Here is a 144,179-nt window from a genome sequence, read left to right on the forward strand (position 1 = left end):
GAAGGAAAAAAGAGCCTTTTAAAATATAGACCTCTATAGAAGTTTCTTTGCCAAAATTAATTTGTAATGTGCTCTATTTAATTGGCTTAAAGAAAATAAAGCATTTATATAAATATGATACTTTCAGAAACATAGAAACTAACCCAAACGTTTTTCAAGTTCACATAATCTGGGATAATCTTTGATAAATAAAAGCTAGCTTAAGGTTTTGGTTTAATTAAGTCAGATATAACTTTAGAGTTATCAACATTTAGTATAATACTTTTATTCTACACAGGTTAACTGAAAATCAAATAAACTCATCCAATTCTGTTACAAAATTTCTCAGCAAGAAAAATAATTTAAGATGATGGTTAGCTGTTTAATGCCTAATCCAAACATAATTGTTAAAAATAAGTATTTTAAATATGTGATCAAAGTTTCTACTAAGTAAAGTAAATAGTGGATTTTTTTGAATATCTAGCTCATTTCCAAATAAGATAATGTACTGAGACATTGATTGCTAAACGTAAGTTTATCTCCTTCTGGCTTTTTAATTTTTTTGCAGGGACAAAAGGTATTTGGATCTATTAATAAATGTGTTTTTGCCACATTTTAAAAATTTTGCTATGAGGAAGAAGAGCTGAGATTAGAGAAGGACATGTGCTGTCTGCTACCACTCTGCTAGCTTCAAGGCTGGCAGAGAAGGTGGAAAAGAATAATAAATTGGAGACCTTAGCATGCCGTTTTGCAAAAGTAGGAGGGCACAAAATGCCACGGATTAAGATACATGCACTTGTGACAAAGTTTAATTAGGATGCTAGGAGATGAAATCTCTGGGAAAATAATGAGAATGAAAAGGAGGATTTTATGGTAATTGAAAATGACTGTATATGATAAGTAGCATATATATTGCCAGTAAGAGAAAGCATGAGGAGTGGAGATGCATTTTTATTGAGGGAAAAGAAAGTAACTTTGTCCTAAAGTAAAATGATTGTTCCAAAATAAAAAAAGAAAAAGGACAAAATCTAAATAGATATAGTAAGCACTGTGGAAAGGAATCTTGAGAAAGGAATTTTATGTGTGGTCAAACTGACTAAGATTGGGATGGATTTATTTAAGTTTTTTTTTTTTAAAGGAAGAATTTTAATATCAAAAGTACTCTGGTGCAAAATTAGAATTTGGTTTTCTCTTTTTAAAAGGATAATTTTTTTTAGATTATTGACCTTCTCTTAATAAATAATTGTAAACAGAGGTTTTTCTTTACCTTTAATGTAAACTGCCTAGAAAACAAAGATTCTGTGTTTTGTATTTATCGGGTCTTTGATTATTTAAGTAAAACTAGTTTTCTCAATATTAAGAGCTAAATTTTGCTCAGATCTTTGTAATTTTCTATATTTGCCTTTGAACTCTCTTATTGTCACCTGAGTTAATTGGTAATTCTCTCTCCATATAAAAAGGAGATATTACATTAATTAGGCTTATTTGGTGTGAACAAGGTAAGAATTTCTAAAACCCTGATGTTAAAACTGATGAATTCATAAAACTGCTAACAAAAGATGAAGCAACAACAAATACTAGCAAACAGACTCCAGTGACACATTAAAAGGATCATACACCATGATCAAGTGGGATTTATCCCAGGAATGCAAGGATTCTTCAATATATGCAAATCAATCAATGTGATACACCACATTAACAAACTGAAGAATAAAAATCGTAGGATCATCTCAATAGATGCAGAAAAAGTTTTGGCAAAATTCAACACTGATTTATGATGAAAACTCTCCAGAAAGTGGGCATAGAGGGAAGCTACCTCCACCTAATAAAGGCCATATAGGGCTTCCCTGGTGGCGCAGTGGTTGAGAGTCCGCCTGCCGATGCAGGGGACGTGGGTTCGTACCCCGAGCTGGGAGGACCCCACGTACCGCGTAGCGGCTGGGCCCGTGAGCCATGGCGGCTGAGCCTGCGCATCCGGAGCCTGTGCTCCGCAATGGGAGAGGCCACACAATGAGAGGCCTGCGTACCGCAAAATAAATAAATAAATAAAGGCCATATATGATAAACCCACAGCAACATATTTCTCAGTGGTGAAAAATTAAAAGCATTTCCTCTAAGATCAGGAAGAAGACAAGTATGTCCACTCTTGCCACTATTATTCAGCATAGTTTTTGAAGTCCTAGCCATAGCAATCAAAGAAAAAGAAATAAAAGGAATCCAAATTGGAAAAGAAGAAGTAAAACTGTCACTGTTGGCAGATGACATGATACTATACATAGGAAATCCTAAAGATGCCACCAGAAAACTACTAGCTTTAATCAATGAATCTGGTAAAGTTGCAGGATGCAAAATTAATGCACAGAAATCTGTTGCATTCCCATACACTAACAATGAAAGATCAGAAAGAGAGATTAAGAAAACAATCCCATTTACCACTGCAACAAAAAAAACAAAATACCTAGGAATAAACCTACCTAAAGAGGTAAAAGATCTCTACTCAGAAAACTATAATGTGCTGATGAAGGAAATCAAAGACAAAACAAACAGTTGGAGAGATATACCATGTTCTTGGATTGGAAGAATCAATATTGTGAAAATGGCTATACTACCCAAAGCAATCTACAGATTCAATGCAATCCCTTTCAAATTACCAATGGCATTTTTCACAGAATTAGAAAAAAATTTTACAATTTGTATGGAAACATAAAAGACCTTAAATAGCCAAAGCAATCTTGAGAAAAAAAAAATGGAGCTGGAGGAATCAGGCTCCCTGAACTTCAGACTATACTACAAAGCTACAGCAATCAAGACAGTATGGTACTGGCACAAAAACAGAAATATAGATCAATGGAACAGGATAGAAAGCTCAGAGATAAACCCACACACATATGGTCACCTAATCTTTGACAAAGGAGGCAAGAATATACAATGGAGAAAAGACAGTGTCTTAAATAAGTGGTGCTGGGAAAACTGGACAGCTACATGTAAAAGAATGAAATTAGAACACTCCCTAACACCATCACAAAAATAAAGTCAAAATGGATTAAAGACCTAAATGTAAGGCCGGACACTATAAAACTCTTAGAGGAAAACATAGGCAGAACACTCTTTGACATAAATCACAGCAAGATCTTTTATGACCCACCTCCTAGAGTAATGAAAATAAAAACAAAAAGAAACAAATTGGACCTAATAAAACTTAAAAGCCTTTGCACAGCAAAGGAAACCATAAACAAGATGAAAAGACAACCCTCAAAAATGGGAGAAAGGGACTTCCCTGGTGGCACAGTGCTTAAGAATCCGCCTGCCAATGCAGGGGACTCGGGATCGAGCCCTGGTCTGGGAAGATCCCATATACCGCGGAGCAACTGGGCCCGTGCACCACAACTACTGAAGCCCACACGCCTAGAGCCCGTGCTCCGCAACAAGAGAAGCCACCGCAATGAGAAGCCCGCGCACCGCAACGAAGAGTAGCTCCTGCTCGCTGCAACTAGAGAAAGCCTGCGCGCAGCAATGAAGACCCAATGCAGCCAAAAATAAATAAATAAATTAAAAAAAAAAAGGGAGAAAATATTTGCAAATAAAGCAACTGACAAGGAATTAATCTCCAAAATATACAAACAGCTCATGCAGCTTAATAACAAAAAAACAACCCAATCCAAAAATGGGCAGAAGACCTAAATAGACATTTCTCCCAAGACGACATACAGATGGCCAAGAGGCACATGAAAAGATGCTCAACATCACTAATTATTAGAGAAATGCAAATCAAAACTACAATGAGGTATCACCTCTCACCGGTCAGAATGGCCATCATCAAAAAATCTACAAAGGGTAAATGTTGGAAAGGGTGTGGAGAAAAGGGAACCCTCTTACACTGTTGGTGGGAATGTAAATTGATACAGCCACTATGGAGAACAGTATGGAGGTTCCTTAAAAAACTAACAGTAGAACTGCCATATGACCCAACAATCACACTCCTGGGCATATACCCAGAGAAAACCATAATTCAAAAAGATACATGCACCCTAATATTCATTGCAGCACTATTTATAATAGCCAGGATATGGAAGCAACCTAAATGCCCATCAACAGAGGAATGGATAAAGAAGATGTGGTACATATATACAATGGACTATTATTCAGTCATAAAAAGGAACAAAATTGGGTCATTTGTAGAGACATGGATGAACCAAAAAACCATCATACAGAGTAGAGTAAGTCAGAAAGAGAAAAACAAATATTGTATTTTAATGCATAGATGTGGAATCTAGAAAAATGGTATAGGTGAACTTATTTGCAAAGCAGAAACAGAGACACAGATGTAGAGGCCAAATGAATGGATACCAAGGGGGGAAAAGAGTGTGGGATGGATTGGGAGATTGGAGTTTGACATATATACTCTACTATATATAAAATAGATAACTAATGAGAACAGACTGTATAACACAGAGAACTCTACTCGATGCTCTGTGGTGAGCTAAATGGGAAGGAAATCCAAGGAAGAGAGGATATATGTATACGTGTGGCTGATGCACTTTGCTGTACAGCAGAAACTAATGAAACATTATAAAGCAACTATACTCCAATAAAAAAAAGATGAAGCAAAACAAAAATTATGTAAAACTGATAAAGATAGCTATATTTTTTAGGACTTCATTTAAAACTTTGCTAGTTCTTTAATGTTATTTTCCAGAATTGAAAGACCCCCTTTCCTCCTCTTTTTAAAACTATCTACAGCTTACAGCAATTTTGTAAAGTGTATCTTTGCAACGAAGGTTGAAACATTTATTTTTTTTCTCCCTACCTCATCTCTCCAGAATTCAGAAACTCTTATTAGTCTTATTTTTCATGACAATATATGTATTTGCATAAATTCAGCAGGAACCGGTTCTACTTGTAACAGGACACAATTGGACAAGTCCTTGCCTTGACTTCTTAGCCTAAAAAGACTTTAAAAGTCTAATCTAAGATTCCTTATGAAAAGTTTCAGCAAAGCAGATTTAAAAGAGTCTACATTCCTGCTGTAATTATGTAAATAATCAGACCAATTTTATTAAAACTGCATTTAATTTACAATTAACTTAGTTTTACTGTGGTTATCTTTGATAAAAAATGGGGATGATTATAGAAAGAAGAATTATATTTCAATAATACACCTTTATGGATACCAGATTCCAGTATTTTTAATTGTCTTTGAACTTTGTTTTCTACCTGTAACTGGACTGAGTCCTGAACTCTAATTTCCTTCCATATGTGGCTAGAACTCTCCAAACTAACATTTCCAATTTTCTCCCACTCTTTTGACTTGAACTCACTATGAAACTAAAACTGCTCTTTTCCGATGCCATGAAAGTTAAAGCTGGACAGCTTGATACAGTTGGCCTTTTGTATCTGTGCATTCCACACCTGCAGATTCAACGAACTGCAGGTTGAAAATGTTAAAAAAAATTCCAGAAAGTTCCCAAATGCAAAACTTGAACTTGCTGTGTGCCAACAAATATTTATATAGCATTTACATTGTATTTATAACTATTTACATTGTATTAGGTATTATAAGTAATCTAGAGATGATTTAAAGTACGCAGGATGATGTGCATAGGTTATCTGCAAATAATACTTGATTTTATAAAGGAAATTGAGCAGCCATAGATTTTTGGTATTTGAAGGAGTGCTGGAACCAATCCCCCATGGATACCGAGGAACAACTGTATAAACTTCAGAGAAATCACCACAACACTTTATGTGTGGACAATCTTTGTGCCTGTTGATACGTGGCCACTGAGAAAGGTCACCAGAGACGTTCACACTTCAATCCAGGAAAATCTGTCAGGTTGCTATTGCTTGCCCTCATTCCATCTGAGGATGCTTAGAACCCAACATCTAGAAATTTTCTCAATTGGCTGCTCTCCAAACCTCAGAAACTAAATTTATAATTTGCTGGAACTGTTAATCTTTGTTTTTCTTTTGTTTCCATAGAAATGATTCCTTCTCAAATGTGAGTAAACTAAACTATCCACCTTAGAGGGACATAATGGAGATTCTTTATTTTTCAATCTGCCTGTTGTTTAAGTGAGGACAGTGAAATTCCATATAATTTCCCTCTTCCATGGGACAAGACACCTGCAGATGGTCCTCCTCAGCTCTGTGGAACAAAACACCTGAGGATGATCCATCTCAACTTCATGAAAAAAAGATGCCGGAGGACAACCCTCCTCAGCTTTGTATGGCATACAATACAATCCATCTATAAAGAACTATACCCCCCCCACACACACAACAATAACAAACAAGACCTAAATGGCATTATTGATCAGCTATACTTTCTGCAAAAGATCTTGATCAAAAGGGGAAAATGTGAAAAAAATTCAATCTGAAATAGAACTGGAGGGTACAAAATGGAGAAGCTCACACATGTGACTACAGGAAGACAAAACTTAAGGACTTGGAGTTTGATTTCCTGCAAATGCGTGACTTACAGAAAACTGATATTGTCAGAATTTTCTCAGATGATAGGGGGTTGATCAGAACTTGTCTCATATCAACCTTGGGAAGTTTTGCCAGAGGCATGAATGGAAGATCATCCAGGTCAGGCTGGCCTCACAGAGTGGCCTGAATTGAGCTTTGTGTTACTGGACTGATGTTGTGTGCTTGGGAAGTTTTCAAGGTTGGTATCTCTTTGTTGTTTATTTTAGCCAGCTCTGACTGAACTCTTCCCTCTTTACATTCCCAGCCCACAAATACAACATACCCCAAACCCTCAAGAGACTCACCTGTAGCTTGCTATTGTTTGCTTGTCCTGAATTGGAATTCCTTGCTTATCCCAAAATACATTAATTTTTGTGACCTTGTCTCAGTGTCTCTCTTTACTTGGGTCAACAGCTGCAAAACACATTATGATATATCTATTGCAATGCAGCCCTCTAAAGGCACTCGAATGAAAGAAAAGGGGTTAGGTCCTTTTACACATGTGTTTCATTTCTATTAAGTGAATAAAATATAAAAAGATAAAATAAAAATACAGTACATATTTTCTCACAAACCATGTTTCAAAATTCCATATTTTATAGAGTGAGAAATCACAAAATGAGAGGTATTGGGGGATCTGTTTAGTTAGTAAGAGAACCAGATGGTTGTAACCTAGAAGCCTCAAGAGTGCAGGCCAGTTTGACAAACAAATGGTCATTACAAATTTATCAGTCCTTTCCATGCATCCACTGCTATAGAATTGCCACTATCACCATTCTACACCCAAGCCAATGGCCAAGACTGACCCAGTGGAAACACTCATGATAGAATGATGCAGACTGGATGGCTCCCCCAGAGCTCCCAGGCAGTTTTCCCAGTGAGAAAGTCCTCCCCTATATTGTACTTTACAGATTCTCGCAGTGATCATCTGTGACCAAAAACTGTTCCATTTTGCCATTTACGGAAGCAGTTCATCTCTTAATTGCCTTGGCAGGTTATATAAAGTGCCAACAACTGCAGTAGATTTCCCACTGCACTATCATAGGGCATTAAAATCCACACCTACCCAAGTTTTTCATAATACTCATAGTAATGGCCAAGATTTATCAGGCATTTAAAATTAGGTAGGCACCACTACGTTTTCCGTTTTACACATAAGGAGCCAAAAACTAAGAGGTTAGATGACTAAGGTCATAACTTTTATAATGGGTGAGCTGAGATTTCAACCCACATATATTTTATTCTAAAATATACATTTTAACCACTATTCTAAATTAGAGCAATTACATTTTTTTACTAAAGTAAGCATGATTTATGTTTACCACAACTAAACTCTATGAAAACAAAGACAAATACATGAAGAAAAGACTAAATTAAAAAGAACACCCTCATTCACTTTCCTAGAGGCTATATGCTTATCTTAGTGATATAATGCAATCTGAGTCTTAACTTCATGTCCGAAACCTCCCAGCAGCATGTCCTCAATTCTCAAAAGCAGGTGCCTCTTTGGCAATAATCTGGTCCCTGAGAGCTTCTAAGCTGATCAAGGAGAAAGTGTTTGTTTACCTGTCTGGCTTTCTGTGGTTAATAATGGCCTGTCTTTCCTCCCATCTCCCTGCTAGAGACACTCAGTTCTTGAGGAAGACAGAAGGAAAAGAAATGAGACGTTTGCTTCCCAACGCACTGTCTCCTCGTGCGAATGTTCCTTCGTTCCAGCTACCATCTCCTTCTACTATATCTGCCCAGTTTGGGAGGTTTACTCCTTTACTCTCTAGGAATGGAGTAAAATAATCTGCTTCCCTCTGAAATTACTAATACACATGACTTATTTTCTTTTTTTAAAGGTGCCTTAGGTTACCATTTGAAGGCATTTTAAAAGAAGTAAAATTAAAACTTTGAAATTCAACATGTTTTTAACTGGTTTCATATTTGTAGAACTTAACTTTTCTCCAGAAGACCATTCAATAAGACTCTAGAGAGGCACAAAGTCTACACACGTTCAATAGCCTAAATTTTTAGTGCTGGGGAAAGTTATTAATTCCTTTCAAAAGAACTACCATGAAAGTGAGTTACCAAGACGTGAAATTTGCTTTTAGGAACCTGACATTGAATTCAGGCAGAAACAACATATGTGAAGGCAAACGTAGCTCTTTGGGAGCATAACTTTCCATGGACATCCCCCATAAGTAAAAAAATTTAAATGCAGAAGACCCGTGCATGTGGAGATTTACCATTCGTGATGCTGAGGACCCATGAGGATTCCTGCAGGTCTCAGAATATGTAATCATTTGTGATTTTTGTTGAGGCAGGCATTTCAATCACTGGGCGCTCGTTTGCCTAACGAGTCTTGCCAACCTTCCAGTATCAGCATTTTGTCATGCCTAACATATTCTCTCCTTATCCCTGGAAACAATTAATGCAATTAATTAAAATCCAAAGCTCTTATATGGCCTGCAAATCCCTATATGGTCTGCTCTTTTCCACCACCACCCACCCCTCCCCAGCTTTCTGGACTCATTTCAAAGTACCCTTCTCTCTTGTTCTTCTATGGTCATACTGGCCTCCTCACTGAGCACGGAAAGTGCATCCTAAAAAGAGACCTTTGCCCTTACCATTCCTTGTACCTGGAGTAACTCTTTCTTTCCCCTGGTATCTACCTGCTGGGCATATTCTCTCCATTCTAGCAGGTGTCTGCTCTTAACATTTTATCACGGAAGATTTTTGATCCATTATATCAAAGAAGACTCCTAATACTGATGCTTCTCGTCTCCCTTACCTCACTTCATTGTTCTTCATGATACTTATCACTCTCTAAAATTCTACATTTACTTGTTTATTGGTTTATTGTCTTTTAAAACCCTCCAGCCCTATCCCACACTGTCCTTCCTGCTTCCTGCTTCTTTGCCCTCCAGAGCACCTTTACTTCTAACTCTTACAAAACCTAGTTGCAAAGCTGGCCTCCAAGTCTCTGGGAGCCCAGGATCTCCTCTAGAAAATTTCACTCTTCCTCAGTTAGTTACAGTCTAACCAAAATGACCTTACACTAAGAATTTTTAACCGGACACCAGACTTCTGTTTTCTTATCCCTGATGTAAAAGGGAATTGTTTACCTGCCAAAGGTCCTTTTGGCATATGAGAATCTTTTAAAAATTGGGCTGTATGGTTCTTAGGAGAGAACTACAATACTTTTGGATGGTGAATTGAAGTCATTTTCTAGTTACAATTAGACCCCTTGATTTTTTAAAAAAAATGAATAGTGGCTACCACACTGAATAGCAAATTACCTGACAATGGAATCCTGCCAAAAGGACATTCCAAAAATTAAAGCTCCGTAGATGCAGGCCATGTTGGCAGTACCTTGGAAATTTCATAAGCACTCTGGCAACTCCACCTCAGAAGAATTTGTTTACATTAGGGATATGCAGTCTGGCATTCAATGCTGCTGCACCCCCAACTCCAACCTGGACGGTTAATGCTACTTTTGATAATCCTCTCCAGGCGCCTCAAGGCAGGAACATCAAAAGGGCACATCAAAGCTCCTGGTCACAGTGGAGAGGAGTGACTGCAAACCAGGTGATGCCTTTTTCTTCAGGCTCCGCAACAAATACAAGTCTTCCAGCCTTCCCCCAAGGAAGAGAAAGTAATATTTAAAAATTCTTGGCTACCTGCCCTGAGGGAGGAGAGAGACACCATCATTGCAGGTAGTGGATAAAACCATGTCTCCCAATCATATATTTCTGAGACTTAGAAGGCCGTACTAACCACACACACACACACACACACACACACACACACACACACACACGAAAAGTTTGATTCATGCTTCACTGATGTGTTTTAAAATGCAAATAACAAAAGCTGAAAATGATGAAGTGAGCATGTGCCGTCTCACGGACATGTGAGACAGGCAACTAATGAAACTCTGGGCCACAGTATCAGCTGCCTGCTGACTTCTGCAATTGAATTAAAACTATCGTAAGAATAATACAAGGACTTGCCCTTGTCCTTCTTGTCTATGTGTTTATTTAATTTTCTGTCCAACTGACTCTCAAATAAATTGGAAACAGCTGCCATTTTTTGATTCAGTAGCTCCACTTCCCCCTTGTGACATCATTCTGGGCACAAACACTAACAATAGGTCATTATGTAGCAATTACTTTATTGATTTATGGAAGTTTTTAGGCTCCATCAGGAATACGCACATTCAAGGGGAAAAAAGACCACTTCTGTATTCTTGTCAAGGATAAAAACTGAACTGCAGTGGCTGGAATAATGTTGCTCAGATGGGACCTTCCTTACAAAGGAAAACTACAGGAATGATTCCTGTTCGTTGATTTTCTTTTAGTAAGAGAGAAATGGGGAAAGGTTGTAAAGTTTGAAAGTTAGACCCATAATTAAATACAGTAACTAAGTAAACAGATTATTCAAAGGCTGCTGTTGTGTGACAGGAGAACTTCAGTGATATAATAGAAGATGCTTAAAACAATTAACAGTGTTCAGACTCCCATGATGAATGAACTTTCTGAGCTTATGCATAACATTTCAAGAATACTGCTGCATGAAACCAGTCTTGCTTTCTCAATTCAAATGGATCTCATAATACTTCACATTTCAGTATTAAATGCCTACCCCACACCATTCAGTGGATCATACTTTTAACTGCCCATCAGTTTTTAATCAGGCTGTTTTCTCAGGCCCCTAAATATAAATAAGGAAGAGTTTCCTCTCTTGTAAACAGCTGACTTTATTTCACATTCCTCTGGTTTAGGGAACTCTGATCTAGGGATAAAAAATAAAAAAGGAATAATGTACCCTCTGGGGAGTAACTTAACAGCAAGATTCTAACATGATGAGCTGAGCAACAGCCTGCCTACATCTTGAGGAAAATGGTTGTTTCTTTATTGAAATCTGTATTTGAGATTTGTTGGCACCTATCAGAGGTCAAGAGTTTACTATCTTGGCTCTTCTGTCAAAGCCCTAATAGAGGAAACATCCTAGGCCCAGTATTTGGCTTGGCTCCCAATGGGAAGAACAGCTATGGATGCGACAGCCCCGTGGAAACACATGGAGCTGTGGCTTGTCCTAGATCAGTAGCCTGAGCGTAAGCAAGGATGATGAAACTTGCGCGTTTCAGAGGTAGGAGACAGCAAATGATGTGAGCTTGAGCTTCTCCTATCAATGTTTTTCAGTTCTGACCAGATCCTTAAAGGCACTCAGAAATAAAAAATTATTTAGGAAACAAAGAAAAGTAGTAGGTGATCCTGTTTGGGAAGTCCATCTTCTTAACTCACCAGGAAGACAAATTTTAGGGAGTCCATCATTCATAAGTCTTGAACCTTATATTCTTAAAATAAATGCCCTAAAGCAATTTAGGAAAGAAAGTCTCTCTATTCTGATTCTGAAAACATTATTAAGGGTCTTCCAGATAGAGAGTAAAACTTGACGGAAATAATGTCTAATAAATGCTGAAACTGAGTTCTGCTCCAGGGAGGACAGCTCTGGAGAAAGTAAAAGTAAACAAAGACATGGGTCCTGACCTCTGGGAGCTCATAATGCAGTCTACTTTGGTTGGGTGTACAAACAGCATGGGTGACCCTGTTTGATATATATATATATATATATATATATAAAACAAAAACTGCACTTCATATTAGGAGACCTAGGTTATAATCACAATCACGCTATTAATTGGAGGATAAGTCACAATTTTCCTAGGACTCTATTTCCCTCAGTTGTAAACTAGAGAAAGTGGTTGGATAACACCTAGGTCTCTTTTAGTCCTCTCAAATACCATAATCATGATAATTCGTATATCACACAATTTCTGGCCTGCATTCATATGCCACAATTTATGACTGTATTCCAGCTAACACCTAAAACAGTAAATGTGTCTCTGTTTATAATTCAAAAGAACATTTTACCTTGCTTATGCACAACACATCTTTCACACTTCTAAATGTCACAATTCTTGTATTCCTCACAAGATGGCCCAAGTCCGTTAACTCTTTATCAGGAAAACGTCTGTAATCAAAGAAAAAAGCACACGTTAACATGAAGACTTTTGTTTTGAAATATCATTTCTTCCTTGAAATATCATTGCTTCCTTGATAACTGGCCTTTGAGTAATATTTATAGACTAAAAATATTAGGAAAATATAAAGTAAAGGGGACATTTCATTTGGGATGATACACTTCATTGAAATCTTTTTGAAAGAGGTAAATCTGAAGCCAAGTCTTAAGAAAGTTATGGGCATAGCTCAATGAAAAAGAAGAGGTGGTCATTCCATGGGACTATAAGAGCAACGACAAAGCAGTGAGCATAACAAGGACACTGAATTTTGTGAGGTGGAGTAAATGACTATGTTGGAGATAGATGGGGTTTGTACGCACACAGTGTGTAATAAATGAAGGCTGGAATGCCATTAGCATAGATAAAAGGAGTTTACTTTGCTTTTGGGGGGAAATGTGTGATTAAAGTAATATCAAAGGAAGACTCTGTTGTTGGCTATGTGGTGAGTAGGCTGAAGAATGAGGGATTAGAAACAATACAACCAAGAGAAAATTAACATAATCAAGGAAAAAGTTATAAAACTCTAGACTAGGATAATGACTATGGAAATGGAAAAGAAGGCTCAAATCCAAAAACCAGCAAGAAGAATTAACACAATACTGATTTGATATGTGAAGACAAATAAGTTTTTTTAAAGGAAGTAGTAAAAATTTACTACCAGATGAATGCCCCAGAGAATTAATTGGATAGCTGAGTTATTGGGACAGGAACACAGAAGGAGAGAGAATGTTTGAGAATGTTTATTTCATTGAGTTCAGGGCATAAGTGTCCCACTGGAAGCACAACTAAATAAAAACATTTAGTTAATAAATAGATGTAGAAGACTGGTGAAAGTTCAGAGTTGGAGTATCATTCTTTCATTCAGCAAACATTTATCAAATATTCATCAAATATTTTTCATGAGTTAGGCACTGTTCTTGATACCAGGAATAAAGAGATAACAGGCATAATCTCTGCAGTCCAGAAATTTTGTCTGGTGTAAAAGACAGAAAATTACTTAGTTAAGCATCTTGTAATCACCTATAGAATATATAATAAACATTATTAAATATAAATCAAAAGGAGATATCACAGTCCAGATTACTATGTGACTTTGAGGAAGAGTTTGGGATACCTCCTGGAGCAGGAGGAGAAAAATCTAGAGATTACAGTTTAAGCATAACTAGTACTGGGATAAAATTTAAAAATAGTAGAAGGAATTCAAGGGATTTTACTATCATCACTTCAATTCAACATTGTATGAGATCCTGTTCTGTGGAACTAAAAGAAATGAAAGACACAGAATGGAAAGAAAAAGAAAACTGTCATTATTTACAGGTTATTTTGCATGCAGACTAAACCAGAAGACTCTATATACAATATTTTAAAATTAGTAAGTCAATTTACCAAGGTTACTATATTAAACATCAATGCTCAGAATTAATGTATGTCTTTATGCTTCTAGCAAAAATTGGAAAGTAAAAAATTTTAAAACAATATTATTTAATATTGAAACAAAATGCATCAAAAACCTAAGAATAAATATAAGATATGTAAAAATTTTATATTGAAAGCTATAAAACAATGTTGAGACAAATTAAAAACATAAAAAAGTAAGAAATATATCACACTCATACGTTGAAGGAATCCATGTTTTTACTAAGACAATTCTTCTCAAATTTATCTGTACATTTAATGTAATCAAAATCAAATCCCTGTGGATTTTTGTAGAAATTGCTAAACTGCTTCTACAGTTACATGAAAATACAAAAGACCTAGAAAATCACAGTAATCTTGAAGAAAAACAAATCTTGCCCTACCAGATCTCAAGACTTTTATAAATTTAAAGTAATTAGGACACTGTACAAAACTAGAACAATAGAATAGAAAGTCCAGGAACAGACCCACACATACACAATCTAATGATATATGGCAAAAGTACCACTGCAATTCAGTGAGGGAAGGGATGGTCTTTTCAATAAAAGATACTGCAGTAATTAGATATCAACATTAAAAAAATGTCTTTTATACCATACACAAAAATTAATTCAAGATGCAACAAATGTTAAAGAAATGGTTCTAAAACAAAATCATTATAGGAGATAATTTTATTATAGGAGATAATTTTTTATTTTAGGAGATAATTTTTATGATGTTATTTTTAAGATTTCTTAATGAAGCATCAGAATAAAAGTCTTTTATGAAAAAATTGAAAAGTTTGGTGTTCTAAAATTAAGTTCTCAAATTAAGAACGTCCATATATCCAACAAGGAACTCATATCCAAAACATGCAAACATTTAAAGAACTTGTACAAACAAACAAACAAACATTTTTTAAATGAAAAAAGACTTGAACAGGCACTTCTTTTCCAAAAAGAAAAATTCTAAATGACCTATAAACATCAGTGTGTCTGTCATTGCCATTCCTAAGGAAAATGCAAATTAAAATGAAATTAGATGCCACTACATGCCCTCTAGAGTTACGAAAATTAAGAAAGATTGACAGTAAGTATCAAGTATTGGTGAGTAAGTAGAACTCTCATACATTGTTGTTAAGAGACTAAAACTGGTATACTCACCTTAAAAACTTTTTGGCAGTATCTAGTAAGCTACACATTTGCATACCCTATGACCCAGAAATTCCACACCTAAGTATATGCCCAACTGAAATTATTACTTATGTCACCAGAAGACAAGAATGTTCATATCAGCATTTTTCATAAGAGGAAGGAACTGGAAACAATCAAAGTGTTCATCAATAATAGAATGGAAATGTCCATTATCAATAGAATAGAAGAACACATGGTGGTACCCTCATACAGTGAAATACTATGCAGCAAGGGAAAAGAATAAACTACAGGTATACACAACAAAATCAATGAATTTCAAAGACAAGATTTTGAGCAAAAGAAACCAGATTAAATAAAAACATATTTCATGATTCCATTTATGTTAAGTTCAAAGTAAGTAAAACTAATCTTCCAACAAATAGCTCTAGAACAATCTAAACATGGTATATCTTTCCATCTGTTTGTGTCTTCAATTTCTTTCATCAGAGTCTAATAGTTTTCCAAGTACATGTCTTTTACCTCCTTAGTTAGATTTATTCCTAGGTATTTTATTCTTTTTGATTGTACAATTGCGTGACTGTAAAGAGTATTGTTTTCTTAATATCTCTTTCTGATAGTTCACTGTTAGTGTATAGAAATGTGACAGATTTCTGTATACTAATTTTGTATCCTGAAACTTTACTGAATTAATTGATGAGCTCTAGTAGTTTTTTGGTGGCATCCTGAGGATTTTCTATGTATAGTACCATGTCTTCTGCAAACAGTGACAGTTTTACTTCTTCCTTTCCAATTTGAATTCCTTATATTTCTTTTTCTTGTCTAATTGCTGTGGCTAGGACATATTATGTTGAATAAAAATGGTGAGAGTGGGCATCCTTGTCTTGTTCCTGATCTTAGAGGAAATGCTTTCAGCTTTTCACCATTGAGTATGATGTTAGCTGTGGGCTTATATATGGTTTTTATTACGTTGAGGTATGTTCCCTGGATATTGACTTTGTGGAGAGTTTTTATCATAAATGGATGTTGAATGTTGCCAAAAGTTTTCTGTATCTATTGAGATGATCATATGATTTTTATTCTTCAATTTGTGGATATTGGATTGATTTGTGGATATTGGACCATCTTGCAACGCTGGGATCAATCTCACTTGATCATGGTGTGTGATGCTTTTAATGTATTGTTGGGTTGGGTTTGTTAATATTTTGTTGAGGAAATTTACATCTATGTTCATCAGTGATATTGACCTGTAATTTTGTTTTTTTGTGTGATATCTTTGTCTGGTTTTGTATCAGAGTGATGCTGGCCTCATAGGATGAGTTTGGAAGTGTTCCTTCCTCTGAAATTTTGGGATGGTTTAAGGATAGGTGTTAACTCTTCTGTAAATGTTTGGTAGAATTCACAGGTGAAGCCACCTGGTCCTGGAATTTTGTTCAATGGGAATTTTGGGTTTCTTTTTTTTTAACTGATTCAATTTCATTACCAGTAATTAGTCTGTTCATATTTTCTATTTCTTCCTGGTCAGTCTTGGGAGATTGTACACTTCTAGGAATTTGTCCATTTCTTCTAGATTGCCCATCTTATTGGCATATAGCTGTTCATAGTATTTTCTTATGATCCTTTGTATTATGATTTTTGACATCACATTTTACCTATTTTGTTTTGTGTATCCCTTAACTACTTATTTTGGATATAGATGATCTTACTACTTTTGTCTTTTAACCTTCCTACTAGCTTCATACATCGTTGATACAATGAGATTTTTCCTTTCATAATTTTCATGTTTCTAATTGTGATCTTTTCTTTTTCAATTAGAGAATTCCCTTTAACATTTCTTATAAAACCTGTCTGGTGGTGCTAAACTCTTTTAGCTTTTGCTTGTCTGTAAGAACTTTTGATATCTCCATCAAATCTGAATGAAAGCCTTGCCAGGTAGAATTCTTGGTTGTAGGTTTTTCGCTTTCATCACTTTAAATATATCATGCCACTCTTTTCTGGCTTGCAGAATTTCTGCAGAAAAATCAGCTAATAGTCTTATGGGAGTCCCCTTGTATGTAATTTGTTGCTCTTTCCTTCATGCTTTTAATATTCTCTCTTTATCTTTAATAGTTGCCATTTTAATTACAATGTGTCTTGGTGTGGTCTTCTTTGGGTTGATCCTGTTTAGGACTCTCTGTATTTCTTGGACCTGGATGTCTGTTTTGTTTCCCAAGTTAGGGAAGTTTTCAGCCATCATTATCTGCAAATATGTTCTCTCTCTTCTTTTTCTGAGACTCCTATAATGCAAATGTTATTATGCTTGATGTTTTCCCAGAGATCTCTTAAACTGTCCTCATTTCTTTTTATTTTTCATTTCAACTTCAGTAAGTTCTACTAATCTTTCTTCCAGCTTGCTGATTCTTTCCTCTGTATCATTGAGTCTACTGCTGATTCCTTCTAGTTATTCTTTATTTAAGTTATTGTATTCTTCATCTCTGTTTGGTTCCCCTGTATACTTTCTAACTCTTTGTTAAAAACTTCTAACTTCTTACTCTGTTCATCTAATCTTCTCCTGAGTTCCTTGATCATCTTTATGATCATTATCTTGAACTCTTTATTGGGTGGGCTGCTTATCTCCAGTTCTTTTAGTTCTTCTTCTGGGGTTTTATCTTGTTGCTTCATTTGGAATATATTCCTCTGTTGCTTCATTTTACCAAATTTGTTATTTTTACTTCTATGTATTTGGTAGATTAGTTAAGTTTCCCGACCTTAGAGAGTGGCCTTTTGTAGGAGATGTCCTATATGTCCCAGCAGCACGCTCCCCTCTGATCACCAGAGCTATATGGTCTAAGAGTACCCCCTGTGTGGGCTGTGTGGCTCCTTCTGTTGTGGTCGGCTGACTACCATGTCTGATAGGTGTGGATGGCCCCTGATTTAGTTGGTTAGCTGGTCCTGCTTTGTCCCTAGGCTGTTGGTTGCTGGGGGGGTGGCGTTGGGTCACATGGTGGCTGGCTCAGTGCCCTGGGGTGGGGGTCGGGTCCCAGGCTAGGGTTGGCCCACTGGTGGAAGAAGCTAGATTCTGGGGTAGGTGGTAATGGGGCCTAGGATCCTGGATCTAGTGTTGGTCTGCTGGTGGGTGGGGCTGGTTCCTGACATGGCAGGCTGTGGGACTGCATGGTCCTGAGGCTGGTGTCCCCTTGCTGGTATGTGAAGCCAAGGCTCAGGGGATTGTGGGGCTGTTGCCCACCCACTGGTGTGTAAGACATTGTCCTGGTGCTAGTGCTGGCATACTGCTGGGTGGAGCTGGGTCCTGGATCTCTGGCTTTAAGTTCTGGGGTCCCAGAGCTGATGTAGGCCTTTTGATGGGTGGGGCCAAGGCCCAGGGGATTCTAGGGCTAAAACTGGTGCACTGGTGTGTGGGACTGGGTCCTGAGCCCTCTGGTGGATAGGACTGTGTCCAGGACAGCTGTGGGCTCAGGGGGTCTTAAGACAGCTGTTTTGCTGGTAGGTAGGCTGTGTCCCCACACAACTGGTTGCTCAGCCTGAGGTGTCCTAGAACTGGTACCAACAGACTGGTGGGTGTGGCCAGGTCTTGGCACTAAAAAGCTAGAGGGAGGATTCCAAAATGACTCTTGCCAGCACCAGAGTCCTCATGGTAGAACGAGCTCCCAAAAATGGCCTTCACCAGTGTCTGTGTCTCCAGGGTGAGCTCCAGTTGCTTCCTGCCTCTCTGGGAGGCTCTCCAATATCAGCAAGTGGGTCAGACTCAGGTTCCTTTCAAGTTACTGCTTCTGCCCTAGGTCTTGGAGTATGTGACATTTTGTGAGTGCCCTTTGAGAGCAGAGTCTATTTCCCACAGCCCTGTAGCTCTCCCAAAAGGAAGCCTTGTTGGCTTTCAATACCAAACATTTTGAGGCTCATCTTCCTGGTGCAGGACCCCTGGGCTAGGAATCCTGATGTGGGGCTTGGACCCCTTGCTCCTTGGGGAAAACCTCTGCAATTGTAATTATCTTCCCAGTTATGGATCACCCACCTGAGGGTGTGGGTTGACTATACCATGTCTCCTCCCCTCCTTCCTATCTTGTTGTGGTTTCTTCTTTATGTCTTTAGTTGTAGAAGATATTTTCTGATAGTCTTCTGGTCTTTCTCATCAACAGTTGCACTGTATATAGTTGTAATTTTGGTATGCATGGGAGGAGGTGAGCTCAGAATCTCCTGCTCCACCATCTTGGTCACTACTTCTCCTCACACCTCATTAAAATTAACTCAAAATGAATAATAGACCTAGATGTAAAATGAAAATTCTAAGACTTTTAGAAGAAAATGTACAAGAAATTCTTTGTGATCTCAGATTAGGAAAATATTTCTTAGATATGACACCAAAATCACAATCCTCAAAAGGTTCTGCTCTTCAATAGACATTGTTAAGAGAATAAAAAGCAAGCCACAGACTGGAGGAAAATATTTGCAGATCACGTATCTGGAGCACATAAAGAACTTTCAAAACACAATAAGAAAACAAACAATTTAATTTTTTTTAAATGGGTAAAGAGTTGAACAGATGCCTTTCTAAAGAAGTTATAGGAATGTCAAGCACATGAAGAGATGCTTGTCATCATTGTTCTTAAGGAAAAGCAATGTGAATAAAACCACAATGAGTTACCACTTCACCCTTATTAAAATGGCTAAAATTAAAAAGACTGACCATGCTAAGTGTTGATGGGGATGTGGAGAAACTGGAATTTTCATACACTGCCAGTGGGAATGGAATGGTACAACCACTTTGGAAAAGACTTTGGCAGTCTCTTAAAAACGTTGAACATAAACACACTATATGATCAAGACATTCTTCTTGATAGTCCCCAAAATAAGTAAAAGGCATGTATATCATGTTCACTACAACTTTATTTGTAATAGCCAAAAACTGGAAACAACTCAAATATCTGTCAACTGGTAAATGGATTTTAAAAGGTGTGGTATATCCATACACTGGAAGCCTACTCAGCAATAAAATAGAAATAAAGTTTTGATGCATGCTCTATCATAGATAGATCACAAAATAATTATGCTGAATGAAAGAAGCAAGACAAAAAATTACATACTGTATGATTCCATTCATATAAAATTCAGTAAATGCTATTAACAGTTGTTGGAGGATTGGAAGGTAAGGAAGCACGGGAGGAAGGGATTACAAAGAGACATAAGGAAACTTCTGGGAGTGATGGATATGCTTATTATCTTGATTGATCTTTTCACAGATGTACATATGTCAAAACACCAAATTATACATTTTGAAAGATTACATTTATTGTCTATTGATGGTATCTTTAAAAAGCTATACCATTTTTACATGAACAAAATTAATCTTTGGTGTAGTAGTTCCTAAGAAGGGACATGAGGGGGAATTCTGGTGTGAGTTTTCTATAGCTCAATATGGGTATATATACCAAAAAATGGCCAAAAAAAAAAAAGCTGTATATTTTGGACTTGTACATTTCACTGATTTAAGTTCCAACTTCATACAAATAAATTTTACAAAAAAAGTAGTCGAAGGACTTAAAGTAATGAGTATGGAGTAGAAAGTCTAGAACCATGGCTGACTTTCACAAGACATCCATAAATAAAGAACAGAAGAAGAAATGACAAAGCAGAATATAAAACAATACTGCAAACATAGGAAGAACACTCCTAGGCAATGGCAGGTGACTTTTACCCCAGAAATTTAAATGAACCTGTCATGGAGAAAGAAAATTTTCTCTACCCTTCTAAGTAGCTCTGGAAATCTAAGACTCAAATTAACAAGAGAAAAATTAACAGGAGAAATTTGAAAGTTTAATAACATGTATACATGGGAGACACCTACTAGGAAAACTGAGTAATTCACCAAAATGATGGAAACTCTCATCTTAAATATCATCTTCAGCTAAAGGTGAAGGGGACGTTGGGAATAGTGGTTTGGGACTTTAAAGGAAGGCAATTCACACAGAGATTAAAAAGCAAATGTTTGGTAATCACATGTTTGCTGGGCCATGCAGAGACAATGGGACGCAGAGTGGACTCTGACCTCTAGGCCCTACTGAGTTTCCCTGGCCACATATCTGCAAAGTCCACATTCTTTGCATATATTTCTGGCGATAGCTCTATTCTTAGAACAGGCCCTTTATCTAAATTCTTTTAGTCAGTTAAGGGATGGGGGTGTGGTAACAAGAAAACTTTCTGCTATTTCTTAAACATATTCATCCCAAATTAATCCTCTTGTCAAAGAGACACATTTTGGGGTGACAAATTTTGCTCCCCTACAAACCCATCATGACCCAATGAAAAAGCTGGCACGATGGTCCGTACTTTATTAATGCAATTGCTGCAGGACACATTTTGTTTGTCTTGTCTCTCACTCTCTGTTGTCATGCTTTCTTATTTTTTAATGCTCTTCTCTTATTGAATCTAGTCCTATTGCATCAAACACTAGGCTTTAAAATTTCTCTTGGCTTTGTTATTTGGCATAGAATCTATTCCTCTGGAACACGATTCTAGTCTTTGTCTTCTGTGTTTATTCAGAAAACCATAGGTGAGGGGTTACCTCTTTCACATGTCCTGCCATACTCCTATAATACATGCTCTAGATGCGGTAGGTGTGATTACTTACCTGCCACTATCTGATCATTGTGTAGGATAACAGGGGGAAGAGGAATGGGTAAGAGGGAGGACACACATGACTGAACAGACAGAATAAGAAACAGCTGAATGGCTGGGAGTAAAGAAGCAAGAGCATTTGAATGGGCCAGATGCTAGTATGGGTCACTAGATTTGCTTCAAGGGAACACAGTAACCTAAGAGAAAGCAAAATCACAAAAGAACAAATTGGAAGAGATTATGGTGAAAGAGGATGGTGAGTAGGTGGAAATATTCAACATAATCATGTAAGAAAGTCATGAATTTTGGAAATATTTATAGAGAAAGCAGAATTAAGTGCAGGATTTTTTTTTAACCTGTGCATGTCATGAGTAGGGAAAAGAGAATGTTTGGGAAGAGGAGTTAGTATAACTTTTTCTCTAAATCCATAGGGAAGGAGTGAGCAGAAAAAGGAGTTTGTGCCTCATTTCAAACCCACCCAATTTAACTTCCAGCATAAAATGAAGAGAAACAATTTTTGTCTTCCAGCCTCATTTTTACTATACACGTCTGTGTGTGTATGTGTGTCTCTGTATGTGTGTGTCTCTGTCTGTGTCTCTGTCTGTGTTGGGGGGTATCCAGATAGGCATGGTTGCCATGGAATTTGAAAGAGAAAGAAGGTGATATGGACTGGAGATAGCCACTTTGAAAGTTAAAGTAAAGATCTCAGGGCTGCTAGAGAGCAAGTCAATGTTCTAAAAATCAGGAGTATAAAACAGATGCCTTGGATTTTGTGGTTCAAAGCAATTGACCTGTCAGTTGAGACAAAATGAACCAAGACCTCAAAGCACATAGCACTGGAATTTTAGATGATCACTCAGAGAAGATTCCCCAAAATGAGCAGTATTGTAGCACTTAGATAACCTGCACTCTGACTTCTTATAAACTTTGTGTCTAGCAGGTCATGCTGAGCCCACTGGTGAATGGGAGGCGATGGCTGCCAAGGGAGAGTGAAGTGTCGTGAGAAATTGTTACATTATTTCACATACTTTTGGTTACCTTCCAATCTAAATTACCAACTTGCCAAAGATGGATAAAATGATATTATGTGATTAAGAGCTTTAAAACTACTAAGGTTAAAGACTCATTAAACATTTTAATTGAAGCAGACGTGAAGTGGCCCTTTCCAAAGGTAAAAGATCTATGTATAAACATCACTCTGCTATCCAGCGAAGCCAGACTGAGATTCCAATCCAAGAACTCTAAGTTCTTAACTACACACACACACACACACACACACACACGTACATAGGTATTTATGTACATCAAGCATGCTGGTGAGTTGAGCAATTCCTATGCCATAAAATAGAGGCAAAAAGAAAGATGCCGCAGGAGAGGAAGGAAGGGAGGGGGAGGGAAAAGGCCACACATTATAGTTGAGATGGCTAGTCTTCCACAGTTTCTGCCCCCATCCCAAACCAATATTTACTCCTTTGTGTAGTCCCTCCTCTTGAATCTGGGCAGCCTCTGTGACTCACTTCTTCTTTTTCTTTTTTTTTACATCTTTATTGGAGTATAATTGCTTTACAATGGTGTGTTAGTTTCTGCTTTATAACAAAGTGAATCAGTTATACATATACATATGTTCCCATATCTCTTCCCTCTTGCGTCTCCCTCCCTCCCACCCTCCCTATCCCACCCCTCTAGGTGGTCACAAAGCACCAAGCTGATCTCCCTGTGCTATGCGGCTGCTTCCCACTAGCTATCTATTTTACGTTTGGTAGTGTATATATGTCCATTCCACTCTCTCACTTCGTCCCAGCTTCCCCTTCCCCCTCCCCATATCCTCAAATCCATTCTCTAGTAGGTCTGTGTCTTTCTTTATTCCTGTCTTACCCCTAAGTTCTTCATGACTTTTTTTTTCTTAAATTCCATATATATGTGTTAGCATACGGTATTTGTCTTTCTCTTTCTGATTTACTTCACTCTGTATGACAGACTCTAGGTCCAAGCACCTCATTAAAAATAGCTCAATTTCATTTCTTTTTATGACTGAGTAATATTCCATTGTATATATGTGCCACATCTTCTTTATCCATTCATCTGATGATGGACACTTAGGTTGTTTCCATCTCCTGGCTACTGTAAACAGAGCTTCAATGAACATTTTGGTACATGACTCTTTTTGAATTATGGTTTTCTCAGGGTATATGCCCAGTAGTGGGATTGCTGGGTCATATGGTAGTTCTATTTTTAGTTTTTTAAGGAACCTGCATAGTGTTCTCCATAGTGGCTGTACCAATTCACATTCCCACCAGCAGTGCAAGAGTGTTCCCTTTTCTCCACACTCTCTCCAGCATTTATTGTTTCTAGATTTTTTGATGATGGCCATTCTGACTGGTGTGAGATGATATCTCATTGTAGTTTTGATTTGCATTTCTCTAATGATTAATGATGTTGAGCATTCTTTCATGTGTTTGTTGGCAGTCTGTATATCTTCTTTGGAGATGTGACTCACTTTTGATGATTAGAATATGACACAGATTAGTGTCTAATGCTGTCTTAAGAAGTCTTGTAGCTTTGGCTTGTGTTTCTCAAACTCTCACCTTTGAGATGCTTCATCTCATAGCCCAGACATCAGGCCATGTGCCTGTCCCACAAGTAAGTGCCCCAACCACCAGTACCTGCTGATTTCCCAGGTGAAAGCCACCATCAACTGCCAGGCACTTGAAAGAGTCGGCTCAGAAATTTCAGTCCAGTCTTATTCCTAAACATCAACATGCAACATCCTGTGGGTCAGAAGAACAGCCCAGCAGAGCCTAGTCAACCCAAAGAATTGTGAAAGATAATAAATTGGTTGTTGTTTAAGCCATTAAGTTTTTTTAAACAGCTTATTTAACAAGATTAAATAACCAAAATGATTGATCAGTTTCTTAATGTGATAGCATACCAATTAGATATTACTGTGTAACAAGTTACCCCCCAAATTAAGTGACTTAAAACAGGGTATCATCCAACTTTTTCTTAAAGGGCCAGGTCATAAATATTTTAGTCTTTATGGACCAGACAGTCTCCATCCAAACTATTCAGCTCTGCCATTGTAGCGTGAAAGAAGCCATACACAATACATAAACAAATGTGCATGGCTGTGCTCCAGTAAAACTTTACAAAAACTGGCAGCTGGCCCATGGCCATAGTTTGTCAACCCCTCTTTAAAAAAAAAAAAAAAAAAGCATGCACTATTGCTCACAATACTATAGGTTAGAGGGATGGGTCTGCTGATCTGAGCCAGGTCTAGCTGTTCTCAGCTTGGCTTGTTCATGCACCTGTCATCAGCTGGCAGGTTAGTTAGGGGGCTGGTTGGTCTATGATGGCCTCATGTACAGCTGGTGTTTTGCTGGCTGCCAGCTGGAGTGACAGGGGTGATTGGGCCACGTCTCTTATCATCCATCAAGCTAGCCTAGGCATGTTCACAAAGTGGTGGCAGAATTCCAAGAAAACAAGGAAAAGCGCACAGGCCTTTTGAGGCCTATGCTCAGAATTGGCACCGTTTTTACTTCTGTTCTAGTGTATTGGCCAAGATAAGTCACAAGGTCAATCCACATTCAATGACGGGAGAATAGACTCACCCCCTTGATGGAGGAGCTGCAAAGTCACAATGCACATGGCATGGGTACAGGTAGGGGTGGAGAATTGTGCCATTTTTGCAAATCATGAGACTATGAATATGAGAAGCTAAGAGTTAAGATTCTAGTGGGGCTTGTTCCACTTCCTTTGTTTATAAAGGAAGAAAATAAGACGTAGGGGCAGGGATCGACTCTCTCAAGTCATTCTTGCTAGGTAGCACAGCCCTGGAGTTACTTACTAACTGTGTGTATAACTAGGAAGTTACGGTTTTTCTGACCCCTTAGAATGTCCATATAGGGCCTTCAGGGTTTCCTAACACAGCTGTGAAGTCTCTCTTTTGCAAACAAATCTCAGTCAGGTAACCTCCACCTCGAAGTCTCCAATTCTAGTAAAGGCACACAGGGTGGGAAATATTTATTATCCACCAAGATCCCTTAAACTCCTTCTTATATCCAGAAAGTCCTTCTTATTATATGCTTAGAATCTTAATTCCTAATTTAGTATATCTTCAGCCTAAAACTTCTCCAAACATCTGTATCACTTGGTCACATGCCATGAATGTGGAGTGGCCCAGTGACAACAGGCCCAGTGAGAAATGACTCTCACTCAAACATCTGAAGCAAAGGCTTGTTGTAAACAAACTTAGAATGAGAAGACTACAGGCCCACAGTTATGGGCAACATCGCTACTAGTCACTTCAAAATCCATAGGGACTTATGAGAATGTTCAAGCTAAAACCTTCCTTTCGATTCTCAATTGCCTTGCTGTTGGAAAAACAGTAGAATTATCTTTCCCACCCTGATAAAATGGCTTCTGGTAAGGATATAGCCCTATATTAAGTGCAATCTCCTATTCACAGTTTAATAGGTTATAAAAATAAAGTTTTCTGCCTTGCTTTACCCCATGGACCAAATTGACTTAAGCCAGAGCATATGCAAGAAGAACCTGAGTCCCTGACTCCGGAATCTTATATTACAATTTGTTCTGGAATCTGGACTCAACTCAACTTGGCTGCATTTCTTTAAGCTAATAATTATTCTGATGTTTATGTCTTTATGACTCAAAAAACTCTAACATTCCTTTGTAGCTTACTAGTAAAGCAGCATTCTAGTATTTTATCTCTACATCAACACCTTTTACGTAATTCAAAATTTTACCAGTCAAACCTAAATCCAATATTAGGCAACAAACCATCTCCTACACATAATCTGAAACTAATTCTCATGCCATGACAATATACTGAATTCTGAGGCTCCAACATAAGGTTCTGAACTTAGGCTGCACTAATTCATCATTGCTATATTCTCGTTTTTATGGCTTCAGAGGGGATGCTATAGCATCACCATCCGTGGTCATTTCCCTCTACTCATGTTACAAATTGCCAAAGCATTTAGATCCTGCCTTCTTCACATCTTGGCAGTTGGTTTCTTCTTTTTATTCTCTTTGCTCCCACTTGCATGAACCTCGTGTCTAGGCAATTTTTGTGCTTGGGCTCATGCTATTCCTTTAATAAAATGTCTTTTCTCACCATCTCTGCCTACTAACGTTTCAATTACACTACATTAATGGTTGATTTTCCCTGACCAAATCAGATCACTCATTTCATCATGAATAAAAATTACTGTTTTGTAGGATTATTCATTTTTTTGTTGTAGGGTGCCCCCTCTTCCTACAGCAAGACAATTTTCCTCTAACTTAAGGTATGCCTTTAGCAAATCTGACACCGACATTTAACTTTCTAAGGCAAGATCTGCGAAGGGCCCACTGTAATGCCTAACTCTTTCTGTTGATATAGCAGCTGTTGTACCAAATCCAGCAATAAGAGCCTCATGGGGAAGTAGAACCCACATTTCCACAATCATGTAGGAAGTGTAAAGGGAAAATTGTTAATAGCCTCCCTAGGGTTTTATCTCTTGCTATGATGTCTTCCATGATTTCATCTTGTCTTAAGTAGTGAAATATCTTAATTCAGGTTTCAAATCATAAAATAAAAATAAGTGTGCTTTAGTCATCTTTTCCAAAGCCTGGTTTTATTATTGAGGTGTACAAATCTCTTTCATATGTAACCTAATAACATGACAGTATCAAAATTCATTTGTAAGCCAGGTAGTATTACCATGCATCTTGTTATAATTTTTTTCAAGCAAATTTTATTATGGTCACAGATTCTTTTGTTTTTTTTCTTTTTGGCCATACCACACAGCATATGGGATTTTAGTTCCCCGTCCAGGGACGATCCTGTGCTCCCTGCTGTGGAAGCACAGCGTCTTAACCACTGAACCACCAGGGAAGTCCTATTGTAATAATGTTTTTAAAACAACTCCTTGTACAGAAATATCAAATGCTATATATATTGTTTTACACCTTTTTGCTTCAGTGCAAGATTGGCCTCTTTCCTTTTTGAGCAACTCACTAACTTCTTTAGTAAAGATGTTGTCTTTTTTTTTCAGCCAAATTACTACATATATCTTTGAGATTCTGAAACCTTTATGTGTGCAAAGATGAGAGGAGAAAGAAATTCAGTCTTATAGTATTCTCAAAATAGATATATTCTAATTCGGGTAATTAAATACTAGATCTAGAGCAACAGTATCTGAACAAAAGTTGTGCATACATCTTCGGGCACATAATGGTCTGCTTCACTGATGCTTGCTTTTCTAGTTTTTAACTTTACAACAGTGACTGAAATCAAGTTTACAGAACAGATCCCATATGAATTAATTAGTTTTGTCCCATTCTACATTAGCTTCCATTTATGAAGTGCCTACTCTAGGCCAGTCATCATGACACTCTTGTTCCACACTCATCTCAAAAACTACTAAATCTGGTTCCCGATCTATACTTCTTCTTTCTGTGAAAGGTACCACTCTCTGTCCCGTTGGCAAGCAAGATGCATAATTTTTGCTCCCTCTCTCACAACCCTTATTTCTGATTCACACCAAGTTCTATGAATTTTATTTTCTAAGTATATCTAGAGTCCCATGTCTCTTTTGCTTCACCACCATCCTTCTATTTCAAACTGAAATTATCTCCAACCCAAACCACCGAAAGAAGGCTAACTAGTTTCCCCTTTTTTTAATATATATATAGATTTATTTTATTTATTTATTTTTGGATGCATTGGGTCTTTGTTCCTGTGCGTGGGCTTTCTCTAGTTGCGGAGACTGGGGGCTACTTTTCGTTGTGGTGGGCGGGCTTCTCATTGTGGTGGCTTCTCTTGTTGCACAGCACAGTCTCTAGGCACGCGGGCTTCAGTAGTTGTGGCTTGTGGGCTCTAGAGTGCAGGCTCAGTAGTTGTGGTGCACTGGCCTAGTTGCTCTGCGGCATGTGGGATCTTCCTGGACAAGGGCTTGAACCCGTGTCCCCTGCATTGGAAGGCGGATTCTTAACCACTGCACCACCAGGGAAGCCCCCTAACTAGTTTTCTTGCATTAACTCTGGGGTTCCCCTATTCCACTATCTACCCTGGTGTCTGTCTAAATTTTGCCTATTTTTAAGCAGAGTACTTTGTCTTCTTACTTATTTTCTCTTTTTTTCTTTTACTTATTTTTTTAACATCTTTATTGGAGTATAATTGCTTTACGTTGTTGTGTTAGTATCTGCTGTATAACAAAGTGAATCAGCTATGCATATACATATATCCCCATATCCCCTCCCCCTTGCATCTTCCTCCCATGCTCTCTATCTCAGCCCTCTAGGTGGACACAAAGCACCAAGCTGATCTCCCTGTGCTCTGCGGCTCTTTCCCACTAGCTGTCTACTTTATATTTGGCACTGTATATATGTCCATGCCACTCTCTCACTTCGTCCCAGCTTACCCTTCCCCCTCTCTTTATTCTGCCCCTAGGTTCTTCAGAACATTTTTTTTTTTTTTTTTAGATTCTATATGTATGTGCTGGCATATGGTATTTGTTTTTCTCTTTCTGACTTACTTCACTCTGTAAGACAGACTCTAGGTCCATCCACCTCACTACAAAAAAACTCAATTTTGTGTCTTTTTATGGCTGAGTAATATTCCACTGTACGTATGTGCCACATCTTCTTTATCCATTCATCTGTCGATGGACACTTAGGTTGCTTCCATGTCCTGGCTATTGTAAATAGAGCTGAAATAAACATTGTGGTAGATGACTCTTTTTAAATTATGGTTTTCTCAGGGTATATGCCCAGTAGTGGGATTGCTGGGTTGTACGGTAGCTCTATTTTTAGTTTTTTAAGGAACCTCCATACTGTTCTCCATAGTGGCTGTATCAATTTACATTTCCACCAACAGTGCAGGAGGGTTCCCTTTTCTCCACACTCTCTCCAGCATTTATTATTTCTAGAATTTTTGACAATGGCCATTCTGACTAGTGTGAGGTGACACCTCATTGTAGTTTTGATTTGCATTTCTCTGATAATTACTGATGTTGAGCATCCTTTCATGTGTTTGTTGGCAATCTGTATATCTTCTTTGGAGAAATGTCTATTTAGATCTTCTGCCCATTTTTGGATTAGGTTGTTTGTTTTATTTATATTCAGCTGCATGAGCTGCTTGTATATTTTGGAGATTAATCCTTTGTCAGTTGCTTCATTTGCAAATATTTTCTCCCATTCTGAGGGTTGTCTTTTCGTCTTGTTTATGGCTTCCTTTGCTGTGCAAAAGCTTTTAAGTTTCATTAGGTCCCATTTGTTTATTTTTGTTTTTATTTCCATTTCTCTAGGATGTGGGTCAAAACGTAGCTTGCTGTGATTTATATCATAGAATGTTCTGCCTATGTTTTCCTCTAAGAGTTTTATAGTGTCTGGTCTTACATTTAGGGCTTTAATCCATTTTGAATTTATTTTTGTGTATGGTGGTAGGGAATGCTCTAATTTCATTCTTTTACATGTACGTGTCCAGTTTTCCCATCACTACTTATTGAAGAGGCTGTCTTTTCTCCATTGTATTTTCTTGTCTCCTTTATCCATAAGATGGCCATAAGATGGCCATATGTACGTGGTTTTATCTCTGGGCTTTCTATCCTGTTCCATTCATCTATATTTCTGTTTTTGTGCCAGTACCATACTGTCTTGATTACTGTAGCTTTGTAGTATAGTCTGAAGTCAGAGAGCCTGATTCCTCCAGCTCCGTTATTCTTTCTCAAGATTACTTTGGCTGTTCGGGATCTTTTTTATTTCCATATAAAGTGTGAAATTTTTTGTTCTAGTTCTGTGAAAAATGCCATTAGAAGATTGATAAGGATTGCATTTAATCTGTAGACTGTTTTGGGTAGTATAGTCATTTTCACAATGTTGATTCTTCCAAAACAAGAACACGGTATATCTCTCCATCTGTTTGTATCATCTCTAATTTGTTTCAGCAGTGTCTTATAATTTTCTGCATGCAGGTCTTTTGTCTCCATAGGTAGGTTTATTCCTAGGTATTTTATTCTTTTTGTTGCATGGTAAATGGGAGTGTTTCCTTCGTTTCTCTTTCAGATTTTTCATTTTTAGTGTATAGGAATGGAAGAGATTTCTGTGCATTATTTTGTATCCTGTTACTTTACCAAATTCATTGATTAGCTCTAGTAGTTTTCTGGTATCATCTTTAGGGTTCTCTATATATAGAGTCATGTCATCTGCAAACAGTGAGAGCTTTACTTCTACTTTTCCGATTTGGATTTCTTTTTCTTCTCTGATTGCTATGGCTAAAACTTTCAAAACGATGTTGAGTTATAGTGGTGAGAGTGGGCAATCTTGTCTTGTTCCTGATCTTAGTGGAAATGGTTTCAGTTTTTCACCACTGAGAATGATGTTGGCTGTCCGTTTGTCAAATATGACCTTTATTGTGTTGAGTAAGTTCGCTCTATGCCTACTTTCTGGAGAGTTTTTAACATAAATGGGTGTTGAATTATGTTAAAAGCATTTTCTGCATCTATTGAGATGATCATATGGTTTTTCGTCTTCAATTTGTTAATATGGTGTATCACATTGAGTGATTTGCGTATACTGAAGAATCCTTGCATTCCTGGGATAAATCCCACTTGATCATGGTGCATGTTCTTTTAAGGTGCTGTTAGATTCTGTTTGCTAGTATTTTGTTGAGGATTTTTGCATCCATGTTCATCAGTGATATTGGCCTGTAGTTTTCTTTCTTTGTGACATCTTTGGTTTTGGTATCAGGGTGATGGTGGCCTCGTAGAATGAGTTTGGGTGTCTTCCTCCCTCTGGTATATTTTGGACTGGTTTGAGAAGGATAAGTGTTAGTTCTTCTCTAAATGATTGATAGAATTAGCCTGTGAAGCCACCTGATCCTGGGCTTTTCTTATTGGAAGGTTTTTAATCACAGTTTCAACGTCAATGCTTATGATTGGTCTGTTTATATTTTCTATTTCTTCCTGGTTCAGTCTGGGAAGGTTGTGGTTTTCTAAAAATTTGTCCATTTCTTCCAGGTTGTCCATTTTATTGGCATATAGTTGCTTTTAGCAATCTCTCATGATCCTTTGTATTTCTGCAGTGTCAGTTGTTACTTCTTTTTCATTTCTATTGATTTGAGTCTTCTCCCTTTTTTTCTTGATGAGTCTGGCTAATGGTTTATCACTTTTGTTCATCTTCTCAAAGAACCAGCTTTTAGTTTTATTGATCTTTGCTATTGTATTCTTCATTTCTTTTTCATTTATTTCTGATTTGATCTTTATGATTTCTTTCCTTATGCTGACTGGGATTTGTTATTGTTGTTTTTGTTCTTCTTTCTCTAATTGCTTTAGGTGTAAGGTCAGGTTGTTTATCTGAGATATTTTTGTTTCTTGAGGTAGGATTGTATTGCTATAAACTTCCCCCTTAGAACAGTTTTTGCTACATCCCTTATGTTTTGGGCCATCTTGTTTTCATTGTCATTTGTTTCTAGGTATTTTTTTGATTTACTCTTTGATTTCTTCAGGGATCTCTTGGTTATTTAGTAGTTTAGCCTCCATTTGTTTGTATTTTTTACAATTTTTTTTCCCGTAATCGTTATCTAGTCTCATAGTGTGGTGGTCAGAAAAGATACTTGATATGATCTCAATTTTCTTAATTTACCAAGGCTTGATTTGTGACCTTAGATATGATCTATCCTAGAGAATGTTCCATGTGCACTTGAGAAGAAAGTGTATTCTGGTTTTTATTCGATGGAATGTCCTATAAGTATCAATTAGGTCCATCTTGCTTAATGTGTCATTTAAAGCTTGTGTTTCCTTATTTATTTTCATTTCGGTTGATCTGTCCATTGGTGAAAGTGGGGTGTTAAAGTCCCCTACTATTATTGTATTAATGTTGATTTCCCCTTTTATGATTTCTCCTTTTATAGCTGTTAGCATTTGCCTTATGTATTGAGGTGCTCCTATGTTGTGTGCATAAATATTTACAATTGTTATATCTTTTTCTTGGATTGATCCCTTGATCATTAGGTGGTGTCCTTCTTTGTCTCTTGTAATAGTCTTTATTTTAAAGTCTATTTTGTCTGATATGAGTATTGCTACTCCAGCTTTCTTTTGATTTCCATTTGCATGGAATATCTTTTTTCAACCCCTCACTTTCAGTCTGTATGTGTCCTTAGGTCTAAAGTGGGTCTCTTGTAGACAGCATAGGTACAGGTTTTGTTTTTGTGTCCATTCAGCCAGTCTATGTCTTTTGGTTGGAGCATTTAATCCATTTACATTTGAGGTAATTATAGATATGTAGGTTCTTATTATCATTTTCTTAATTGTTTTGGGTTTGTTTTTGTAGGTCTTTTCCTTCTCTTGTGTTTCCTGCCTAGAGAATTTCCTTTAGCATTTGTTGTAGAGCTGCTTTTGTGGTGCTGAATTCTCTTAGCTTTTGCTTGTCTGTAAAGGTTTTAATTTCTCCATCAAATCTGAATGAGATCCTTGCTGGGTAGAGTAATCTTGGTGTCAGATTTTCCCTTTCATCACTTTAAATATGTTCTGCCACTCCCTTCTGGCTTGCAGAGTTTCTGCTGAAAGATCAGCTGTTAACCTTATGAGGATTCCCTTGTATGTTATTTGTTGCTTTTCCCTTGCTGCTTTCAATATTTTTTCTTTCTATTTAATTTTTGATAGTTTGATTAATATGTGTCTTGTCATGTTTCTCCTTGGATTTATCCTGTATGGGACTCTCTGTGTTTCCTGGACTTGATTAACTATTTCCTTTCCATATTTGGGAAGTTTTCAACTATAATCTCTTCAAATATATTCTCAGTCCCTTTCTTTTTCTCTTCTTCTTCTGGCACCCCTATAATTTGAATGTTGGTGCATTTAATGTTGTCCCAGAGGTCTCTGAGACTGTCCTCAATTCTTTTCATTCTTTTTTCTTTATTCTGCTCTGCGGTAGTTATTTCCACTATTTTATCTTCCAGGTCACTTATCCATTCTTCTGTCTCAGTTATTCTGTTATTGATTCCTTCTAGAGAATTTTAAATTTCATATACTGTTTTGTTCATCATTGTTTATTTGCTCTTTAGTTCCTCTAGGTCCTTGTTAAACGTTTCTTGTATTTTCTCCATTCTATTTCCAAGATTTTGGATCATCTTTATTATCATTACTCTGAATTCTTTTTCAGATAGGCTGCCTATTTCCTCTTCATTTGTTTGGTCTGGTGGATTTTTGCCTTGCTCCTTCATCTGCTGTGTATTTCTTTGCCTTATCATTTTGCTTAACTTACTGTGTTTGGGGTCTCCTTTTTGCAGCCTGCAGGTTTGCAGTTCCTGTTGTTTTTGGTGTCTGCCCCCAGTGTGTAAGGTTGATTCAGTGAGTTGTGTAGGCTTCCTGGTGGAGGGGACTGGTGCCTGTGTTCTGGTGGATGAGGCTGGATCTTGTCTTTTTGTTGGGCAGAACCGCATCTGGTGGTACATTTTGGGGTGTCTGTGAACTTATTATGATTTTAGGCAGCTTCTCTGCTAATCGGTGGGGTTGTGTTCCTGTCTTGCTAATCATTTGGCATGGAGTGTCCAGCACTGACCTTGCTGGTCATTGAGTGGAGCTGGGTCTTAATGTTGAGATGGTGATCTCTGGGAGAGCTCTCACTGATTGATAATATGTGGTGCCGGGATGTCTCTGGTGGTCCAATGTCCTGAACTCAGCTCTCCCACCTCAGAGTCTCAGGCCTGACACCCGGCCAGAACACCAAGTCCCTGTCAGCCACATGGCCAGGTATGTGGGGAATTTCTTTTCTTTTTTTTTTTTTTTTTGTGGTATGCGGGCCTCTCACTGTTGTGGCCTCTACCGTTGCAGAGCACAGGCTCCAGACGCGCAGGCTCAGCAGCCATGGCTCATTCACCCTAGAGGCAACTATTTTTTAAAATTTCTTTCATCATAGATTAGTTTTGCCTGTTCTAGAACTTTGCATGAGTGGAGTCATAGTATATACTCTTTCATGTCTGGCTTCTTTTCCTCAGCCTAATGTCTTTAAGATATATCATATTGCTATATTTATCAGTCACTTATTCCTTTTTATTATAGATGAGTACTATTCCATTACATGAATATACCACAACATATTTTATCAGTTCTCTTTTTTTTTTTTTTTTTTGCGGTACCCGGGCCTCTCACTGTTGTGGCCTCTCCCCTTGCAGAGCACAGGCTCCGGACGCGCAGGCTCAGCGGCCATGGCTCACGGGCCTAGCTGCTCCGCGGCATGTGGGATCTTCCCGGACCGGGGCACGAACCCATGTTTCCTACATCGGCAGGTGGACTCTCAACCACTGTGCCACCAGGGAAGCCCAGGTGACCTGACTTTTAAATAAGCAGAGAAGTTAATAAAGCATACTGTCTTCTATGTAAATTGATGACAAACATGTTTCATTGGAACAATAACAAAAATGATTGATTGATATTAGATCAGCAATGGTGGCTATTATTTTAGAATTAACCTGGAAAGTTTCTTTCATTGGATTGGAACCTGTACATAAATATGCCTCTATTCTAGACCTTTTTGATACTGTTTCTTTTTATATGTTAAATATTAAACATACAAAACTTAGAAAGAGAATGCTTTAGTGAAGAATAAAGAAGCCAAGGACAAGTTGTAGATTTACAATGAAATGCAGCTTTCCCATTACAAGGCAAATATTTCATTTCCAAAGGTTAAATTGGTTAATACTTAAAAGAAAAAATTTCACTGGAAGAAAAATAATCTAATCCAAACTGTTCTCTGGCACTGTGTCTATTGTGCTTTCATTTGATTATCTGTGGATACATTTTCATGCACTTTAATTCTTCACCACCCTGTATTGTATAATTCTCCTAAAACAAATTTTTACACATCTAAAAACTCCACTAGCTCAATGATTCTGCCTTTCACAGTATCTCTTTTACTAACACTTATTCTTATCTTAAAATAGATTAATGTTTGTAGATGTGTCTTTATTGAATGATTATGCTACTAGGATTTATTGGGGGCTTGGTCATTTATGATCCTGGTCTTATTCCATTTTATCTTATACAGTATCTATTATCTCTTAAACTAATGGCTGGGCAGAAAATCCTATAAAGGGTCAGTGTTTCTCTTGTCTTCACTATTCTTTTGGTATTTCTTCAAGTCTTTTGGTACTAACATGGATATGAGTTCCTACTTCCCACCAAGATTGTTCCAGGCTCAACTTAATTTTTTTTGAGGCATACAAATAATCATGCAATTTGGGGGAAAAGACTAAAAGCTGTTAGTTTTTTAGGTAACATAGGTAGGTAGTATTCAAGTAATTATCAATTGTCATTTCTAAGAGTTTCCTAAGGAAAAAAGACCACAAATGCCTTGAGTCTTGAAGGAACTATAGAATCTGGGCTGCTAGAGAGTTGAATATTTCCCAAGAGAAGAAAATTATATTGTATACGTTCACTCAATAAATAAAAACTTGAATCCTTGGGTGTCAAGATCTGGTCTAAGACCTAGGGAACTAGATTGTACCTTGAAAAATATGCCCAGTCAAAGGAACATGAGTGGATACCTTTTCTAATTCTTACTAAGACTTCTCGGTGCTAAAAGAGGGTTTGATTAAAGCTGACATGGCCCTGCCCTCAAGGAGCTTGGAGTAGAGGAGCCAGACATTTAACAAATAAGTTAGTAAAACAATGTAAAGTTATAAACTGTGGAAACTGCTATGCAGGAAATAAGCAGGCTGCTAAGAAAGAATGACAAAAACAAATGAAGGTTTTTTTAATCAAGATTCCTGGTCACCTCTCTGATACAGTGATATTGAATCTGAGACCTGATGGATGAAATGGGTGTGACAATATGGAAACAGGGGCATGGGGTGGGCAGTTCAGGCAGAGGAAACAGCCTGCACAAAGGTCCTCAAGCTGCAAAAACCTCAAAAAAAAAAAATCCTGAAAGAAGAGCAGAATGACTTCAGTTTCTATTGAGTTAGTCCAAAAGTAGCACTAAAAATGTGTTTTTGGCTGAGCCGTGAAGTATTTACGCTCTTCCATTTTAACGCCAACTCTTCCAACTTCTTTCTGTTAATTCCTTGATTACAGGTTGCTCCTAACTTGGAAGCAGTTGGAAGCAAGGTGTTTTGTGAGTCAGGGCATAGGTCCACTAATTCTGTCTTGGCCCAGAATGCAAAGCCTACCACTCTCTTCTGGAACAAGGCAAACTCAAGCATAGCAGGACCCTGGTTTGACAGCCTAGCCTTGAATATCCTGCAGGCCCACAAAGTCTGGGCTGACCTGTAGTTCCAACATTAGGGGTCTAATTTGCATGAGAGACTCAGGCCCTTGAGAATGACCTTCCCTGCTCATGGTAGAGAGGGTTGAGGAGTTCGGCCCATAGATGTCAGAAGGGAAGGGCAATTCAAAGTATAGCAAAGCAGGTGATACTAACATTGTCCTCCAATCGGTTTCCATTGGAGACTATGCCTCGGGAGAGGCCTGGGAGGGGAGATGGTTAAAATAAAAGGCCTGGAGCACAAAATCAATTTAAGATATGAATGAGAGTCACAGGAAAGGTAAAGGCCCCCATCGTTCTTTGCCATTTAAGGTCATTGGAGCACAAAACAGAGGGTGGTATATCATCATAGCCATTCAGATTAGAGGCAACTACAAGTGAATGACAACGACAGGAGATTGATAAGCACCCATAATGTGTGAGGCACTGTTTCAGGCTCTGGGTGCAAAACACACACAGCCTCTGCCCTCACAAAGCAGATGAGAGTCATTGATCAATAATTTTGCCAATCCATAGATATAAACTGTGAAAAGGGCTATAAAAGAACTATATAAGATGTCAGACAGTCCTACTAGTTGTGGCCTTGGGCATGTATTTCTATGAACCACAATTTCTTTATTCATTTTGTTGTTCTCTTGTAGTGATTGAATAAGTTAATGTATGTAAACCACCTGACATGTACTTTGTCCGTAATAGGCCAAATCAATGGAACCTATTAATACTATTTGGGAAAAATGTAAGTCTGCAATTATGCAGGTTGTGGCTGATCTAGAGAAATGTTCTTTCGTCCCCTGTTACTTTGGTCCTATTTTGACTCCTAGTCATTTTTCCAGGCAGGAAATATAGACTGCATAGGTATTAAGGGATTCAGTGATTATCTCAAATTTCCCTTTACATACCTCCACAGTTCCCCTACCACTGAGAACTGGGAAATGGGTGCACATCCGGATCTGCGGACAACTCAAGGTATTTCAAGGTAACAAATTAAAATTTGATAATGGTTGTGTCTCCAACAAATGGCCCCTTAGCAAGTCACATACACACTTCCTGAAAGTATCTGCAGTTACAAAACTAAGCTTACTGGAACAAGGCATTAAAAAAATATTTAAACTGAATACTGAAGAGCTTTTAAGCAGATATAATATGAGGTTTTACCACATATATTATGGGAAATTGTCGACACTTTTTTGTCTGTCTTATGGGAACTCCTCTGACATCTTATCATGCCTGTCTCTTTTCATTAAACAAATGAAATAAACTCTATACCTGAATAAATGTGCATCATACTTTAAACAGATATAGTTGCACTGACCTAGCTGTAAAGTTCTCTTCAAAGTATAAATCACAAAAAGTAGAATGTGAGTATAATGTATTAATCGCAACACACTGGATGTGAGAATACCTCCAGTTTCTAGAAACCAAATCAAAGACTGAAGGCACATTGTCACAGAACAGTTTTATGTGAGAATCAAGCCAGCTAACTAGCTAGTTTAGAAGAAGAGCATGGCCGTAGGCATAAATACTACCAGTACAGTTCCTGGCATGCAGTAGATAATCTTTTCATGGTGCTCCATTATTTCTGATACTCTGATCATGGATCCAAATGTCTACACTGATTTCACATATGTAGATAGCTTTGTTGAAGTATCCGTCCTTATATCCCTGGATTTTCCAGATAAATAAAACATTCTCTTTGAAATGGATTTTTTTTGAAGGAAGGATTTTTTAAATGTAGAAGCATATCCTATTTTTCCTTAAATATAGTAGCTTGAACATTATTTGAAACTTTCTTCATAAATCAGGGCCATTTTTATGAACATGCCCTGAACTGCACAACACTTCTTGGAGACCATTGATTTTTCTCATCTGTACTCTACCCAAAAACTCTGGAAATCTCCTTTTAATGCAAAATGTTTATTTCTTAATCAACCAGTATATTTTTATATGTAAACATGCCAGTTTGGTTTTCATATTTTTTACTCAGAAGACTATATTTATGCCTATTCATATACAAAATGTGGCTAGAAGGAAAAAAATTGAGTTGATAATGAAGCATTGGCTAAGATGGGATATCACATCACCAAATACTGTCTACAACATTAGAGGAGAAAAATGCCTGTCTTACTATTGAGTATATACCCAAGGAACAATATCTTTCCTCTACCCACTTCTATTTGGTTATTAATAATCTCATTCATTTACTAATTTCCAGTGTTTGACCATTTAGGAATGTTCATTAGAAAGAAAATTTATCCAGTTCACAGGAAGTCCTTGAAGGCCTGGTGCCATATTTGAGCCAATAAGTAAACAAATCAGTGTAGCCAGCAAACACCAAATTTTATCAACCTACAGATTTTTTTTTACCAACTCCCCAGCCCCTCAGGCGACACAGGCAATTCTTTTCTAGTGACCTGAAAGAGGAAAGACAGAAAAAGACAGAAAACAACAAACAACATAACAAATTAAAAACTCTGCTCTACAGCAAATTGGCCTCAAGCACACAAGTGAATCGTTCACAGAACTACCCCTGGTTTTGTTTTTCTTTTGGTTTCATTTTGTATTTATATCTTTAATAAATATCCCTGCAAAAATTGTGCAGGCTTTTTTCTACTTCAGAAGTCTTTGGTTACCCAGGGCATCGGCACAAAATACGAGTATTTCGTTTTCACTCATGTTGAGTGGCAGCCGAACTTTTCGTAAAAGCTACACTCTGCAGAACGATTGCAGAAAATAATTACCAGGTCAAGCGGACCCTTTATCCTCAGTAGCCATCTATCCAAAGTCCCACTGAAAGATCTACAAATCTTTAACCTTTCTTCTAAAAAGTCCCGTTTGGATGCAAACCTCCTTAAAGCTCACTATGAAGGGCCAATTCTAAAAGGCCTTCCAGTTACGAAGTGAATGAGGCAAATTATGACCCTGAAGCTTATATTTCTCTGTTAGATATTATCTCATAACCTTACATAAAGTCTGATTTATACAAATTGGCTCACTTTCTGAGCATTTGCTTTTATTTTAAATACAGTTTTTCAGTCAAACTTCACTTTCGGTGGAAACATATTTTTGATAGCCGAGGTTGAAAATAAAATTCCATTATTTAAGTGGCAGAGTTGGTAAGTTGAGTCCACGAGGCCTGTGGCAGTAACTTACTCTGTTTGTGGTTTCGACTTTGTTAGACTCTGTGGAGCCATGAATCTATCTTGTCCTTAAAAAACTGAAAGAGTGGGCTTTTAAAATGAATGTAATGCTGAATTTATGTGCCCCAGGAGCAGCATATCAAGGCCTCTGGACTGATTAAACCCAGATGTTGGTAACAATGTTAGTGTTATGGACCAACTGCAGGTGTGGGAATAGATCCCCTTCCCTGGGACCCTCAGCAATCAGACCAGTGGTTTCTTCTGGCTCTCAGTTTGGAGTTTTCAATTAACACTACAATGGTATTGTTGTTCTCCAGCATTAGATCATATGTCATGTAAATGAAGTTGAATATACAGTTCAACTTGACAAGGTGATTTAGGCCAAGGATACATGTGTTCAGTATTATAACTTGATTGAGGTTAAACAATAATAATAAAAAAGGCCTGACATGCTATAAAGTTTTTATTATTTGGCTTATCAGTAGATTTTCACATTATGCTTTCATAAAACAGAATGTCATTTATAGTAGGGCAAGACGCTTATGAAAAGAGAGATACAAACCTACTTATAAATGACTGAAATGATTAATTCCAGATTGGATGCTTTCCTATAGTTAGTATGGCAACTGGAAGTTCTCTCTATGCTTTTTTATTTGCTTGCTTCCATTTTCCAAAATTCTGTCTTAGTTCTTTATCTTCTCCTTTAACGTGAGTGATCAGAGCCTACATAATCACCCCCACTGGTGAGAGCAGCCGTAGTGTTTGAGCTGAGATCGTTCTGAGATATTCTTGACTTAAAGTAATGACCAGGACCATATTCCACTCTCCTATGGGTGTCATGATGCTCAGGAGAGAAGCCTGACTCACTAAAACATACCTCGACAGCTGTCATCTCTTTGAGTTAGACTGTAAGCTTCTCAGGGCAGGAACCTTACCTGTTATGTGTTTACAGGTGCCACAGACACTGATCAGCCATGAATAAATACCAATAAAAACAACTTCGCTCGTCCATTTTGTACTTCATACTCGTAGAGCATTTACGACTCTCATTAATGTTGATGGACCATGCACAGTACAGAACTCTTCCGTTCTACTTATGCCTTCATTTGCTGCAGTTATCTCTAAGAGACCAGACCATGTCATAAGTCAAAGTCAGCTCAATAAAATGCGCTTCGGCGGGCTGGCACCTAGGAAAATCTTTATGTCCTATGAATGTGTGCATCACAAATGTAAAGAAAGAGAAAGCTTATTTTTTCAGAGAGAGTTAATAAGCTCATGGATTAAATTTTTCACAACCCAACACTATCATAACTCAGAAGTAACTTCTTTCAATGAATGATAAATAACTGGGAAAATGAAGTTAGTCCTGAGAGTGACACAACCTCTCCGTTAAGAGCAGAAAGAGATGATGGCATTCCACTCTCTTTTTGTTACTACCCATATATGTGTGTGTGTAGTATTTCCTCTTTAAATGTACAAGTCATTCATTATAGCTAGAAACATTGATTCCTGGCATAATTATGAATACTTTGGCAAGTTACTAGTGAGTCTCAATTTACCTATCTGCAATATAAACATAATGTGAGATGGAAGGAGTGAGAACAAACTCAAGTATTCGTGGATGAATTGTTTCCAGACACTACACTGTATACCAATAATTTGGTATACTGGTTCATTCAGTCATTTATTCAGCAAACATTGAACATCTATAATGAGCAAGGCATGGTATGGGGGACTTAGATACAAAGATGAATAATACACAGTCCTTTCCTCAAGAGAAGACAGGTATATAACCTAAGTGCCATAAAGCAATTCCATAAGAGCAATGACGGAGATACGTAGAAAAACACATCAACAGCAAAATTAAGAAACGAAATTCAACACCTATGAGTGTATAATTTTTAAGGTTGCCCTATTTGTTCTTAATACAAAGGAAACTGTAAACAATAGCATTTACAATGTGGAAAAGTGTGATTTGAGTAATGCTGTCAGAGACACTGTCAGCACTGAGCAAAACGAGTGCAAATATGTGACATGAAAATTGACGATGTTAGGCCACTGACATAAAATAAATTCTAATTCCTTATTCTTCCAGGATATCCTAGTTATATTTACCATTAATTTTCTAATTTAATTTTTAATCTAGATTTTCCTCTTTATCTAGCTTTTCCTAGGGCCCTATCAAATGTTTATAATCTATGGAACACTACATAACTGTCCCCATGTGCAATGATAAAATGCAGTGCATTGATTTTTCTGCCAAGTAGGTGGAAGAGTTATTAATATGGTTCTTCTATATTGTATGAGCCCCACATTACAGTAATGTACTATTCCCCCCCTTCTGATGGTGTCCAAAAGCATGAAGTAAATGAAAAGTAATGATGCTAGTGACTGAAATTACCATAAGAAAAATAATTCATTGTGTCACTTAAATTTCCAGGACTGTTTCTGGAAGGTAACACACTTACTGTAGTGGAAAGTGGAAGCATAGCAAGTAAACATTTCTGTTATGAAGAAATCAAAGGGAAAATCGCTTTAGGATAGTCACTATTATTTTCAAATCACTTTCAAAACTAACAGTAGGCAATCATTTTTTCTCTGAAAAACACCAAAATGAAACTAAGAATTACTTGTTGCCTGCGTTTAGCAACATTTCACACAAATTATTCCAATATCAGTCATGGCTATTATACTACATTAATCATGTAAAAGGAGGTATTATTCATCCTATATCACAGATGAGAAAACTGAGGCCAAAATAGCCATGCAACTCATCTGTCGTCATATGGATCTTAAATTGACTAAGAAAGCAATCATAATGCCTAATTGAACTTTTAATTCCCTGTTGCAAATGCCTAGTGAGCCCTCTTAGCGTAAGCCTTTATGTTAGGTATAGAGTCAGACACAAAGGTGAATAAATTGTCTATTTTAAGAAGCTCACAAATAAATTACTCTGGACGTCTGCATGTTAATAAGATTGGGAGACTCTAATAAGATGTGCAACAAGGAAGCATTTTTTCCTTAGGCTTTCTGTTCTGTGCTTTCTACCAAACGCTATACCTAAGGATTACCCAAGTGTTACCTATACTGCCTCAAGCACTTTTCCTGAACGTAAGAATCTTCGGTCCAGATGTGAATGGTTCTAACCCTGAGCTGGTGTCGCCCACCCACCGTTAAGGGAGGACTCTTGTTCATAACCACAGCACATCAAGTTTTAGAAAAGCAAGTGAGCAATTTGGTTCTTGATTATCATGAACAGAAATTTTAGGTCCATGGTAGAATCCAAATACAAAGTCCTTTTGCCTTATTTGGGATATAAAAGGACAAGCCATTCTATAATCTATGCATATCAAAAACAGCAAGCAAATAAACACAACTTATTTAAAGGTATTAGCAGATATTATTTATTCTCCCCAGAATATACGTGGAAAAGGCACTGACGATAGCACAATCACACTGTATTATTAGTTGCATCTGCTTCTATAAAAAGGGAAAATCACTTCATGGTTGTGTCAAGTCTTAGGCATCATTGGCAGCTATCTTGAGGATCCCTCAAGAGAGAAAAAAATGTATTCTTAAAGCTCAAACATTGACCCATGTCTCTGCTTGCTGATGAGGGCATCATATTTCATATCATTATTGAAAAAATTCTGTATGCTCTACATTTACCTTCCTAGAAAGTGATAGGTAAGGAAAGGAAGAAGATTGAACTGTCAAAGTATCTGTGGCTCTTCTGTCCCAATAAGTGAAGCATGAAGTGGATGGACCACCTGCTGCCATGTAGAACACATCCATATAGCTTTGGATATGCAAAAAAGAGGTGTTAAAAAAATTAAAGTGTGGGGCTTAGAGTAATTTAGAAATAAGTAGATTGGGCACAGAAACATTAGGCTTCTACCAAAGATGATCTACAGAGAGATCATTTTCACAGCCATAGATCATGAGAAGGAACTTTCCAGCTCTTTCATATTTAGGATCAGGTTTGCACAATAAGGTCTGCACAAACCTGGAAAGAATCCAACCTTAAGGTTATTGAAGTTTAGTGTAGATCTTTGAGGACTTCTTGTATGTACATGTATATCTGTGCATGTATCTAAAATTATAAATTCTATAAATTGTAAATTTATAGAAACACATACAAGAAATGTAAACAGTGAGACCGCAGGAAGTGAAAATAAGCAATTGTGTTGGAGGGAGTAAAACATTCTGCCCTATTTGAATTTTTGATAAGCATATTATATTTATACATATTTTTCAGCTTGATTGAGATATAACTGAGAAATAAAATTTTAAGGTATTATAGTGTACAATGCGATGATTTAATATTGTGGAAAGATTTCCCACCATTGGGTTAATGAATGCATGCATCACCTCAACTATTTCTTTTTTTGTGTGTGTGAGAGCACTTCAAGTTCTACTGTCTTAGCAAATTTCAGTTATACAATATAGAGTTATCAATCACAGTCATTATGTCACACATTAGATCCTCAGACCTTATTCATCTTATAAACTTAAAGTTTGCCCCTTTTTACCAAGATCTCCCTATCTCCCCTAACTCCCATCCCTGGCAACTACCATTCTACCCTCTGTTTCTCTGAGTTCGAATTCCACATGTAAATGGTACTATAAAGTACTTGTCTTTCTCTGTGTGGCTTATTTCACTTAGCATAATACCCTCCAGCTTCATCTATATAGTCTAAAATGACAGAATTTCCTTCTTTTTTTAAGGCAGAATAATAGTCCATAACATAGATCGATAGATAGATAGATATAGAGATATATCACATTGTCCTGACTCATTCATCTGTTGATGGACACTTATGTTGTTTTATACCTTTTGAAACTAATAATTACAAGAGTTGACTGGGGGGCTTCCCTGGTGGCGCAGTGGTTGAGTGTCTGCCTGCCAATGCAGGGGACACACGTTCGAGCCTGGTCTGGGAGGATCCCACATGCCGCGGAGCGGCTAGGCCCGTGAGCCACAACTACTGAGCCTGCGCGTCTGGAGCCTGTGCTCCACAACGAGAGGCCGCGATAGTGAGAGGGCCGCGCACCGCGATGAAGAGTGGCCCCCGCTTGCCACAACTGGAGAAAGCCCTCGCACAGAAACGAAGACCCAACACAGCCATAAATAAATAAATTAATTAAAAAAAAAAAGTTGACTGGGATTGTGCGGCTTAAGATGAAAAAATCGAGACAAGTAACACAAGAAAGTATACCTTTGGGCTTGAAATTAGCTTTAATCAGAGTTTTGGAGAGATGAAATGATTTTGCTAATACAATAAGAAAAATATGTCTCTTTAAAATAGGAGATCAATAAATGGCTTTTCCATCCCCAGCTTTCCATCCTTCTGTCCATGTAAGAAAGTATATCCAAATAAGTATCACTTTAAGTAGCTTATATCGGATCAATGAAACTTGCAAAAGAAGTTTCAATCAGAAACTGAACAGTCTAAAGACAAGATCTTGTTTGGCCTTCTCCACCTCTTTCATATGATGTTTCTTCCATTACTCCCACCCTTTTTGGTGTTTGTTTCCATTCTTTGAACGTTTATGTTCTCAGTACACAAGTCCTTCCTGGGCAATCTGGCTCATTTAATGGCTTTGGCTGCCCTCACATCTGCCAGTGACTCCCAAATCTATAGCTCTCACCCCCAACTTTTGCCCTGCGCTCCAGACACAGCTTCTATCAGTTAATATGCCATCCCCACTTGGATTTCTACTTCATATTTAACACATCGAAAACTGAACTAATTTTCCACCGAAACATGTTCCTTTTCCTATTTCTGCCAGCTCTATTAATAATATTATCATCCCAAGTGAGAAGCTCTAAATTCATTATCTAATTTTCTCTCTCTCTTTCCTTTACATCCAATTTTACCAGTGCAGCCTCTAAAATGTCCCACAGGAAAAACCAAACCAGCAAACCAAATCCACCTTTGTAATTGTGTTAATCCTGTCTTGTCTAGTCTATTGCAAGAGATATTTTAAATAACTATTCTCTCCATCTTTAAAGCTCTTCTCTTAACTTTTTCTTCCTCAGTGTCACCAGATATTGAAATACCCTGCTAGAAAAAGCTTCAAAGTCTCCCCACTTCCTAGAGGATTAGCACAGACCCAACCTACCTGTGCTGGTTTATTTTCATCATTCTGTATTTCAGCCAAACCGAATCGTTTGCTTTTCCCCTGGACTATGGCATGCACTTTTATGCCATTGCATCTTTCATCTTCGGCTTCCTTAGCCAAAAATATGACAAGTTCTGTGGGGTCACATAAGGTGGTATCTTTTTCTAAACTTCACCTTCCATCCCGCATCTGGTGGCAGTGCTGTGCTGGAGGTGGGAGGATATGCCAAGAGAGTGAAAAAAGACCTCTTGCCAGCTCATTGCCAGGAATTGCTTTATCAAACAATGCCTGAAAATCTTAGACACCGCAACAGCAGTTAGTCAAGGAAGTTGACTAAAATTCACTGGTGTTTCTGAAGATTAATCCAGCATAGGGGAGAAAGATACATACACTGGAAAATAAACTGTCATCTCTTTGCATCAGTATAGCTGCAAAATAATTACTATGGTCTCTGCTGGCTCTGAGATGCCATCATTCTATACATTTTACTCATAGAGAGATAATCAAATATATTTGTCTGATGATAAGTGAGAGATTGTTCTTTGTAGTTAATGTATTCTTATGAGTAAATAAAACACTAACCCAATGCTAAAGTAAGTGTCCAGATGTAAATAAACTACAAAGCAACACAAATGAACTGTAGTTAAGTAGAGTGAATTAAATAAATATAGTATACCCACTGTCAACTGATCCCACAGGATACTGCTTAGCCAAGACAGTCCAAAACCATTTATCCTAGAAATCATATGGTACAAATGCATATCACTCAACAATAACGCTTCAAGACTCTGAGTAAGTGTACTTGCCTTCTCAGCAAAACCTTTCTGTATTAATGTGTCCCTAGAGATGAATCATGTCTCTAAAAGATATGAGAAAAATAGGAAATATTATTTGGCTCACTGTGTTTTCAAGTCAGTAATACGAATAACTGAAAGGATTAAAAACAAATAAAAGAGCATTTGATTTCTGAAGACAAACCATACAGGTGTGCTTGGTAAATAAGAAGCAGGTATGAAATAACCTGTATCCCAAACGCCCCCGACTCACCCCATCCTATGTGTCTTTGTATAAGTCTGGAAATAGGTGTCCACTTACAGAGACCTACAATGAGAAACTCCTTCCAGTAACCAATATTCTTTTCCTGGTTGGGTCTACCATCCAGATGGTGAGGGCCCACAGAACTCCTGGAGAGAAGCCACCCAGAAGATTCCTTATTTCCTCTTGCTCTTAGAAGCAAAGATGAAAGTGGGAGCCATCAGCTGAACACCCAGAAGGAGGGGGCCTTGTACTCCTGGTCACGTACATTTCATCTCCTCCCTTGCTTACCGACCACGCCCCGTCCCCATTCCCTCCTGGGCTGCTGTGTGCAGCTCTCAAGGCTGCTTTATTGAGTGATGGGAAAAACACCATGTTCATCTCCTTTTCTCTCTGCCACACTTCAGGCCCACATGCCCAGTCCTAGCCAAGTTCAAGCCTAAAACTGCAGAGAAATACACTGGTTTAATAGTTGGAAACCAATTCATTGTGGAAGACTGATTGCAAAAAAAAAAAAAAAAAAGTCCCAGTTTTTCATTCTTCTTGCAATCATGACTTTGCAGCTACTCCCTTCAAAAGAGGCAGGGTTTACTTTCTCACCCCTGAATTCTGAGCTGCCCTTGTAACCTACTTTGACAAAAAAAAAAAAAAGTCAGTGAAACTGACACTGTCTCAATTCCGAGCTTAGGCTTCAAGTGGTCTTATCTGCTTTCTCTCTTTCTCAGAACCCTGCCCCTGCCGTGAAAATAGGCCCAGGCTGGCCTGCTGGAAGGTGGGAGAGTAGGACCAAGTCAGCCCAGTTGTCCAGGCCTAGGGTCCAGCAAAAATCAATAAGCCTGTTTGCCAATAACTAGGCAGGCAAGAACAGAACTGCCCTGTCCACTCACAGACCCATAAGCGAAGTCAATGCTTATCGTTCTACACTGCTGGGTCATGGATGTGGTTGGCTGTTGCACTGCATATTGTGGCCAGACACAGCAGATACACTCATTTACTTGGAGAATAGGCCAAACTAGAGCTATCCATAGTGATGTGCTCACATTGGCGTAAACCCTAAATTGTCTGAGTGCAGTGGCAGAACCCCAGTAGCAATACCCTCATAGAGACCAGAGATGAGCCTAAAAACTCATCCTGAGGTCCTGGATATCACGAAGACAGGAGCAAAGGCCAGATATCAGGGTCTAAGGCCCAGAGTTGAAGGCAAGAGCCACACATCGAAGTCCAGGAAGACTGAACAAATTAACTAACCCAGTCAAGAATTCTATAACAGCTGGAATCAATAGAGAAAGAGTCAGAGTGAAAACCTGTGTTATAAGTCAGAAAAAAATCATCAGCTAGGGAAGCCAGTTAGCATAGGAAAGAACCTCAGGAGAAAACATATAATAAGGCAGGTAGTTGAGTTTCTGCCTATTTCTATAAAGATATCTGAATGCTGCCTGATTATGAATTAGAATTATACTGACCAATTGAACATATTACTTTATTACACTAGAGTGTATTCTCCATAAGAACAAAAGATGTGTTCTTCCCCTAGCCCTTGTATTCAGTCTTAGCAGCTAGCATAGTACAGTACCAACACATATTAAATGCTCAACAAATGTGCTGACTGAATGAACGAATGAATGAAAGAATGAATGAATGAGTACCTGTAGTAAACATCTGACCTGAAGCCAGGTCAGCCAAGTTTGGCATTAACAGACACTGGGGAAAGGGCTGATTCACAAGGACAATTATTAACGCAGAGCTTTTTGGATCATGAATTTTCATGATTAGAATTTTTATGACTGTTTATTTCATAAACCTGACTTTGGATCCCTGGATCTTTCACATAACACGCATTTAATATTTGTTGAATTGCACTAAAGAGCATAATAGAGTAAAGGATGCTCTCTTCATTTATTTTAGATATCATGACCGATTGGGAATTATCCAAAACTCTCTCCACCCCCATCACCTTCCCCAAGCAAGTGCAGTTTCTTGATATTTAATGCATTCATGTGCTGTTGCACTGGGATCTGGGCATAAAATCAGAACAGATAGCCCAAGGAAGCGACTCACGGGCTCCCTTTAGGTTTGCCTTTATCAAAGCCCAACTCCCAAAAGTAACCCCCAAGATTATCAAAAGGCCCATCTCCAGGAGTGGAGGCCAACAGAACTGACCTTGTTGTCTGTTTTTAAACGGATATTTACGAGGTGACACAGAATGCCTTTCCTTGGATCCTAGACATAGGTTATTTCATGCATTTTGTTCTTTCAAGAGGCTAAAATACTGTGTATCAACACAGTTGAAATGTAGAATTGAATCTGTGCATTGATTGGGATTTCACAGACTATCATGAAGAGACACCCCTGCTGGAGGTTCCTTTAAACAAACACCAGTGAGGGGTTCTCTCCTTATGCTGTCATGTGGTGTTAGTAATAACACAAATTTGATAAGTAATAATACAAACAGCAAGGCCAATCATAGTTCCGGTGACATCAGTTGTAGAATTTATGATCCTTCGTGATGGGCTTCCTTAATTGATTAACTGCTTTCATGTAGCAGTCAATGATGAAGGGAAGGCCTTCACAAAAGCTTTGCACTAGCATTAAATGTGTCTTTTTCAGTGAAATAAAATGGAGTCAAAGTTTTAAAAATGTAGGCTGCAAGTAAAATGATCAGCATTTCTGAACAGAGCATAAGGATGCTGACAAGACATCTATCACTATGTCTTCTTCTTTTCTGCTAACTCACTATAGGTAACAAAAGGAACCCATCCAGGCAAAACATTACCAGGTCTCCATAGACATCTAAACCTCTAATTACATGCACTATCTTAAACATCTACTTCTAGAACACTTGGGTATATATAAATATGGGATGGACTTTATTTTTTTATTGGAGTAAAATTGCTTTACAATGTTGTGTTAGTTTCTGTTGTACAATAAAGTGAATCAGCTCTATGTATACCTATATCCCCTCCCTCTTGGACCTCCCTCCTCTCCTCCCCGCCCCCACACCACCATGTAGGTCATCACAGAGCACCAAGCTGAACTCCATGTGCCATACAGCAGGTTCCCACTAGCTATATATTTTACACATGGTAGTATATTTATGTCAAGCCTAATCTCCCAATTCATCTCACCTTCCCCTCTCCCCCCCATTTCCACATGTCCATTCTCTACATCTACATCTTTATTCCTGCCCTACAAATAGGTTCATCTGTACCATTTTTCTAGATTCCACATATAGGCATTAATATATGATATTTGTTTTTCTCTTTCTGGCTTACTCTACTCTGTATGACAGACTCTAGGTCCATCCACATCTCTACAAATGACCCAATTTCATTCCTTTTTATGGCCAAGTAATATTCTATTGTATATACATACCACAACTTCTTTATCCATTCATCTATCATTGGACATTGAGGTTGTTTCCATGTCCTGGCTATTGTAAATACTGCTGCAGTGAACACTGGGGTACATGTGTCCTTTTGAATTATGGTTTTCTCAGGGTATATGCCCAGTAGTGGGATTGCTGGGTCATAGAACACTAACTAACACCATACACAAAAATAAACTTCAAATGGAATAAAGACCTAGACGTAAGACCGGACACTATAAAACTCTTAGAGGAAAACATAGGAAAAACACTCTTTGACATAAATCACAGCAAGATTTTTTTTTACCTACCTCCTAAAGTAATAAAAATAAACAAATGGGACCTAATGAAACTTAAAAGCTTTTGCACAACAAAGAAAACCATAAACAAGACGAAAAGACAATCCTCAGAATGGGAGAAAATATTTTCAAATGAAGCAACGGACAAAGGATTAATCTCCAAAATATACAAAGAGCTCATGGAGCTCAATATCAAAAAACAAACAACCCAATCCAAAAATGGGCAGAAGACCTAAACAGACATTTCGTCAAAGAAGACATACAGATGGCCAAGAGATACATGAAAAGATGCTCAACATCACTAATCATTAGAGAAATGCAAATCAAAACTACAATGAGGTATCACCTCACACCAGTCAGAATGGCCATCATCAAAAAATCTACAAACAATAAATGCTGGGGAGGGTGTGGAGAAAAGGGAACCCTTTTCCCACACTGTTGGTGGGAATGTAAATTGATGCAGCCACTATGGAGAACAGTGTAGAGGTTCCTTAAAAAACTAAAACTGGGATGGACTTTAGTTCATTGGGTATTATCAGAACAATCACCTACTTTGAGTTCTACTACTTTTCTCTTTGGTGAATTTTAGAGAATATTCTGTGTTTATTCTCTCTTATAATGCTCTGTGTGTGGGTTTGTGTTTGTGTTAAAGCCTCATACGTACTACATCCTGTAGCACTTTAGAAAGTTCTCAAATTACTAAATGACTTTCCTACGCATATTAAGAAAAATCTTTTCACCATTCTATTTCTGCTTTGCTCTCAGTCAGCAAAGACCAAAAATGCTTAAGCTAACTCTATTACTTAACTGTTTTAATGATGAAGTCATATCAGAATGCCTTGACTTTTCACAACTGCACTGGAAAGTCTGCTTGAAAACCCATTCTTAAAATATTTGGTTAATCATCTTTCACAGCCCAAATTCCAAAATGTAAAATTACTTAAAATGGAGAAGAATTAACAGGAAGATGGATATTTATCTGTATGTTTTTCAAATTTTTGATTCATGTTAGGAAATCTGAAAATTGCTTCATCAGATTTTCATAAAAAGCAAATAATTCTGCCAAAATTACAGCATTATGATATAAATATGGGTATTGACAACTTGAAGGAGACTCTTTGAACATTAATCTAATTAATTGCTTTTCTTCTTGTCATAGTGATCATTTACTGTTAGGTGCCTAAGACATAACTGCTGGGAGAGTTGGACAGTGGAGCAAGCTAATAGTCAGAGGATCAAATGTACCAGGAATTTATGGCAGTGAACTACAGCACTTAAATAGGCCTAACCTCCAAATGTGAAATCTTCTGAGCTTTGGATGACACATCACTGAACAGAGATTTAAGGAGAAAGTTCTAGTTTAATTATAGAGTTGACTTTGAACCTATACAGACAGTGATAGAGCGAAGATGTGGTGAGAGTAGGCTGAAGGAATGAGAGGGGAATGTACGGAAAAATTAAATCTAAAAGTAAGAAAGCATATATATATATCCTTGGAAAACACACTCTCAACCCAATTTTATAAAAATAAATAACATTACCTGATTTTTAAAAATTTTACCAGGTACTTTCTCCTTCTCATATGATACGTGAGAGTACATTGAATGATTAGGGGCCAGGATAAAAAGGTAAAGCAAGAAGCTTTGATAGAATCCACACTAGTGAAGAACATTTCACTCAACTCAATTCAGTGAATACTTCTTAGTGTCTATATGGTGCCTCCTGCTGTACTTGGTACCACAGGGACAAAGATGAATCCAACAAGGCCCCTGACCTCAAGAAATTTATTGTCTAGTTGGGGAAAGAAACATTTAAACAAACAAACAAATGTTCATGTGATACGTTCAAGATCAGAAGCATAGAAGTAAAGCAGAGGAAGGGATGAGTCCACGAGAGAGAGAAAAGGGGAAATATCTCCTGACCAAAGTCTTGAAAGATGAATAAAAGTTCAAGGATAAAATTTGAAGGGACTTCTAAGCAGATGGAACAACATATGCAAAAATACAGAGCCAGGGAGCAGCAGGTTATGTGAAGCAAGCAAGGGGCAAATTTTCAGTGAGTTACAAAGAGATAGATAAGGATTCAGATACGACCAGAGTCTTGAATTTCACGCCAGAGATCCTGATTCAATGTTATCCTGTAGATGGTATCCAAGATGGAAGGAGATGAAACTTGGAACCCACAGGGTCAAATTTACATTTTAGAAACTGTGCCCAGGGTGGAGAGGAAGATGGATGGGAGTGTTGTAAGAACAGAAGCACAGAGACCTATAGGAGCCTCAGCTACAGAAAAACTTCCTTAAATTTCTGCCTCATTAATTGTGACCATTTAAATGGAGATCTTTTTATTTTCTGCAAAACACAGAAAGGCTTACAAGGCAACTCATTTTGAGGCCAGATATCTAAGACGTTTCAAGATTTGGACTTCTAAGAAAAGAAGGAGAATGGTTAATTTAAAGGTATAAAGTGATTGTGACGCTTAGAAGCATCATTCATGTTCAGTATTGCCTGGCATAGGGTGGGTGCTAAATAGTTATTAAATGAATGAATAAATTAATAAATATAATTGCCCTTCAGATTGGGTCCTTTTCATATTATTTACAAATCATCCTTAGTAATTTATCACTTTTAATAAAAAAGAGTTAATTTAGCTGAAAATACTTAAAAGTAATCAAACTGAGTTTATTTAAATTTTTTTCTATAAATCAGACTTTTATTTAGTCAGGCTGCCCTTTACCCCAATTAATCCAAATCAGTGAGCTTTTACTGTAATTGAAAGTTGTGCATACTTGCCACTTCCACTGACCCTCTAAGAGCCTGTAATGGCAATTGGAAAATTTCCAAGGTGCTGGTACCTTTAATTTCTCCTTTACTCTTCCTACAGACAATAGAAGTTTGCATTGTCAAGTTTAAATCTCTGAAAATGTCCCTTCATATCCTAAAATATCCTTTAGAACTCTTGCTATTTCTTAACCCTGCCTTTACCTAACAAATCCTTACATGGAAATTAAGTAAACTTGTATCCACCATTTCCATTAATTTCAATACCCAGCACTGAGATAGAGATCTGAGTCAGCCTCAGCTTCTCTCTCCCTCATTCAGGCAATCGGTTATCAAACCCTTTTCAATCCAGCACTGAAATGCCTCTCAAGCCTGTTGTTTCCACTCTACTCCTCCGTCATTCTCTAACATCAAGCTCTCACTACTTCCTGCCCAGATCTTCGCAAAGGTCTCCTACCTCTAATGTCATCACCCTCCAATCCATCCAGAACCACTGTCCATGGTATTTCTACTGTCAAATACAAATCTGATTACGTGACTTCTCTCAGTGGCTTTGAAATCTTCAGTGGTTCCTCACTGTTCACAAACCCAAATCCAATCGCTTCAGCATGGCCCAAATAGCCCTTTACATGTGGTCCCAGGTTCCTTTCATGTATTTTAACACATCTGTACTTTTGTACATATTTTTTCCTCTACCTGAAATTCTTCTCTGCCTAGCTCCCTTCTTCAACCAGCAAATTCACATACATCCTTTCACAATGAGCTCAAGGGGAAAGGAGATGGAATTTAGTGGTTAGAACATGGAGGTTAGTGTGCTTAAACCTTGGTGGGAATCTGGCACTGCTTCCCGGCTCTACCAGCTCCTGGTTCTGGGACTTGGGGCAAATTGCTCAGCTTTCCTGAGCTTCAGTGTCCTCGGTAAAAGAAGAATCCTTTTACAGGGCACTGTGAGGATTAAATGAGATCAGCCTCTAAAGTGCTCAGTTCAGTGCCTGCAACGTAATAACTGTGTAGTAGTGACTATTATTTTTAAATGTCATCTTTTCTATGAGGTTCTCTTTAATCCAATCTCCATTTCCTTAAGTCAAAACTGATCATTTTGCCTCTTGTGCTCTTGGAATTTTTTGTTTTGTTTATACTTTTATAGCACTTACCTTATTGTTGGATGCTCATTTCTTTAATAATAATCAGAGTCAACTGTTCATTCACCACTTTCTACGTATGTCACTTATGTAAACCTTTGACATGTATTATCTAATTTAACCCTTGGCAACTCCATGAGGTGGGTATAATTATGAGCCCCGTATTAGTGATGAGGAAACTGAAGCCAGACAGGATAAGTGATTTGCCCAGAGTTACTCAGCTGATTGTAGTGTAATAGGGAAGAACAAATCTGACTCCATATTAGATCTGTTTCTCTTACTTTAACCTCTGTATTCTGTTGCTTTTGCTGCAAGTTAAATATGTAGCCTGTAGCCTGATATAAATAGGATAAACCATTCTCAAGGCTCTGACCTTTAAAGGTATAACACTTTTCCATTCATATAGAGATAATAAGTTGCAGAACAGAGAATAACATTTGTCTTGTTGGAGATTTACAGGAACATCACGACCTGACCTATGTGGACAGATGCAAGAACAAAAGATTCCGGCACAAAGGAGTTTGCAACAACTAACCACATCCCCTCCACTTATAAAAGAATTCTAACTCGGGTAAGATGGTTCTTTGGGACACTGGTGGACACTGGTCCACCATCTTCTCAGTCTGCTGGTTTTCTGAATAAAGTCACTTTTCCTTGTCCCAACAACTCATCTCTCAATTTACTGGACCATCATTAGGTGAGCAGTATGAATTTGGACTCGGTAACAGTAGCAGAAGGAGTTAATTAAAACCAGGTAACTTTGTTCAGAATGCATTCTCTTAACCACTGTATAGCCCATTGAAATATAAGTTCCTTGAGTACAGAAATCATATTGCTCTCATCTCTATGTCATTAGTATATGCACAGCTTCTACAAACAAAGAAGGTTTATTATGAGCTTCTGAAGAGACTTCTGGAACCCAAGGTCTGTGCTGCTGAACCCAGGGATGTCTTGAAAACCCAGGCACAAAAGCCATCTGTTCAGACTTCTTCTCTTTCTCCCTGAAAAATCAATTTCTCTGTCTTGGTCCAAAAGAAGTGTGGGAAATCTTATTATTCTAAATGTGATCCAGTACCCTGCCCTCCTCTGCAAGGGATGCAGGAAAAAGAGATTTCTGTGAGTTGTGAAGTTACTTCAAAACATATGGACTATACCCAGTGTCCATTCCAGCTTCATATATGTTTTACCAAGTGGATGAATATGAAATTGTACTTGGTAAGCTAGTCTCAAAGAAACTTTTGTTACTGTGGAGAAATTTTGCCACTTGATAATTGACTGAACTTAAGAAAATCCTGGAGAAAGTATACTTTCACATTTACATTCAAAGAGATGGGTATAAAGAAGCTAAACATTGTTTTCTGAATTCCTTAGTGGGAAATAGCATACTTCTGAAATGTGAAGTTTTTTCTAAAAAAAAATGCTCTCTTTAATATGGGATAGGATTGTATATAAAGACGCAGATATACATTTCCTCATCTGTTTCAGCCACTTGTGCTCTTATTTCCACTTATAAAGTAGCTGAATATAAAACTCCCCAGGATTGCTCTGTGTAGTTTTACAAAATGTGAGCCTGTATATTCTATGTAAAATTTGTATCTACGTTGTGAACAGCACTTAATAAATCTAATGTGTCTAATTTAGACACACAATGCCTTCATACTGCCCGAGTTCTTTCTGGGTCTGAGGTCGTATCATCAGCATGTACATGTTCAGAGCATTTCATGAACTATATGATGTCGGCAGGTCATTAATAAAAACTGAAAAAGTAAAAAGCCCCATAATTAGCTCCTGAGGTAACTTTGAATGTAACACTTTCACCTCAGATTCAACACCATTAAACAAAATGACTGGGATTTATTCGCTAATGTAGCCTGAGAACCATTCCACTATAGTTAAACTTTGCCAAATTGAGGGACACTCAAATAGCAATATGTTGTGATTCACTGAATCAAAGGCCACAGACAAATCAATAGAGATAGTTGCTGCATTAAAAAATGATAATGAACAAATGTAACAATATCACCAAGGTTACCTTGAGAAGAGCAAAGAAGCGGTTTAAAACCATCACTAAAAAGAGGGTCAATATATCAGCCTCGAATGAGGAGTTAAAGAAGAGAAAACCAGTACACCAAATCAGTGAGTCAATCCATATTTAGTTAAAAAGTCTTGAAGTAAAGAAGCAGCATATTAGTCAAATGACAGATGAAGGAAAAGATGTGAAATGATTTAATTCTCTCCTTGTTTTAACTGTTTGGTTATTTAACTTTAAACAAAGCCCAGTCCCTGGAGAACATAACACTTACATGAATTACTCAAGTGGCTCTTTGAATGATTTGTTAACATAAAGAATGTGATAACAAATTATCAATAAGCGACTCATTGCTTATTCAGATAAAATGTATTACACTGATGTAAACTTAAATTAGCACTTCAGACAGTTGGTGGGAAACAATCATATTTTCTTCCAATGATAGAAGTATAAAATTGTTACTGAACCAAACTTGGGTCTCCTTGCCCTGTGTGCAGTAAAGCCAATCTACCAACACCGGGTTGTGGTGAAGGAAAGTGCAGCGTGTATTGCAGGGCGCCAAGCAAGGAGTCCAGGGCAGCTAGTGCTCCAAAGACTCGAACCCCCCGAAGGCTTTCAGGGAAAGGTTTTTAAAGACAGGTTGAGGGAGGGGGGTCCTGGGGTGTGTGATCAGCTAGTGGACATTCTCCTGGTTGGTTGGTGGTGAGGTAACTGGGAGTCAACCTCATCAACCTTCTGTTACCAACAGGTCTGGGGTCTACGTATTTGTGGGGAGCATACAGTTAACTTCTTCCACCTGGTGGGGGTTTCAGTATCTGCAAAACAGCTCAAAGGATATGGCTCAGAATATTATCCATCCCTGTGGAGGAACTAAAGGTCCTTGACTGTGTTTAATGGCTAAACTATTATTATTTTGTCTAGCTTGACTGTTTTCCTTTCTTCCTGCATTTTCTCACTTCTCTGATTAAATTTATTCTTTGACTAAAGCTTTTCTACAGACAAAAGGCAGGTGAAGGACGTGATGGGGAGTCCTGTTCTGAGAAGGCCCCAGAGGGTCCTGCTTGATTACAAAGTCATACAGCTGGAAGCTGCCTTTAAGATGGGTTACTCCAGCACCCCTATCAGTCACTTCCTTCCTGCAGAACACTCTTTTCTCAATGTATTACAGAATTAAAATACTTTTTGTATTGATTGTTCCATGAGGGAGTTTCTGTAAGTGGTTTTTAAACATTTTAACAGTAATAATATCTGCAAATTTCACCTAATATTTAAACATTTTTCTAAGCCACAAAATCACTGTATGTAAAACAATTAAATCATAAAGCAGGTAAACCTCATTTAGAGAACAGTAAAGGTTGAATTTAAGGTTGATCAGGAATCTGAATGTTAAACTCTTAGGGAAGGACCATGGGCAGGTTAAGACATATCTTCTCAGTTGTGAGATTATCTTTTTTATTTAGAATAAGAAATGTCAATAATTTGCTTTGTATTTTTGCAACACAGGGTAAACAATAATTTCTTATCTAATCAAATGATTTATAGGTTGCTTTGATTTTGTGCTCTTAGAGTAATATTTAGTCTTTAGAAATCATCATTTTGTTTAATACACAGACAAACATGAATTTCTCACCTGTTTTATATTAGAATCTCAGCACAACATCCACATTGGTATAGTTTGGGGGAATTCAAACCCCTAACCAGCTCTAAACCAAAAAATTGTACAGAGCTTCACAGCAAGAATAGATGTGTTTATTTAACTAAGGAGTCACAAGCAAAGTTTTATGAACGTTGTGAATCTGAATAACCTATCCAAATGATGACCATAGTTAAGTGGTTCATACAATTCCAGTTTATGGCATGATTTTATTCATTGTCACAGAATTTGTGATTATAAACTTACCTTTTATGTCACTACAGACAGTTCCCAAGGCCACCTGATAGCTTCTGAATTATTGTTTTCAGTAGAGCCCAATTTAGAAAGAAAACTCTTCCATTAGACTATGTAATTTTAACCTCCAAAATTCAAATAGAATGCAAAGGCAGGAACAGAAATAGGTAATTTTGCTACAGCATAGAAAACAAAGACATTGTTCTGGCACATGAGTGGCTGACCTTAGACCTGAGTGGGACCACCTGAGCATACAGTTTATTTAACTTGCTGAATCTTGACTTTGAAAGTAATACTTTAAAATATGGACTCCCTAAACCATATTGCAGAGCTGTGCAAGCTGGGTGGCTGAAGATACTTGACAGCAGAAGTTCTTAATCACTTGAGAGACACAGATACCTTTAACCACCCGATAAAAGCCTCAGGCCTCTTATACAAATTTTTGCACACTATTGCAGGGGTCCTGGACCACCCGGCTAAAGCCCATGCACTGATCCTACTCCAGGCTAAGTCAGAAAAATTTGAACACATTCTTTTTCAACCAAAAATTAGCACATTATTTTAACTACCATGGCATCTGAATGATGTTTTAAATGTGTTGCTGGGTTTCATTAATAGAATTGCCTTCATTCTACTTTATTTGCTAAATATGTAAATAAATAATAACACCAGATGTTTTGGTCTATGTACAACGATACATAAGCACCGTTCTATAAATGTAACCCTTCTTTGTACACCTTCTCTAGCACTGTAAATACATAATCTCTCTGAAATATGTAGAATCAAGGGCAGAAGGGAAGTAGAATTTTGGTAATTTCACTTAATATATAAGGCCTTGCAGACACAAAGAAACTGGCATAAATTTTGGGTGTAAAATTGTTACCCATCTATGTTAGTCTTGTGAGGCATGAAATGGTTGCCATTTATCTAGAAAACTCCTGCAATGAACCATGATGTGAGTGCAAGGAAAACCTGCTTTCTGAGTATCTGGCTTCTCTAAGCCAAGTTATAATAGTTGGAACTACATCAGTAAAGTGGGTATGTTCTACTCTTTCTAAGATTCAAACATCTGCAGAAGGGCAGCCAAAGAGCTTCCACATCCACTTCTATCTGTCTGGATATCAGATAACCAGTAGTAGCATCTACCCAAATCTCTGGACTGGGAGTTATTAAGGCCAGCATTCTGGCACTCACTCCTGTATGAATGCATTATTCCAAACAATCAAAGAGAAACTACTTAGTGAGTGTTTCTGTGGTAGATATCGTGTTTAGGAATAAGTTAATACCAATAAAACAATTATAACAGTGCCTACTCATTGTAAGCACATAATAGATGTTAACTATTGTTATTATTATTGTTTTCATGGTTATACAAATTCAAATGGGCCATCATTCTTGCACTCAGGAGCTGTGATCTAGGGAGGGATTTAAAAAATGGAGTGTGGTAAGATTATGATGGAAGTTCTGATATGTAGCATTGCCACAGAGACAACGAGGTGGGCTATGGAAGTTCATTTGGGGAGTCAGGGCAAGCTTCCCAGCAAAGAAAGAGTAGTGATTAGCTAGACAAATTGAGAAGGAGGCATGGCCTTCTAGTGAAGCAATTATGTATGCAAAGCATGAAACAACACACGTTTGGGTGACTACAGTAGTTTAGTATGGTTGGAGCAAAGATTACAAGTGGAAGTTTGACAGAGATGAGGCCAGGAAGGGATGAAGAGGCAGAGTATGACAAGTTGTTAGGTGCTTAAGTAAGGAGTTTAAATTTTATTGCAAGTGCCACAGAGAGTTATTTAAAAGACTTCTACAGAACAGAGTTCTGCCACCGTTAACTGCAGAACTTTGATTTATTCACGTAACCATTTGGGGTTTTGGTTTTCACCTATGACACAAATGAAAGGGTAGAGTTCATGGTTGTTGAGGCCTCATCCAGCTTGACTTTTAAAAATGATTCCTTGTTCTCATGTCAAGAATGACCAAAATAAAAAGAAGGTTAAAAAGTTTTCATTTTTCACTAGCCAAATGTAATTGTGGAGACATTTATATGACTTCTGACCTTTATATTTCGCTTATCTCTGAATAAACAAATGACTTTCTAATTTTGGCTTATGCCCTTTGCACTATAGGCAAATTAAAAAAAAAAAAAGCCAAAAAAAAAAAAACAAAGACAGGCTTCCAAAAATTCCTGCTATCTCCTTCAAAAGCATAATCAAAATGTACTTGAAGGTCCACTTAAAATTTGCATAATATATTTTTTTGTTTTGAAATTGAAAAAGAAGAAAAAAACCTACAAATTATTGCTCAATCATTAACACAGTCAGGTACCACTTCAGTGGCTGATATCCAGTCAACTGATCAAATTCATCTAGTCAGCTACCTTATGATTTTCCAATTTTATAGTCAGATCAGCTGGAGATGTAAGTAATTAATACATATCTAAACTATCAACAGTTTTAGTTTTGTAGTGAGTCTTACTAAAATTCTAATTCTGATTGACAAGAATAAAATTGAAGTTTTCAAGACTTCAGTACTTCAATTGCTTTATTGAGATTAAACGGGGTTCTTCATAAGCTGCATCGATACCTCAAGCAAACACATAAAATCTGATGAAATGGTTATAAATATATCCTGGCCACCTTCCTCTGCATTTTTCCTATTTGAAAGATAGAACCAATCAACCAAAACCAGAAAAATTGTTAGGTTTTGTGGCAGTGGAAGATGGACAGAGATGTAAGAACATGATAGCGAAAAAAGAAAGTTTAGAAGCAAGCTAGCAGAAAATAAATAGCATTTTAATAAGGCCTCTTTACCAGGTATCTGTAAGTAAAACTCATTCTTCCTGAAGGCCTCGCTCTCAATCTACTGCTGCTCTAACCTCATGCCTTAAGTCCTCATCCAATATACTGAAATGACCTACTTCGAGGGTCAAAGTTGAGTGGATTCCATATGTAATAAAATGTCTTCTCCCTTTCCTCCACTTTTCATTTAAAATCAAAAGCCTTCAGGCCAAAGGAAGTATGTGTAGGTCTGTCATCTCCATTCCTCCCATTGTTCCTGCCTTCTAGTGTATTCTTCCATGCCATCTTCTCTACCTGTAACACTCTTTGTTTTCATCACTTGACTTTCTGCCAAGGTTTCCAACTAGGACTTGCTTAAAATTGCTGTCTTTCTGGAAGACATTCACCACAATTTAAATCTAAATATAAATTCTACACTATAAGCCCCTTTATCTAGTAAATGTCACCAATTTTCTTCATTGTATCTAATCCACCAGTATTTTATCCACTTATATTGAAATTTCAGTAGGCAAAGACCAAGTCCATCTTAGTATATTTAAGATTTCTGAGCTTCTCGTGCTCAAATGACTTTCTATAATGCCAGCCTGGCTATCTACAATGCTGGTCGAGGTTCTGGTTGAGGCCCAGGGTAGGCTGTCCCAAAATATACCTCAATGGCATATTGATAATTTTAAATTAAAGTTACTTGAGAAACAGCTGGTGGAAAAATAATGATACTAAAAAAAAAACCCACTCTGACCCCCAGCTTTCCCCCTGAAAGTGGGAAATAAATCTCCCATGTGACGGTATCCTCCCTCTGCTAGGAGGATAGAAAACATCTTTATGACCAGAGTTAGGGAATTCAAGGCTAAGAAAGCTATATAAACAAATTTTGTTACTTCTTCACGAGTCTGTTACCCCAAGCATGAGCCCCTTTATTTTTGTTAAATCTTCGCAAATAATTGTTTCTTTGTCTAAAAATAATATGTAAACAGCCTACTTTGGTCACATCGGGGTCCCATTTCTAGGAGACCTTGGTGCATGCGAATTAAATTGGTTTTTTTTCTCTTGTTAACCTGCCTTGTGTCAATTTAATTATTAGACCAGTCGAAAGAACTCAAGAAGGGTAGGGGAGAACTCTTCCTCTCCCTGACAGTTGGCATACCAGGACAGCAGGATGCCAGCTGGACCCTGCTCCCCACTCCACCACGCCCCTCCAGCCCCACCCCCAGACAAAAACACACCTCCCATGAGATCCTGGGACCTCTGACAAAGGCCTGCAGAAGGTAAGTGTTCTAACCACATCATCCTCCCAAATCTGCCTGCAAGGTCTGGTGGAAGGGAAAAGTCGTGAGAGTCCTTTTTCTTTTTTCTAAACTTAGATTAGCAGGAGAAAATATTTGTGGAGCTGGTTTCTTGGGACATAGCAAATCTGGTATTTGGTAAATGAGTACTCTCACGTTTTACTGATTCTTTCCTTCCAGAGACGGTCACTAGTTTTCTTTGTCTGTTGTGTTTTTTGTCATAAGGAGGAAGAACCATAGGCAGAACAACAAGCACGGGCCCTTTATATGCCCACTGCTTGAACCAGCCTCACAGACTAGTGAGTTGACAGTTCTCACCAGACCAGCATCTGTTTAGACAAACTTTGCTGTGGGTCCCCTATGTAAAAACCGAATGAGGCTCTTCCTTCTGTATTGTTCTATGTCCTGAGAACTTAGCTTTGTGACCAATGAGAATATTCTCTCTGATCTCCACCATCCAGAAGGTGCACTGACTGGAGTGCATCTGGTGGCCAGTCAAATTAACTGGGGTTCCAAGACATGAAGTCATAGGCAGCATTTTCTTAGTCTGACTGTGCCAGCTAAGAGGAATTTGTCATAAGGGGTCCCAGTCCATAAGGGACCTTTGTCATCTCAACTTTTGTTGCTTGTTAGTGCTGGAAAAGTCCCATTCCAGTAGTACCTGCCCAGTGTCACAGATTAGCGGTCTATGACCAGAGGTATCCCACATTCTCATGGGAAACCAGAGCCAATGTTTCACTACACCATTTTACCACCTGTGGCAACGAAAAGCTTTTACTTTCTTAGACTAACTCTGGGAATGAACTTTCTGGATCTTGTGAGGGCTAAATACTCTCCTATGAGACATCTTTTGTGTCTTTGTTTAAGCCATAAAAAAGACTTATTGGTTTCAGTCACTATTTGAAATTAATATAAGCTCCTACTCATCAATGGCCAGACAATGGATTCTTTAAATGACTTATGATCCTATTTGACCAAGTGTTTTAAAAGCTTTTTGATATTTTTGACAAAACTCCCAAAAGTCAAATTCTAAATGACCTAGAAATAATGCTGGGGTCTTCCAGAGGGTCCCTGAAACACCTCAAAAGATTTATTTTCTCTCCTTATAAAAGAGGGATATCAAACTAATTAGGCTTATTTGGTACATTGAATTACATGAGAAACATTGTCAAGTAAATGATGATAAACTTGTTAAATTATATTAGGTGGTGATCAGGAAAAGAAAGGGATGGAGGGGGAAGCCGGAAACTAAAACAGACCTAAACTCTTACAAAATGCCAAGGTCATAAAAGACAAGGAAAGACCAAGAAACTGTCACAGACTGGAGAAGACTAAGGAGACACAATGACTAAATACAACATGGGACTTCATGGCACCCTGGAACAGAAATGGACATTAGTAGAAAAAAACTAGTGCAATTCGAATAAAGTCTGGAGTTAACAGTAATGTTACAATATTGGTTTCCTAGCTGTGATAACTACTATGGTTACATAAGATGGTAACGTAAGGGGAAGCGGGGTGAAGGGTATAAAAAAAAATTATATTAGGTGGGTAAATGTTATTAATATAAATGTTCTAAACATTATACGAAAATCCTGAAATGTCGGTAAGTCCTAATATAACATTAACTGTCCTAATTCTATTTATCTTAAAATGTGTGTCACAACAATAACCAAATTTCCTTGTCAATTCCATTATAATGAATCAGATCTTTAATAACGGACATTTTAAAAGTCTTCCATCATTTACAGACACTTATAATTTTACTCAGATGCTGTTACAAAGGTTTTCTGCAAATGTGTGCCAGCTTCAGAGAAATTCATGGAAAGGAACCTAACAGGTACTCTAGAATACAAGTTTCTGATAACTTTCAAATCATACCGCTGAACTGGGTAAGAATTTACAGAACCCTAATGGAGAAATTGATAGCTTCATAAAACTTCTAACGAGAGGTCAAGCAAAACAAGAGTTAATTATATGAGACTAAGTGAACTGAAAAAGATGATTACAATTTGTTAAGTTTTTTTTTATTTGAAACATTGCTGATTTTTTAAATGTTTTGTTTCTCTAGATTTAAGAAAATGTTTTTCTCTTTTCTCTTAAGCTATGACTTAGAGTAATTCGGTAAATTATACCTTTGTAAACAGAACTGAAACATTTACCTTTCGGCCCTACCTGATCCCTCCAGAATTCAGAAACTCTCAGTGAGTATTCTTATTCTCTTGGCAATGTAAAATTTGGCATTTGCGTAAGTTCAATAAGCATCTTTTCTCCTTATAACAGGACGCAATTTGAAACATTGATTATATTACCAAAGCTCTGACTGGAATGTCATATTTGAGAGAGAAATACATAGACTCAGATTATGACCAGACAGCTTTAAGGAACTAAGGTTGACTTTATGGAGCCAATAAAGCCCCCTGGAAAAAAGAGCCTGTTATCTTGCTTACAGGATTTTCAGCTGCCTTACCAGGTGAGGGAGAAAGGTCACTTCTTGGCAGTCGCAGGAACCTCAGGATATTTGTGGGGACCTCAGGAGGGAAAAGATTTCACCCCAATCTATAAATCTATAGGTACTGCAGGTGAAGTCTAATGGCAAATATGTGGCTTGGCTTCTTAGCCTCAAGAGGCTACTGAAAGTTCAATCTGGAGATTCCTTATAAAAAGTTCCAGCGAAGCAGATCTAAAAGAGCCTAAATGGTCAATTGCTGTTCTTTCTATACTTAAGTAAATAACAAGGCCAAGTTTATTGAATATAGACTTATTTTCAAACGAATTAGTCTTAATTTGGCTATCTTTGGTAGAAATGAGGGTGATTTTAGAGAGAAAAAGTATGTTTCAGTAGAAACTATAATACACACTTGTGGATATTAGATTCTAGTGTTATTAATTTTGCTTGAGGTTTCATTGTTTACCTGAAAACTAAACTGGATATTGAAATTTTCTAACTTCCTCCAGTATCTGGCTACAGTTCTCCAAGCTAACATTTCCAATTTTCTCTCACTCTTTGGACTTGGAATCATTGAGAACTAAAACTGCCCTTTTTTCCTGAAGTCCTACAAACTCAAGCTGGATGTCTTAATATAAGCTTTAGGGAAATCACCACAATAGCTTTTGTTCAGACAAATTCTTCACGCCTGTTGCTGTATGGACCTCTCAGAAAATCTACCTGATCTGATGACATCATCTGAGACATGCAGACTGCAAAAGATGCTTCAACCCAGACATCTAGAAATCTCAATTCTACACTCAGAACTCAAAAACTGATTTATAATTTGCTCCAGTTATCAGCCATTGCATTCCTTTTTTCTCCATAGAAATGCCTCTTAGTAAACAACTGATTGCTTCCATCATAGGTCTAATTTTGAACCTATTTGAAATCACCACCTCCTGAAATGAGATTAACTGAACTGACCTTGCTGTCAAGACTAAGAGGATGGTTCAATGAGATGGAACAATCTACCAGCTCAACTTTTAATATGTGAACCTTCCAAGGAAGAATCAGAAGAAGGAACTATTGGGGTCCAGGGCATATTGATTATTTTGAATTAAAGTTACTTGAGAAACAGCCGGTCTGGGGGGATGATATTAAAAAGTCACTATGACCCCCACCTTCTCCTTGAAGGCAGGAGAGAACTCCCTAGACCAAGAGGATAGAAAACATTCTTATCACCAGAGTTAGTTAGGGAATTCAAGGCTAAGAAGGTTATATAAACAAACTTTGTTATTTCTTTATTAGCCTGCTACCCTAAGCAAAGCCCCTTTGTTTTGTTAATTCTTCACAAATAATTGTCTCTTTGTCTAAAAACAATGTATTGGTAGCCTGCTTTGGTCACACTGAGGGTCCCATTTCTATGATACTTCCATGCATATGAATTAATTTTTTCTCCTATTAATCTGTCTTATGTCAATTTAATTATTAAACTAGTCAAAAAAAAACCACAAAACTCTAGACGGGTAGGAAAATTCCCCCTCCTCAACATTCTAGTTATCCCAAGCAGCTTGGAGAGAAGATTGGGGGGTTGCAGTCACCTACATCCCCAGCCTATGATATATCAATATCCTCCTAAGCTTATACCCAGATGCTCAAATTTGCACCAAAACCTTCTCAGCCCATAATGCCAGTAACTGTACTCTCAGCTACAAAATGAACAGTGTGGGTATAGAGCGCCCATCCACAGACTGTTCCAGCTCAGAATAGGCTATTGCTTGGAAATACACTTTCCCCGAAGTTTCTTTATGTCCTCTGTGTGATTTGGCCTCAACAAGATAAAAATATGTTTAAGTAAACACAGGGTAGCTCAAACAGGATTTCCAGGAAACCCAATCTCTAGATATTTTTGCCAGCTTTTTCTGGGTCTTCCCATGGGACCATTTTCAGGATTATGCACAGAAGCTGTAAAAACAGAAAATCTATCCTTTAGTAGTAGTTTAGGAGAGTCCATGATTATAGGAAGTACAGGCATACTTCACAAACCACTTGCTGTCAACTTAGAGTCCCTGATCCCCTTTATTTTACCATCTCCACCTCCTCTGAGTTTATGTACCTGATAACGAACTTGTGTAGATGTTTTGTCCCTCCTTGAGGGCAAGAACTGGGTCTTAGGCAGCTTTCTGTTCTCCATAACCCCTTCCAATAGTATATAATGTACTTTAGTTGCTCATTAAGTATGTTTGAAATGAATATTTGGAAAACTGAGAATTAGTATAGAGGCCATGTATTTCCTGTTTGAAATATGGATCATCCATTGAAATAAAAATCTTAAGGAAAGATAGATTCACCATGGTTAGGGCAAGCTTCTCACATGAACAAGGTATAAAGGGGCAAGAGGGCAAGTATGCAAAATTACAACAGAAAGGAAAGGGTGCTGTATGACTGACTGAGTCTCAGGTAAGAAGCAAAGAATAAATGATTTATTCTGAGTATAAATGATTTCTAAGCTTCATCCAGATCTTGAATTTTACTTATTTCCCTTCTTTCCTTTCTCTCTTTTTTAGTCCTTCAATTTGACCTGGTACTAAAAAAATAATAATAATATCTGGAATGAAAGCAAGACTCAGCAGCCAAACGCCTATGAATTGCCTAAGGCCATGAGAAAGCCAAGAGATCTATTCCCTCTTCTCAACACCTGCTGCTCGAGGGAGTGAATAAAAATGGAAGCCCTTCACCTAATATCATAACCAAAATAACATAATATATAAGGCAATGAGGCTATATACCAGCAAATGCGTTGAGCCACTGCTATACAAAACCAAAATAAATTAGCGTCTACACAAATGAAAAAGAGATAGAAACAAGATCTAATTAATGTTGATTAATACTTTTGAAAAAGAAATAAGAACTCTTGTATGGTCCTTGTTTCAAATGAATTTAATAATACAATCTGTAGTATGAAACGTACTCTAGAATCACATTCATTACCTCTTAAAATAAAAATGATGTGATGGAAATAAGTGTAGAGATGGAGTGGGAGGATCATAATTGTCTACATTTTCTTTAACTTACCTCTTCTTGCTCTAGAATCCCCACTCCTGCTAATGGTGGGGTGAAATGGAAATGGCAGGGTCCTTAAGTTTGACAACTAAAGGTATTTTAGTCACTTGCCTAGGGTCTCATCTCCTGTCTTCTTGTCTTTTTCCTTCCCCTAGTAGAAAGGGTGTTTGAGTGAAAGGGTGTCCTCATTGAGTAGAACCCAAGTTCTTCCTTACTCTGTTATTGATTTCTGGGTCAGTCCTTAAGCTTTGGTTCACATATTTAGAAAGAAGTCCTTCTAGAGTTTAGGAAATTCCTTTCTCTTGTTGGCGGTTTCCTTTCGAGATAGTTGAGTCAAAACAAAATCAATTTAGAAACAGATCAAGATCAATTTGTGTCCACTTAGTTCTAGGTGGTAATTTTTTTTTTTCTTGAAGCAGTAAATGGGCAACCATGCAAGGTATTTTATGAGAAAATTTAAAAATACATCAGTCTAATAAAGGGGATATGAAAGACTGGAAAAGAAAGTGGAAAGGTGAAAGCAGAGAAAGAAAAAAGGAAGGTCAAAAGAGAGAAGCAAAAGAAGATGAAGCTCGGAAAGGAAACGAGCTAGAGAGCGAGCAGCAAAATAGAGAAGGAAAGAGGACAAAGGAAGGCTACAAGATGGTGCCACAACGTTGATGTTGCCCCACGCACTGAGAAGCCAGAAGAGTCTAGCGTCGCTCTCCTTTGACCTACCGTCTACACTGCTCTTTCCTTAGGCCAATCACATCACAGCCTGTCTGCTGTAGGCATCCAGTGGCTCCTGTGGCTCACAAGGTAGGGTTAGCTCTCAGAATAGCCCTACAAAGCTGGGCCATAGCCACACCACTCTAGGTACTGTATACAGAAGCGATGTCAGTGATACACATCCCCTCTTCTCTGTAGTCCCTCATCCGACTGAGCTGCTAAACTACTGGAATGTTTGTTTCCCATGCCCTTCTTCCCCTTTTTCTACCTGAATAATTCCTAGTCATCCTTAAAGACACTGCTCAAATGACATATCCTCCAGAACGCCTTCTGCCTCTCTCTCCATCCTCTTGCATGCCCTTATGACAACCCATGAAAAATTCTTAGAGTTATAAATCTGCTTATCTGTCACACATACACCCAGGCTGAAGTCACTTTATTCTCTGTAGCCCCAATGCCTTATTCAGTAACTTATGAACACATAGTAGGAATTCGGTATTATTTTTAAATAAGCTAATTTTAATTGGTTTTCTTAAGAGTCGGCCTCATTGCTGACTAATGAAGACAAGAGTAGGGGGTGACATCCATCCTTCTCCTGGGTCAGATCCTTTCCTTATTTTCCCATCCTAATTAACCTGATTCTCTGACTCTCGTGTTGTGGTTCTGGTTCCACAACCCATGCAGGCTAGAGTGGTACACATTAGCGTGGTCACTTTCCTAGACGTGAAATACAGTCCTTGCATTCCATGCTTAGCCTTCACTCTTTAAAATATAAATACTCTCTGGCTTGTCTACACAAACTGTATCTTTCATTGCTAATCAGGGAATCACAACCATTTTTTCTTGTGCCTTCAAACCATTCCCATGGCCTACACACATCCATCATCAGAACCTCTCCTTACATACAGTGATCCTCTACCAGGGACCTGCCTGTCCCTGGGGAAAGGTTTCAGAATCCCAGGGAGGCAGGATGAGGTATATAGACTTTGAAAATGCTCCCTTTGGAGCATAGGCCAGATCTGATACTAACACTTTTCTAAAAGATGCTGGTACCCAGGAGAAAAATGGTAAATTGGAAAAAATGTCTAAACCGGCTTTTCCCCAAAGGTACAACTTTTTGAAAAAACAGAGAGACCAAAGTCCTTGGATTTTGCTGGCTGTTGTGTGATTGAAAAAGCAAGGGATATAGTGTCAGGAAACTCTAAAGGAGAGAAGAGAAGAGAAAAGAAGAGAAAGGAAATGTGAGAGTGAGGAGAGAGTAAGAATGAGTGTGTGTGTATTTAGGGGAGGGATGCTCTTGCCCTCTGATTCTTCTCCTTTGGCCAAGAGGTGTGGTGAGCAGAGAACACCTGCCTGACCTGTATTTGTTCCTTGGGCCCAAAGAGAAAGACTCCCTCCTGTCTGGCTCCTTAGAGCTACAGGTGCCAAATGGAATGTTGACCCAGAGAATCACTGAGGACAAAAATTCAATCAGGCCAAGGAAATCAGAGAAGGGAGGAGAGAAGAAAGCAGGAAATGACATGCTCAGCAACAATCATCCGTGGTCTTAGATGATTACATCCAGCAGGAGCTTTTCCCCAGGTGTCTTCTGTATCCTCTCAACATGGTGGTGAAAAATAGAAACAGCTGAGGACTCAAGGATGGGGCAGAAGGAGCCTGAATTATCAATACATGATGCTCAACGTCACCCAATTGTTTGCTTTGCAGTGTTGTCGGGATTTTGTAATCAAACTTCCTTGTGTATTTGAGAGTGAGCTTCCTAAATTACAAATTCTCCAACTGTCCCCCAAAATAAGTCCCATTTCCTAAGTTTTATAACATTTATAACATTTTCATTACTCTTCTGGGGTCTTTAATTTCAACATTCATGGAGAAGATGCTGTTGTTAGAGCCCTGGGTTAACAACCAGCGACCCGATTTCTAGCCTGAGTGTCTGGAGTTGCTGGGACACAGGCTCTGCCCTGGCACTAATTTGCTGTGTTATCTGCAGTCAGCCACTTAACCTCTTCCTACTTCAGTTTCTCATCTATAAAACAGGAATGCCAACACTGCTACTGCTACTACTACTACTAACAAAAACAACAAATAACAATAGCCATAACATATATCGTATCATTAATAACACCAGTGATACAATAATAACACTCTTGCCTGCAAATAGCAGGTAAGAAATCCTGGAACTGAATTCAAAAATTTTCTAGTAAATATAAAGGAAAAGGTCAATGCCCAAGGCTTTCTTTACTAAAAATACTGACCCAAAGCCCAGCAAAGAACCCCTCAGGAATTTCCACCCATGGGAAGGTGATGAGTGGGATATCTACTGTTGCCTTATCTTAAAGACTCGATTTGCCTCTATATGGTGATGTTGGCTCTTGGAATTTAACCACCCCATGCATCCCTTAGGTCTTCTTGTTAGTGTTTTTAAAACTATTAAAGATGCTCCGAGATCTGTCAGCATTCAAGTATTTCTCTTACTTGTCCTCTGTTCCTTTCCTCTAATTTTTTTCCCTAGCTTAGTGGTTTAATACAATTTTTACTAAAAATAAAATTAATACTTTTATTCATAATTTAAACAACTTAGCCATATTATCATTATTCATTCCATTGTTAAATGGTTCTTTTAATTTCTTATGCATTCCATTATTTCTTTAAACCCAAAACTTTTCAGTTTTAGTTCTTTTTTATTTTTGTTTCTTTATATTGCCTTATCTCCTTAATTTTAATCTATAAATTTTCCCCCAAATATAGGATTATCCTTTTTTGCATTGTTTTTATTTACCTGGCCCTTTAAAAAAATGGCAAGTTGTGTGACTGAGATAAAAAGACAACCATGAAGACAAGCCAAGCCCTAGGTCAAGAGAGGCTGGATTTCTTCTTTTTTCTAGTTAAACCAACAGTGATATTTTTAAGCCCCTTATTACCATTCCTTCCAGAGTTCATCTTCTGACTTTAAAACTTGCAAGCTAAGTAAACTAGTGGACCCAGAGGTTAAGTCTCCAGGATAACAAATCTTCCCCCAGTGGCAATGCAGCTGACCAGCTGGAATGGTACTGTCTTCTTGTATTATGTTTATAGGGGAATCCTTGGAAAAATCTCTGTCCAGGGACTACATCTCCAAGCTCCAGACATGCAATGATTTTTCCTTCCTAAGGAACACAGATTGTAGCCATTTTTTCAACTGAAGTCACTGTGTCCATTCCAGTAAAATATTTGCACGGAGGGAAAATAAATAACATGGGAAAATCTCCAGCTTCAATATAAGTCTCTCTAATCTATTAAGAAAGGACTTGGCCCCTTTTGTCTGAGGTCAAATGAGACGTTGCCTGAGAGTAGGACTTGAAGGAGACATTTTATTTTTAACAGATCAAGGAGGTAGGAGTGGGGAGGACTGAGATACAGTCACCCTTTTTGCTTGATGAATGGTGACCCCAAATGTCCCTGGTGGGACTTGGTGACAGACTGAAAGCACCACCCTATCCTCATCCACCCTTACTTACATGCCAAGCAGACAGGGAGGTTCCCATCATCAGACAGCAGGGCTTCAGTGCACTGATGGGGTATCTAAATATTACATAGGCAATTCCAACAACCAAGAAGAGAAGACTTATGTAAACCCTTTGATGGTTTTTTTCACTGTGAGTCTGAAATTTTTTTTTCTACGATGATTAAAACATTCTAAATATTATCTAGCTAAGAGAAGGAAAATTCCTTAATTTTAAAAATCCTAAATCAATTTTCATCCCTTTTGAAAGTATATATGACCTCATCACTATAAACTCTGCATATGAACCCCAACACACTGATGGAGTAAAGGATGCAGGAGGGCAGGAGCTCCCATCGAGGCAGGAACACTCAATGTTATAATTTAGGTTTAATCTTAAAAACAACCAAAAGATCATGAACCTTCCAATAATACCCATTAAAGTGAGCTACACTGAGTCTACATTCAAGCTAATATATTATTTTATATCATCCTGACTCCAGCATAAGTTTTAAAAAATGATTAACTTCTTTTAGTGTCTATATCTCCTCAACCACCTTTCTTTATCCTAAGAGTTAAGAAAATTTTGACAAGACCTGAGATTATCCTCAAGAAGACTTTTAGAACTGAGGAAAAAAAAAAAACATTTAAAGGATTCAAAACCCTAATTTAATAATCCAAGCCTGTCTAGAACTCTAGGAGTGAAAAGAATGGGGAACCCCAATTATTTATGATTAGACACCTCAACTTCCCATAGAAAGAGTTCTCTCTGTCACTGGGGAACGGGCCCTTCCCTGTAATCCCTCACTCACCTACTGCTGTGGATTGAATTGTGTCCCCCCAAAAGGTATGCTGGAGTCCTAATATGCAGTGCCTCTGAATGTGTTATTTGGAAATAAGGTTTTCACAGATTTAATCAAGTTAAACTGCAGTCGTTAATGTAGACCCTAATCTAATGAAGCAGGTGTCCTTACAAGTAGAGAAGAGACAGAGATGGACACATCAGGAGAAGGCCGTGTAGGACAGAGGCAGATTGGAGTGATGAGCTGTAAACCAAGAAACACCAAGGTCTGATGCCACCACCAGATGCCAAGAGGAGGCGAGGAAGGATTCTACCCAGAGTCTCAGAGAGATCATGGCCCTGCTAATACCTTGATCTTGGACTCCTAGCGTCCAGAACTGTGAAAGACTACATCTCTGCTGTTTTAAGCTACACAGTTTGTGGTACTTCGCTACAGTAGCCTTAGAAACCTAATACGCCTGTCTAAGAGAAAATAAAATAAGTGGAAGGGCAGCTTTGAGTTCTTAATAATTGAGTTGATTATACATATAGATATACATAGGCTTTTACAAATATAATATTTTCACCCACTAAAGCTGCCATTCACTGTGCCCTGGTGTCCAAGCATCCACAGAACCTGCTCATCTTTCTGCCAAAAAAGTCTAATGCTCACGATACGACAGTCAGGATGCTGAAGAGTATACAGCGACTGCTCCACTTAGTCTCCATAGTGACACCCTAAGGTATACATTATTTTCCCTATTTTGCAGATTAAAAAAAATGAGGGTTGGAAAGGTTAAACGAGTAACTTGCCCCAGGTCACAAAGCTAGTAAGTAAGAAACTATGATTTAAGCCAGGTCTGTTTGACATTCACTTCCAGGCTCTTAGCCATAATGCTCATTGATTTTACTCCTCACTTTGTCCAACAATATTTAACCTCTTCAAGTGTTCTTTTTTGTTCATGGCATAGAACACTGTCTCTAAATTGGGCATGGGGAAGGGACCAGAACCATCTCGTAGGGTATTTTTTCAAACTTTATAGCCCCTTAAGAAATACTAGCATAGAACTTCACTTATTTTCTCTGTTTCTGTCTCTTTCTCCCCCACTTTTTCTCTAACATTCTACATAACTTCATAACCCTATCCCTTTCTCAGGCTAAATACCACTCACCCTTCCTTCAGGTGTCCATTTAAATGTCATTTATTCAGTGACCTTTCCTTGATGTCACAGTCTAGTTGGGGCCTGTAATAATATAACCTCACAGCACTCTTCATTTCTCCTTCATGGCACTTACAATCAAAATGAAGTAATTATTTGGGTAGCAGGGTAGACCAGCTAACTGATCTAAGGACCTGTTAGCCTGACGTATATGGAAGTTTAGGGTACTGACTGTTACATTAGTCCCACTGCTATAAGATTAGGAGAGTACATAGCCTAGGTTACATTAGCCTGGGGAAGTGACCAATAAGGAATGCGTGCTGTCCGTACTGGCCCCTGCCATCGTATCAAACATTTATAAAAATTAGATGGCTCAGTTGAAGGGTCTTGGTCATGTTCAGACTAGACAGTGCACACAATTGCTCCTGTCTTGGTGTAGAAGGCTTTGCTTGGAAGGAGGGAAATGATTCCAGAAGATCTGACATGACCCTCTCCCACTCAGATTCTCACCTACAACTAGGGTATCTGAAAGCTAATGTCTCTGCAATTGGAGATCATTGCCATTCTCTCTGCTGTGTGTCTGCCTACGCTGATTTCCTCCTCAATTTGGCAGACAGTAAATCTTGTTTAATTCCCCAGGGGATGTTTTCTCTGTTAAATGAATTACTGCATTTCCTAAGACCTAGTAAGCACAGGCTATTTCTCTCAGTAATTAAGATTCTTCTCAGACTGAAGAAGGATGAAACATTAAATATAGGTCCAAATCTTCTAACTTTTCCAGGGGACTCTAAAAAGTTTTGACTGTAACAAACATGGATGATAGAAAACAAATTCATTCTCTAAGGATAAGACCTACATTTATAAAATAATGCTGACAGAGGACAATATAGGCTGATCCTGTTAATCCAAGTCAATGACAAGGAAAATCTCTCATTTCACTCCCACAACTTCAATTAGTTATATGCCTTAGTTCATATATCTCTCCTGAATAGGAGCATAGATGTTGTTTAGGTGTCAGTCCTTAAATTAACATTCTCTTTGCTCTAAATACTATATGCGCCAAACATTTGATATAATTTTTTCCCAGAGATCTAAATGCTAGTATTGGCAAAGATACTGCCAAGGACCCATCTCACATATCTCAGGCTGTGGCCCACAGGCTGCATCTAATCTACAGATATATTTAATTTGGGCTGTAATGTCTGTTTAGAGATGTTTAAATTGGTCAGGATTTGGTACTTAATGAGCAATCCTAAATCTCAATGACTTTACAACCACAGACATTTATTTCTTACTCACAGGTCGTAAATGCAGGGGCACAAGAGGGGTGGGAGATAGAAGGTGCTTCTTAAAGCCACAGCTCACATTTTCCCACATTTCACTGGGCAATCCAAATCACATGACCAAATCCAAAACCAATGAGGTAAGTGATGTATACTCTTCTATTGGGAAGCCCTAGAGTTACATGGCAAAGGGTGTGGACATGTAATTCTACTATCAAAAAGGAATGAAAGGGCTTCCCTGGTGGTGCAGTGGTTGAGGGTCTGCCTGCCAATGCAGGGCACACGGGTTCGTGCCCCAGTCCGGGAAGATCCCACATGCCGCGGAGCAGCTGGGCCCGTGAGCCATGGCCGCTGAGCCTGCGCGTCCGGAGCCTGTGCTCCGCAACGGGAGAGGCCACAACAGTGAGAGGCCCGCGTACCGCAAAAAAAAAAAAAATGAAGAGTTGGGGACAAAGACCCAAACTAACACAGTTGTTAACATTCAAAAATTGGGATGGTGTTCAATCTGAATTTTCAGCTTTTCTCGAAAAAACAGAAGATTTAGTAATATGAGCCCAGAGCTCAAAATATAATCTTTCCTACTTTCCAAAAGGGACCTATAGAAATAGACTCTCCAAAGAAGACCAAGCAGCTCTTGTTTCTTTGAACCAAGAACTACGGATCAATAATCATCCGCACAAGCAGTGACTCTTAGTCTAAGGGAAAGCCCACTGTGTCTGGCTTCAAATGTCTGGGTTCAAGTCCTGGCTCACCACTTACTACCTGCATAACCTTGGTCAAGTCACTTCATCTCTCTGAACTTCCATGTCTTCATCTCATAGGGTTTTAGTGAAGACTAATTGAGATAATATACATAAAAGTTGTTCTATGAATTGAAACAGGCTACACAGATGTTGGTTGTTGTTATTAGCAGGACTTGCCAGGTGAAATTCAAATTACTATTTAAGGAAATAACCAATTTGCATAGCCACCTGGATTTTTACTGTCAACAACTTTGACTGGGATTCAGATGATTTAACAGCAGGGCTGTTTCATTCACTGAAATCCAGCTGGTGTAGCAGTTTGGGATGTGCATTAAAGATGCTTGGAAATACCTGCTGGTCTTTCAGCTATTGTGCTATAAAACCAGGTAGGGGAATCCTTTTATCATTTCCACAGCTGAATATGCTTTAAACCCCCTAACAGAGCCAAAATTGTCAGACCAAATTCCACTTGTGATGAAATCCAACCAGGTTAACATGCTCTTTCCTTGTTAACCACCTAGGCTTTTCTGGATGAAATCCTGCAGCCCTAAAACAGGCAAAACTCGACTTAACTTCAAGGAAAGTTTTGGATTTCAATGGACCTTTGAAGTCCCTTCAAAAGATAAGGGCTTCAGTGAGAGGTTTGCCTATACAGAGGACCACAGAGGCAGGCCATTTGTAGAAATTCAGTTCACCTGGGAGCAGAAGTTGTCTGGTGAAAATTGGTTCAGAAAGGAGGGGCTCACTGAAGCCTGTGAGTTTAAACTCAGTAGAATGAAAATGAGTCTATTTTAGATAATTAGATGTTGTTTTGTACTTTTCCTCATGAGTTTATTAAAGCAAGCTATTTTTAATGGCCATGAAGGTTAATCAAATTAATAACTGTGGTTAAATTAAAGCCAACATATACTATGCAAACTTTAGGAAATGCCAAACACGTGATGCATTTTCAACAGATATTTATATAATTATTTAAGTAATAAACATGCATTTTAATATAGAGATTTCCACAAAGGCTATGAATTGAGACTTTGACTTGTGAATAAAGACCTTCAATTTATAGTAAGTGCATTCTTCAACACCAGAAAAGTTAAAGTGGCAATTCTTCAAATAGTTTTTATCACACAATATTTTCCATATCAAGCTAATAATAATTGCATATTGAGGATCTTTATCTCAAAACATTTCTATCAGAGCACATTATGCTGTAAGTAAATCATTTTTACTGTGAAAGTTATTGTTTTCTAAGCTGCAAGGAGTGTCAAATGGTGCAACAGAAAGTTAATTATAGCAAATGTATTTAACCAGAGCTCACTGCAGAAAATATTCCACCAAATAGCTGTAATATATTTCTATACATACAGTTGACATTCCACAGGAAGAGTTTTCTTTCTGGAAAATGTGATTCTTGAATATATATATATATATATATATATATATATATATATATATATATATATGTATGTATGAATTCCTGGCGTCCTTTCAATTGGAAGAGAGTAACTCTATCAGGTATGAACCAAAGGATGCTCTCTCTAGCTAAGAAAGTTGTTATTATACTAACTCATATCTGCTAGAGATTTTTAGAATGTTTTTCAGCAATAAGTTGTAATAAAATCCAGCAATGGTCAAAACAGGAATTCTCAAACACAATACTTTTTTCCAGACAAAAAACAGCACATTGTATTCTATGTTGAATTCTAGCTCTTCTTAGGAATCTAAGGATTTTATTTAGTCCACAGATTAAGATCTTAGAGTAAATATAATAAAAATACTTTAAAGGTTATGTATCAACAAGGTGTCAGTGTGCATAAGGATGAAGTATTCTAGTCATAATTAAATTTTGAATCTAATTATAATTTGAGGCGTTCTTTTAATTACATTGCAACATTTTCTTTTCCTAGGAAGATGAGTGGTATAGCATCTTTTATCTGTAATTTTCTTTTAATTAAAAATGTAAATAAATCAAACCTCCTTTTTAAAAATATTTACTTTGCACATAAAAAAGAGGATTTGTAAAGTTGGGTTTTATCTAGTTAATCATATTTACTTTCAGCCATAAACACATGATGTATGAATATATAGGAGTAGAGGTCTAAATTTTCCTAAATATTATGAAGCAGGAAAAAAAAGTGCTGCCAGTAATTCTTTCTTTCCAGTGAGAATTCTTCCATCACTTCTGGCAAAATCCTACTAATCCTTCAAAGCCAAGTTCAAATGTCACCTCCTTTGTGTGAAGCCTTCCCTAACTCCCAAAGCCAAATTCAGGGCTAGACAACTGAGCCACAGCCAGAGTTAAATCCATAAGGGGCAGTGAAATATCTCTGGGATTTTACTAAATCCCCGGGGAAAAGAGTCTTTACCAGAGTTTCCACAGAAAGAGAACTGCAAGGAGTTAGAAAGAAACTTGAGCCCCTTGGGGCAGGAGGTAACATAGCCCCTCCCCCAAGTGGCACATATGAGTATCAGGGAATACTGAATTGCCTCCTAATGGTCCATCTCCTTGGCAAGCTTAGGTTCACCTTTGTGGGATGTACAAGTTTAAAGCCAAAATGGGATTCTTGGAAAAAGAGAGGACAGATTGGAACAGGCTAGAGTGTTTCTCCTCTGCCCTAACCCCAGACAGTGATAGACCTCTTATCTAAATTAATGTTAAATAAATATTTATAAACACCTACTGGTCCCATTTTCTTATACTACTCTGACATCAAACCATAGAATATAAACTAGGAAAGGAAGGATGTGAGGACATGATGGGGGTAAAGCACAGTGAATAATAGATGATAATATCAATGACTGGCAGAAACTATGGGGTGGGAGGAATTTTAGACTGGAGAGTGAGCTGGAAAGTGAGGGAGTGATCAGAGAGTGGGAACTTGAATTTGAGGTAACAGAGAGGTTGTGATTATTTGTAATAATGAAGTTTTGGCTATAACAAGGGAGCCAATGGCTGCAGCAGAGTGAAGAAAAAAGTCTCTGGAGCATAGGAGGCCAAGAGAAGCAAGGGGCATGGAAGGGTTGTCCCCAAGAAGAATTAAATCACCAAGAATTATGACAATGTTGGAATCAGTGACAGTGAGCCAGGAACTCAAATGCTCACAGAATTAGAAGGAGTGGCCCAGGGTGCCTTCGATTTCAACAGAAGGTAGGTAGTAATAGTTTGATGGTTTGATGACTTCGGACGCAAAGCTAGGGTTTATAATCAGGAAGAAGGTAGAAGGGCTAGAAGTAGCAATGAGGCACAAGAAAGGCATCTAGCCTGTCTCCACACAACAATGAGAGAGAGAAAACATATCAATCGGAAGGAGAAGCAGTGACTTTAGGGGAAAACCAGGTTTTTCAGCTGGTGAAATGAAGTGATGGGGATTCAGAAGTAAAGAGAATGAATGAGAGGATGAGGATATACAGGATTTTTGCTGATGGCCGATCATGAGTTCCAAGAGTCAGAGAGAAAGTGTTGGTGGTATTGGAGAGAGATGGGTAATGGGGAGATCATGAAAGGAGAAGCACAGAACTCTATGGGCAGTAAAGTGTGGGGCTGTCCTATTGGGCTTCTTGGGGGACTGAAATAAATAGGCTTAAAGGATGAAATTGCATTCATCCTGATGTTCTCAAGACTGATAGTGGTGATGACGCTGTGAGTGCTGTACAAGAAGGGGAGATATGGGTCTGCCAGGATCAGTAGAGTCTAGGGCTTTTCTTCACCCCTGCCACTTTGGAGACCATGACAAGGTGCTCTCAGCCAGAGCACTGGGATCTCTGTGGCAACTTCCTGACAACTGGAGCAGTCAGAGCTTCTGGGATTCTTCTTAATGTTTATTAAAAAAAGGCACCTGGATAATGGGAAAGGAGCCTCTTACCCTGAGTGTTTAGGGCTCTTAACTCCTGCTACGCTATGACTTTTTGTTTCTCTCTTAAAAATGGGGAGCCATTAAATATTTTTGAGAATAAGAGTGATAAAATTCAAGTTGTGTTTTAGGAAAATCCAGTAGCTTTTAATGGTCTCAGAGAACCAATGGGCAATGATGATGGGTAGCCTCTAAGATTTCTCACTAGAAGGAAGATCTTCTGATCGTTGACAGCCTAGATGCTGCCCTGCCTTTTCAAAGGTCTGTCAATGATCAGAAAACATTCCTTCCAGTGCAAAACCTTAGAGGCTCTGGATTTTACTTTATTGAGCAGCCACTGTTTCTTGATAGGAAGCCAAATTAAAAACTACCAGATTCACTGATCTCTCTGCAAGAACATCCGTCCCCAGAAATGTTCTTTCACCCTATTCAAGTCACTGATCATCAGTTACCTTCTCAGCAGGCCTTTCTGGACCAACCCCATTTGAAAGTGCTCCCCCCACTCCCTTCCCCACTTTATATTCCTCCATAACATACTTTATAGCTCTTTCATTTATTGGCACCAGTCCCACCACCCCCATCTCCAAACTAGAAGATAAACTTCATGAGGACAGGGGTGTTTCTTTCTTCTGCCCCTTGTCACATTCCCAGAGTACAATAAGTACTCAATAAATATTTGTTAAATAAATCTGGCTCCATCTCTACTTTTCTTCCCTACGTCTCTCATGTTCCTCCCCACATCAAACGATTCTACCACAGCAGACTAGTCAATGCCTCCTTATTTGCTCTGCTGGTCCATGTTTTCATGCTTTTCCTCAAGGAATTTCCTCCACCTGCAATACCCCTTTTCCACATTCTCCATTTATGGAATTTCTATTCATCTTTCAAAACCCAGTATAAATATTTACAGTATAAAAATTAATATTAATGAAAATAATTAATACTTCCTTAATTTCAGTTATATTTGAAGTCAGTATCCTAATGTCAGTATTAAAATTAGTATTCTGGTATCACCAATCACAATGTATTTTTTCTTCCTCATTGTTCCCACAATACTTGATTTATATGTCTATTTATTATATTTTTATTCTGTTGATTATTACAGCTAGTTGTTCACGGGCCCACTTCTCCAACTAGAATTTATAATCCCCTTGAAACCAAGGATTAATCCCTAATCATGGTTATATTTTCATATAGTTTACCATAATACCTGGCATGTACTAACACAATAAATACTGGATTAGAATGGATTGAATTACTTTTTTTACTTCATTTTGCCTAGAAGCTAGAAAATGCAACAAAATGGGTTCTCTCCTACAGCCTCCATCCAGAAAGGATGCAGCCCTGTCAACACCTTGATTTGGGACTTCTGACTTCCATAAATGTAAGAAAATAAATTTGTGTTGTTTTAGGCTACTACATGTGTGATAATTTGTCATAGCATCAATAGAAAACTTCCCTTGGTAATTTTTTGTGTTTATATCACTTTCTATTTCTAAGTTTGCCTTTAAGCACCACTGGGCTGAGATAAATTCTCCTTCTTATATTTGTTCTTTCTCAGTTGGAGGTACACTCACTTTCAGAAAAGTGGGAGAGTTGAGGGGACGGAGAGGGAGTTTCCCCAAGCAGTAAAAAAAAGAAAAACCACCCTTGAAGCTTTCACAGTTAAACAAAACAAAACCACTTTCCAAAATCAATGACAAGCCTACAAGAGGAAAATAAATGGAACAGATGTGTCTGTACTATGGTAGAAAAGAGGTCCAGATCCCCCAGTTCCCCTGACTCTCTGCTTTTCCTAGTTACCAGTTCAGGCTGGGACGCCAACCCATTTGTCTGCTTATTCTGTCCCTGAAAAAGGGGCTCTTGATAGGGTGGTGTAGAAACTGAGGTCTGGCCAGGAAGCATATACTGGGGTGTGCACATGAGTGTACTATCTGTGCTGCCCATGGGCATGAGATGACAAAGTTCTTGATAGGAATCCAATTCACATGATGTGGTCTACCTAGGTTTACAAGGAGCATGCAGGTATGAGTCACTGAACTTGGGACAGTGGTGGAGGGGAGGGATTTGAGAAGGCTATTGGAGGGAAAACCTGAAGTAATTCTTATGCTGATACGGTTTCATAAGACTTCAGTGGTATTACATGCAGGCAAACTCTAAGGGCTTAAGGGCAGAGCTTAGAAGTGGCCAGGGCTACCTCTGAATGGTAGGCTTTGCCCAGCATGAATACACTGCTATGCATTTTTAGCACAGGCTGCGGGGCATCCCTGAGCTATCTGTTCAGGCAACCTCCAAACTGCAGCTCCTCCCACTTATGCTGTCTTGGAAACATCCTGCCCGGAAACCACTGTTCCTGCAGCCATGATGTGCCTCCAACATCTAGGAGTGTCCTCTGGCTACTGTCATCCACCAGGCTCTCTTCTTTATCTCCTTGGAAATGGTCAATCCTCCTTATATAGTTTCTGCCCCTTCTTGGTTTCTCCATGAGTATGGAGCTCATTTCAATATCTGACACTCCCAGTGGAGCCCAGAACGCTAACCCAGTTCAGTTCTAACAATGACAACTTACTATGTGCCAGACACCACATTAGGCATGAGGAAATCAAAGACAAAAGTATGCTCTTTGCTGTTAAGGAACTGACAATTGAATGACATTTCAGCTCTTTCTGGCTCATGCATCCCCTTTCCCACAACTCAGAGGGCAGCGCAACTACAGCTCCTCTCCCCACACCCCTGCATATACACAGTTCACCCTCCCTTGCTTCAGCCTTCCTGAATGGTGCCCATGACTCAACCCATTCAATTAACCTCTGCGGGGTCTAGAAGGCCTCCTCATTGTGCGAACATCCTTTTTTTTTTTTAATAGAAGTTTCTCTACTGGGGGGAGGCAGGCAGTGTGAAATCTTATTTTCCACTTTGCTGTAGTCAGATTTCATTTTTACCCAAGACTTCTGGGTCCAGTGGAGAAAACAGTCACGAGTTCCTTTTTCCAGGAATGCCATACAATTCCCAGGGACAGCAACACAAGAGGTCATCACAAAGTCCCTGGCATTTATTTTTTCAAATTTTGAGTCAAAATATGTATACTACCATTGTCTCTCATCCCAGAAATCAGCATTCCTAAATATTTTTCAGTGACAAAGCTCAGAGCTTACAAGTATATTAAAAGCAAAAACAAGCCTCCCACCAAAGGGGAAAAAAAGCAATTTCTCACCAAACAGGGACACGCTTAGAAAAAAAAGCACTTATATTTTTACCAGAATTGTCAGAGAATAGATTCAAAACCTTTCCAAGAGAGATGGAGGGTTGCTTTATGCCCTGTTTTGGTTTGACATATGCACAAACAAGTACACCTGTGCCTAAGGGTTTTTCTAGACTTCATCTTTTAAAACCCCTGAAGTATTCTTCCTTCAGTTGGCACACTATTTTTGCACATGAAGTGTTTTGGATCAGAAAGGCTGTGATGGAAGCGCTCAGTGGTTGTGTTCTTTTTCTAACTTGGCTCGCTTTAGCTGCCGTTCCTCTCAATTCTCATGAAAACACACATGATTCCGTGATCCTGCCCCCTCTCAGTGGATAGCACCATCCTGCAGGCCTCTCACAGAGACGCCCAGGACTTTCCTACATGAATTGTCTCCCAGCCAGTGGCTGCCTTTCCTACAGCAGCCCAAGCCAGACTTTGTTACAGCCTGTGAATATTTTCCACTCCAACGTGTGATGCCAAAATCATTCCACAAGGCCCGCTCCAAGTTTTCCTGTCAAGATAAGCTTCCAGCCTGATGTATAGTAGATTAGCATAGAGCATTAAGACCACACTCACAATCTTAGCAAACTGGCAGCCCAGCTTCCTAAGTTGAACAATAGAATGGATAGATCCTTTAAAACTGAAAGGTAAAATAGATTTTCAGAAAGGATATCAATTTCCACAAGACTGATTTAGTTAAGGATTTAGAGAAATTAGTTAAAACTAGTTTTTAAAAGTGATTATTATTTTATAAGCACAAAAATACAGTAATTTTTATTACATAAATTTATCAAGCAGCAGCAACATTTACAAATTGGCCCTTTGTCCCTTAGATCTTATTTATTTCTAGTGCTTTTTCAGAAGCATTTAGAAAATAGATGTCTGTGTGCCATGGTCCTTTTGTCAGTTTACATTTTTTAGTAATAACCAAAGAGAAAAGTCATGCTGGGTTAGAGCAACCTAGAACAGTACGCTGGCTTTGGCAACAGTGAGAAGGGACCATTCTGGTAAGGGATAAATATCTTCTGTAAAGGCAAACTGTAGATTAACAAATATTTATTTTCTACCTGTAAACAGATGGTTCATTTTTGAATCACCAGTGTCTATAAGGAGTATATTTATTTACTGAATGAATGAGAGAATGAATAAATGAATGAACACCCCTGTTTCTCTAAGGCTGTTAATTTATCTGCTCATCCTTGAGCATATTGATTCTTGAAGACATTCCAGGTCCTTGGATCACAAGTTCTCTATGTTGACTACTCTTAGGAAACCACTTTAGATTTATGTTTGAAAACCTGCAGAGTTTTCTTTCTGCTTACGTTATATTGTTCTGTGGTTAAAAAAAAATCAATAGGCTTTCCTATCTATTTAGGCTTTCCAAAGACAGTCCTGGCAGAATTAGAGATATCAGAATCTACAAGTTCTACGAAAGGAAGCTTTTGAGTTGTTGAGAAAACTAGGAGTGACTCTTCTGGACTCTTGTGTCACCTCCGTCAGGAAGCTTCTTTAGCCTCTAGCTCTCTTCCCCCCATACTTCCACTCCTGCCTTAAATGTCCCTTCCTGAGGCTCCCTGAACTCTTGTGCACAGCCTCACTGTATTTCAGTTGACTCCCTTCCTGGTCTGTGGGCTCAGTGTAGGCAACGACAGGGGATTCTTCTTGGTACCTTCAGTTCCTGGCATAGAAACTGGCACGTAGTGAATGCTCGATCAGGGTTTAAACAAATAAATAAAGGAGTGAACCATGGTATTAAATTTAACTGAAAGAATAGTGTATCTAGAGGCTGGAAAGCATTTGGAATCCTTTAATAGTGGGAAGGTTACTTTCTTCTATTTGGAGAGAAGATCAAAGAGTTACAGCATAAGAAGAGGCCTCCATATGGTTTTTATTGTCATCTTTCTTTTTTCTCCTACTGATTAAAAATAAAAAAAGAGAGAGTCCAAACTAATCTGGGAGACTGGCAGAACTGTGAAAAGGCTGTGAAACCCTATTTTTAGGACCTTCTGGCAATCCTTGTCAACCCAGGCAAAGCTGGCCCAGCGTTCGGGGCCCTCGGTTCCTAAACGCATCAATGGACACCTTGCCTCTTGAAGGCCATGTTTCAGAGGCTCCTCCTCAGAGGCTTCTCTGTCAACCCTGCTCTCCCTTCCTGCTAGTTCCACCTGCCTGGCTCTCAGCAGAGTGCACTGATGCCTCCTTGCTCTGTGGACTTTCCAACGAAAGTTAGTATTACCACTCTGCTGCCTCTTACACTGGATTCTAAGTTGCTGCCAATCTCCTATCCCTGTTACTGAATGCAAGTCTGTGTGCCCGATGCACAGTGAGGCAAAACAAACTGAAACATTGGAGTTTAGAGCAGAGAAAGGTTTATTGCAGGGCCATGCAAGGAGATGGGTGGCTTGTGCCCAAAAAACCACAAACTCCCCAAAGGGTTTCAGCAAAGCATTTTTAAAGGCAAGATGAGGGGGAGGTGTGGTTTGTTGCTGCAAACTTCTTGGTGTAGGAATCCTTTGTTCTTGCAGCTGTCCACATAGGTCAGGTCACAATGTTCCTGTAAACCTCCAGTAAAACAAATGCTATTCTCCATTCTGCAACTTTTAATCTCTATATGGTTGCCCTCTTAAAGGTCAGAGCCCTGAGAACAGGCCATCCTGTATATTTCAGGCTATAGGCAACATTCTTTTACAAAAGGTGCAGAGCCCGCATGACTAAGCACACGCAACAGAGCACAAAGGTTTAAGTAAAAGGAACAGATCTAATGTGGAGTTAGATTTGTTCTTCCCTATTATACCCTGAGCCATCTTATTTTGTCTGGCTACCTAGTCCTTTTACTTTGTATCCCTTGTGGAGATTTTGACACATATCCTTATCTTGAATGGAATCCATCTCTTCCTTGTCCACAGGTTTTTTTCTACCTGAAGAATCTGGCAGATGTATCTCTTCAAAGCAGAGTAAGTCATCTGACAAAGCTCTCTGCATGGGACAGGCATTGAAGACCATAAAGGCAACAAGTGCAGAATCTAGGGAGACAACCAGGGCAATGGGAAATCCTGAAAACAAGCAGGAAGACTATGCTATAGGGAATTAAAAGCTGAAACAAAGAATTAGTGTCACAGAGGCCAGGAAGCCAAATAGAGACCATGAGAAATAGCTACAGGGTTACAGCAACAAGCCCTTGCTTCTGCATGAATTCTTTGCTCCTGTCAAATAAATCTGTAGTTATGTCCTATTAGTGAGAAGGAAAGCCCAGGAGGAGGACTGTTTGTGGTTCTGAATCAAGACTCTCCACACTTGTGTTCCTGTGCTCTAACCTCTCTGCCTTGATTTCCTCTTCTGTAAAATGGAACTAATAATAGTACCTATACTAGGAAGTTTTTCTGGGCATTAAATGAGATAATGTAAGTAAAGTGATGGCATAGCCATGCTCAGCAGAAGGCTCTCAATAAGTACTAGTTGTCATTATTATCACAGTGAAGACAGTAGTATTTAGTGTGACTAGCATGGGTCATGCTAATAGAAGTTAAGGTTTTAGGATCCCCCCAAAGAAACATTGAAAGAGTCAGAAGAATAGCATTTGCTGATAGGTAGCTCTGAAATGGAAAAATATTAAAAGTTTGGTTATTTTATTTAGAGTTGTTCTTACAGCTTTATTGGGGCGTAATTGGCATGCAATAAACTACATGTTTAAAGTATACAGTTTGATGAGTTTTGACATATGCATACACCCATAGAGCCATCACCACAATCAAGATAATGAACATATCCACCACCCTGAAAAGTTTTCTCCTACCTTTTATAATTGCTTCCTCCCACTCCTCCCCACCCCACCCCCTAACATCCTTAGGCAACCACTGATCTACCTTCTGTCACTATAGATTAATTTATATTTTTCTAGAATTTATATAAATGGAATCACAGAGTATACTTTTTTCAAATTTTATTTTGGTCTGTCATCTTTGACTCCCTGTGATTATTTTGAAATTAATCTACATTGTTGTTTGTGTCAATAGCTCATTCCTTTTCATTGCTGAGTAATATTCCATTATACAGCATGATTTGTTTATCCATTCCTCTGCTCGTGGACATTTGGGTTGTTTCCACAGTTTGGAGCTATTACAAATAAAGCAACAGTGAACAGCCATGGACAAGTCTCTGTATGGACCTTGACTTTCATTTCTCTTGAGTAAATATCTAGGATGAAAATGGCCAGATCATATGATAAATGTAGGCTTAACTTTTTAAGAAACTGCTGAACTATATTTTCCAAGATGGTTGCACTATTTACAAACTTAATAGTCAAAGGCTTATCTCTTGAATTATTTTTATGAAGGTATGAAACAGCTTTGGTTCTTGTCTCTATCTGGATCTAAGATTGCTAGCTAGGTCCATGGGCCCTAACTGCTGACCTCCCTTGGAAACAACCTAATTGTTTTGTTGCTTTGGCAGAATAAACTTTTTAAAATGCAAACCCATAAAATTAAACGAATCAAATGATAAAAAGCAAGCATCATAACTGCTATTGGGTAAGGCATTTATTTGTTTAACTTCAAACTGTCTCTTTCAAGTTTCAGTAGTGGAGGCCTGGCAGGAACAGTCCAGTATATGCTGCACAAATCAACCTTGTCCTGTGGCCTTCCAGCCCATCCCCCCAGGTCCCTGCCACCCTCTCATGATACAGTGCCTAGTTGAGGACCCCATTCCATATTCATATTCTTGATGTTACTTGCAGCCTTCACCTCTGAGGGTGCCATATCCCTATGCCCAAAATCCTATTCACGTAACTGGGATGGGGAAGAATTGTCAAATAAGTCTCAAAACAAATTTAAACTACAAGCACACCGTGTTGTTCAAAATAATTGGTCCCCTCAATTCCAAAAGGTTAGAAATCTCTGTTCTAAGACTCTTGTTTCAAGATGAAAGGTCCCAAATCCAGTGATGTCAACTGGATGTTCTAATAATGGGACCATCAATATTCCTGCATATTTGGCTTCCAGCTGTTAGTGTAAATCACACTCCTTTCCTTCTACATCCCCCTCCCACACCCAAATCCCAGCTCTCTCTCTCTCTTTCTGTCTCATGGTCGTGGGAACTCTGGTTTCCTAACTAAAGGAGGAAAGAGGAGATTTTGTTATGGAGAAGGATCAGGAAAGTTGAAGAGGAAAATGGCAGGTAAAAGCTTATGAATTCGGTTTACGCATCTTTGGTTAGAGGAAAGGCCAGAAGCTATTCAAGAGGGATTTGGTAGAATTTGGAGTATGTCAGCCTTCTCCAGGTCCAGGGCACAAATGTGTTGACTCACTGTGAGGCATGAAAACAATACCTGGGGTACCAGAGGACGGGACACTTGGGAAGTGTTCAGAGGCTGCTCCGTGGGCATGGACATCGGCCTACATAGCAAGAAAGGGACTTTATCAAGTAACTTAGCAGGCAGTGGATATAGGTTGTGACAACAATAACAGTGATTAAAAAGCATAGCTAACGTTTACTGAGCTCTGCTGTGTCTTAGATATCGTGCTAGATGTCTTACAAAAATTATTTCATTGTACCTGCAAGATAAATGCATGGTCCTGAGTTTCATAGATGAGGAAATAAAAGCATAAGAAGGTTAAGTAACTAGTGAGGCCACACAGCTGGCATGTGTTGGAGTCAGAATTAGGCACAGTCAGTCTGCTTCTAGAACCCCTGCTCCCAGGGAAGGGGGTTAGAGTGGGAGGGGATTAGGTGCATGTGGCACTGAAGCTGGCAGGCTGTTGTGTGCTGTGTGAGAACATGTGAGGCCCCCTTTGTAAATTCCCAGGAATAAGTAGGGGGTCCTCTTAAGAAAGAGGAGACTCCTCACTATAGTTACTGAGTCCAGGCTCATACTGCTTGCCGCACAACCTGCCAATAAATTGAGAGACGACGTATTGGGACAAGGAATAGCAACTTTACTTAAAAAGCTAGCAGACCAAGAAGGTGGTGGACTACTGTCCCAAAGAACCACCTTACCTGAGTTAGAATTCGGGCTTCTTTTATACTAAAGGGGGAGGCGGGGTGTGGCTGGTTTTTGCAAACCTCTTGGTGCCGGAATCCTTTGTTCTTGCAGCTGTCCAGTAGGTCTGGTCACAATGTTCCTATAAAACTCCACCAAGACAATTGCCAGTTCCTGTTCTGCAACTTTTTATTATACCTTTAAGGTCAAGCCCGGGAGGCAGAGCCTTGAGAATGGGCTATCATGTATATTTCAGGCTGTAGGCAACATTCTTTTACAAAAGGTGCAGAGCCAGCATGCCTAAGCACAGGCAACAGAGCACAAAGGTTAGAGCTAAAAGAATATATGGAGTCAGGTTTGTTCTTCTCTCTTACACTATCACGCAGATGTGGGCTGTCCAGCACAGCTGCCTGGGTACCAGAAAAACCCAGCAAGTGTCAATTCCTGCAGAAAATCTTAACCATAGAACTGTGTCTATTAAGGGTTGCACTTTATGAAACCGTGTTACAATTTTAAAGAGGTTGTTTGTAGTGGAAGTTTCAATCTGGGCAATTATGAATGTTCCAGAAAACAGACACGCAAGTGTGATCATCTTAGGTCAACTAGCAGCAAGAAGGAGCACAGGCTGAAGCAGTTCCTGGAAAGGATGTTCAAGCACAGCTGGCAGAGGAATGCAGCCACCTGAGCACGTCTGAACTGAAGCCAGGGCAGGAGTCGTCAAAAGCTCCTCTCCTGATAGGGATCTCTTTAACCACAGAAGTCACCAGCTCCCAGAGAAATCTGAAGGTTTGGGTGGCTACAGGCAAAGAAGTCTGCCTGTGACCTGGGAGTTTTTCCAGCTTCAAGTCCTGACTTCAGGCTCAGGAGGAAGGAAGCAGTTCAGCTCTGCTGAGACCCAGGAACAGAGCTCTGCTTCTACACCCCTGTGCCTGTCGTCCTGTTCCTGCTCGGCTGGAACGCTCCCCTTTGGAAGCACAAGCAAGCACTTCCTCCCAAAGGCCTTCCCAACACTCTCCTTGGTGCCCACTATCTCCCAGCCCATGGCTTTCTGAAGGGCCTGTCACGATGGAGCACATTCATTTGTTTTCAACTCTCTCTCTCCACACTAAGGTGGAAAGTTCTTTAGAGGCTGTAATCCTGTATTATTCACCTCTAGCTCAGCACAGGACACAATGTATTTTTAGAATGAAGGAATGGCAATGAGGAGTTGGTACAAACTGCAACAAAGAAAGCCAAACTTGCTAGAAATCCTAAACTCTTTTCTGATTTTTCTGTATCTTCCCCTGGGCCAGTATTGCTCCTCCCTCACTAGGAAAACTGGTAATAGGAAAACTGGTGATACTATGTGACAGAGGGACACTGTCCTTAGAACATCTCAGCAAGCCCCAGGCCTCAAAGGCACCCAACTGACAGCTCCCATGATGGATGAGATAAGAGAGGCCAGCCAGAGCTGGCAATGCTGGGGCTGATGCAAAGAGAGCAGGGCAAATGGGAAATTTCGGGATGTCCAAACAGAGTTTGTCAATGGAATCCCTACCCCTGTCTAACATGCTGTAAAAGAGGCAAGAGCCCTGTTCAGGCATGACTTAAAATTTGAGATATAAAGATAAGACTCTCCTAAAAATAAAAGTCGGTTCCACAGCTTTGTCACCACCGTTACCCTTTTTTGATGTGTAGACATACCTTCAAGAACAACTTTCTCCATCTCCTTCTTCCAAACAGGGTGAAGGGAGGGCAAGAGAAGAATTGTTTCAGAACATATTTATCCTGGCATCTTTTGATTTTATTCTCTCTGCCTTACCGGTGTCTCCTTTCATAGTACTAAGAGCCGTGTCTTCTGAATCGTTCAATTTCTAGGTCCATTATTACATGGACTCCTGTGCAGCTTCCAGCTTTTAAGAATAATGAATAAAATGTAAAATACAATAAAAAAACTGATGTTAATTATATCTACGTTTTTTTTAAAAAGAGAGTATAGGCCTTCACATGGCTTAATTTTACCTAAAAAAATATTTTGTGTGGGAGTGGGGTTAATTTACCCTATTGATTCCTCTGAGACATTCCTTGAGCTATAAATTGACATTAATTATTTGTAGCCCAGAGAGGTCCTATATTAGGAGAAAATATTTCCATTAAGACTTAATTCACTAGCTCAACACTTTAAAAAGTTGATGCCTGGGTTACTCAGAGGTAGAAACATAGTCTAACCATGGCAGCCTGGGGATGAGTCTGAACTGCCTGCCATAATGCAGACTGCCATTGACTAGGGAGAGAGAAACAAACCAACAAAGATCTCCCTCTTGCCTACACTATTTACAGATAGAATCATTATCATTATCACCATCCAGATAAAAAGAATCTTGGCTGAGCCCCCAAGATCCTCTTCCTCAATAAGAAAGGACTTTGTTCCTTCTCCTCAGACATCTCTTGTGCCCACCCTTCTTGTTTTTATTACTTCCCTACTAGGACAAATATGCTCACAAAAATATTCCCCAATCTGGCTCCTCCATGGGGAATTGACCACAGGTCACAGACCATGGAATGACATACTACATTATCATCCAATCAAACAAAAAAATAATAAACAGGAGGAACTAGCTACGAGGTCTTGAAAGCATAGACCTCATAGCCAGTTCTGCCTTTGAAGTTTCACTTTTTTATTCAATACTGATGTGGTGTTGTTCTTAGCCTGTGACCTGTGTGCCGTCCCCTGCAGATGGTAGAGATCTGAGGACCATTGTTGTGGAGTATGTTCATTAGATATGAAAAAAGAGACTGTGAATGAATGAAACAAAATGTCAACTCCCTTCAGATTCTTTAAGAATAAAAGCAAACAAGCCAGATACTGAATACTGCTAGGTTTTATGTGTGTCAGGGAGCTAAACTAATATCGTCTATTAAATCCATTCTATCAAAGGGGGAAAAAAATAGGAAACGATCTCCAAATTAAGGTGTTTTTTTTTTAATAACGTTTGCCAAATCTAGGTGTTTTTGTTGCATCCTTTTTCAATAAAATACCATTTGTACCATGTGTAGAGTATATACCAAAGCCTCCTCATGTGACTTTGAAAGGGATGAAATTCTTCAACAGATGGAGGAAGAATGGATGCCATAGACAGAGATAATCCATATGCTAGAGAATGTTGTGAAATAGCTCACTTCATGGAATGGAAAGGTCAGTTGTTAGGATGAAAATTCAAATTCAGCATGCCCGTCTCCGAGTGCGTGCCTTCCTTCATTTATTCTGTCAAATATTTATAGAGTGCTTGTTACCTGCCGACACTGAAATTGGCCCTGCAGATACAGCAGTGAGGAAGAACAGATCCCTACCCTCAGGAAGATGACAGTCCAGTCTGGGTACAACTGCCTACCACACACTTATCACTCACTATCAACTGTGTCACAGGTCAACAAGAAGTCATGTTTATCAAGGATGCATAAGAAAGCCTGACCCTTAATTTTAAGACTTACTGCTATTCTTTCATCAGTTCCTTTCTTAATCCTCCTCTGGACTGGAAGGTCACATCTGCCTCTGTCTGGTGTCCACTGCCCACCTCCCACTCCCACCTGTTCATTTTCCCATGGTGCACCTTGCTTCTCCCCGTCTCCACCGAAAGGAAGAGGTCTGGCTTTTTTGTTCATGCATTTTGGTGAAAAAGAATTGGGAGAATGTGTAGAAAGTGACCGGGGCAGAGGGTGGTCAGGGAAAAGGTGAAGGCGACTTGAACAAAGATAAGTGCCTCACCGCAGAGTTAAAGGATGACCTGGGGGACATATTCGAGAGTGAGGTCAGGAGAGAGAGATGCTCTGGGACACAGGCAGGATGCAACACGTGTGGATGAGAAAATGGAAGGGAGGTTTTAAAAAACCACTCTGGGTTATGACTTAGATTCCTCGTAATGTTATTCAAGAGATGCAAATAATATCTGCAGTCACTTAATGCCTTTCTTCTTTTTGCCATGCCGTGTGAGGGCCAAAGATTTTCAAGTTAACAGTTCTCATTCTCATTTTCCAATTGAAATACCTGAGGCACAGGGAAATGCAGGGATTCAAGGGACTGCATAGCTATTCAGGTAGCAGTTTCAGACTGGAACCTGGATGTCTAAACTCAAGGCTTTGGACCTTTTCTACTCAGAGCAGACTCTGAAGCCAAACTGCTCTCATGGGAATCACAGCCTTGCTACTTACTAACTGTGCCTGGATTTCCCTAATGATAGTGTAACAGAGAAGAACAAACCTGACTCCATACTATTCCTTTAGCTCTAACCTTTGTGCTCTGCTGCCTGTACTTAGTCATTGCTGGCTCTGCACCTTTTGTAAACGAATGTTGCCTAGAGCCTGAAATATACAGGACAGCCCATTCTCAAGGCTCTGACCTTTAAAGGTATAACAAGTTTCCATTCACGTAGAGATAAAAAGTTGCAGAACAGAGAATAACATTTGTTTTATTAGAGGTTTATAGGAACATGAGGACCTGACCTACTAGAAGGCTGCAAGAACAAAGAATTCAGGCACCTAGAAGTCTGCAACAACCAAGCAAACCCCCTCTCCTTTTAGTATAAAAGAAGCCTGAATTCTAACTTGGGTAAGAGGGTTTTAGGGGACACTAGTCCATCATCTTCTCTGTCTGCTGGCTTCTGAATAAAGCTGCTATTCCTTGTCCCAACAACTCATCTCTGGATTTATGGGCTTGTCCTGCAGTGAGCAGTACAAGCTTGGACCTGGTAACAATAGTTCCCACCTCAGAGGGTGGTTGTGAAGATAAATTGATTAATATATGAGAAAATTTTGCAATAGTCATAGTAAGCACTGGAGAAATGTAGATAATAACAGCAGTACTAGCATTAATAACAATAATAGTAATAGCAATGGGAGTAGAAATAGTGATGGTAGCAATATTAGTAGAAGTCATTTGCCACAGGTCTTGTATTTTGCTGAAAAAAGTTTACAAACTAGCTTCTGGTTCCTTATACGTGGGAATATTACATGCCACTTAGGCTTACTAGAGATACATTGTGATTTTTAAAAATAGTTCATTTCCCTTCCAAAATTACAGGTACAGGTAAACTCCTTAGCCACTGTATCAGAATACAGTCTCAAATGAACAAAGAAAACGGTCTTTTTAAAATTCCATGTTGACAACGGACCATACTCTCACAACAGTAAATAAAACGAAGAGAAAGCTGTTACGCATCCACTTCTTCCCATATGTGTCCCGCAGCTTTAAAGGTTCAAATGATCTCCTTCTTGCCATGGGTGCCACTCACAGGCCCCTGGGGAGTAGGGGGCAGTCTACTCAGTGCTGGCGCATTACATACACACCACCTCTTGTAATCCCCACAATTTCATAGCCTAGGTGTTGCTTATCCCCACTGTAAAGTTGAGGAAATTGGGGCTCAGAAAAGCTTAGTGCCTCCTCTAAGGTCAAAAGCCATATCTGGGTTCTTCTAAGGTCACAAAACTCAAAAGTGGCAGGGGGTTCAAACCCTGACTCTCCCGTCAGGCCTCTTTGCAATACACTGCAGTGTCACCCATATACATCCCAAGGAGCTGAAGGATCTCTGCTTTAACCTATTTCTATTCTTGTTCCAAGACACCTGATGTTTGTCAAAGCTGTTTTTCAGTTACACCTCAAAGGAAACGCGATAGTCAATCTCCCTGAACCGGTTCCAGCCTAACTGCAAAGGCAGCGCCTGTGTAGAGGAAGCCTGGAAGTGCCTGAAGGTTGCCTCTGCCTCATTACCACGCTAACATCTCCACCCAAAGGGGGACCATTTACCTTGCTAGGCACAATGAGCGCTGTGTGCCAGGGAGCCTGAGGAACTGCGCATGTCCCAGCTGGTCTTGGAACTCTTCACTCTTTGCCCCAGTTTCTGATCATGCACCTGCCTCTTACCCCTTAAAAGTCCCCCACTTTTCTCCCTTGGGAGAGAAGGATTCTTTAGAGCACAAGCTCTCCCTTTCCCATTCCTTGATCAATGAATAAAGTTTCTGCTCTGCTTTGCCAAACCTGGTCTCATTCAACTGGCATGAGCGGCACTGGGCAAGGGAAGGACCCAGTTGGGGTCCACCCGATCCACGAGGGTCAGTAACACGATCATGAGGCAGGGCTGGACTTCTACTAAAGTACAAAGATACTAGTAGCTTTTAAGCCCTACCTATGGAGCTACTCCCAAGTGCTGGTCTCTTTGCTAGCCTTCATCAAGTTGATTTTCGCTCCCAACTTCAGCCCTAAAACATCCCTCCCAGGTTAACATTTTCCTGCAGCCAACCTATTCTTCTACAGCTCTTGCAAGTTATTTGATGAACTAATTTGAGTTTTACACCCTCCTCACTCTCCCATCTGGGTAGCATATGTTCATCCGGCTACTGAACATTTATTGAGCAGTATCATGTGAAAAGATCCTTGCTAGGTATCGACAGTGTAGAGGAAGAATGGATGAAGCAAGTTCTCTATCCTACAGGAACGTATCATCTGGTAAGGAAGCAAAGAGGAGCAGAAATGATCACAGCAGAAAGAACAAAGTGCCGTATACCTCGGGAGCATGACACATATAAAAGCATGTCCACAGTGACTTTTCTGGAGAGAAAGCTTCCCTAACATTTTAGGGCTCAGATTCAGGGCCACCACAGATCACGTCGAAAGCAGGTCAATAAAATGGCAGTAAAAATCTGCAATTATGGAAAAAAGGTAGGACACATACAGAAAATCTACTGAATATGTGCAAGGCACACTGCTATGGGAGCTGCGCTCTTCCCAGAGATAGAGCTTTTACAGGGTATAAAAAGGAAAAAAAAAAGGTTTTGATATTGATCTAGCAACACTACCATCCAGGAACAGCAGTTTATTTTGTTCCAAAAATCTATAATGCAATCAATTCCTGATTAAGAATTGTTTATTATTCTTTAGAGATGATCTAGCATTTCTACGTCCAAACAAACCAACTAATTTCCACTCATTTAATTTTAAAAAGAGAATGTCGACTCTACGTGTTTAAAGAACAAAGGATGCACAGAGATTAAGCGGAGATGGTGTCTGAACGGGTGTTAGGCTCTTTTGTTATGAAACCATATCGCTCCAGTGCCTCAATCCCATCTTTCTCTTTCAACCCGGCACACTTGAAAAAGTCCGCCCAAATGTGAATTTGGTTTCATGATCATGAAGTATTTTTTTGAGGGCAATTAGGGGAAACTGATGAAGGACATTAGATACAATGATGCCTGTGTAATCACTGATTTATAGATTTCCTCCTCTACCTGCTAATTCATTCCTGCTGATAGTCAGGGTTTTCGAGTTCTTCACTGTTTTTCAGATCCCAATTACTCAATGTAAACAAATGAAGAGGAATTATGGGTATTCAATGTGATTCATTTGAACAGAAGGTAGGCAACATTAGTATTGATGTAGTCCAGGACTTGCAAGCAAAGCACAACTAAATTTAGCAGCCAGTGATATTGATTTGATTAAAAATGGTTTAAGACTTGTAAATGTCACTGGAACTTAGCAAAATGAATATTATTAAATCCTTCTGGTGATGGGGAAAACTAACAAAGGGATTTGCAGCGGTTTCTGTAATTAATTGCTCTGTCATGATTTATATTAACTTACAGTACAACTCCATTAGCTCAGACCTGTCATCTCTGCTCAAGGAACCACCGAGTAATCACTAGCACATTAAAGAATAAATTAGTTTCTGGCTTGGAGCCTAGCTGTAGAATGTTTCATTTGTGTCTGCTGCAGACATATGTACCTAATAAAGTTGGGATGAATGAGTTAAAGTACATATATATCAATGTCAGCGGGTTATATTTTAGAGACAATACGCTCAGCATTGTTCATTAGGGCTAACGAAGCATGGTCTTTCAGCTGCATCACCTTGTGTTGAGCAAATGCCTTCAGGTAAGCTGAGATGCAAAAGATTTCTTGAAAATAGGTGCGTCTCCAGAGAGATACCCTCTTAGCAGTCTGTGGCCTGTGGTTGTAATAATAGCCTCATGTGGTTTTTGTTAACACTTCATTACCCTAAAGTTGGATAAATGATCCTCCAGCTTCTGCCCTACATGCAAACACAGAGCCAAAGCCTTAGCTACTACTACTTACCATAGATTATGGGGATTTGTAAGGTTCTATCAAATCATCTTTGACTTTGATAGTTGGATGATACCTTAAGCAGTGCTTGATAGAACACTGTTTTACATTTCAAAGAAAGCTCCGATTGCCTTGAGGGTTTGTAAGCTAAAACTTGAACCACTTCCTTTTCATTTCAGGCTCAGGAAAGCTAAATTGGCATTCTCCTGGCCGGAAGGATAACTGACACAGAGTAGAACCTGTGGGGCAATGTCCTATGGAGGCTGTGCACAGGAAAGCTTGTGGCCCCAAGAGTTCACCAAAATCTGCAAGGCTCCAAGGGCAAAGTCATTTCAGCTCAAAATCTTTGGGCACTACCCAGACGTTCATAATTCGTCCTGGATCATTTCTGCAATTTGAATCATCAGATGTCAGTGACTCCTTCACAGATGCTATGCCTGCAGTGCAAGGAGCTTGCTACACAGGGGCTTCTCCTGCCTGGCTGAATAGAGTGACAAATGTCCAAAATGCAGAAAGATTGCAGCCTCAGCCAGCTGGAAAATGCATACATTATTGAGGATAAAATATGAAGAGTGTGAGTCGATTTGTGAAATATGGGAAAGCTTATTTTTGCTCTTTTAATGTGCTAAATGATTAGATTTCATATCTGCAGTGAGTGGGACTGATAGCTTTTCACTTAATTGGAGGAAAACCTGGAAGCACCCCTCCCCCAACAAAAAATTATTCTGTGTTCTACATATTACTGTATATCCCCGACTTCATTGTAAATAATGAACGAAGCAAAAGAAATATTTTCTCCTGAAATAAAACAAATGTTTTTTTTTAAAAGTGGTGTCACTTTGCTGTACACCTGAAACTAACACAACATTGTTAACCAACTGTACTCCAATACAAAATAAAAATTAAATAAATACATAAACACATAAATAAATAAAAATTTTTAAAGTAGTGTCAGGGGAGGAAGAAAAGTAAAGACTTGACGTTAGAAGTGGGAGGGAGAATGATGGGAGGACGGTAACTTAAGTAACGGTTCAAGGGGGTATATAAGTTTTCTGTAAGATAGGAATTATTTCTAAATATTTCTAAATATTGGTTTCAGCTCACTTACAGATAAAGAAACACTCATGAAGCTGTGACATTTTCCAGTTATTCATGTGATGCCCTTACTAAAATTACCCCCTGTACTCAGACAGGATTTTTAAATAAAGTCTGGGAAATAACTTCTCAGCGAAGCAGCCTCGTGTTTATTTTTATGGAATTTTATGATGATTTACCTTTGATTCTAATATATCAACAATTAGATACAAAAATATAGCTCCAACTAGACTTTAAGAATAGAACAGCCAGTATTTAACATTTGTTCAGTACCTAGTGAAACATTTCATCAAAGTAAGAATAAAGTGCAAACGTGGGGGGAGGCAAAAAAGGAAACAAATCACTCAGTTGATTAGTCAAATGGATTCATTTGGCTGATTATTTTTTATGAAATCACCCCCTTATTTTCAAGTCTTTCTTATTTTTGCTCTTACAGCCAAGCGAATGCGTTCAGAGAGAATTCACAGGCTCGACTCGTGTGTGGATGGAATTAAGAGGCGCTACATGTAACACAAAGAGAATCCTTTCCTTAGGCGGTGCTTTGTGATTCCTGCCCTTTTGTTTATGCTTCCCCAAAGGATTTGGAAATATCAAATACAGGTTCCAAATCTGTTAGAACAGTAGATTCCCTATGGACAAAAAAGAAGCACATGCAGATCAAACATTCAGATTTTCTAATCTCTCCTGGATGGGTAACACAGAAGCAACTATATTATCCAAAGAGTTAACAAAAACGTGGGCGATGCAGAAAGCATTGACAATCCCCTTTTTCATATTCTTTTGTTTGAGTCAACTAATCATCTAGATTGAGAAATTAAAATATCATTTTTTTCTTCTTTCTCACATCTGCTGGACAGTTTTTGTGTGCTGGACAACTTCAAACAAATTATATAGCTTTCTCCCTTTTTCTCCCCTCCACTTTGAGCTCTGGCAGAAGTTTCACATGCAGGGTTGAGCCCCAAGTCCTTCAGTAAAGCAAATGTTTCATTTTCAGCAGAGTCCACATATTCCATTCAGACTCGCTTCTTTCACTTCTAGATGTAAAGAGCAGCTGTGTCTGCCGAGTTGCTAAAGAAGATCCTATGTACAAAGTTAACAAAACACAGCTCGGACAATGGATTTGATCTCTACAGCAGGGAAGCCGTACTTTTCAAATTCAGCTCTTTCTGGCTCCAACAAATTACAGGTCCCTGAAAAGATCTGGTGACCCTTTTTAAGTGTGTTTGTTGAACAAGCTCAGAGGTGACCATATGATTTAGTATAGCATGTTAACATTTTGCCAAGCACCAGGGTCCAGGAGAGACCATCTATGGACTCCAGGCTCCCTCAGTTGGTGGCCCTTAGGGGATCCATTAACTCTGCACAAACTCTTTTTTCAACCGCTTTCCACTGATTTAGGGAACTGTTTACCCCTCCACGCCCAGGGCTGGATGCTGATGCTGATATATGGGTACCTTCTCCCTTGCCCCACAAGATACTCTTTTACCTCGACAAAATGGTATTCTTTAAATATCTGTTCATCGTTTATTTGATGGGACAAGGGAAAACATACATTTATTAGCAAACTTAAATAGCCATGTATTTATATACTTGGGAGACATATTCAAGCACTTAGAAGGTAAATAATAATAGGTAATTCCTATGGAACCTAGCTCAGGTTTTTCCACTGACTTCAGATGATGGGTGCTTGAGGGCTCAGGGTTAGTGGTGAGGTCTATGCAATTTGTGTATGTCTCTTGCAAAAGATATGCAACAAAGTTAGGTCAAAGTTACAAAAAGGTACTTATTAACTCTCACTTGAGTATGTAGCAGAAACAGTACTGTTACCAAATGCAAGTTCCTGTGCCTGACACGTGGTGAGGCCAAACAAACCTAAACATTGGAATTTGGAGTAGAGAAAGGTTCACTCAAGAGCTATGCATGGAGACGGGTGGCTCATGCCCCCCAAACGCCAAACTTCCCAAAGAGCTTTAGCAAAGAATCTTTAAAGGCAAGGTGAGGGAGAGCTGTGGTTAGGTTTTGCAGACTTTTTGGTATAGGAATCCTTTGTTCTTGCAGCTGTCCACATAGGTCAGGTCACAATGTTCCTGTAAACTTCCAATAAAACAAATGTTATTCTCTGTTCTGCAACTTTTAATCTCTATATGAATGGACTTTTAAAGGTCAGAGCCCTGAGGATAGGCTATCCTGTATATTTCAGGCTCTAGGCAACATTCTTTTACAAAAGGTGCAGAGCCCACATGACTAAGCACAGGCAGCAGAGCACAAAGTTTAAAGTAAAAAAAAAAAAAAAAAAAAAAGGACCTAATATGGAGTCAGATTTGTTCTTCCCTATTATGGTACTAATTTATATATATATTTTCCAATTAGGTTATGTACGTGGGAACACAAGTAGAAGGTTATGTACGTGGGAACCCAAGTAGAAGGATGTTCTGTGTCTGATTTAGTGCACTGATTTTACTGCCTCTTAAATATTGGCACCCTGGCCAGCTGATTGGGTAACCCAACCCTTAAACTGGCTCTGCCTTTCTGTGTTCAATTTTAACAAAAGTTGATCGTCTTCTTGTGAGTTGGACCTTTCCCTACTAGAAAAGGAGGCACATTCCTCCCTCTTGAAGAAATAATTCCTACTGTTATTTCCATATCTCACTACTAATTGATACACGTTTTAAAATCTTTTTGTGAACCCACAAAAGATTGAATTCTGCCTTCTCTATTCTCCCTCTGTAGTCAGCTCAGGCTATGGAACTTTACCTAAGAACCCCCTGGGCATGAAATAAAGAATTCATTAAAGTGATAATTCAATTAAGACTAAATTTGAATATTGTGACAAGCAAAAGTCCCACTTCTACCTTCAACATCTCCATATTTGCTCACATTCCTACATTTTCTACAAATTCATGTTTGCGTGTATAAGTGCTGGCTAAGATGAGTGCCCTAAAAGAGGTACCTAGTTGGCATCAAAACTGCCTCACGTGGTACAATGTCAGGGAAAACGTTTGCTGTCTTTTAAGGTTAAAAAACAAAACCAAAAAAAAAACCCTATTCATGAAGCTTCTTTATGCCCTGCACAATGGAAAATTAATGCCCTCTGTCTGGAGTTAATAGTAATTTGATGGCATTTAAACTCAGAAAATGTCAAACCAAACAGAATCTGTTTCAAAATACAGATTCATGAAGATGGCTAATAAATTTACTTATATAACGACAGAATAAAAGTCAGAAGAGACTTTAAAGTGTCTAACTAATTAGTAATACAGAGAGCTTGACATGAATCAAAGAGAAAAAGTGGAAAAGCAGAACGTTCTTATTTAATAAGTCTATTAGGGCTCTCTCTCTCACTGTCTCTTTGCTCCATGAAGAACTTATATAGAGAAAATATAAAAGATCTGCTATTTGGATCCATTTAAACAAGGCGTTTTAAAAAGTCATGAGCTTACGCAAGAGGGAAGAGATATGGGGATGTGTGTATGTGTATAACTAATTCACTTTGCCATAAAGCAGAAACTAACACACCATTGTAAAGCAATTATACTCCAATAAAAACGTTAAAAAAATTATACTCCAATAAAAATGTTAAAAAAAAAAAGTCATGAGCTTAAAATCTGCATAGGTCAATCAACTTCATCAGCTGCAATATCTTAGAAGCAGCCCTGGCCCAGCTGACTCAAAATGTGGACTGTTCATCAGATGAGAATGCCAGTAGAAGAGTGAATCAACACAACAATATTTATCCCCACATTTTACTTTAAATAGTTGTATGTTTTTCAGTTTTTCTATGGGCTCATTACTATGAAGGAGAAAAATACCTTTAAAGCACACATAATCTAACAATGATGAGGCCTTTGTTAAATACAAAGGAAACAAACATATACAAGGATTTGGTATAACTTGGTATGGACCTGAGTGTATATCCCACCTAAAACTGTAGCTACATGACTCTGGTCAAGGCAAAGTTTCCCAAAGCTAAAAGAGAAAACATAACATCTCCTAGACACACTCAATAACATGTCATTATAGATGTAGATTTAAGTCTTCTTGTTTAAAATACCATATGCTAACACATATATATGGAATATAAAAAAAAATGGTTCTGGAGAACCTAGGGGCAGGACAGGAATAAAGATGCAAATGTAGAGAATGGACTTGAGGACACAGGGAGGGGGAAGGGTAAGCTGGGACAAAGTGAGAGAGTGACATGGACATATATACACTACCAAATGTAAAATAGATAGCTAGTGGGAAGCAGCCGCATAGCACAGGGAGATCAGCTCGGTGCTCTGTGACCACCTAGAGGGGTGGGATACGGAGGTGGGAGGGAGACGCGGGAGGGAGGATATATGGGGATATGTGTATATGTATAGCTGATTCACTTTGTTTTAAAGAAGAAGCTAATACACCATTGTGAAGCAATTATACCTCAATAAAGATGTTAAAAAAATCTTTCTGTTTAAAAAGGGAACACTAGTTGTAGATTCTCTCCATACAAAGCATCATGCCTGTCTTCCTTATTCCTCCATTTAGGTAGTTCTCCGTATAAACAGGCACTGTTGTGATTCTTGCCTATGAGTTCATTTTGTCCACTAGCGCTTAGGAGATTAATTTCGTCATATACAACTTCAAAGACTTAAAACATCAGTTACAGGATATCACAGCAGGTACAGAACCCCCTGATAATGACGCATCGCCTTGAGTGAGTCATTTACTGCTTGGGATAAGAGCCTACCTGGGTCATTTTTGAACTCTTGATCAAAAAAACAAACAAAAACCCTCCCTTATAATTTTCCTAAAATGATTAAAGTCCTCACAATTACAACGACTAATTTACTCAACAAAAGTTTTCTTAGGCAGCTAATATGTTCTAGAGACTAGAGATTCAGTCATAAATGCCATGGTTCTCCCTGTCTTCAAGGACTATACAATCTACTGATGGACATAGACACAAAAACTGCTATTCGTTATACAAGGCAGCATAAACATGGTTTAAGAGAGAAGATGCCAAATGCTGAATTATAAAAGGAAGTTCAAGAAAGGTTTCACAGAAGAGGCGAATTGTGAGCTGGGCCTTCGATAATGAGTAGAACTTTAAAAGGCCTAGAAAGGAACTTCCACAGTGAGCACAGTGACTTCCACAAAGACTTAGAACATCAGTGACAGCAAGTCATGTGGAAGGATGAGAACACAGCCCGAATAAACAGGTGCCACAGCAGATGAGGTCATTAGAGTAATAAGGGAAGGTGCTGTTGTCATGCTAAGGAGTTAGGAATTTTCTAAAGGGTGGAGGTAATGCAAGATTTTGTAGAAGAGTCACATAAATCAATATTTTCGAAAGAAAACTCTTCAGCGTAGAGTTGGATTGGAGAAGCAAGAGCTTGGAAGGCTAGAGAATCTTAAGAGTGAAGGGCTAGAAAAAGAGATTAGCATTGAGGTTAAACAGTATGGTATGCACTGGTGGAATTAAGAAATCTTAGCAATCAGTTGGCGGTGGACAGGAGAAAGTGAAGATTGGAGTGACACAGAGATTGCAGCCTGGATGTGCTATTACCCAGGGAAACTGAAAAGAAAGAGCAGGTTTGGGCAAAGGGAAAATACCTAGATTGGTTTTGGACATTGAGGAAGAGAAGATAGAAGAAAAAGAAAGAGGAAGAAGAGTAAAGAGAAAAGGAGAGGATAACAGAAAGAGAAGAGAGATAGCAAAAAGAAGAGAAGTTAGGCAGAAAAGGAGACTTTTCCTCTAAAACAGAGTCAGTTTTAGTCAAAGTTAAAAGTGGTAGATTCAAAAAGCCTAATTTTTTTGATGTCATATGGAGAGGCAAACCAGTTGATTGTCAATTGTATTGTGATTTCTCACCACCTTTCTTGCAACCGTATTCCTCCATCACTAAGCTACTTGAATTTCAGATTACTCATTCAAAATATAATGCAATGGGTCAACTACAAACACATTCATTCATTTATTTATTCAAAAAATATTTATTGAGTGGCTACTATATGCCACTGTGGTAAGTGCTGGGCACACGATAGTGAATATAACAAAAATCCCTGCCCTCACGGATTCTAACATTCTATCAAATGAGACTTCGCGTCCTTTGAAAAAAAAGCGAGTCAAAGGGCAATATAGTTGTAAAATTAAGAATGTATTCCTCGTTTTCACTTGAAAGGAAGTTAGACACTCTCATTAATATATTTACAATGCAAGTTCAAGGGCATGAGATTTACGGCTGCCGAAACTTCAACTTGGTTAAGGAGTGTTGTCCTTTGTCAGTCCTGGCTCTGTCCCCTCTCCTGTGCGATCTCTCTACTCATCCATGAAACTGAGATAGTTTAAATTAAAATCAGCCGTTCATAACGGGTTACTCATTAGAATAACTTGAGAGAGTTTGAAACACAAGCATGGGACCCCACTCCGGGCAAACAGAAGCAGCGTCTCTGAGGGTAGTGTGTTTTATTTTTAAAGCGCCTCCAGTGATTCTAAAGGGCATCACCAGGATTGAGAACCACCAACTGTACTATAAATTCTTAGTTTCACAGAGGAGGAAACTGAGACCCATACCCTTACCTACTGTATCATATAATCTCATAGCTCTACATGACCAGTCTTTGGGCTCTGCGGTTTGGATACACTCATTTCTTGAAGGTACACTTCATTTCACATTGGTAAACTCTTCTTTCCTACAAGGTAAACTGTGCAATACCAACTGAAGTGGAGAACTGGCACCTCTCCAGGAACTTGCTCTGATGGTATAACCAATCTGGATCAATCAGAATAAAAGTACAGCACCTACCTACCAACTATATTTTCTTTTGCTAACCCCTTAAAAAGGAAAAAATACCGATTTTTCAGTCCTTAAACATCTAAGAATGTATTTACATAAATATTTGTTCTGCAGGAGGACAACCTCAAAGAAGTATTATTGATGACCTAGTACCAGTATATTTCTTTCTTTTTTTTTTTTTTTTTGTGGTACACGGGCCTCTCACTGTTGTGGCCTCTCCCGTTGCGGAGCACAGGCTCCGGACGCGCAGGCTCAGCGGCCATGGCTCACGGGACCAGCCGCTCCACGGCATGTGGGATCTTCCCAGACCGGGGCACGAACCCGTGTCCCCTGCATCGGCAGGCGGACTCTCAACCACTGCGCCACCAGGGAAGCCCCAGTATATTTCTTAATTGTCTATATATGCAGTAGGCTCTTGCATTCCCTTAATAATTGATATCCTTTCACTTCAGTTCATACAGGATGGACCTTTCCAGAAAGAACTGCTCTCTTCAGGCTTTTAACTGAAACACAATTCAGAAACTTAAGGTCATATTACCTGACCTCTAAAAACTACTGTTAAGGAAAGTCTAATAGAGAATATGGTCGTGGCCTGTGAAAATATGGAATTCTGTGGAATCCAAAATAAAACTAAGTTTTCCTGATCCTAACTCCAAATGGATGATGTTATTTTGCAATTCAATTCGTCTAAAACATCTTCCTCTTTTCTTCTTTCAAATTGCCTTCACTATCATAAGACCCTAAGAACTCAGCACCTCAAATGGTTTGATTAAAATTGGTTGTTAAAGTTAAGATCAGAGACTTCGCTTCACGCGCTCACTCTCTGCTTTGGTGGCTCCCTGGCTTTACAGGAGACTCATTAATAGGACAGCTCACCCAGTTTGTCATCTGTTTCATTATGCAAAATATATACTTTTCAATGACTTTTCCTGTCTGAAAATCTCTTAACTCTAACCTGATCTAATGATTTCTTTGGGTTTCTTCTCAACCTCTGAATGGCAGAGCTTTCCTAAAATCTCAACTGGGGGTAGAATACTTGGAAACCCTGATGGGAATTAATTTTCATGTAATGATCTTTATGTGCCCATTAAAATAGGAGTGAAATAGCTTGCAAAGCTGACCACTGGGCAAACCTAGTGTTGACCTCAAAGGAAGAAAAAAAACGGTTTAAAGCTTTCTGATCATTTTGTTTAATCTATTTAACATGGAACATAAGGAAGTTATCCCTAAAATAAGGCTTTGGCTTGCAACACTGATTTTATTTCAGTGAATAAAGTGGAAAAAGTTAGAATGGGATCCTCTCATCTTCACTGGTCTCGTCTAAAGTTAAATCTTTTACATCAGTAGTAATTGGTGACACACACACACACACACACACACACACACACACTAAGAAACTGTAACAGTTATTACAATACAGGTATTTGGTGGACAACTTTGCTCTTTAGTTTTCCATGTAAAGTTCTTCTCCTGTAGAAGAATCTGGATACCTCAAGAATTGCCCAAACATAGATCTTTCTGGCTGTCTTCTAGGTAGACCTAGACCCATATACACACCCATGACTCAACTTACCAGGCCCCCATAATATATGAAGGCATTAATCTAGTTATCTTGGCCCACTCGACTCAAAAATATTTTACTGCCCAAAGCTCTACTGCACAATATATTTTTTAAAATGTACTGATACCCACCAAATTACCTAATTTGTAGGAGGAGGCAGGAAAAGCAAGTCTAAAGACTTTCCTTTATGCTGTGATTCTTTATTCTGGAAACAAGCAGGGAGTGCTGGCCTAAATGATGCCTTTGTGAGAGCTGAGGAATGCTGACGCTCCCTCAAGACACTTGACTATGATCTGCCTTTAAATTGCTGTTAATCAATACACAAATATATGTTATTACACATGTAAATGGTGATCCCTAGGGTGTGAAATGCACAACTATACATAGCAGCCCTAGGAAGGAGTTCAAAGGAAATAGAAAATCCACTTCTGATTTTGCTTCTCTGAGGGTTCATCCTAATTCACTCAGGTACTAGAAAGGAATGACTTTTATTGTATGGCACTCTGTGAATGAGAAGTTGAAATGTGTGTGTGTGTGTGTGTGTGTGTGTGTGTGTGTATGTATGTGTGTTCATGTGTGTGTGTGTGTGTGTGTGTGTGTGTGTGTGTGTTTCCTCAGCAAGAAGAAATCCTACTTCTGAATCCCTTGGCTGGTACTCATGGCACAAAAGAACTAGGGTACATTTAAAGTGGTTCCTTTAAAGCCTGCAGAAACACAGAAAAATCCATCCTTATACCCTATGTTGTCTAAAACTTGGTTGAGAGCAGAATTGTCCAAACCAAAGAGGGCTTGAAGAACAGAAAGTAGATATCCTGGGGATGGAAAATTGAGATTGGATGGTTCCAGAAGTAAGCCTCTGAGAAACTCAAGGTGGGCAGGTATGGTCAAAGGATTGCAGTGGGAAATCCAGACAGGCTGTGGATGTCCCAGAAGGTGCAGAAAGTATCATCTTAGGCTTCCGGAATTAGGCAGAACATAGACACAAGGCAAAGAGCTTTGACACTACACACACATAAACTCAAATCCTGTATCTACTTCTTACTCAGTGAGTGACTTAGAGAAAATTAATAAATTTTTCTGATCTCAGCTTTCCCTCTAAAAATGAAAACTAAAAATATTTATCTTTCAGGGCTACTTTAAGCAAGGAGCAAGTTTCCTAAGCCTTTCTGCTTCATTATAATAATGAAGTATAGCAGGTAATTAAACAGACTTAACATATGTGTTTGTATATTTGATATTCATAATTCAGATAGAAGGCAATATTATTTAAAATAAATGCTTGTCATTAAATCAGCTTCATAATAATTCTGATGCCTATTCTCTCTTCACATAAAAAAATTCACTTGACATTAGCTGTTTTTTTAAGCACACGGAGTAAACAGAGGATTTGACAAAACGTAAGCGTATTCATAATAGAAATATTTCCCAGTAGTTTATTAATTATATTTAAAATTGAATCACATCCATTTAGTGCTTTTCCTGTCACAGCTGAGCAGTGTGCACTGACAAATTTACTGACATAAAGTCACTGTGATCTTACATAAAGAAACAAGGATGTCAAAAATATCCTACAATTGCAAATGATAAAATAGTCAATGTCTGGAAATGAGAATGCTATTACCAAAAGTGCCTCATCAGTTACCAGAGGAGGCTGGCAGTGTGTAGGATGCAATGACTTCACCGTGATTGACTATGACACATAAATGTTGCAAGAACCAGCATCCACCCAGAGACTGACCCTTCATTTTCTCAGCAAATTACTGATGGTGCTTCTGTGTGACCAGAAGGAAACTTTGCTTGATTCAGTTTGTCCGTCTAATCCAGAAGATCCCAGCTGGGACAAGCTTGGAGGCAGAGGGGAAAAAAATGTTTTATCAAACCCATTCCACATTTTCTCTAGGAAACTGGCACAGAGACACTGCAGTCTGGTTTGCCAGATTTGTCTGAAATCAGTAAAATTTACTCAAATGACAGACAGACACCCTGTTACTCTGAGCTATGTTCCTAACTCTAGAGATGTGGAAATTGTTGTAATAAAATTAATAATTAATCAACAAATACTTATCAAAACCCCAGTACACTAGAGGTATTCTGCTAAGTTTCAGATGGGATTTAAAGAAAAATATTATCTTGTCCTTAGAAACCTAAAATATATATTGAGCAAACCATGAGTTAAATGTATATCCAATGAAAGATAATCATCAGTTTAGGCTTAGCTACGTTACATCGACAAATGACCACAAAATCTTAGCGGATTACATAAACAAAGGTTGATTTCTTGAACTTGTTACCTGTTCATTATCACCAGCTATGATACCGCTCCACGTCTTTTTGTCCAAGCTTGATGGAATCTCCTTTCTTTGGGATGTTGCTGATCTTGTGACAGAGGAAAACTAAAATGAAGAAAACACAGAACAGATTATAAAGCTTCTGCTTGTAAATGGCACGTGTCATTTCTAGAGTAACCGAATTGTTGTGCTTTGTCCAGTACTTGCCGTGTTTTAGCAAGTCCCACATCCCAGGGGTCCCCTGAATCCCAGGTAAACCAGGATGGTTTGCTTGCACTGCTCTGATTTTAAAACTGAGAGGTTTACATCCTGAGAACCTTCGCGATCCTGATAAACTGGGACTACTAGTCACCTGGACTCGTTTCCACTTACATTTCATTGGTCAAAGCAACTCATCAGCCCATTCTGAGTTTAACAGGGTGTGGTCAATTATTCATCCCATAGAGAGGGCCACTATAAGTCAGAGTGCCAACACTGTTGCTAATGTCAATGGGATCGGAAAAAATAAGCCTTTGCCAGAAAGGGATAGCAAAACATATTGAAAAAATAATACAATTGACCATAACAACAACAACAAAAAAGGTGTATTTAAAACTCAACACAATTTTTTGTTTGGAAACCATTTGCTAAATCCCTATCACATATCAGATTCTACACAGGTCTATGAATCTCAGAGACAAAATGACACTGCTCTTGTGGAGGTCACATTCTAGGGGGGAAAAGCAGACATATGAACCATAATTTAAGTGTCATGTGATTGACGTTAAAACTAAGTAACCATGTATTCTTATTCTCCCAAGTTATGTCAGTTCAAATCCATGTGTGTTGATGTATTGTTGAGAGAGTCTTCTTTTACTCTCAAATGAGTCCCAATTTGGATGAAAAAGTATATGTATTTTCCTGGGGAGAATAGAGAAGAAAGTAAATTCCTGGGGACTTACTTCCCCAAGGCAGGTGATATTTAAGCTAGGTTTCAATTGATGAGTAGCTATGGGCCAGCTGGAGAAAGCAGTAGACAATCGTATCAGAGAAAACGCTTGCACACACATGTGTGCACACACACAGTAAGCATGAAACAACATAGGAAAACTACAGCAGTCAAATATCACTAGAGCTCCAAATGATTCTCCATCTCCCTACAGATAAAGTCCATAATTTTCACAACCCCAAAGATCTTCATGATCTGGGCCCGGCTACCTCTTTCTAACTTCATCTCCTACCACTGTCCCCTTGCTGGCTCTACACAAGGCACACTGGCCTGCTAAATATTCCTCAAACACACTTCCTCCTCAGTGCATTTGCCTGGTCTCTTCCCTCTGCTTGGAGCACTTTCCCTCACCCCCTTTGTATCTGCATGGCTTGTTTCCTCACTGCATTCGGGTCTCTGCTCAAATTTCTCGTTATTAGGGAAGGCTTCCTATACAAAACAGAATATCAATAGTTCTCTGTTCGTGCTGTAGTTTTATGCATAGCACTCAGCATGGTCTCACACGGTAATGTCTTGTTTATTGATTGCCACTTGCCCTTCCATGCCAGCTCTTTGAGGGCAAGGGCTTTGTTTATTCTGTTCACTGCTATTTCCTATATCCCTGGCACCTAGAAGAATTCCTGGCACATCATAGGTGTCCAATAAATACTTCTTGAGTGAATAAAGTATAGGAGTCATGAAGACAATGGAAGCTGGTGGCAAGAGATGAAGTTAGAGGGTTAAACGCGTTCCAAAAGATTGGTTTTTTGACCATGCCTCGAGGCTTGTGGGATCTTAGTTCCCTGACCAGGAATTGAACCCAGGCCCTCGGCAGTGAAATCTCTGAGCCCTAACCACTGGAACGCCAGGGAATTCCCACATTCCAAAAGACTGACGTGTGTTTGTGGGAGTGGGCAATCCGTCACAGGCATCCGTCGTTACAGACCCCCAGGACAACAGAACCATTATAATTTGATTCTTAATTTTCCTAGAAAGATAAGTCTTAAAATAGAAATGAGTGAAAATGCTATATCTGTCCTAAATGTTTATTGTTACATATTTATGAATACGACCAATAGAAAACAAAAATGATGAGATCTAATGAAACACTTCATGGCTACCAGGAAGCAACTTGCATTCCTCTTCCTTTCCTGCATTCTACAACGTTTTACAAAAGGTCATAAAGAAAGTGCTTTCCAGACCAGCTAGAGTAAAAGGAGGGTGAGTTAGTTATCTCTTGCTGTGTAATACCTCAACTCTGAGTGGCTAAAACAACAGCCGTTCGTTGTTTCTCATCTACGGGTTCTCATCTGTGGGTTAACTACGTGCTTCTGATAAGCAACAGGCCAGGCCTGGATGATTTTCCTGGGTTTGCTTGTAAGTCTGAGTTGACAGGTCAGCTAAGGGCTGACTGGTCTAAGTTACCTATTCTGTCTCACACGGTTTATCATCACGCAGGTGATCTCACACTTGTTCCCATGGAGAAGGAGGGTCCATCACAAAGATAACGTATGCAGCACCTTCTGAGATTCAGGCTTGGTCCTGGCACACAGACACAGCCACTGCATTCTGTTGCCAGAGCAAGTCACAAGGCTGGTCTAAAGGGTGGGGAAAAAGCCCTCCCTTTCACAAAGGAATTGCAAAGTCACATCGCAAAATGTGCAGAAACAGGGAAGGGTGAAGAATTGGAACCATTTTTGCAATCTATCACAGTTTGCCCTCTGGCCACAATATGATTCATATTCTTCCCATATGTTAAATACACTCACTCCCTCATATCAAGAAAACACCTGTTCACTGAATTGTCTATTAGCTTACACTAAGATGACTTTTTAAGCTTACATTTCAAGAAGCATAATAACATCTGGCACGACTAATAAGTTGGTTTAGGAAGAACCCTGCATGCATATGGAGGTGCCTATTCATAGCCCCTGAGATTGAGCTGTCAGTGAATAATATTTGGCAAGGAAAAAAATAGAAGGAGAGAAATCAACATGAACCATGACTGGCAGAACCATAGTCCTGTTATTTTTAATGTAAGTTTTAGAAGATGATGGATAACTTATATATATTTATAATATTTTGTGTTCCCAGCCCATCGTAGAATCAACAGGCTTCCAGGTAACCTACTGGGAGCAGTCAAGGAACTAAACTATAAATTATCTTTGCAGATTTGTCCTTTCATGTCACTTAAAAACTTGGCCAATAATAAAATTACTTTACAATAGTAGCTTAACACAAATTGAAAGACTGGGCTTTAGTCTCAGAAGTGTACGTGTAGTTAGTTTTAAGCATGCTTAATTTTCTGCCCAAGCCTTTGACCACCCAGAGGCATGTAATGAAAAGCAATTGAACTTGTTTCTGTAAGATTCTTTACTCCTTTCAGTGGCTGGGTTTATGGACCCATTGTTCAACAGTTTTCTCTTGGATTTCAACCCATGCTTGATTGGTTGCTAAACAAAAATGTAAAGAATGCCAAAAAGTGTAGTAGGCATTTGGACAGATTAGGTGATAAAGTACCATAATTATGCAATCAACAATTAAAAGGCCAAATTGAAAAATTTAAAGGCCAGTACCCAACTTTTTGTTTGTAGTTATCATCCCAGTATATGCTTGGAACAATGTACACCAACAAGTGTGGGAAGCCAATTTAAATCTTTCAAGCAGTGCCACCACTGTTTTTTCTTTCCCGTGTCTAGAATGCACTTTAAGGTAGTGAACCCAATTTAATAAAATATATATCATATAGGAGAGCTGCCACGGTTATTCCAGGTTCACATGCAAATGTAGGGATGGTAAAAGTGAATTCTCAGAAGTACTCTTGGGAAGACAGTTTGAGAGAAGCTACTAAGCAAGGGGTAATTTGTTGGACTAGAATTCTAGCTATAGTAATTCCAAGTCCTAGCTACTCTCTTTATGAGAAGTAGGGGCAACAACCAAAACTACCATTATCACACAGTACAGGATCTATGGACGACTGGTAGAGTAAGGTGCCTTAATAAGTCATGCCCGCTTTATTGAGACCTTGCATCATTCCCTCCCACACTGATTTTGAGCTTGGCCAAGTGACTTGCTTTGCTCAATGGAACACTGGCCAAAGGACTTCAAAATGGCTTGTGCATTGGGCCTTATTCTCTCGGAATTCAGCTGCCATATGAAAAACTCTGAATTAGTCTACGAAAGACACATGGTTTTGCAAACAGGCAGTGACGCCATCTTAGACCATCCAACCCCAGCTGAGCTACCAGATGATCGCAGTCATACGAGTGATCCTAGCAAGAGTTGCAGGAGAACTATTCAGCTCAACTCAGCCGAAATTATTGATCCAGACATGTGAGCACATAAGATGGTTATTATTTAAGCCACTGCATTTTGGTGTGGTTGTGATATGGGAAGAGATAACTGATATGGCAGCAAACTATCACAGCCTCCCATTCTTTTCTTAAGGTTTGACCATATCTTTACTTATATTTCCAATCCTGCCAGCTTCTTCAGCTTCCCAGACTATTCTATCCATCCTCTGTTGTACCTGTCCTCAGTCTCTGAGATGCTATCAACTCAATTCAACAAATATTTATTGAGCACTTATTCTTTGTTCAGCCTTCTGTTAAATTACTAAAGATGCTATCAGGTACCCATTCATTAAATGGGCTTCTCTTCTGGTCTAGCCTCTCTGTGTGAATATATGTTGAACAATACAAGCATTACAGAGTCAAGTTATATGAAAAACACTGTTGATTTTTAAGAAGGAGTTACAGCTTATAAAGGGAGCTTAATAGTAGCCTCATGTGAAAGTGAATGTTGGACCCTAGAAAGTGTGGTGAGTCCGTGAAGGCATAACTCTGGGTGGTGGGACTGAGGGAAGGATGGATGGAAGGAAAATCAGAAATGTGCAGAAGAGTCATGGAAATCAATATAAGCACATTTCATGCCGTTGCTTTATGTCTCCAATCATCTTTCTTCCTTTTCTTATAATTCCTTACTTTTTTATTTACTTATTTTATTATACTCCCTTCCTTTTCTAGGCTAATTCTAAATATCAGGAAGCTTCAGTATATACAGAAAACTATGCTCTGAATGGCTTACTCTGTCTTTTAACAGTTTTAAAAATGTTGACGTACAAGCATAAATTGAGGGAATTTTATGACTGTTGAATTCTCTACATTTGTTCAATACAGTGTAACATCACTTAGGAATTGAACTTTTTTATGTGCAACATAATCTTACAATGCAGATGGCAAAGTGTCATTTTGATAGAGTTCTTCATCTCCCCATACTGTCCGGCAGAGGGCGCCTTATGTGGAAGGCAGCTTTAATCGTTTTTTCAAGATTATTATGGACTGAAAAACATTATTCTGAAATGTGGTAGATTTATCTTCAAAAATTACAAGGCTCTTTAGAGGATAATTATACGCATGTGTACTTTTAAACTGTATTGTAATTCACATATTAATTTGTTCCACATAGGAACGCCTACACTGAGAATCATTACACTTTTTCAGGTCAACATTCTTTAAAAATTATTTTAGCTTGTTTTATGTTATTAACTAGTTAATTATTATTATTGAAAATGATCTAATATTCTCTTTCTTAAAGGTCTGAAGTGAGTGGATACTGGCCAAATAATTTATACACTTAGGTATTTTGCTATATTTGTATCAATTAATATAAAAACCATAAAATACACCCGTTTTAAAATCATAACTTGTAAACCTTTAGAAATAAATGTTACATAAAAATTTTTTTAAAAAGAAAACTTTGTCAAATACATTCTTTTTTCCTGAAAGTCTCACAGGGAAAAGCACAGTAGTCCCCTGGCATCTCCCCGACCATAGTGTTTATATCATCATTAGCCACAAAATCTGGTTGAAAGTGCAACAAAAATAAAGTGGTGGGTAAGGATGAGCCACATGGCTGGACATGCTTCAACAGCAGGCGTCTGGCCAGCCATGTCAACAAATGTGGTCCACATGGCAGAGTTGTGTGGTAGGAATGGGCCATGCGGTAAGGAGAGGAGAAATAGCCAGTCCTCTCTCCCAGTGTCGATGCTGCCCCCAAACTCACGCCACTCTGTTAGTGCCACCACGTTACACAATTCTAGGCAGAATCATCTGGAATCATGCAGTGTGACAGCTTTATTCATCATAGGAATGGGAATTTAAACCTTTCTGTTACACATTATGCCTTCTTCTTCACTTAACTGACCATATCTACCTAGTAACCACAAAGAAGGTGCTGTTCTTGGTGGAACAGAATCTACATTGGGTTGTGGACCACAGCACAATAACTTAGGATGAAGTGGGACATTGTCATATTTCAGACAGGACAACAAAGTCATTTCATGCCACCGAATTTTGTTGGACCTCTATATGTATGTCCAGACAAGGTTAACCACAATAGCCGAAAACCAGTGCAGGGCACGGACAGACTAACTGCCTCCGCACAGCTAATGAAGGACATTGAGTTTAGACATTTTTATGTGAAATGAAAAATAAAAAGTGACAAGTCAAAACACAGCGTTTCAGTAATCACAGCTCCATTGGCTGTGTTAGTCTAACTCTTTAAACTCTTTGCAGATGAGTATGAAAATATTCCCGGATAGTTTCTTTTTCGTGCAAGAAAAAACAAGATTTTATTCAAGGAAATTGATTGACTCAAACTATAAATCAAAATCTGCTATTAACTATACTACTATGCTGATTCCAAAACAACAAAATGAAACCCACATATATTTATCTACAAACGCAAATTACTTTTGAAATTAATTTTAGATTATTTTACCTTCTCTAATTTCATTTTTTATTTGCAGTTCTTTCCTTCACCTTCCTCTCCAGCTCCATTTTTATAGTTAAGCATTTGTTTTTCTAATAATACTTTGCACACATTTTGTTCTTTATAGTTATCCAAACAATTTTTGAAATATTTTCTCATTGCATAAACAAAGAACTTTTAGATGGGCCGTTTTTTCAGAGGAAAAAACTGTGATTTGGTCCATTTCAGGAGTTGGCCATGCCCACAAGGGGGAAGCGGTGGCCGTGGGGCTCAGATCCAGGCTAGACAGATCCCTGCTCTTTCTCCTACATTAAGCTTCTCCCCTGCTTTCTGGTATTTTCCACCAACACAGGCATAGGACCACATCATGTAAAAGACCCAGGCCATGTTCACCCATGGATGTTGTCTATGGAGGGTATGTTTTCGTTTGTTTTGGTTCTATTTTAGTTAGTTAGTTTGTGTTTACTATCCATTTGTATTTACTACAAACTGTTTCTCCACCCTTTTATAAATAAATTGTATTTGGAATGGTCAAGTATGGGGACCTTTGTAAGAGAAAGACATTTGTGATGTGTCAAATTTAAAATGTATACCATCGGGCTTCCTTGGTGGCGCAGTGGTTGAGAGTCCGCCTGCCGATGCAGGGGACACGGGTTCGTGCCCCGGTCTGGGAAGATCCTACATGCTGCGGAGCGGCTGGGCCTGTGAGCCATGGCCGCTGAACCTGCGCGTCCGGAGCCTGTGCTCCACAGCAGGAGAGGCCACAACAGTGAGAGGCCCGTGTACCGAAATATACCATCACAGAATAATGTCTTTTCACTTTAGAATTTTACAATTTTTCTGGACTGAATAAAACAGCAATTCTAGTAGCTAAAATAAATATGTGAAGAGAATGTGTTTTTTATCTTTATAACTATAGAAAAGATTTCTAAAATGGGAATTTAAAAGATACCTAAAAATATATTTGGAGACTACATACTATAATTCATTTTTAATGTGCTATTTTTAAAAGAAATTAATATGTGAAAAAGAAAAAAAATCCTATGAAGTATCTTTGTATATAATTCTAAAATTATTATTCTTTCCACAAAACCAGTGGGTATTTTAGGTCATCAAAATATTAAGTAAAAATGGCCTGGAAACAGTTAATAGTCTAAATTATCAAAGAAATTGAAGTAAAAGATTGAAACAACCTTTCTACACTAAAAAAGAAAAAATATATTCTTTTCCTTTAAGAACACTTTTGTTTATTCTTAACATGGAATTAAAGTATGTATTTCTTATCTAACATACTATTATTATGCATGTTAGAACTATTCAGTACGTTATATCTAATGTAACTATTAAGTATATTCCTTTTACTTAGTGTTTTTTTTATCCTTTGGAGATATTTGAAATTCATAGTAATGTTTAAGTCATAAAATCAAGCTAATGATATTAGAATGTGCTTGTCAATTTTCTTCCTTGAGTAAACTACTTAAAACCTACAGATTTTTGAAGACTTTGAATGGTGACATAAAATATAATATTTTCTGATACAAACTTGAACCAGACTATGTCATTTAAGCCTTAGATAATGAATAAAAATATGTGAAATTCTCATGGCACTTTGTCACTTACAAAGTACCAATTATAAAAGAAGCCCTTTTTTTCTTTTGAAAATGAAAGCAAATATTTAATCTGGATTATTTTTGGCCTTTCATATTGAAAAATCTTACACAGAAATGTTTGAACTGTCTCTAGCATAGGTGGCAGCTAAAGGGAAACCAGAGACAAAAGAAATAAACAGAAACAGAGATCATAAGAGAGAGAAAGAAAAAGTACTTTTAAAAGATAGGGAAATAAGAAAGAGATTTAATGTAAATGTGATACAGTCATGATGATTTAACTCATACATAAGTACACAAGGCAAAACAATGGCCACATAAATGTGTTGGGTAAACTTTAAGGATCCAGAAAGGAGCCAATTTATTGCCCTGTAACCTCAGCGGCAAACTAAAATTATTTCCTAATAACAAATTTCCAGTCTTGCTGAATTACTGTGAAACAGACGGCCAATAACTTCCACTGAATCTCTCCCTTGGCTGTCTATAAAATGAGCACTGTGCACTAGATCCAGGTAATCTCAGGTGCCATTTTCCAAAAACTCAATCCTTGAAAATCTTTCCATGGAAAATAGTCACCAAACAGTTTAGGTTTGGAGAGTTTTAATTAACTACCTAAGTGACTAAAATCTAGAGAATAAAATAGCATCATGCTGATTAAAAACTTTTGATAACACTTACATTATTTTCCCTTTCACATCCCATCATCATGTAAAAGTATATTGTTTGGCCAAATATTTTTCAAAACCTCTATTGCTAGAAAATATTAACTCAGATATCATAAGAATTTCTCTCGTGTAATACTGAGATTTCCAAAGGATACTTAAAGCTCCTAATAACGTCATAAGTCAAACTTAAAATTTGTTTCTATCAATATTTAGAACAATAAGTGGGGGATGACAAATTTATACTGGTTTTTATATTAATTCATTCATTTAATAGGTATTTCACCTGATTCAGACATGTGGGTTTAGCCAATGGAGTCCTTTTTTTTTTCTTTTAGTATTTATGCAATTTCAAATTCAGTACAACCTACCATTATTATTTTACTGGTTGGTGGTAATTCTGTCAAACATGCAATTCTTATTTGAGACTTTTTACGAAAATAAACTATATAGATATAGATTTGAGTAAATGCACATATGTTCTTAATTATTGTTATACAGAGTTGAATATTTAATCTTTTTTTCTCTGTAAAGATTTTAACTTGCTTTAAAGCTTCATATTGGTACACTATACTTTTTAAATAATACTTCAAACACCTGGAGAAAATAAAGAGAAAAACTTGAGTTTATATCATATGCCTTGTGAATAAAAGGTAAAGAAATTAGAGTCATTTCACCGGGTGAAAAGTTTACTGTTTAGGTCACTGTTGACTCATCCATTAAGAAAACTGAATAAATGTTAAAACTTCAAACCTCTCTGTCTAGTTCTAGTTTAAGAAGGTAAATTGGGCACAAGTTGTGGCCAAACATATTCCCTGAGAAAAGAGTGTAATATAACATAGGAAATAAATTTAGTAAAATAATGGAGAAAAACTACCAAGGAGAGTATGTTATCTTCAGAGCTGCGGAGGAGGAGGTTGCCAATCTGCCCTTTACAAATCAAGATAGACTTTCAGAATTGAAAGGTCCTATGGAGGGAAAGCATTACAAATGAGGATAAAAACAGAGAATTAATTGAAGGTTTCTTTAAGCTTCAGGCAGCTGACATTTACCCCCTGGCCAAAAAAGGGGGTCGGTGAGTTTCCTGTAGATGAGCGGCAGAAGGTGTTGGAAAAAACCCCTGAGGATTCAAGTAAGAATATTTGTCTCTTGGAGTAATTGTACGTCTTCTGGAAGTTGGAAAGCCCTTATCCTGCCAGTAAATTATTTTGCCCACTTATTGTAAAGCGAAACCTTCTAAAGGACACATCTCATCCCACTCTACTCCAGTTCATGTAGAACTGCCAGTTATGGGAGAGACTCTATTGAAAAACTGTCTCACATAAACGACAGTAGAAAAACCCCACACCATTTATATATAGCTTTTCTTAAAATATGAGTGGGTGAAACAAGGCATATTAAGAGAATCAATAGTGGTAGCACGGAAGAAAAAGAATATGTAAGATTCCTAAAGAGAAAGAATGAAGAAAGTTAAGAAGTAGAAGGACAAAATTATCAAACAAATAACAGAAGAGACATTGCCAGATGAAATGTAGTCTGCATCTTGAACTTGTTTACTAAGTGTCCTTCATATTAAATTATAAAAGGCCCACAGATAGACATAACCTTGAGAAATTTGCATACCTCAGTGAAAAAGAGAAAATCCTAAAAACTTTCAGAGACAATAAGAAGTAACTACAAAGGAAGAAAAATCAGATACGTATTAGACTTTTCATCAGCAACACTGGCAGCTAGAAGAAGGTGGAGCAATGTCTTTAAAATTCTAAAGGAAAATTATTTCCAACCCAGAATTCCACACCCAGCTAAACGATCAGTCAAGTATGAGGCGAAAAAGTAAAGATATTTGCATATATGCAAGGGCTCAGAAAAATGTAACTCCCCTCATATTTCTTAGAAAGCTAGCTAAAGATACAATTCAGTAAATTAAGGAAGTAAAGTATAGATCCAGCCAAAAGAGTAGAGCAGTTCTGAAGAACAGTAGTACAGCTGACCTTAGAGAGGAACCAGGTAGAGTAGAGGAGGAGAAGGGGAAGGCTTCATAAAATGTGAAGAGTAGCTCCAGGATAAAAATAATTAAAGAGTGTGAACAACCTTTAGGATTCAATAAAAGTAAATTATGTCAAATAGGTAAATCAAAAATTTCATTGAATATACTAAAATTTTACAAGAAACTCTCAACTAATTATTTTTATAATAACTTTATTTTTAACCAATTTTTAATTGAAGTATAGCTAATTTACAGTGTGTTAGTTTCAGGTGACAGCAAAGTTGTTCAGATATATATATATATATATATATATATATATATATATATATATTCTTTTTCAGATTCTTTTCCATTATAGGTTATTACAAGACATTGAATGTATCTCAGACTAATTATTAAACAAACCAAATTGCAGCCATTAATGGGATATAAGAAAAGAAAATCCACTTTATCTTCATGCTAGCAACATTGTCGTCCTATTGGTAAGGTAACCTTAGCAAACTGGCCTAGGAGGAACAATATTTATAAAGTCACAATAACATACATATCATTATTATACACATGTATATGTATGATCACTGGTTCTCAAATTTTAGGTCAATACAGACAAAGCCTAGAATTCTTGGCTATGATTATAAGATAAAATGTAAATGTTAACAACCATGACTATGTAAAAATGTAGCTGACAGAATGTGAAATGTGGCAGGTAGGAGCAAAATTACCCTCATCTTTCAGACTGGGGAATGAGGAAATACTGTCAAAGTTTAGTGAAACAAGATATAGAAATTTTAAAGTTATATAATATAACCAATAAAATAATGTAAATATATAATTAAAATATAACTAACAAAAATTGAGAATAGGAGCAGAAAAACTCAACATGCAGGGATCTAAATACGTGACTTTAACAGAAGGTGTTCAACGATGTGGCACAGAGTTGAGAAATCAAGAAATGTAAAGAAATATTAACCAGAGATATGAAGATAATCAATAGAAAACCTAAAAATGAAAATGGTTGACATTGTCTCTGTAGGCCTAGGGTAGGCCTGGGGATGGCTGTGACTATTGCTTTGAATAGTATGCCCCGCCCCCTTCCCCAGGCTCTTTGTTCCAAAGTTCATGCTACTTTGATGAAACACTCTTTTTCAAAATTAGATAGATAATTTTACAGGATAAAGATTTTGCTTAGACATAAAAATAAAAAACAGTCAAGACAATATAATTCTGGACTGGTCTTCCTACTGGAGAAAATGACTGTAGCTCCTATTTCCTGAGCACCTACTTTGTATAAGATGGGATGCTAAGCACTTTATTTTCTTTGTTGCTAAAGTTCAAGACAAGGTAGAAGCTATAATGCTCATTTCACAGATGTGGAAACTGAGCTTCAGGAATTTAAGTAACACAAGTTTGAAGTAACAAAGTGGTGAAGTGGTAGAGCAGAACCTATTCCAAAGGCAAAAAAAAAAAAAAAAAATAATTAAAAACCAAATGAGAGGCCAGGGACCTTCAAGACGGCAGAGGAGTAAGACGTGGAGATCACCTTCCTCCCCACAAATACATCAAAAATACATCTACATGTGGAACAACTTCTACAGAACACCTATTGAACGCTGGCAGAAGACCTCAGACCTCCCTAAAGGCAAGAAACTCCCCGCATACCTGGGTAGGGCAAAAGAAAAAAAAAAAAAAACAGAGACAAAAGAATAGGGACGGGACCTGCACCTCTGGAAGGGAGCTGTAAAGGAGGAAAAGTTTCCACACTAGGAAGCCCCTTCACTGGCAGAGATGGGGAGTGAGCGTGGGGGAAGCTTTGGAGCCATGGAGGAGAGTGCAGCAACAGGGGTGCAGGGGGCAAAGCAGAGAGATTCCCACACAGAGGATCAGTGCCGACCGGCACTCACCAGCCTGAGAGGCTTGTCTGCTCACCTGCTAGGGTGGGTTGGGGCTGGGAGCTGTGGCTTGGGCTTCAGAGTTCAGATCCCAGGGAGAGGACTGGGGGTGGCTGCATGAACACAGCCTAAAGGGGGCTAGTGTGCCACAGCTAGCTGGGAGGGAGTCTGGGAAAAAGTCTGGACCTGCCTAAGAGGGAAGAGACCATTGTTTGGGGGTGTGAGAGGAGAGGGGATTCAGAGCACCCCCTAAACGAGCTCCAGAGATGGGCACAAGCTGCAGCTATCAGTGCGGACACCAGAGATGAGCATGAAATGCTAAGGCTGCTGCTGCAGCCACCAAGAAGCCTGTGTGCGAGCACAGGTCACTCTCCACACCTCCCCTCCCAGGAGCCTGTGCAGCCTGCCACTGCCAGGGTCCAGTGATCCAGGGACAACTTCTCTGGGAGAACACATGGTGTGCCTCACGTTGTCGCAATGTCACGCCAGCCTCTGCCACCACAGGCTCACCCCGCATTCCGTAACCCTCCCCCACCCCACCCAGCCAGAGTGAGCCAGAGCTCCCTAATCAGCTGCCACTTTAACCCTGTCCTGTCTGGATGGGGAACAGATGCCCTCAGGCAACCTACACGCAGAGGCGGGGCCAAATCCAAGGCTGAACCCCAGGAGCTGTGCGAACAAAGAAGAGAGAGGGAAATTTCTCCCAGCAGCCTCAGGAGCAACGGATTAAATCTGCACAATCAACGTGACGAACCGTGCATCTGTGGAATACCTGAAAAGACAACGAATCATCCCAAAATTGAGGCAGTGGACTTTGGGAGCAACTGTAGACTTGGGGTTTGCTTTCTACATCTAGTTTGTTTCTGGTTTTATGTTTATCTTAGTTTAGCATATTATCATTGGTAGATTTGTTTATTGATTTGGTTGCTCTCTTCCTTTTTTTATTATATATATATATATTTTCTTCTTTTTCTCTTTTTGTGAGTATGTATGTGTGTGCTTCTTTGTGTGATTTTGTCTGTATAGCTTTGCTTTTACCATTTGCCCTAGGGTTATGTCTGTCAGGTTTTGGGGTTTTTTCTTAGTAGTTTTTAGCACTTGTTATCATTGATGGATTTGATTTTTGGTTTGGTTGCTCTCTTCTTTCTTTCTTTCTTTTTATTACTTTTAAATATTTTTATTTTTAATAATATTTTTTATTTTTTAATAACTTTATTTTATATATTTTTATTTATTTATTTTTCATTCTTTCTTTCTTTTTCTTGCTCCTTTTCTTCTGAGCTATGTGGCTGAAAGGCTCTTGGTTCTCCAGCTGGGTGTAAGACCTGAGCCTCTGAGGTGAGAGAGCCAAGTTCAGGATATTGGATCACTAGAGACCTCCTGGCTCCACGTAACATCAAACAGCCAAACCTCTCCCAGAGATCACCACCCCAACAATAAGAGCCAGCTCCACTCAACAACCAGAAAGCTACAGTGCTGGACACCGTATGCCAAACAACTAGCAAGACAGGAACACAACACCACCGATTAGCAGAGAGGCTGCCTAAAATCATAATAAGGTCACAGACACCCCAAAACACACCACCAGACATGGTCCTACCTACCAGAAAGACATGACCCAGCCTCATCCACCAGAAGACAGACACCAGTCCCCTCCACCAGGAAGCATAAACAACCCACTGAATCAACCTTCCCCACTGGGTGCAGACACCAAAAACAACAGGAACTATGAACCTGCAGCCTGCAAAAAGGAGACCCCCAAACAGAGTAAGTTAAGAAAAATGAGAAGACAAATACACAGCAGATGAAGGAGTAAGGTAAAAACCCACCATACAAAACAAATGAAGACGAAATAGGCAGGCTACCTGAAAAAATATGAAGAGTAATAATAGTAAAGATGATCCAAAACCTTGGAAAGAGAATGGAGAAAATACAAGACACGTTTAGCAAGGACCTAGAAGAACTAAAGAGCAAACACACAATGATGAACAACTCAATAAATGAAACTGAAAATTCTCTAGAAGGAATCAATAGCAGAATAACTGAGGCAGAAGAACGGATAAGTGACCTGGAAGATAAAATAGTGGAAATAACTACCACAGAGCAGAAAAAAGGATGAAAAGAATTGAGGACAGTCTCAGAGACCTCTGGGACAACATTAAACATACCAACATTCAAATTATAGGGGTCCCTGAGGAAGAAGAGAAGAAGATATGGACTGAGAAAATATTTGAAGAGATTATAGTTGAAAACTTCTCTAATATGGGAAAGCATATAGTCAAACAAGTCCAGGAAACGCAGAGAGTCTCATACAGGATTAATGCAAGGAGAAACACGCCAAGACACATCTAAATCAAACTATCAAAAGTTAAATACAAAGAAAAAATATTGAAAGCAGCAACAAACAACATACAAGGGAATCCCCATAAGGTTAACAGCTGATCTTTCAGCAGAAACTCTGCAATCCAGAGTGGGTGGCAGGACATATTTAAAGTGATGAAAGGGAAAAACCTACAACCAAGATTACTCTACCCAGCAAGAATCTCATTCAGATTCGACAGAAAAATTAAAACCGTTAGACAAGCAAAAGCTAAGAGAATTCAGCACCACAAAAGCAGCTCTACAACAAATGTTAAAGGAACTTCTCTAGGCAGGAAACACAAAAGAAGCAAAAGACCTATAATAACAAACCCAAAACAATTAAGAAAATGGTAATAGGAACATATATATCTATAACTACCTTAAATGTAAATGGATTAAATGTTCCAACCAAGAGATGCAGACTGGCTGAATGGATACAAAAACAAGACCCATACGTATACTGTTTACAAAAGACCCACTTCAGACCAAGGAAACATACACACTGAACGTGAGGGGATGGAAAAAGATATTCCATGAAAACAGAAATCAAAAGAAAGCTGGAGTAGCAATTCTCATATCAGACAAAATAGACTTTAAAATAAAGACTATTACAAGACACAAAGAAGGACACTACATAATAATCAAGGGGTCAATCCAAGAAGAAGATATAACAATTGTAAATATTTATGCACTCAACATAGGAGCATCTCAATACATAAGGCAATTGCTAACAGCCATAAAAAGGGAAATCGACAGTAACACAATCAGAGTAGGGGACTTTAACACCCCACTTTCACCAATGGTCAGATTATCCAAAATGAAAAAAAGTAAGGAAACACAAGCTTTAAATGACACATTAAACAAGATGGACCTAATTGATATTTAAAGGACATTCCAACCAGAAAAACCAGAATACACTTTCTTCTTAAGTGCTCATGGAAGATTGCCCAAGATAGATCATATCTTGGGTCACAAATCAAGCCTTGGTAAATTTAAGAAAATTGAAATCATATCAAGTATCTCCTCTGACCACAATGCTATGAGACTAGATATCAATTACAGGAAAAAATCTGTAAAAAATTCAAACACATGGAGGCTAATCAATACACTACTAAATAACCAAGAAATCACTGAAGAAATCAGAGAGGAAATCAAGAAATGCCTAGAAACAAATGACAGAGAAAACACGACAACCCAAAACCTATGGGATGCAGCAAAAGCAGTTCTAAGAGGCAAGTTTATAGCAATACAATCCTACCTCAAGAAACAAGAAACATCTCAAGTAAACAACCTAACCTTACACCTAAAGCAATTAGAGAAAGAAGAACTAAAAACCCCAAAGTTGAAAGTTTGGAAGTTTTAGCCACAGCAATCAGAGAAGAAAAGATATAAAAGGAATCCAAATCAGAAAAGAAGAAGTAAAACACTTTCATCAGTGTCTTATGGTTTTCTGCATCACTGATGAAAGAAATTAAAGATAATACAAAGAGATGGAGAGATACACCATTTTCTTGGATTGGAAGAGTCAACTTTGGGAAAATGACTATACTACCCCAAACAATCTACAGATTCAATGCAATCGCTATCAAACTACCAATGGTATTTTTCACAGAACTAGAACAAAAAATTTCACAATTTGTATGGAAACACAGAAGACCTCAAATAGCCAAAGCAATCTTGAGAACGGGAGGAATCCGGCTCCCGGACTTCAGACTATACTACAAAGCTACAGTAATCAAGACAGCATGGTACTGGCACAAAAACAGAAATATAGATCAATGGAATAGGATAGAAAGCCCAGAGATATACCCACACACATATGGTCACCTTATTTTTGGTAAAGGAGGCAAGAATATACAATGGAGAAAAGACAGTGTCTTAAATAAGTGGTGCTGGGAAAACTGGACAGCTACATGTAAAAGAATGAAATTGGAACACTAACTAACACTATACGCAAAAATAAACTGAAAATGGATTAAAGACCTAAATGTAAGGCCAGACACTATCAAACTCTTAGAGGAAAACATAGGAAGAACACTCTTTGACATAAATCACAGCAAGATCTATTTTGATCCACCTCCTAGAGAAATGGAAATAAACACAAAAATAAACAAATGGGACCTAATGAAACTTAAAAGCTTTTGCATAGGAAAGGAAACTACAAACAATACAAAAAGACAACTCTCAGAATGAGAGAAAATATTTGCAAATGAATTAATGGACAAAGGATTAATCTCCAAAATTTACAAGCACCTCATGCAGCTCAATATCAAAAAAACAAACAACCCAATCCAAAAATGGGCAGAAGACCTAAATAGACATTCCTCCAAAGAAGATATACAGATTGCCAACAAACATATGAAAGGATGCTCAACATCACTAATCATTAGAGAAATGCAAATCAAAACTACAATGAGGTATCACCTCACATCAGTCAGAATGGCCATCATCAAAAAATCTACAAACAATAAATGCTGGAGAGGGTGTGGAGAAAAGGGAACCCTCTTGCACTGTTCGTGGGAATGTACATTGATACAGTCACTATGGAGAATAGTATGGAAGTTCCATAACAAACTAAAAAGTACCACATGATCCAGTAATACCACTACTGGGCATATACCCTGAGAAAACCGTCATAATAGATGAATGGATAAAGAAGATGTGGCATAGATATACAATGGAATATTACTCAGCCATAAAAAGAAATGAAACTGAGTTATTTATAGTGAGGTAGATGGACCTAGAGTCTGTCATAGAGAGTGAAGTAAGTCAGAAAGGGAAAAACAAATGCCATATGCTAACATATATATATGGAATCTAAAAAAAATGGTTCTGAAGAACCTAGGGGCAGGACAGGAATAAAGATGCAGACATAGAGAATGGACTTGAGGACACGGGGAGTGGGAAGGGTAAGCTGGGACGAAGTGAGAGAGTGGCATGGACATATATACACTACCAAATGTAAAATGGATAGCTAGTGGGAAGCAGCCGCATAGCACAGGGAGATCAGCTTGGTGCTTTGTGACCACCTGGAGGGGTGGGATAGGGAGGGTGGGAGGGAGACGCAAGAGGGAGGGTATATGGGGATATATGTATATGTATAGCTGATTCACTTTGTTATAAAGCAGAAACTAACACACCATTGTAAAGCAATTATACTTCAATGAAGATGTTAAAAAACCAAATGAGAGAGGTCATGTCAGATCATCCCTCAAGGTACATTTCAAATCTGACATTCTCTAATTCCACAAGCAGAATGACAGCAAAGTCTACTCACTCTTCCATGTCAATCTAAAAATCAATCCAGACACCCAAAAGAATGTGGGTCATTAGATAAGATTTCTTTCCCAGAGGTTGTGTGTAGGGTCCAAAATGCTCGTTATCTAGCACAGGTGCAGGAATTTTCCTTTGCAGGCCCTACACCTGATGGGTCTGCCTCACATTCATATATACTTTATTCAATTAACATTTTCTTGAATCTACATTTCTGCATACAAAAATATTACTCTGTTATAGTATAACAGTAAATCAAACAAAAAAGAGTCTCTCTGTCAAAGCTTTGTTTATGTTTATTTTAAGAGTGTTCAAAAATCCACTCCATGCGGTTAGGTTTTACAGCTCAGGAAAACAAGCTCCAAATTTACAGATATTTCATAACATTCCTATCAGCATATAAGAGCTTCTTTCACAGCTGGCACAGAGTGTCCTTTCTTCTGTCTCTTCTAAATCGGTAGGAAGCTCCTTAGATCTCCTTTTGCGAACATTTTCTCTCCTGGCAGTGGGGAGTCACAAAGGATATGCTATTGATCTGGCGCTGAAGTGAAAATTTCCACACGATGAGAGAGCGCACAGAAGTACAAGTTCAGGCAGGAAACCAATGATTTTATTAATTACTGCTGGTTGCGTCATTATAAAAAATACTCTCAGGCTAAAAGGCAACATACAGAATGTATGTGTGTGTGTGTGTGTGTGTGTGTGTGTAAGAATGAGACAGAGGGAGAGAGAAGGAAAAGGGGACACGAGATGAGAATGAATGCCATCCTGTAGACACCCCACCAGCACTCACCAGAGGAAATCAAGTTCCCGCCAGTTTGGCTGGGGTTCAGCGCCATCTGCATAGTATTTAAAAGTGAGAGCCAAACTCTGAGCTATTTTATTGGAGTTAGTAAAGAAGCTCTCCAATCTATATCTGAAACTCAACCGTTCCAGCTTCTGAGCATCACTAAAAAGAGCTTACGGAGGTCAAGAAACTCAAAAACAGCAAGAGGAACCGCTTTGCAGTCCATATAAAACTAGGAATCAGTAGCCTGAGCATTTGAGAAGACCATTTTGTCTCTCATGAATGGTGGGAAAATTCTGAGGCAGTTCTTGTGGGGAAATGTATGAGATAGAGGATAATAATAGTACTAATAGATAAAGCATACAGAGGACTTACTCAGAGCCAGGCACTGTTTTACAGTTTTAACATTCACTTATTCATTCAATCCCCACAGTAACCTTGTGTGGTATTATTATTATCCATAATTTGCCGATGAGGAATCTCCCAGGACCAGTTCCTAAGATAAGAATTCTCTTCCTAACATTGGTTTTTAAGTTCTGCTCTCTCAAAATCCAGTGCTTGTTTTTGTTCCCAAGTGACTCAGAAATAAGCAAACGTGATTCTTAGTTTCTTTCCTTATCCATGAAGCATTTAAGAAACACATAGATTTGAGTAGATTAATAAAACTTATCTTGACATAGTTAATAGTAGTAATAGCTAACCTTTATTGAGAGCTTTCTATTGCCAAGCTCTGCTTTTCACATAATAAATTAAATCAATCCCTACAGCAAACCTGTAAGGTAGATGTTATTAAGATACCCATTTGCAAATGAGGAAACTAGGCACAGTGTTAGGTAACATGCCCGAGACCACAAAGCCTTCAAGTAGCTGAGACAGGGCTGAATACAAGCCCATTGGCTCTTGAATCTCTACTGTTGCTCTGGCATCTATTGCTGCCCTCAAAAATCAGTGGCTAAAACCAACAATTTATTATTATTTCTCTCAGTTCTGTGGGACTACGGGGCTCAATGAGGGTTCTCACTTGGGGCCTCTCAAGCAGTTATAATCAGATGGCAGCTGGGGCTGGAGTCAAATGAAGACATGACTGGGCCGATCATCTGAAATCTCTTCACTCACAAGTCTGGCACCTCTGCAGGGATGGCTAGGATTGCGGGGGGCTGGCTGTCCTTCTCTCTCTCTGTCTCCACCCAGTCTTTCCATGTGGATAGCTTGGGCTTTCTCACAGCATCATGCTCTCAAGACAGTAGGATTTCTTACATGGCAGCTGGCTTCCACTTGTGTGAGAAATCCAAGAAACCCTAGAAAAAGCTGGAAAGTTTCTATTTTACTTAATCTTGAAGGTCATGTAGCATCACTTCTCCACATTCTATTGGTCAAAAGCAAGTCACAGGGTCCACCCAGCTTCACGGGGAGGGGAATACACAGAGTGTAAATACTGGGAAGCATGATTCACTGGGGGCCCATTGCTGGACACCAGTACCATAGCTCTTAGCTACCATTATTTGCTGCTTATACTATAAACTGCAGAGCTGAAGATTTGAGCCCAGTTTGAACAAGGCACAACAATACTACTGAAAATAAGTACACAGAAAATCCTTTCCAAAATCATTGTCTTTTTCTACTAGATAGATCTTCAGAGGTGGCACTGAGTTGCCTCAAGATGATATCAGTGAGAGGAAGTCCAAAAATGTCTGGAAAGATTCTAAGCCTCATTAAGTAAGATAAAAATTAGCATTTTTCTTATTCCTTCCCTCTTTGGAACTAAGTTTAAAGTCTCCCTAGAAGGCAGGCATTTTCCTGATTGAGTTCGTGTCCTAGCTCTGCTGCTAAATAGCCTTGACTAACTTCTCAGCATGTTTCCCCTTCCTTTAAAAGTGCTTATTAATGTTCTCCATCATGGAATTGATGGAAGGATCAAATAAGATTACACACATAAGGGTACTTTGGAAACTAAAAAGCAAAGCACTCCTCACTATTGGATCTTGCTATTGGTGGATTACTGGTTGATGTACATCTCCTCTACTAGGCTGTAAGCTCTGTGATATGAGGGACTGTCCTGGACACTGCAGCATCCTCATTGCCTAGAATAGTGCTGAGCTTATAGTTAAGAAGACCATATGCTTTATCATCCAAGTAGGAACACTGTCAAGAGTGAAAGGGGACATTTTAAATAATTATGCTATAGACCAACAGATGTAAAATGGACCTATCCTAGTAGATACTGAATGAACATTTACTAACTACAAATATTACTTATGGTATTTATTTTTATATTTATATTTGTTCCTTTCTCATTATGAATCTTGTCATTCTCTCTTATCCCATCTCTCCTTCACTGTCACCCAATTTTATCTTTACTTTCAAAGTCAGAACTCAAATTATATCCCATCTTTAATGGTAAATTAACTCTTCCATGAATAGATTATCACTACTCTGAATGTCAAACTACCTCCCAGGAATTAGAGCTACATTTGATTAATCCCAAATATGATTGTTCGGCGTCTACTATATAGCAAACTCTTAGCTGGGCTAGGCAGCACTGACCAAGACAAGCAAAGTCATTGTCTTCAGAGAACTTACATTCTTGTGCAGTTAAGCAGACAATAAACATACAGATATTACAATCTCAGATTGAGGTAAGTGCTATAAAGGATATAAAATAGAAAGATTTGGGAGTCAGTGATGGAGGTTTTAGGAAAGGTAGTCTAGAGAAAGAAGACATGGAAGCTGAAATCTGAATGAATGAAAACCCCAGGCATATGAAGGGCTGGAGAAAGTGCTCGAAGCAGAGGGAGCAGCAAATACAAAGGGCTGAGGGTGGATGAGCTTGGCAGCACACTGAGGAACAGAGAGGTCATATGGCCAGAGCCTAGTGAACAAGGGGGGAGAACGGTACAGCTGTGGTTGGTGATCACTGGCTTTGAAGTAGGATAGACCCACATTACAATGCTGACTCTCCTTATCCCAGTGGTATGCCTGGGCAAGTTATTTACACTTTCTGCGTCTATTTTTCAGGGTTGATGTAAGGATTAAACAAGATAAAGGAGTGTGAAGCATCCTATACACGGTAGATACCATATAAATGGGAGATGCTAGAGTTACAAAATTACCTTGAGTTTCCCAAATGAATGCTCTTAAAATAATTCATAAAGGGCTGTATTTGTAACCTACTAACCCAAAGACTAGACAAAAATCAAAATCAGTATCATCTTGAAGTTTTTTGTTTTTACATTTCTCTGCTGGTCATCAAAAATTCACATATGGGGTCAATTTAAATATAGATTGGGCAGAATAAATATTGATATAAGTCATTTATCTTTTCTGGAAACTCCTCTGGAATCCCAGACTTGGTGCTCTTTACCTGTTTTCTAATCCCCTTGTCTCAGTGCCCCTTGCACATCATTGTTAATTCTCCAGCTAATATAACCAATACTTAGGCACCATGTTCCCTATCCTCTTTTTAACCCTCACCACATCCAACTCTGCATTTTTCATAGAATAACATAGTGTTGTTTCTAAAGAAATCCCAAGCTAGTCAGTCCATGCTGAAAGGGATGAAGATTTCTAGTTAGAACTTGGCTTTTTTGTGCTTGTCCTGAGTTGCACTTGTTGTGTAGGTGCCATTCCAGCCGCTCTCCACTGAAATGGACAGTGTATAAAGTCCTTTGTGCAGCTCTGCAGGTGCATTAATTATAGACTACCTGGATGCATCTAGAACACTTGGCAGTAGCAAGACAGTAGTCAATGTTCTGTTAAACAATGTTTCCAACGGTGTGTATTGTGGACAACTATAACAGACAGTCAGATAATGGCTCAGTATAATCCAGGAGTCATTTGATCATACCAATTGCATCCCTACTCAATTTTGTTGCAAAATAAATCTTTTTCTTTGATAATAATCCTTGAAGGTTGATAACAGGTATCAGCCTTGGAACAAGGTATAGGAGAGTTATATTTACTGTCATGAAAATAATTTCCAGTCAGGGAAATTCATTAGCATTACTGAAATGTTGGCTCTCGTATGGATATGCCCTAGTTCTTTACTGAAGCCAGGAATCCCGAAGGCATTTTCTTACTTTGTCTTCAAATGTGGAAAAACTCAGTAGTGCCAAAGATTCATTTTTTTTAAAAGATGAATCTGAGTGGATTCTTCACTAAATGCATAAGAAACGGAAGCAATTTGAATGACCTGTGTTGAAAATTAAAAAGCACTCATGTGGAAGAATCAGCATGTGGATCTCTCATATGAAGAAGAATAAAAGTAATTAAATCATCCTTTTTTAGTTAGTCCAAAGAAAACCCACCAAGATGAAAACAGTTTGCCAGCTCATTAGGTAAAGTACACAAAGGCAGTCAGAATTCTTTTAGCTTCCTTGAAGTTCAGGGTAAGGGAACAGACCAACCAGTATAGAAAGACTGTTCAGGTACCTGTCTCCCCCTCACACACCCTTAGAGAATATCACCTCTACCAAAAGGAGAGCCTGTTTCCCTAGTCTTATTTTTATTTAGCTAAGAAAGGTCTCTTGAGAGTAATTTCTTGACTTGTAGAGGAAGATGCGGGTGATGGCAGGGGCTGAGGTTTTTCTTAGTAGACAGAAAAGAATTACACTGTGGGAACTCACCAGTTCCAGAGGAGGTGAGTTTTCACATATTTAATGTCATTCATCTTGTAATAATATCAAGGAAGGATCTACAAAAGAAAGTTTTTTATGGCTAAGTTTTCGTAGCTCCTTCAGTTCCCTCAATGGACAATTAGTGACTAATAAGAACAGCCACATTGAATATGAGAAGGGATAAAGCAGAGAAAACAAGAACAGAATTCTTTGGGAAGGGAAACAAGCAGACATGTGCCAATACTTAAATTTAATACTCATTGTGAACTAGATCTTTTTCTTGTTCTTCTGTGTTTACCACTTCCAAAGGACATAGCCAAAGTCTCATGAGGAAAAAAAGCTGCCTTTCATCTGGCTCAGTAATTTTATGTAAAATTACCAGAGAGGGACCCCTTCAAGGGCCTGAGAGTGGGCTCTTGTCTAACACTCTGAAATGAATTGTCCAAGGAGACACATGTACTGACAAAGCGAAAGGCTTTATTGCAAAGGGGTGCCAGGGCAGAGAGCAGCGGGGTAAGGGAAGCCAAGAGAACTGCTCTACCTCATGGCTCACAGTCTCAGGTTTTATGGAGGTGGGGTTAGTTTCCAGGTTGTCTCCGGCCAATCATCTTGCTCGTGCCCATATTTGGTTCCACTCAAGGCCCTCCCTGGTGGCACATGCATATCTCAGTCAAGATAGATTCCAGCACAAGGGTTTCTGAGAGGTTGGCAGGACATATTATGGGTTGGTGCCTGCTCCCTCTTTTTGGCCCTCCCAAATTCTTCTGGTTAGTTTTGGAGGCAGCTTATCAGTTCCATGTTCCTTACTGGGACCTCCTGTTGTGAGACAATTTATGCAAGTGGTTATTTTCATGCCTGGCCGGGGTGAGTGGTTTTCGTCCACAGTTCCCTACCACCATCACTATAGACTAGGAAAAATACACTGACTTAAGGGAAATAGCATAATGGTATTTCATTTACCTCTGGAATCATGGACTCATAAATACAAGAAAAGCATTTTTCTGCAAGTCAAACTTCTGAAGTTTCCATCAAAAACCACAATTATACTCTCTAATCCTTAGCACGTAGGCTGTGTCTCAGCCCCAGTCTTACACACTTTATTGAGTCCCATGGGCACAGGTTCCCAGAGGATTTCGTCACTGAGGTATCTCTTCAGCACTGGAATTTACACTGAATCCACAACCTCTTTCATTTTCCCATTATGGCACAAAAAGTCCTCCAGATTCTTATGCTTCTACCCTCAGAATCATCTTGGACATATTACTCCTTTTCTTCATGAATAATTCCATTCCATTTATTGCAATTAATGTGTATTGGACCCTAATAAGTGCATGAGATACAAGGCTAAATAAAAGAACAATCCTACCTTCAAGAGACTCAGAGTGTGGTGTGAAAGAAAGACACATACACAAGTGACAACAACACAAGTTGGACCAAGATCAGTTCTAGCGGAGACATGCAGAGTGAAATGACTGAGGAGTAGAGTTTCAACAGGCAGAATGTGAGGAAAAGCATTAGAAGCAACTGTGACAACATGAGCACAAGCAAAGCATGAGAAACTAGTGAGTATATTCAAGGAAATGAAAGTGACCTGTACGTGGAGTAGATGGAGAAATTCGGTCAAAGATGAGGCTGGACAGCTCATATATGTACTCTGTCTGTCAGCACAGATCACCAACTGTGATCTTTCCTCTACCCTGTGTTCTTTTCACACACTTTCTCTTATTCCTGTTGCCAGAGAAGATTTTTCAGTTCGTTCGTCTCTTCACGTTTGATCTGCTGAACTAGATTATAAATGCTTAAGGAAAGAAACCATGCCTTCTATGTTTTTTTATGTACACCAAACAAGAGCAAGGATTGTACACAAAAAGCAGTCTTAGTGATTCTGTGTTGCACTGGGCACACTCCTCCAGTGCCTGTGGTCTTACAGGCAATTTTCTTTACAAGCAGAGACTCCAGTGGAGAAGTCAACATCCTTAGGAAGTAACTAGTGACCAAGATGGGGGCAGGGGGAGGAACCCAATTTTTGCTAAATAGAAGGTGGCCCGAAAGATTATAACATTCACGATCACCTGATTATTACAAAATGGGGAAAATCTTAAAATACTGAAATTCCTACTACCTCTTCCAACAACTATCTCAAACTAGAAACAATGGGTTAGAAAGTCCAATTTCAAGATCTACTGAAAATCATCAGCCTGAAGAATTTTATTCTTTTTTTATCTCCTCCTACAACAATATTTCACAGTTCAAGTTTTGTCTTTACTTGTCCTTTTTACAATCTTTTTCACAATTTTAAAGAATGTAACATGCATTCTGTGGCAGAAGAAAAAAAAAAAGACAGGATAGCACCAGATTTACTCTGACCTTTTGAAGGTTCCAAATTTAGTTAGTTAGCCATTTCTATCCTCTGAGCTTTTCAGAAGCTCATGTGTTGGAGAGAACTAAAAATGGCAAACCCCTCCAAATTACCGGCATTTAAAAGGTTAAACAGTTTATTTTTATCCCACTAGCAGAGAATGAAAGCTCCTGTGTGTTCAGGCTTGCTATGACAAAGATCACAGCAAGGAACTGGAAATGATCTGTGCTTAACCCTTTCCATCTACAATCCTCAAATCTCACTCTGGGGATTTTCTTTCCAAATTTTGCAAAGTGTTAAACTGTGGCTCTCAAGATTGGTCACAAGGCAGCACAGCTGTTCCCTTTCTTCCTCAGAGTTGATCATCTCTGTCCTTAGAAGTCCAGAGTGCAGGATTCAAAATCCCCCCAATACGGAACTCTCACTGCAATCCACAGACTCCACTCTCTGGGCTGCTTCGGGGAGCATACGATTCTTCTGTGTAGGGCAGTTTTCCCTCAAATGAACATTCTGATTCACGTTAATGGATTGCTTTCTCTGTGACCAGAAATAACTATTTTCAATGATATTGAGGGAAGCAAGAACCAGACTCATACCTTTTCTGTAAAAAGGTACAATGGCATAAAAGGGCAGTTAGGAACTTCAGAAGGAAATACTTAACCATTTATAAGGTATATGCTTTACTTCTCTCTCTCTGTCTCTCTCTTTCTGAAGATTAACTCTAACAATTAGTTTTATAAATTCACCACTTTGGGGCACACATGCAGAAGGTGAGAATCCCAACAGTAGATGGTGGACGCTTTGTCTTATCGCCTATGAATTAGGCTTGTGTGAGACACTACACCTCGTTCAAGAGAAATGGGGTCACCAAGAAGCAGGCTCAGCAAAGGGAGGGACGCATCCAGCTACTTAACAGCTTTGATCCTTTCTTCCTCTCCTCCAGACAACTCTCAATTTCCTACCAAAATAGCCATGGCTTATCTTTTCTTACTCATTTCAAAACCTGCTTTGAGAACACATAAATGGGTGGCAGAATTTCCAAGCATGAGAAAAGTGAACTACCCACTCTCACAAAACAAAGAAAGCCTGCTGCGCTGTTAAAAAATGAAAGCATTAAAAGTGGAGTTTTTTGTTTCTAATATTGATTTGGCCTTTGGAGGCACAGTTTAGGCTTTTGTGACCTATGCTCTGAGAGCCATCCTGGAAAGCATAGTTAGGAGGTGTGGTTAAAATACAGGTCTTAGATAAAGAAATTCACTACTTATGCAAAAGCGATTCTCTCTGGGGTCCTAAAACTACATCTCTATTCTCAGAAAACAAAAATGTAAGTGATAATAATGTGTTACATTCCTTGAATATATCAGCCTTACAAAACCACCGCTAGCCTAGGTTTTAAAAAATGTATTTGCTCTCTTCAAAGAATTTTCCTGCATAATATAAAAATTCTCCTTTTTTGCCACCTTTAGAGCACAGGGATGATTGGAACACGGGGGAGTCGAATCTTCTGGGGAGTTAAATCCTCAATTCAGCATGTAAGGTGAAAATTACATAATCAAAATTACCGTTAAAAATCCCTCAAATTATCCATAGAGTGTACATATTTCTGTATATACAACATTATACAGTAGTTTTTATTCATGCTAAATCGTGGCAACTTCAACCCTGGATTAACAGAAGGAATAAAAGGTCTATGAAATGTACGCAGCTCTCTGGGCGTTTAAAATAGGAAAGGTAGGAAAAGATAGAGGATTGTAGATCTTTTGCTTGCATGATTTGTTCTATTCTCTGTTAATACTTAGCCTCTACGACCTTCACACACGTTCACAGGATTTTTTTTTTTTGGTGAGTATTAAACAAAGTAGAGTCGAATCATACCCCCAAACATGCATATGCAGGCTTGATGTGACTCTCCTGTAATCAACTATGATTCTACAATCCTAATCATTTTATAAAATGCATTTGCATCCATTATGCTATCTGACCCTCATTAGGTAACAGGGACAAGAGTGAGCATTCTCAGTTGTAGATGAGGAAAAAGTGACCTGGAAGTTAAGCTGCTTCCTCAAGGTCACTCTGTTCATTAGGGGCAGAACTGGGAATTCAAACCACATCATCTCATTCCCAGTGTAGCAGCTCTTCCAAAGGATCCCACTGTTCAGAAGGCAGTTGACATAGAAACTTAGTGTACCTTTCTTCGGGGGGCTGTAGGGTGTGGAAGAAATGAAAAGAGAAAGGTATTAAAAACAAAACTTGTTGTGGTCATCCACTTTGAGACCCATCTTTGGGAGGAGAATGAGATCTGAGAAGAAACCAGAAAGACATAATTTTAAAAGTTATGGATGGTTTCTGAGAATTCAGAAAAAAAAATTTTTTTGGAAAAAGAGGAAACAAGAACCTAGTAATGTGGCAATGTTTGGATCTTCAGTTACCTAGAAAGACTTACACTGACACTAACCACAGCTGAAATATGAATTTTGCACTAACCCTTGAATGCTACAAAAATATATCAAAGAAGAAGAGGAAAAAGGAGGATGAAAACAAGGAAGAATAGAGAAGAACACAGTACTATATCCTTAGGAGTCATTTCCTCAGAATCTAGAGCCCATTCATACACAAACACAATAATCATCCAAATTTATGTTTTAGGAAGTGTAGAGGAAGCAGAATTTACTTTCGGATTATTGAATAAAGGCAATAAAAATTGACATTATGAACTGAGCAGCCGAAGAGTTTGTGTTCAATAGGATGGTTCTGTCTCAAAGCTGGCAAAGGCTTTAAAGACTGCTCTTTGGTATTGAGGAAGTCCTTTTAGAGTTTAACATTCTGCTTTAATCTAATGAGAAAACAGTCAATGCTGGCACTTAACCAAGGGAAATTTTTCCCCAGGTTGCGGTTACCTAATTCATGTCCAAGAATTAGCAGCAGATACTTCTCATTCTCAGTCCCACAGTAAAATGGAAAAATTAGTTGTATCCCCCAAATTCTTGAAATAAGTCAAAATGATTTTTGATGAAAAAATTAATAAGATAATTATTTTATCACCCCAAGAAATGAATAGCACTTGGTCTTGAGTACCAAATGTGAGACAATTTTAATGACCAAGTTGTGGAATCTGGAATCTAGTCCTGATGTTCAAAGGGATATCAATAGGATTCAATACTCAAAGGGGAGATAGGGGGTTGAGAGAACACAGTTAAAGGCAGTGTTTAAAAAAAATATAGAACATTTTGTGTTTACACTATGTTTTTTAAATCCTTCAATAAACATATTACATATATTTTAAATGAGGACAAAATAGAAACTTTTTCAGATAAAAGAAAACTGAGAGAATTCATTGCCAGGAAACCTGTATTAAAAGAAGTTTTTCAAGCTGAAGGGAAATGATGCTGGATGTAAAGTCAAATCTATATACAGGAATGAAGAACACCAAAAATGGTAAATAAGTGTGTAAGTAAGAGATTTTCTTATTTATTTTCTTCCCAAAATTTTCCTAAATGACAACTGACTGTTTTAAACAAAACTACGGTGATAAAAGTCAGAAAACAGTAGTTATTTAACCAGGGGAGCAGTGGTGCAAATGTTCTATATCTTGATCTAGGTAGGATTGTATGTGTACATATGTAAGTTAAAAGTCATCAAACCTTCACAAGTCATATCTGATTTTACTATGTGTAACTCTTCTTCAATAAAGTAGTGTTAGAATGGAAGAAACATAAGGACACAGAAAGGTTTGAAGTCAAGTGATATAAAAAGATAACAGGAAAATAGTAGAAGAGAGCAGTGTAGCTGCATTAATATTTCATCTAAACAGTCTTTAAGGAAAAAATATTACAGGTAAAATTTGTACTTTACAATAATAAAATGTTTAATATACCAAAAAGATTTTAAAATGTAGCCTCAAATATAAAGCCAAAATTGACAAAACTAGAAGTGAACAATATTAAAATCTACCTTCATAGTAGGACATTTCAGCACATTTTCCCAGGAATTGATAGATCAAACAGGGAAAAAAAAATCACTAAGTTTATATAAGATTTGAACAGTAAAACTAATAAGCTTGATGGAATGGACATATATAGACTATGCAACCCAACAATTGGAGGTGCACCTTCTTTTCAGACACAAAGGATATATTTACAAAGATTGACTAGAGTGGGGGCTTCCCTGGTGGCGCAGTGGTTGAGAGTCCACCTGCCGATGTAGGGGACACGGGTTCATGCCCCGGTCCGGGAAGATCCCACATGCCACAGAGTGGCTGGGCCCGTGAGCCATTGCCACTGAGCCTGCGCGTCCGCACCCTGTGCTCCGCAACAGGAGAGGCCACAACAGTGAGAGGCCCGCGTACCGCAAAAAAATAAAAAATAAATAAATAAATAAATAAATAAGATTGACCAAGTATTAGACCATACTTACAGCAAGCCTCAAACAATTCCATTTACCTCAATGTAATTAAATGAAAAAGTCAATGATCAAAACAATATTAGCTAAGAAATCTTTTTAAATGCCCTACTAAACTACTTGTTGGTCAAGGAAGAAATAATCATGTAAATAAAGGTGGGAGTATTGCTATTAATCAGAGCAGAGAGATGGTGTGGTTGTTGGGAAAGAATGTGGAGTTCACAGGTGTTTGGGCTTTGTTTTAACATGGGGGATATAAGAGTGTTTTGTGGTCTTCCGGGAAGATGGCGGAAGAGTAAGACGCGGAGATCACGTTCCTCCCCACAGATACACCAGAAATACATCTACGCGTGGAACAACTCCTACAGAGCATCTACTGAACGCTGGCAGAAGACCTCAGACCTCCCAAAAGGCAAGAAACCCCCCACGTACCTGGGTAGGGCAAAAGAAAAAACTAAACAGAGACAAAAGGATAGGGACGGGTCCTGCACCAGCGGGAGAGAGCTGTGAAGGAGGAAAAGTGTCCACACACTAGGAAGCCCCTTCGCGGGTGGAGACTTCGGGAGGCGGAGTGGGGGAGCTTGAGAGCCGCGGAGGAGAGCACAGCAACAGGGGTGCGGAGGGCAAAGCGGACAGATTCCAGCGCAGAGGATCGGGCCGACCGGAACTCGCCAGCCGAGAGGCTTGTCTGCTCGCCCGCCGGGGCGGGCAGGACTGGGAGCTGAGGCTCCGGCTTTTGTCGGAGCGCTGGGAGAGGACTGAGGTTGGCGGCGTGAACACAGCCTGCAGGGCGTTAGTGCACCGCGGCTGGCCGGGAGAGAGTCCGGGGAGAAGTCTGGAACTGCCGAAGAGGCAAGAGACTTTTACGTCCCTCTTTGTTTCCTGGTGCGCGAGGAGAGAACGCTGCTTGAGAGAGCTCCAGGGACGGGCGAGAGCCGCGGCTAAAAGTGCGGAGCCCAGAGACAGACATGAGACGCTAGGGCCGCTGCTGCCGCCACCGGGAGGCCTGTGTGCGAACACAGGTCACTAGCCACACGCCCTTCCGGGGAGCCTGTGCAGCCCGCCACTGCCAGGGTCCCGGGATCCAGGGACAACTCCCCCGGGAGAACGCACAGGCGCGCCTCAGGCTGCAACGTCTCGCCGGCCTCTGCCGCCACAGGCCCGCCCCACACTCCGTGCCCCTCCCTACCCCCGGGCCTGAGTGAGCCAGAGCCTCCGAATCAGCGGCTCCTTTAACCCCGTCCTGTCTGAGCAAAGAACAGAGGCCCTCCGGCGACCTACACGCACAGGCGGGGCTAAATCCAAAGCTGAGCCCCTGGGAGCTGTGAGAACAAAGAAGAGAAAGGGAAATCTCTCCCAGCAGCCAGAGAAGCAGCAGATTAAAGCTCCACAATCAACTTGATATACCCTGCATCTGTGGAATACCTGAATAGACAACCAATCATCCCAAATTAAGGAGCCCTGTGGATGTAAGGCTCTTGGTGCTGCAGCCAGGAGTCAGTGCTGTGCCTCTGAGGTGGGAGAGCCAACTTCAGGACACTGATCCACAAGAGACCTCCCAGCTGCACATAATATCAAACAGCAAAAATTTCCGAGAGATCTCCATCTCAACGCCAGCACCCAGCTTCACTCAACGACCAGCAAGCTACAGTGCTGGACATCCTATGCCAAACAACTAGCAAGACAGGAACACAACCCCACCCATTAGCAGAGAGGCTGCCCAAAATCATAATAAGTCTACAGACTCCCCAAAACACACCACCAGACGTGGACCTGCCCACCAGAAAGACAAGATCTAGCCTCAACCACCAGAACACAGGCACTAGTACCCTCCACCAGGAAGCCTACACAACCCACTGAACCAACCTTAGCCACTGGGGACAGACACAAAAAACAACAGGAACTACGAACCTTCAGCCTGCAAAAAAGGAGACCCCAAACACAGTAAGATAAGCAAAATGAAAAGACAGAAAAACACACCGCAGATGAAGGAGCAAGATAAAAACCCATCAGACCTAACAAATGAAGAGGAAATAGGCAGTCTACCTGAAAAAGAATTCAGAATAATGATAGTAAGGTTGATCCGAAATCTTGGAGATAGAATGGACAATAGAATGGACAAAATGCAAGAATCAGTTAACAAGGACCTAGAAGAACTAAAGATGAAACAAGCAACGATGAACAACACAATAAATGAAATTAAAAGTACTCTAGATGGGATCAATAGCAGAATAACTGAGGCAGAAGAACGGATAAGTGACCTGGAAGATAAAATAGTGGAAATAACTATTGCAGAGCAGAATAAAGAAAAAAGAATGAAAAGAACTGAGGACAGTCTCAGAGACCTCTGGAACAACATTAAACGTACCAACATTCGAATTATAGGGGTTCCAGAAGAAGAAGAGAAAAAGAAAGGGACTGAGAAAATATTTGAAGAGATTATAGTTGAAAACTTCCCTAATATGGGAAAGGAAATAGTTAATCAAGTCCAGGAAGCACAGAGAGTCCCATACAGGATAAATCCAAGGAGAAATACACCAAGACACATATTAATCAAACTGTCAAAAATTAAATACAAAGAAAACATATTAAAAGCAGCAAGGGAAAAACAACAAATAACACACAAGGGAATCCCCATAAGGTTAACAGCTGATCTTTCAGCAGAAACTCTGCAAGCCAGAAGGGAGTGGCAGGACATATTGAAAGTGTTGAAGGAGAAAAACCTGCAACCAAGATTACTCTACCCAGCAAGGATCTCATTCAGATTTGATGGAGAAATTAAAACCTTTAGAGACAAGCAAAAGCTGAGAGAGTTCAGCACCACCAAACCAGCTCTACAACAACTGCTAAAGGAACTTCTCTAGGCAAGAAACACAAAAGAAGGAAAAGACCTACAATAACAAACCCAAAACAATTAAGAAAATGGGAATGGGAACACACATATCGATAATTACCTTAAATGTAAATGGACTAAATGCTCCCACCAAAAGACACAGATTGGCTGAATGGATACAAAAACAAGACCCATATATTTGCTGTCTACAAGAGACCCACTTCAGACCTAGAGACACATACAGACTGAAAGTAAGGGGATGGAAAAAGGTATTTCATGCAAATGGAAACCAAAAGAAAGCTGGAGTAGCAATTCTCATATCAGACAAAATAGACTAAAACAAAGACTATTAGAAGAGACAAAGAAGGACACTACATAATGATCAAGGGATCGATCCAAGAGGAAGATATAACAATTGTAAATATTTATGCACCCAACATAGGTGCACCTCAATACATAAGGCAAATACTGACAACCATAAAAGGGGAAATCGACAGTAACACATTCATAGTAGGGGACTTTAACACCCCACTTTCACCAATGGACAGATCATCCAAAATGAAAATAAATAAGGAAACACAAGCTTTAAATGATACATTAAATGAGATGGAGTTAATTGATATTTATAGGACATTCCATCCAAAAACAACAGAATACACATTTTTCTCAAGTGCTCATGGAACATTCTCCAGGATAGATCATATCTTGGGTCACAAATCAAGCCTTGGTAAATTTAAGAAAATTGAAATTGTATCAAGTATCTTTTCCGACCACAACGCTATGAGACTCGATATCAATCACAGGAAAAGATCTGTAAAAAATACAAACACATGGAGGCTAAACAATACACTACTTAATAACGAAGTGATCACTGAAGAAATCAAAGGGGAAATCAAAAAATACCTAGAAACAAATGACAATGGAGACACGACGACTCAAAATCTATGGGATGCAGCAAAAGCAGTTCTAAGAGGGAAGTTTATAGCAATACAATCTTACCTTAAGAAACAGGACACATCTCGAATAAACAACCTAACCTTGCACCTAAAGCAATTAGAGAAAGAAGAACAAAAAACCCCAAAGTTAGCAGGAGGAAAGAAATCATAAAACTCAGATCAGAAATAAATGAAAAAGAAATGAAGGAAACGATAGCAAAGATCAATAAAACTAAAAGCTGGTTCTTTGAAAGGATAAACAAAATTGATAAACCATTAGCCAGACTCATCAAGAAAAAAAGGGAGAAGACTCAAATCAATAGAATTAGAAATGAAAAAGGAGAAGTAACGACTGACACTGCAGAAATACAAAAGATCATGAGAGATTACT

The 144,179-nt window shown here is 38.7% G+C and overlaps 1 long non-coding RNA gene across 1 annotated transcript; it reads right to left on the minus strand.

The window, feature by feature from the left end:
- Nucleotides 1-6,285: 6,285 nt before the first annotated feature.
- Nucleotides 6,286-109,461, minus strand: LOC307194644. The gene is made up of 3 exons (XR_013830598.1): nucleotides 109,349-109,461; nucleotides 12,369-12,468; nucleotides 6,286-6,861 (listed from the first exon to the last, which is right to left on the minus strand). It is a non-coding gene; the product is annotated as an uncharacterized lncRNA (long non-coding RNA).
- Between the last annotated feature and the right edge of the window lie 34,718 nt (nucleotides 109,462-144,179).

Source organism: Stenella coeruleoalba, assembly GCF_951394435.1.
Source record: "Stenella coeruleoalba genome assembly, chromosome: 11".
Classification (NCBI taxonomy): Eukaryota; Metazoa; Chordata; class Mammalia; order Artiodactyla; family Delphinidae; genus Stenella; species Stenella coeruleoalba.